A 133,147-nucleotide genomic window follows, 5' to 3' on the forward strand; every position below is an offset into this window, starting at 1 on the left:
TTATTTTTTGGGCTGCGTTGGATCTTAGTTGCGGCTTGCTGGATCTTTCATTGCGGCACGGGCTCATCGCTGTGGCCCACAGGTTCTCTCTAGTTGTGGTGTGCGTATTTTCTCTCTCTCGTTGTGGCATGCAGGCTCCAGGGCGCATGGGCTCTCTAGTTGAGGCGCGTGGGCTTGTTTGCCCTGCAGCATGTGGGATCTTAGTTCCAAGACCAGGGATCGAACCCATGTGCCCTGCATTGTAAGGCAGATTCTTTACCACTGGACCACCAGGAAGTCCCGCCATTACCTTTTATATCTCTATATATCACACTTAAATCGCTGATTGTGAATTTTTTAGCTTTAAACATAATCTGTGGATTTCCCACTATAGAAAATGAGCACTTGGCTCTCTTTCCTCCCCAGCCCACACCACACACATTTCTTATTTCTTACCTAAAGTACAGTTGTAGTTTAGGGTTTTGGGTTTTTTTAAGATCAATATTCAGTATTTACACTCTTATTATTATGTATGCTAATCAGGCCTGAACCAGGCAATAAACTGTGGTTTATTTTCCTTTCCTGTGCAACTTTTTGTTTTCTCTAGCACTGAAAATTGTCTTGGTTCTGTTTTCCTTAGTTTTTCTATCTACTTAATAATGTGGCCCTAAATTATTCATCAGTTATCTATATCTTTTCTCAAGACATTAATTCCTTAAGGTGTTCTATCAATTTCATCTTCAAGAAACCTCCTCAGGAGCCCACTGACCTGCTCTACTTTGGACTAGTTACCTTCTACGCAGAAGATGTAGCTATCATCCTGACATCTCCCTTCACCATCATCTTAAGGAAACACTTTGCCCCTCTCCTGTATTAGAAGTCCTGTTTCCTGTATCACATGACTCCTTTTCTTTATTTTCTTCTTTGTTTTCATGGGGCACATCTTCCACTAACTGCCATAGAAAGGTCATAAGAAGTAACATTTTTGAGACCTTGCATGTCTAACCTTGGATTGATAGTTTAGCTAGGTATAACGCTCCAGGTTGGAAATCATTTTTCTTTGGAATCTTGAAGGCACTTCTCCAATATCTTCTAGCATCTACTGTTACTATCAAGAAGGCCAAAAACATTTATTTCCTGATCCTTTGGTGTAACTTATTTTTCTTTCTTAGAGTTTATAAAATTTTCACTTTGTCCTCAGTGTTTTACTATTTCACAATATTATATGGGTTTATTTTTGTCCGTGGCTCTGGACACCCAATATGTCACTTTATTTTGGAAACCTATGTCTTTCAACTCAGTGAAAGAATTTTAATTACTTATTTGATGATTTATTTCTTTCAATTTTCTCTATTCTCTCTTTTGAGAAATCCTATTATTTGGATTTTGTACCTCCTGAACTGGTCTCCTAATGTTCTCTTCTTTTCTGTTATGTTTTCCATCTCTTTATCTTTTTCCTCTTATTTCCAAGATATTCCCTCAATTTGTTTTTCACCTCTTCTATTGAGTTTTTTGGTTTTTTTGGTTGTTTTTGTATTTTTACTGTACACAGGCCTCTCACTGTTGTGGCCTCTCCCGTTGCGGAGCACAGGCTCTGGACGTGCAGGCTCAGCGGCCATGGCTCACGGGCCTAGCCGCTCCATGGCATGTGGGATCTTCCCAGACTGGGACACGAACCCGCGTCCCCTGCATCGTCAGGCAGACTCTTAACCACTGAGCCACCAGGGAAGCCCCTATTGAGTTTTTAACTCATTCCTGCTCCTGCATTTTTATTTCCCAGGAGGTCTTTATTATTCCATGAATGTTACTCTTTAGACCATCCTATTCTTATTTCATGGGTGCAATATTATTTGTTATCTCATAGGGATATTATTAGTTTTGTCTTTGGAAGTTTTCGTCTCCTTGTATACTTATTGTTCTTCCAAGTTGCTTTTTTTCCCTGCCCTTTCTTGGGAGTCTTTATCTCATTTCCTAGGTTTTTCTCAGATTTCCACAAATCCTTGGCTGTCTGCATATGTTTAGGAATGGGGGACTAAAAAGCTGATTGGGCAGGGTGACTTGCTGACTGCAATCTTTGTTATAGGATGGTCTGACTGGGATGTTGCATCTTTAGATCTTTGATGTAACTCACAGGGAAGACTTCCAACCTGAAGACTGGACTGCCCAACCCCTTTCTGGAAGCCAAGTGAGCAAATAGGGCTGATGTTATCAGCATTCAATATGCATGGCATCACTTAATTCCCCTCTTTTAAGTATAGTGTCCTCACTCCCAACAGTGACAAGGGTCCCACCAGTTCAGAGACCCTCAGTTTTACTCTCTCCAGAGAATAAATTTCCACTCTTCTGCTGAGGTTGGAGTGGGCAATAGCCTAGTGCCATGGAATTAGGATGAGAGTTTAGGGATCTGTTACTTGAATAGCTTTAAACAATCTTATTTTATTTCCCCTTTCCTTCCACTTTCAGAGCTACCTGAAACTACCAATTCCCAATCCCTGTGAGGATTCTGCCATTTAGCACAGGCTGTTGTTGGCTTTTTCCACTACCAGTTTAGGAGTCAGCATTCTTGAATCTGTTAAGTCAGTTACTGCTCACCTAACTGATTTCCAACCTTCAAAAATTTGTTGCTGTTTTCTCATTTCTTGTTCTTCTTAAGCTTTAAGGGTTTATGCCTCTCTGTCTCTCTCTCAGGTAAAATTCGCATGACATAAAATTAATCTTTTTTAAGTTAAAAACTCAGTGGCATTTAATACATTCACAATGTTCTGCAACCATCACCTCTATCTAGTTTCAAGACATTTTCATCGGCTTCCCTGGTGGCGCAGTGGTTGAGAGTCCGCCTGCCGATGCAGGGGACACGGGTTCGTGCCCCGGTCTGGGAAGATCCCACATGCCGCGGAGCGGCTGGGCCCGTGAGCCATGGCCGCTGAGCCTGTGCGTCCGGAGCTTGTGCTCCACAACGGGAGAGGCCATAACAGTGAGAGGCCCCCGTACCGAAAAAACAAAAACAAAAACACATTTTCATCACTCCCAAAGAAAACCCATTTTCATTTAGCAGTTTCTCTCCACTCCCCCTGCCCCCAGCCCTTGGCAACCATCAGTTGGTTTTCTGTCTCTATGGATATATCTATTCTGGATCATTCATATAAATGGAATCATACAGTATGTGACTTTTTATGTCTGTATTAATGTTTTCGAGGTTCATTTATGTTGTAGCTGACTGAGTGATATTCCATTGTATGGATATACCACAATTTGTTTTGCTGTTCATCTGCTGATGGACATTTGAGTTATTTCCACCTTGGCTGTCGTGAATAGAGCTGCTGTGGGCAGCTGTGTACAAGGATTTGTTTGAGTACGTGTTTGCAATTCCATTGGGTATATAACTAGGAGTGAAATCGCTGGGGCATGTGATAATTCTATGTTAATTTTTTGAGGAACTGCCAATCATTTTCTACAGCTGAGCCATGTAACCTCCCCAACAGCAATGGACAAGGGTTCTGATTTCTCCACATCCTTTCCAACACTTGTTATTTTCTGTTTTTTCGTTTTGTCTTGTTTTTAAATTATTATCACCACCCTAGTGGGTGTGAAGTGGAATCTCATTGTGCTTTTGATTTGCATTTCCCTAATGGGCAAAAATATTGAGCATCTTTTTTTTTTTTGTGGTACGTGGGCCTCACTGCTGTGGCCTCTCCCGTTGCGGAGCACAGGCTCCAACGCGCAGGCTCAGCGGCCATGGCTCACGGGCCTAGCCGCTCCGCGGGTGGGATCTTCCCAGACCGGGGCACGAACCTGTGTCCCCTGCATCAGCAGGCAGACTCTCAACCACTTTGCCACCAGGGAAGCCCTGAGCATCTTTTTATGTGCCTGTTGGCTTTTGTGAGTTTGGGGGTTTTTTGTTGTTGTTTTTTAAATTAATTCCCCCTCTATTATAGTTTTGCTGGGATCTTGGGAGGGAATAAAAGTAGATGTTTGTATTCAATCCAACATTTTTACCCAGAAATCTTCTTCCTCAGCTTTCTTGCCTCTGAGATGATTAGAGTGAGGAAGAAGGATATACTGGCGGCTGGGGGTGGGGGGGCTGAAGTGCGTATTGCACAATCAAGAGTACTGGGCTACGAGTCAAGAGACTGTGACTCTAGACCCAGCTCCACCAAGAGCTTTCTGTGTGATCTGGGCCAGTTTCCCTCTCTAAGTTTTGTTTTCTTCAGTTGAGTTTGAATTGTGATCTTTAAAGTTCTTTATAGTTCACACATTCTAAAGATCTATGAGGGTCAGGGGACCTGACCTCTGTCCTCAGCGCAAGATACATGTTGGGGTGGCGGGTATGTACGTGGATCGGTGCCTTTCCCTTCCTGAATCTTCCCCTCTTGCACTTTCTCCTCAGTGGAACACACGGGCCAAGCGGGAGAAGCTGACGGAGCTGATGTTCGAGCAGTACAACATTCCTGCCTTCTTCTTGTGCAAGACAGCTGTGCTTACTGCGTATCCACTGGGTTAAGCTTCTCTGCCAGAGTGGAGGGTCAGGGTGGGGGATGTGGCGTTCTGAGCTGGAGGCTGGGCCTGATTCTATGGAGAGTAATATCCTGGATGGGCAGACAGCCCCCTGAGCCCCATTAGTGCAGAGGGCCCCTGGGGGCTAAGTGCCTTGGACCTTGGGGTGGCCAGCTCAGCGGCCCTTTCCCATTCCTTGGATCAGGCTGGGCATTGAGAGTAGGGACAAGTAGACAGCAGAGGCTGGGGCTGGAGGGAGGAGGGAAGGGTATATGACACTGAGGTGTTTGTTCCCTTCCCAAGCAGCCAATCAGCATTTATTTTATTTAAGGATCTGCCTTGCCTTGAACCCTATGCTAGGCAGTGGGGCGATATAGCCCCTAATTTCAGAGAGCCCATGGGACATAGAACTAAACCTAAAGAGAGGCTGGGAGCTCAAAAGGAAGAAATAGAGGAAGAGAGTGTGATTCGGACAAGAAAAAAGTGACAAGGGTCTCAGCTGCCTTTCTTTAGCAGATGGGTCACAAACTAGAAGGAGAGATTTGCAGACTGGGAATGGGCTGGATCCAGGAAAGAAGAGAGTGACTAGGCCAGACTCGGGTCCCAGCCCCCTCTTGCTGCTGTCTCTTTGACCTACCCATCCCACACCAGCTTTGCGAATGGACGCTCCACAGGTCTGGTGCTGGACAGTGGGGCCACCCACACCACGGCCATTCCAGTGCACGATGGCTACGTCCTGCAGCAAGGTGGGGCCTCGGCAGGGGTCGGGGGTGCCTTGAGGGACCAGGTCCTGACACCCCCTCCTTTCCAGGCATTGTCAAGTCACCCCTGGCAGGGGACTTCATCTCCATGCAGTGCCGAGAGCTCTTCCAGGAAATGGCAATTGACATCATCCCGCCTTACATGATCGCAGCCAAGGTGGAGCCTCTGGGATGTCCTGGGCACTGACCCTATGACTGTCGACCCACTGACCCATCAGATATCAGGGTGGGGAGCAGCCAGGCCCCAGAAGGACCCTCAGCCCTCAATTTGCAATGGAGGCATCAGAGATCTGGACAGGCTGAGGGATATGGCCGAGGTCCCACAGCCAACTGCTAGCAGGATGTGTATGTCAGGGCCAGTGTGGTGGGTACTGGTGTCCAGTAGACCCAGGTTCAAGGTCTGCTTCTGCCACAGAAGAGCTGTGTGACCTAGAACATGAGACTGAAGCTCCGAAGCCTCAGTTTCCTCCCCTGTAAAATGGAATAACAGCATGTAGGGCTGCCGCGAGTGCCTCGAGTGTTAAATGAGACACTGCATGCAAGCGATCCCCACGTGGAACATGGATCCGTAAAAGGCTGTTTCCTTAAGGTCTGGCCGCCTACTGGATTCCCCAGGACGCTCAGTGTTCTCTGACCAAAGCCTTTCAGATCAGCTGTACCCGCTGCACACATGGCATCTGTGGGGATGGGCTTTCCCCGTTCTCTCTCCTCTAACAGGGAAGGGGGAGAAACACCTTTTCTGGGCAACAGAGCAGAGAACCCAGTGCCCATTAGCTGCAGAGCGGGCAGGTGTGGTCAGGGTAGGCTGGGTCAGTGTGGGATGGGGTGGGGTGCTCACAGGCTGTGTCCCCACAGGAGCCCGTACGGGAGGGCGCCCCCCCAAACTGGAAGAAGAAGGAGAAGTTACCCCAGGTTTCCAAGTCCTGGCATAACTACATGTGCAATGTGAGGCGCTGGAGAAATCCCCCCAAACCCCCGCGCCCCCCACCTCCTAGTCCCCTGCCGTGAGCCGCCGGGAGGGACAGAGGCCCTGCAGGCGGAGTGGGGTGGGCCCTGAGATGGGAACCCAGCCCTCACCACCTCCCTGGGTTCTCAGGAGGTGATCCAGGACTTCCAGGCCTCCGTGCTGCAGGTCTCGGACTCTCCCTACGACGAGCAGTAAGTGCAGCTCATGGCTGGGGGGTGGGGGGTGGAAAGGGGGCAGGCCTGGAGCTCAGGGGGGACTGCTGGTGTTTTGCGAGCACCCCCAAGCAGAGTCTTGCTCCTTCCTGGGCAGGGTGGCTGCGCAGATGCCCACAGTGCACTACGAGATGCCCAATGGCTACAACACAGACTATGGTGCGGAGCGACTCCGCATCCCTGAGGGCCTGTTTGATCCCTCCAATGTCAAGGTGGGGCTGGGTGGAGGGCCCTGGATCCTGGGGTGTGGGAGAAGCTGGGAAGGATCACAGAGGTCTGGGAGAGGGGACAGAGGGCCCAAAGCCCAGTCACCTTTCTCTGCAGGGCCTTTCGGGGAACACCATGCTAGGTGTGGGCCACGTGGTGACCACCAGCATCGGCATGTGCGACATTGACATTCGCCCGGTGAGGCCCAAGCCTGAGTCTTGGCAGAGAGGCGCAGGAGAAGCTGGGGGGTGGGGAGGGGCCGTCCCGTGACTGCTCAATCCTCCTCCCTGCTCTCAGGGCCTGTACGGCAGTGTCATTGTCACTGGTGGGAACACGCTGCTCCAAGGCTTCACTGACAGGCTCAATCGAGAGCTTTCCCAGAAGACTCCACCGGTAGGAACCCACCCCTGGCCAGGGCCCTGGACTCCAGTCCTGGCTCAGCCCTTCAGGACCAAGTCCTTCCTCCTTCCCACACATCAAGCAAACGTTCTGGCCACCAGAGTGGCCCCTTCCTGCTGTGGCTTCCCAGTCTTCCCTACCCCCAGCCCTGTCCCTTCCCAGAAGCCAGGTGTCTGCTTCCCCCAGCCCCTCTTTCTCCCCAGAGCATGAGACTGAAGCTCATCGCCAGCAACAGCACCATGGAGCGCAAGTTCAGCCCCTGGATCGGGGGCTCCATCCTGGCCTCACTGGTGAGAGGGGAGGGGCCTGGCCTAGCACTGAATGTGGGGAAGGGCAGATCCAGACAGCCCCCATCGCCTTGCCTGCCTCCTCATTCATTCATTCAACAAACATTTATGAAAGGGCAGTCACTGCTCCCAGAAAGGTGGATCCTACATCAGGACACAAATCAGGGAGAGGAGGACAGGAAACCGGAGAGGTTGGCTGGGATGAGATTGTGGTGGCCCTGTGTGCCAGGGTGAGACCCTGAAGGTTTGGGGCAAGGTGATGTGATGGCCACAGGCACGTTTGGGAAGGTTATGTCAGACATGAGTCTTTGGGGATCAGGGTATGAGCCGGATGTGAGGGGACCTTGCCAGGAGGTTCTTCCTATTGTCCTGGAGTCATGGAATGGGTAGCAGTGGGGATGGGGTGGTGAGCAAGGGGCAAACAGAAGGAGGCTGGCAGGTTGGTTCTGGGGCGGTAGGTGGGGAGTTCAGTCTGGACCAGCTGCTGGGGTAGAGGCAAGACGCTGAGCGAGAGGTGAAGATGCAAACTGCATCTGGGGGTGCAGGTGTCAGCCACACAGAGTGGGACAGCAGGGCCATGACAGGACAAGGAGGATATCCACTAGAGTGGGTGCCCCCAAGGAGACAGAAACAATGGTCAGAGTGACAGGAGACTGAAGCCCTGAAGTTAGCTCAGGGCTGAGAGTGTGTCAGTCACACAGTTGTTGAGGGCCTCCCGTGCACCTGAAGTGGACGGACAGCCCGACCTAGTCCCCGCCTCTGTGCGTGGGAACAGCCTGGAAGCCGAGACGATTAAACAGGAGGTCATCACAAAGCGTGGGGTGTTCCTTCAAAGGAAGACTTGATTTTGTTCAGGGGTCATGAAGGGCCTCTAAGGGACACTCAAGCTGAGATGAAAGAGTGAGTAAGAACTTATGAGGGAAAGTGGGAGAGAGGGTGCTTGGCTCCTGGGGGGAGCTAGGCGAGGCCAAAGGCAGTGGGCAGATGCCGTGAGATCTGAGTTGAGTGACTCACTTGGGCTGCAGAGCAGAGAGTGGATTGGAGGGAGCTGCTGTGGTCTCCACTGTGACCTGCGTTTGACGGCGGAGCAGATATCGGGGTGGAATTGAAAGCTTATCAGAGGTCTGACTGACAGAATGTGGACACTGTTTGGATACGCGAGGTAAGAGGGAACCGGCACGAGGACGAGGCCCAGGATGCTAGATGCTGGCAGCGCTGTCCAAGAGGAATGTAATGTGAGCCACATAGGTCATTTAAAATGTTTTAGCAGCCGTAATTAAAAAGAGTCCAAAGAAACACGTGAAATTAAGTTTTAAGAATATATCCTATTTAATCCAATATATCCAAAGTATTATCATTTCAATATGTCATCAATATAAAAGTTAAGATGTTTTACACTCTTTTCCCTGGGTTTAGTCTTCGGTATCCAGTATGTATTCGACATGTGGCGCGTATCTCATTTCGGACTAGCCACATTTCAAGTGCTCAATAGCTCCATTTCAAATGTTCCATGTAGCGAATGGCCACTGGATTTGGACAGGGCAACTGTAGAAGGTGAGAATGACCAGAGAAGCAGGTTTGGGGCAGGTGTGGGCGAAGATAGTGAACACAGTTGTGGACATGTTGAGGGTGAGGTCCCGGGGGACACTGAGGAGGAGGTGTCCAAAGACAGCTGAGTACGGCAAGTCCCCTACTTACGAACCTTCGGGTTTCGAACTTTCAAAGATGCGAATGTTCGCATGTCCAATCACATAGTTCACGTGTCTGGCGAACATTGTCACACGCGTGCATCCTCCACAAGTGATTTGCTTTTGTGTACTTTACAGGACTGCACAGAGTACTGCAGTACAGTACTTGTAAAAAATAGAAGTGTTCATTTCATTGGCACTAGTGCAGAGCTTCTTAGAATATGCAACCTTAGCATAAGATATTTCTTTAAAAATTATATTTCAAGCCCATAAAATAATTTCACTCTGAAGAATTTTGAATAGGAATGTACATTAGATATTATAGATATTGGAATGATAGATAAAACTCAGATATCATCTTTTTAATCCAGTTACTTCACTGTGACCACATTTGTTAAAACTGCGTTCAGTATTATGTGTGGTCTTCATGATTTCTTTGGATCCCTAGTGTCTATATTTATTTCAGCAGACATTATATACTTGTGGGAAAAGTATTATAAACCTATTAAAGTACGGTGCTATATAGCCGATTGTGTTAGTTGGGTACCTAGGCCAACTTCGTTAGACTTAGAAACAAATTGGACTTAAGAACACGCTCTCAGAAGGAAACTCGTTGGTATGTAGGGGCCTTACTGTATTTGGGTCTGGAACTCAGCGCAGAGACCTGCACTGGAAACCAGAGATGGTGGGAAGGGTGGGGCCTTGGCACGTGAGCAGAAGGGAGGGGAATGACCTGGTCCAGGAAGGTGTGTTCTTCCTGGACACGCCAAGGGACAGAAGCAGGGACACACACACTAACTTTCAGGCAGAGGCAGGACAACCACAGAGAGGGTGCAGTCTGAAATGCCAGGGCTGGAGACCCTCAAGGCGCTTGTTTCAGCGGGAGGGTGGAGGTGGGGCGCCAAAGTGACGACATCCTAATATCCTGATGTTAGGTGGTGTCGGAATGGTGGGGAGGGAGGAGGAAAGATTTTTCTTGGGAAGGGGGGCGACTTGGCGTGTTTGGAAGGCCTGACGGAGTGATAGGGTATCTGGTGGAGAATGGATGTGGAGTGTTGGGGCGCCGGTTGGCTGGTCTGGGGCTGTAAGCTCCACCTCCCAGCTCGAGAACAGCCCTGGGCCCCGGGCAGACTGGTGCTCAATAAATACTTGTTGAATGAATGAATCGTGGATTGAACGATATGAAGCAGGTATTCGCCCTCTGAATACGAAGGAGAGGACAGGAAGATGGGGCAAGTTGGTGGCTGCGGGAGGGCTGTGGGCTTGAGGAGGAGGTTCAGAGGGGTCGAGCCTGCGCGGGAGGCGTGTGGGGAGGCGCTTCTCCCTCTCTCCAGAGCCTCCCCGACCGCCGATGTCGCCCCCCCGACCCAGGGCACTTTCCAGCAAATGTGGATCTCCAAGCAGGAATATGAGGAGGGCGGGAAGCAGTGTGTGGAGCGGAAGTGCCCCTGAGGGCGCCCGCTCCCCGTCCACAGGCCCGCCTGCAGCGGTGGGGGAGGGAACGCGAAAGCAAGGAGATGGTTTCCCCCACCTCTGCTCCGCCAGCGCAGATCGAAGCCCCCAACGCTCCCAGCGCCCGCTTTTCTTCCCTTCCCCACTCGTCCTCTTAGATTGTGATGTTTCTGGGTTGAAAGGAGTAAAAATGTTTTAAGAAAGAAAAAAAGTTGGCCTCTTTGGGGGTGGGCAGTGGGGCAGGGGTCTGGAGAGAGGAGAAGGGAGGACCACACCTATACCCATTCGGAATCGCACGGTGGACGCCAGGGCAAGGTCTGCGGGCGGGGGCAGAGCCGTAGGAGCCACGGATGCCTCAGGTTTCAAAGGGGCCGCAATCCAGGGAGGATCACGCAGCGAGAACCCGGGAGAGTCGCTCAATTAGGCGCCCAGCGAGGAGCTGAGTTGCGGCGGGAAGTGGGAGCCGGAGAGAGGATGCGGCGGTAGGGGCGGGGTGGAGCCGAGGATCCGCCCCAGAGGCGGGGCCTGGGCGGGGCCGGAGGTGGGATCTTGGGTGGGCGGGGCCTCGGGCCTCCCGAGAGGCCGCACTTAAGCACCCCGGGACCCACAGCTCAGGTGAGACGGGACTAAGCTGTCTTTTCCGGGGCGCTAGGCGGTGACAAGAGTGGGGCAGGGAATGTGGCACCGGTACTTCCCAGCAGCTCAGAACTCTCCCAACTTGGGTAGGAACTGAGGTCTCCCAGGAAGACCCCGACACTGGGCCCTTGAGCCCTTCCATTCCAGAGCTCCTTGCCCCCTGCCTGAAACTGTAGGTAAAACTTAGTAGTTTGTGCCTGTGTTCTGAGGTCCCCAGACCCCAAAGAGATAGAAACCCGTGTGGTCCAAGTCCTTTGGTAACCAAACAGGCACAGGTGCCCAGGGAGGACCATCACTTGTCCAACGTTACCCACCTCTGCCCGGGCCTTGGCCAGGATTCTTTCCATTGATGCCTGGTGGGCCTTGACCCACAGATCCCTGACTCCAGGCGGGATCCCCATCCTGGAGCACTCACCGGCCCTGCCTGACCATGTGCTCCCACCCATGCACCTCCCTCCGCAGCAGCCAGCAGGAGCCTGGACCCCCCCTTGCAGCCTGATTCCAATGGGACAGGCACCCACATGGCCAGGCCAAACCCCAGGTCACACCACTGTGGCCCCTTCAGCTAGGGATCCCACTGGGAGGGCAGCTAATGTGTTACAGGGCTTGGGTATTGGGGAGCCCGCAAGCCAGATGAGCAAGGGGCAGAGGTGTTCATGGTGGGGAGCTTAGGAAGGGGTCCCCAAGGACATTGGGAAGGGAGGAAGCAGGAGGGTGGAAGGGGCATCCATATCTCCGCCTTCCCCAGCCATCAGCCCTCCTCCCCCAGCCTTGACGGGAACTAGAGGCCAAAGTCTGCCCCAAGGCCAAAAAATTGATTGTTTTGCAAGAAGAGGGCAGGAGTGGGACTGCGGAGGGATTGGCAGGGGAGGGCACAGCCCCTCATCCTCTAGCCTGGGCTGGGGGCCGTGTCTGGAAGGCTGAACTGAAGCCCGGACTGTGCCCCCACCCTGGGACGGGGGAGGCAGCGAAGGGCCTGGGCTCAGGCTGCCTGCCAGGGCTGATAAGGGGCCTCTTGGGGCTCCCACAAACGGTTTATCACTGGGGGTGGGGGACAGACTGCAGGGCTCAGGAGGGGGCACGAGCATGGAGCGGCTTTGGGGTCTACTCCAGAGAGCGGTAAGATAGAGTGGGGTTGGGAGACCCTTAGGCCTTCTCTCCAGGTCCTCAGTCCCCTCCCAAACCCCAAGGCGGGCCCCTCCCCTTCCCTACCTCCTACTCTCCCCCCCAGCCTGCTTCTTGGGGCCCTCTCCCCTGCCTTGTGCCCATGGCACCCCGAAGTCACTGACCCTGTTATCGCCAGATTCCTCCCCATCCTCCAGGCCTCTTTCCCCGATTTCATGTCCACCACGCCCCTACAGCAAAGGTTGTCCCCAGGACCCTCTCAGACCATCTACAAGCGTGTGGAGGGCACCCAGCAGGGGCCCCTGGAGGAGGAAGAGGAAGACAGGGAGGAGGGGACCGAGCCACCGGCCCACTTCTTCCCCATGGAGCTGAGGGGCCCCGAGCCCCTGGGCTCTCGACCAGCTCGGCAAAACCCCAGACTCTGGGCAGCAGCAGGACGAAGAGCCACCCCCTACCTGGTCCTGACAGCCCTACTGATCTTCACTGGGGGTGAGAGTCATCCCCACCCCCAGTGGAGGGGCTGGGCTGGGGGAGATATCTGGGGTCCAGAGAGGGGCACAAGGAGACTCTCCATCTTGCCACCCACCAGCCTTCCTCCTGGGCTACGTGGTCTTCCGGGGGTCCTGCCAGGCATGTGGGGATGACGTGATGGTGGTCAGCGAGGACATGAACCATGAGCTGGGCCCGGACTCCCACCAGGGCACATTGTACTGGAGCGACCTCCAGGCCATGTTTCTGCGGCACCTGGGGGAGGGGCGTCTGGAAGATACCATCAGGTGAGGATCAGCCAGTCCCATTCCAGGCCCTCAAAAAACATCATCTGCTCAGACTCAGCCTCCCTTCCTCTTCACCCGGGACCCTGAGTCCTTCCACCTGCCGCCCTGGCCTCCCTGTTCAGCGGTCCTGGGAAGGATAGAAGGCGTTTGGAGCTGAGGGGAGGGAGGGCAGCAGATGACACATTTGGAAGCTGAGGGAGCTGCCTGAATGTGCACAGAGGGCTCCAGCATCCACATATGAAGTGGGACAGATCCAGAAAAGTCTTGAATGCCACGTTGAGGAGCTTGGATTTTGACCTGTGGCAGTGGGGAGCTCTAGGGGTCTCTGAGAAGGGGGAACTTAGGGAATCAGAAAAAGAAGCAAATGTATGTGTGGGCAAAGACCATCCCCCAATCTGTGGGGTCTGCCAGCCCAGCGTGAGCAGGCTAGCGTTTCTTTTGTCCTGCTGAGGTCACCTTTTCCTACTGGGATGGAGCTGCTCGGGTAGGTCCAGAGAAGAGGTCAGGAATCATTTCTTCAGTGGGTTTTCCTGGGTTTCCTAAGTAGAAAATTATATAATCTATATTTAGTGAGAGACGCATAGTTTCTTTTCCAATGCATATATCTTTTATATCTTTTTCATTTATTATTGCATTGGAGAGGACATGAATTTAGGTAATGAGATAGTAAATATCCTTGCCTAGTTCCTAACTTTCATAGGAATGTTTTTCTAATACTTTGTCATAGTTGCTTTTTTTTTTTTTGGAACCCGGGCCCTCGGCAGTGACCGCCAGGGAATTCCCCCAGTTAGGTTTTTAAAAGTAAATTAAGGAAGTTTTCTTCTATTCCTAACTTACTGAGACTTTTTCTTTTTTTTTAATGATCAGGAAAGGAGGAACAAGAATCAATTTTTTTTCAAATATTTTTCCAGAATGTATTGATATGATCACATGATTTTTCTTCTTTAAAGTTTATGTAGTCATTTGTATTAATAGATTTCCTTGTCTTCATGAGATCAACATAAACTTGATCAAAGTGTATTATTATTTGTTGATACACTGCTGGATCCACTTTGCTTGAATCAACAACGTGCATGTTTTTTTGTTTTCGTTTGGTTTTTAAATTAATTAATTTATTTTTGGCTGCATTGGGTCTTCATTGCTGCGCGTGGGCTTTCTCTAGTTGCAGCGAGCGGAGGCTACTCTTCGTTGTGGTGTGCGGGCTTCTCATTGCAGTGGCTTCTCTTGTTATGGAGCACGGGCTCTAGGCACATGGGCTTCGGCAGTTGTGGCGTGTGGGCTCAGTAGCTGTGGCACATGGGCTCAGTTGCTCTGCGGCATGTGGAATCCTCCTGGACCAGGGCTTGAACCCATGTCCCCTGCATTGGCAGGTGGATTCCCAATCACCGCGCCACCAGAGAAGTCCCTACATGCATGGTGGCTTTTGTTGTTTTTATTCTGTTGAGCAACACTTAGTAGTCTGGGTACAGCCTGAGCAAGTGGATGGTTTGACAGATCTACGGAGGTGGGGGGTGGCACTGTGGATGCCATCAAAGGGCAGGGAGGCAAGACGGGAGCAGTGAGAGGGAGCGGGCAATGAGGTGATGTATGACTCTAGGTTGGTTGGGGAAGGAAGGGAAACCAGGGAGGAGCTGATAGACATGGAGAAATTGGACAGTGTGGAGTGCTCCATGGAGTTGCAGAACAGGTATAGTGAGCCTAAGGGAGTGAGTTCCAACCTGAAAAGCTCCAGTCAGGGAGTGAGATTCTGGAACTTTTAAGATTTATATGATAAACTGTGTCCTATTTATCTTGCAGTCTCCAGCACCTACCACCATGCCTAGTGCTTAGTAGGTGTTCAGTAAATTGGATCAGTATTCCAGAGATGGAGTTCTGGGGACAAGATCCAGGATGTGGCCAGGGAAGTGGCTGGCCAGATGCCAAAGTCTTCACTGAAAGTGGCTAAGTGACCAATTGGCTAAAAGATAACAGCAGCGAGGAAGGACAGAGGGTGGGACTGCTGGATGGCAGGGACTTTGACGGAAGAGAGTTTCATGGTCAGAAACGTGAACAGTGGAGCCAGAAGCACACCTCCTCTCTGGGCCTGGGTGATATGAGAGCCTGAGCTGCTTTTTTCACATGTCCCGAAGGAGACCTGGCCTCCCAAGGGACAGCCAGGTTTCTGCCAAGGCAAAAGGTAGAAGGGGTATTCGGTGATGATGCTGAGAAGGGAAGTTTGTTTGCCATGGAAAGAGCACAGGTGGAGCTGCTTGAGAGAGAGGCCATGCAGGGGCCGTGCTGGCACAGGCAAGATGGAAGATCAGGGAGCGTTCCAGTGACAGCAGGCTGGCTAGTTAGGTGGTGACTATGGAAGAAGACAGGGTGAGGTCTCCAACCAGACAAGTGACCCCAGATTCCACCGGCAACCTTGGTGTAAGGTGTCTCCATTAGGCCCAGCTGGAGGATGAGAGAGATGCAGGGCCCCTCACCTCTGCCCAGATAGCCCTTTGGAAGAAAAGTGTTTTCATGCCTGGGGCAAAGCACAGGCTAGTGTGTGTATGTGTGGAGGGGACAGTAGGTAGACTGGTGAGTTTGGCCTGACCTGTGAAGAGCCTAAGGGGTGGTGGACAGGACCCCTGGCTATCAGAAGCTGAGGTTTAAGCAGAAGGAGGCCCTGGAGACCCTCCAGTGCAACCCTGGTAGTGATGGCAGGAGAGCCTTAAGAGCCCCTCACTGCCCGGGGCTGGGGCCACCCCACACCTCTGGCATCCTTCCCCTGCTCCCGCCCTCTCCTCCAGGTCCCCAGAAGTCCCTGCCCCTCTCTCCTCCTGCGCCCCAATCCCCCCTCTCCCTGCGCAGGCAAACCAGCCTTCGGGAAAGGGTAGCCGGCTCGGCCGGGATGGCAGCCCTGGTTCAGGACCTCCGCGCGGTGCTCTTGAGCCAGAAGCTGGACCACGTGTGGATGGACACGCACTACGTGGGGCTGCAGTTCCCGGACCCGTGAGTGCATGGGGTTGGGGGGGGGCGAGGAGGGGTGGGCGGCCTGTGGGTGGGTCGCTCACCACCCCCGCTCCTCAGGGCTCACCCCAACGCCCTGCACTGGGTGGATGCCGCCGGGAAGCATGGGGAGCAGCTGCCACTGGAGGACCCGGACGTTTACTGCCCCTACAGCGCCACGGGCAACGCCACGGTGAGCGCGTCCTGCCCGGTCCCCAGGATGGGGCAGCGTGCTCTTTCCCTGGCGGTGGAGCAGGGGCGCGCCTCACTGCCCTCCCCATCCTCCCTCCCCAGGGAGAGCTGGTGTACGCCCACTACGGGCGGCCGGAGGACCTGCAGGACCTGCGGGCCCGGGGCGTGGAGCCGAAGGGGCGCCTCCTGCTGGTGCGCTTGGGGGTGATCAACTTTGCCCAGAAGGTGAGGGTCCCTGGATGCGGGTTGGGGCGGAGCGGGGAGGGTGCCGGCTGGGGAGTCCGGGGATCGGATGGCGGCAAACAGGAAGCGTCTAGGAGGCGGTCACAGAGAGAAAAGGAAGAACCAAATGGGTCGTAAGAAACCGTTGGCAGGGAACAAAATCAGGAGGTTGGGGTGGGGAACAGAAACAGGAGGGGATGTGGGGTACAGTGAGGTTTGGGGGCTGCCGAGGCACTGCGGGAGGGCGGAAGGCGAGGTCCAGGGGGTGCCCACAGCCTCTCTGTGGATCCACAGCTGCAGCTCAGAGGCCGTGCCATTCCACTTTTACTTGCTCCTTCAGCCTTTATAAATCCATTTTCTCTGGGAGAAGGGGTCCTTTAGCCACCTCCCTTCCCCAGGTGGCCAGTGCCCAGGACTTTGGGGCCCAAGGAGTGCTCATATACCCGGACCCGGCAGACTTCTCCCAGGGCCCACACAAGCTTAGCCTGTCCAGCCACCGGGCTGTGTATGGACATGTGAGTCTCGGGGAGCCAGTAGTGCCTTCCTGTGGTCCCAGGGCTGCACAGCCTGCCTAGGATGAGGCTGGCGCCCTATTCTGGGGAGCCCGGCTCAGTTTCAGTGTGGGCAACCCTCTCCCCACAGGTGCACCTGGGAACGGGAGATCCCTACACACCTGGCTTCCCTTCCTTCAATCAAACCCAGTTCCCTCCGGTCCAGTCCTCGGGCCTCCCCAGCATCCCAGCCCAGCCCATCAGCGCGGACACCGCCTCCCTCCTACTGAGGTGGGGGCCATGTGGGGACCAGGAGGGGAGGAGGCAGGGAGAGGTAGGCTGCAGCTAGCCCATAAGGTGCCTTTGGGTGAACCAGAACAAGGTGGCTCTTCTGGGTGGGCGCGGCCTCTTGCCATTTGGTGAGTGGAGCTCCAGCTGGGTATCACACCCACCTCTACTGGGCACTCTTGAGCAGGACACAACCTGCACAACTGTCCAAGGCAGCCCTGGCTACACTGGCCCCTCAGGCAGAGTACAGATGCAGAGAGCTGGAGCCAGAGGTTGTGAGGGATAGAAAGAGTGAAGTGGGGGCTTTGGGCTCTTCTATAGCCTGGGACTCTCTGCCACTTCTAACCCTTTCTGCTCTACCCCTCCCCAGGAAGCTTGAAGGCCCTGTGGCCCCCCAGGAATGGCAGGGGCACCTCCCAGTCTCCCCTTATCGCCTGGGCCCTGGGCCAGGCCTGCACCTAGGGGTCAACAACCACAGGGCCTCCACCCCCATCAGCAACATCTTTGGCTGCATCGAGGGCCGCTCAGAGCCAGGTGTGCTTGCTTATCCAGCATCACCCACACCCTGCAGCAGGGGAGCTGGGGTTAGCAGGGAGGGAGGCTGGCAAGTTGGGGATGGGCTGGAACTGAGGGGGGTGGCAGTGAGGAGACCTCACGGTTGAAGCTGTCCCGAGACAGAATGGGCAGTTCTGCACAGTAGTGAGTTCCCTAGCACCAGAGGTGAGCAAGCATAAGTTGGGTGATGTTACAGCATGAAAGGGAGATCAGACTAGATAAATGAGCCTTTCAAGCATAACTTGTTGTGGATAACAGTGGGGAATCAAAGTGGGTTCTTGAGCCAAAGAGTGTGGTACCTAGAAGCACTGAAGGAAGAGGCACAGGGAGGCCTGTGATGAGGCTCAGATGAGCATGCTGGTGGTGGGAGTGGGAGTGGGAAGGGTTAGAGAGAGATTTTAAATCTGTCAGGACTTGGTGAACAGAGGGGCACCCCGATCAGGCAGGTAATGGAGCCCAGAATGACCCCAGGCAATGTGATGAAGGAGCAGCCCACCCAGGAAGGGCCAAGGAGAGGAGAGGAACTCTCTTTAGGGGCAGCAGGGATTGCAGGGCTGGGGCTGCAGAGATGTGAGGGTCCTGCAGAAATGGACCCTCCTAGGGTCAAGGGAGAAGCCTCTGGGTTCTGCCCATGTAAGAGGTGGGCCCCAACATCCCCTCCCCCAGATCACTATGTTGTTATTGGGGCCCAGAGGGATGCATGGGGCCCAGGAGCAGCCAGGTCCGCCGTGGGGACCGCCATACTGCTGGAGCTGGTGCGGACCTTTTCCTCCATGGTGAGCAATGGTAAGGTCAGGGTCTGGGCCTGGGCCGGGCAGCTGGGGCTGTGGTCTGAGCTAGGACAGGGCAGAGAGGCAGTTACAAGCACAGGCTGGAGGGTGGCCACTGAGACCTGGGCTCCAAACCTGGCTCCTCCGTGTTCTGGCTGTGTGGCCCTGGGCAAGTCACTTCACCTCCATTTCCTCATTTTTTTTTTTTTTTTGCGGTACGCGGGCCTCTCACTGTTGTGGCCTCTCCCGTTGCGGAGCACAGGCTCTGGACGCGCAGGCTCAGCGGCCATGGCTCACGGGCCCAGCCGCTCCGCGGCATGTGGGATCTTCCCAGACCGGGGCACGAACCCGTGTCCCCCGCAGGCAGGCGGACTCTCAACCACTGCGCCACCAGGGAAGCCCCATTTCCTCATTTAGACATGAAAGTACTAATAGTCCATGTCTGAGTGAAGATTAAGCAGGAGATTCCCTATGTAAGCAATCCCCATCACTGATACAGCTGAGTCAGGGCAGACCCAGGTGAGATGGGCTGGGATGGTGGCTTGATGGGAGGGAAGGAGAGATCCCAGGGGACCAGGACAGAGGAAGACAAAGAGGTGGGTCTTTGCCTGGCCCCCAGCCCAGCCCATCCTCCCTCCTTCCCCCCGCCCCCAGGCTTCCGGCCCCGCAGAAGTCTTCTCTTCATCAGCTGGGATGGTGGTGACTTTGGGAGTGTGGGCTCCATGGAGTGGCTGGAGGTAACCTGGGGTCCTGGGCAGGTAGTCAGGCAGTGGGGAGAGGCAGGGGGATTTTATACTCCACACCCCTCACCCACAGGGCTACCTCAGCGTGCTGCACCTCAAAGCCGTAGTCTATGTGAGCCTGGACAACGCAGTGCTGGGTGAGCAGGGGCAGTGCCACCACCTGGGCCCCCTCTGGTGCACCCTGCCCTCCGGGCCAAGCCTTGAGCCCGGCATCCCTCTCCACAGGGGATGACAAGTTCCACGCCAAGACCAGCCCCCTTCTGATCAGCCTCATCGAGAACATCCTAAAGCAGGTAAGAGCCTGGCCAGGAGTGGGAGCTGAAGGGAAGCTGGTGGCCGCCAGAGCCTGACTGGTGCCCCCCACCCTGCCCCCAGGTGGACTCTCCTAACCGCAGTGGGCAGACCCTCTTCGAGCAGGTGGTGTTCAACAATCACAGCTGGGAAGCTGAGGTGTAAGTTGGGCAGGGAGGGGAGGGAAGAGAGCTGGGGGGGGATATGTGGGGGGACCCTGAACCCACACAGCGCTCCAACCTGCCCGTCGCCAGGATCCGGCCGCTGCCCATGGACAGCAGTGCCTATTCCTTCACGGCCTTTGCGGGGGTCCCTGCCGTTGAGTTCTCCTTCATGGAGGTGAGACTTCCGGGCCCTGCCCCAGAACAGCAGCCCCTGGGCCTGTTCGCACTGTGCCCGCGCGCCAGCCTCCGCCCTGTCCCGGCAGGATGGCCCGATGTACCCGTTCCTGCACACGAAGGACGACACCTATGAGAACCTGCACAGGGTACTGCGGGGCCGCCTGCCTGCCGTGGCTCAGGCTGTGGCCCAGCTCGCCGGGCAGCTCCTCATCCGGCTCAGCCACGATCACCTGCTGCCCCTCGACTTCGGCCGCTATGGGGATGTGGTCCTCAGGCACATCGGCAGCCTCAACGAGTTCTCTGGGGACCTCAAGGTCCAAGACGCCAACCCTGCTCCCGGCTTCTGGCGGTGGGGGGTGCTATATCCCATTAAAGTTGTGCCCGGGCCAGGGGATCTGGCCCCTGTCTCCTTGGTCTAGGGCCCCTCTGGCAACCTGGCCCCTTTACTCCTGCCCCAGTCACTAAGCCCCTAGGACCCAGCTAGCACCCGCCCAACCGCACAGGTCTTCTCTCTCCCTTCATTCTGCCCCCAGCATTCTGTCCCCCTATACCTCCCCACTCCTGCCAGGCCCGGGGTCCCAGCTCCGTCCCCCAGCACCTGGGCCCCTGCCGCCGGCCCCAGCCCGCGCCTTCGCCCTCAGGCCCGCGGGCTGACCCTCCAGTGGGTGTACTCGGCGCGGGGGGACTACATCCGGGCGGCCGAGAAGCTGCGGAAGGAGATCTACAGCTCGGAGGAGAGCGACGAGAGACTGACGCGCATGTACAACGTGCGCATTATGCGGGTGAGGCCCCGCCCAGCCCGGCCGCCGCCGGCCGCGCCGCCCCGCCCTCTTCCGGCGGCGTGGGGCCCCTCCTTTCGGCCCTGCGCCAGTGCGCTGTCCTACCCTCGTTCCGCTTTCATTTGTACCTGTCCTCGGGGCGTTCCCAGTCCTGGACTCACAGTGCTTTGCTCCCAGACCCGCCAAGCTGGAGCGACCACAGAGGCGGGCCCGCAAAGTGATGAGACAGGGAGGGTCAGCCCCTTAGCCACAGTCGCCCGGCCACCGAATGGCAGAACTGGGACAACCGCGCCCCCTCCGGTTCCCCACCGCCTCCTCTCCCTTCTGGAGAGAAGAAGCATGTCCACGGTGGTCCATGGTCTAAGAGGCACAGGATTATGGCTTGGGAGATGCAAATGGTGTAAACAATTCAGAGCGTAGAGAGCTCTCTTACTTCTGGTGAGATGGATGAAACCCAGAAAGGCTGCCTGGAGGAGGTGTCATGTGAAAGTTATACAAGATTATTATTCCCTCCTGCTTAGCTTTGAATACTTTGCAGCCTGCACCCCAGCTCCAGTTCCAACCCATCCTCTTCCTTCCATTTCCTTACCCCAAGAACTCAACCCTGCAGCCCTTTGATCTCTGGAAATGGGTGGGTAGGGACTGTAGGCGAGGGGAAAAGTCTATAGGGCAAAATGATAAGCAGGGCCATCCTCAGTGAGTGTGGGGTGAACCGGTACCCCGTGGTGTACACATGCGCGGTTTGGGGATGATATGTCTGGCCCTTGCAAGGTCTTGTTCTTTCTCCCCCCTCCTTTTTCCTGTTGTGTCCCTGCCTGCTTCCCTTGGCATCACTCATACCGTCTTTCTGTTCACAAGCCCACCCATCTTGCTCTTTGGTCCTGGCTCCTTTCTCCTGGAACGGGCGATTCATTCTCATTCACAGATCTTGCTTTAACCCCCGCTGTGCCAGACTCTAGAGACAAAAAAAGACACCCCCCTCACCCTATCCCTAAAGTTGCAATGTGCCCCCCAAGGGATAAAGGGCACCTGTGTGTAAGGGACAGGATTCAGACTCAGGGCTGGAGAGTAAAAGATGCAGGGCTTCAGAACCTCAAACAGGGCTGGGCCAGACCCAGGGAACTTTGTGGTTCTAACCCAGGGGTTGGTAAACTAGCCAGCAGGCCAAATTTGGCTTGCCACCTGTTTTTGTAAATGAAGTTTTATTTTAACACAGCCATGCTCGTTGATTTTTCTATTGTGTGCGGCTGCCTGTGTGCTACAGCAGCAAAGTTGAGTAGTTGCAACAGAAACAGTGTGGCCTGCAAAGCCTAAAATAGTTACGATCTGGCTTTTTCCAAAAACTTTGCTGACCCCTGCTTTAGACTATAATGTGGGTCTTGAGGAACAGACAGAACTTGGGTTGGTACAAAAAGAGCATGTTTCAGGATGGAGACACCAAGAATAAGGGCATGGCAGTGCACTAGGCCTGGCTTTCCTTGGGAGTAGTGTGTAGACCAGCAGAGCCAGAACAGAAGCCCTGTGGAGGAGCGGAGGGGAGTGGGTTAGGGATCAACTATGGGGAGACTTGAACGCCAGTATAAGAAGTTTGGGTTCTGGGACTTCCCTGGTGGTCCAGTGGTTAAGACTCCTCGCTTCCACTGCAGGGGGTACGGGTTCGATCCCTGGTCAGGGAACTAAGATCCCCACATGCGACATGGCAAGGCGAAAAGAAAAAAGATGTTTGGGTTTTGAGGGTCTGGGCATCAAGGAAATTTGGAAGGTTTTTGAGCAGGCCACTGATGTGGGCAAAGTGAAATTTTAGGAAATACTTGGCCAGAGTGTAAATGGCTTGAAAAGGGAACGAAGTTAGTGATAGCTGAGCTCTGGGTGGGTGAGGGGATTGAACTGGTGTGCGACATTTGGAAGGAAAAATGGACGGACTGGGTGTTGAGGGAAGAGGAGGAGAATAATAATAGCAGCTGCCATTTATTGAGGGCTATCACGTGCTAAGGCTTTACTTCACTTTCTCCCTTAGGACTCCTCCAAATCCTGTGAGTTTGCTATTGTTGTACACAGTAACTGAGGCTCAGAGAGGCTAAGTGACTTATTCAAAATCACACAGTAAGTGGTGAAGCTGAAATTAAGGACCAGGCAGTCTGATCCCAAAGAGAAACTGGAAACCAAAGTCTGACCCTGTGTCCACCCAACTCTTATTCACCTTTGAGGTTGAGAGCCTGGCACCTGGGGTACGCCATGGTGCTCATGAGGGAAGGTGGGTGCGAAGGTCAGGTTTTGGAAGAAGTTGGTGTCTACATGTGTGTGAGGCTGTGGCTGGGTACCCCCTACCCCAGTGGGGAGGTCCAGCAGACTGGGGGATAGGATTCCAGGCGATGATTTGTGGAGTAGACTTGGCAATTGTCCCCATGAGGTCCCAGTTGAAGCCAGGGGCGTGGATGAGCTCTCTGAGTGAAAGGTGGAGGACTTAAGAAGACATGAGTCTGTGAGACCACCCCTAGAGATTCTGATTCTGCTGGGGTGGCACCCACGATATGGTAATTTTAAAATCTTCCTCAAGTGATTCTAATGTGCAGCCAGGGTTGAAAACCATTGGATTGTAGGTAATGAGAAGAGGAGAAAGTAGAGGTCGAACCCTGGGCCTGCCCACAGGTGGGAACAGAAGGAACCGGAGAGGCTGGCAGAGAGGTGGGAGAACTGGGCTGGGAGCGCGGCCATCTCAGGAAAAAACAACAGCATCTGAGTCAAGAGGGTGAGGACCCAGAGTCAGGCACTTCATTAGGGCTGGCCTGTCCCCTTGTCGTTTGACTCTGGGTTGTGGACATTCACGCAGGTGGGCAGGAATGACTGGGGTATGGGGAGGTGAGGAACAGCAGGACGATAGACGGTTCTTTGAGGCTTTGGGCAGGGAAGTGAATGGGTGAGGAAGAAAGATGCAGGCTTGGAAGCTCAAGGGGTAGAAAGAAAGGGATCCAACCCAAAACACAGTGGGAGGACGTATCCTACCTGACTACTGATGACGTTACAGAATGACCATTCCTGATTGGGTGGCCGAAGGGAGGTGGGACTTAAAGAGGCTGCTCAACAGTATTTGTTAAGCGCGCATGAGGTCTCAAGGTTGGTCTGGAACTGGTGTTCGGGCTCCAACCACATCCCCTTCTCGGCGCAGGTGGAGTTCTACTTCCTGTCCCAGTACGTGTCGGCGGCCGACTCACCGTTCCGCCACATCTTCCTGGGTCGCGGAGACCACACGCTGGGTGCCCTGGTGGACCACGTGCGGCTGCTGCGCTCGAGTGGCCCTGGGGCCCTTGGGGAGGAGGCCCAGGTGGCGCGGGGCCTGGGCTTCCAGGAGAGCCGCTTCCGGCGCCAGCTGGCCCTGCTCACCTGGACGCTGCAGGGGGCAGCCAACGCGCTGAGCGGGGACGTCTGGAACATCGATAACAACTTCTGAGGCCCGTGGGCTGGTGGGGTCGGGGCACATGCCCCTGACCCCTGCCGAGACCGCCTGCTCTCCCTTCGAGTGATTTCTGGGTGACCGAGATGCCTGTGCACCACCTCCCATTGCTGACTCATTTTTAGCCCTTACCGTACCTCCAAGGGCCCCAGCAAGGACGCCAGCGCAGACCCCCACACACCCCAGGCCCTGCAACGTAGGAGTAGGTGAGCAGTGCCTTCCATAATGGGATGGTCATACTGTCAGCTAATCAGGGAGCAGCATCTGCTGTCTCAATCACAGCCCCTTCCTCTTCAGGAGCAGGGTCCCCCCTCTACAGCTAGAGACCACTCTGGAAGGTTTCCTAGGCCCTGGGACCTGGCCAGCCTTCTTGGTGGGAAAGATCCGCTGTGACCATAACTTTATGGCCAACCTATGTCCTGCAGTGGGAGGGGCTGGGGTTTGAACCTCAATAAACCACCTGTGGCATCTTTTGTTTACAGGCACTTTTATGCGTCTTCCTCACCCTCACCTCACCCAGTCATCCCTCCCTTGAGAGCTAGGGAAGGGTTGGACAGAAGGGGCCAGAGAGGATGGAAGTGGGAATGCTGTCTCCATGGGTTAAAGAGCTATTCCCATTACCTGAGGAACTAAGGAGACTGCCTGAGGAAGTAAGGAGGGTCCTTCTCCAAAGACCACCACGGGTGGAGGGCTGGCTCTGTACCTTCTCCTGGGACCAGGGACGGCTACATAATTTGCAAGGCCTGGTACAAAATGAAAATGTGGGGCCTTCTGTTCAAAAAACAAGATTTCCCTGGTGGTCCAGTGCTTAAGACTTCACACTCCCAGTGCAGGGGGTGTGGGTTCAATCCCTGGTCATGGAACTAAGATCCCGCATGTTATAAGGCACAGCCAAAAAAAAAAAAAATTGTTTTTAAAAAGCAAGAACAAAGCTTTTTTCTTTCTTCCACAGTCTCTCAACCTGTCATGGTGGTTTTTAAGTTGTTATTTAATGTCCAGATCCCTGAGACAAGGAAATACTCTGGGGCAGATCCCCATAGGCACGCAGGGTTCTGCCCTATGACTTGCTATAGATAGCACATGTGCCTAACCCTGACCCAGACCCAGACCTGGACCCTCTGTGTGCCTGCACCCAGGTCCCTACTGGGGAAGGAGGGTGGCAACTGTGGTTGGGTGAGGGCAGGGAGCCAACAGGTGAGAACCCATCCAGGAGAGGCAGGACCCCCAGCACATGCTCCACTGTCTCATCGGGCTACACTTCCAAAACACAAATTCAGAGGTGAAATCATTAAGAATTTCAAGATAGAGACCGCAGGGCACTAACCCCTAAGCACAGGGCCCCATTTGGAGCACAGACCCCTGTGAGACTGCACTGATTACACAGCCATTATATTAGCCCAGCCTGGGACCTCTCTCGCCTCTTGGGTCCCCTTTGGCCAATTGTTGTCCACTGAGGTGGAAGCTGCAGGAGAGCAGGGAATTACAGGTGCTGCTGCCACCACTTTACCTTTAATCATGGTCTCAGGAGGCTATGGCCCTCGTTCTTCCCGGCAGCTGTGTAAATCCTAGGGTCCGCCTCTCAGGCTCCTGGTCCTCTCTTGCTCCCAGTATGGCGTGAGAGGTCCTAGCCTGCTCCTCAGATGCTGGGAAGTGAAGGCTTCTTAGTTTATGGCTTGGGATGCTCCTGGGTTCCAAGATGAAACTGCGTCCTCCTTACCTCCCTGAGTCGGACTTGGTGGGTTCTCAGGAGCCTGGACTAGGGGTCAGAAGCCTCCTCGACACCTTACTTCCCTGACATACTGTCCAGAACAAATTTCCCAAAGTTGTTTCTCAGCCCTTCTCCACCTTGTCCATTTGTTCCCTGTAGTAGACAGAATAAAGTTCTGGACAAAGATGTCCACATCCTAATACCCAGAATCTGTGAATGAACGTTACCTTACACGACAAAAAGGGCTTTGCAGAGGTGATTAAGTCAGGGATCTTGAAATGGGGAGTGTTTGGGGCTGAATTGTTTCCCCCCAAGTTCCTATGTTGAAACCCTAACCTCTAGTACCTCAGAATGTGTTTGTGTTTGGAGATAGGGCCTCTAAAAAGGTGATTAAAGGACTTCCCTGGTGGCTCAGCGGCTGCCAATGCAGGGGACACGGGTTCAAGCCCTGGTCCAGGAAGATCCCACGTGCTGCGGAGCAACTAAGCCTGTGCGCCACAACTACTTAGCCTGTGCTCTAGAGCCTGCAAGCCACAACTACTGAGCCCACGCACCACAACTACTGAAGCCCTTGTGCTCTAGGGCCTGCGTGCCACAACTACTGAGCCCGCATGCTGCAACTACTGAAGCCTGCACGCCTAGAGCCTGTGCCTCGCAGCAAGAGAAGCCACCGCAATGAGAAGCCCGCGCTCCGCAACGAAGAGTAGCCCCCGCTTGCCGCAACTAGAGAAAGCCCACGCACAGCAACAAAGACCCAACGCAGCCAAAATTTAAAAAAAGAAGTAATTAAGTTAAAATGAGGCCATCAGAATGGGCCTAATCCAATCTGACTGACCTCCTTATAAGAAGAGGAAATTGGATGCACAGAGAGACACCAAGGATGTGCGTGCACAGGAGAAAGACCATGTGAGGACACAGCGAGAAGGGTGCCACCTGCAAGTCAAGGAGAGTGGTTTCAGGAAAAACCAAACCTGTCGGCGGCTTGTCTTGGACACTAACCTCCAGAACTGTGATGAAATTAATTTCTGTTTTGTTTTTTTTTTTTTTTTTTTTTTTACCGTACGTGGGCCTCTCGCTGTTGTGGCCTCTCCCGTTGCGGAGCACAGACTCCGGACGCACAGGCTTAGCGGCCATGGCTCACGGGCCCAGCCGCTCCGCGGCATGTGGGATCCTCCCGGTCCGGGGCACGAACCCGTGTCCCCTGCATCGGCATGCGGACTCTCAACCACTGCGCCACCAGGGAAGCCCTAATTTCTGTTTTTTAAGCCACCAAGTCTGTGGCAGCCTTAGCAAAGTGACACAGGGTGATTATGCTGGGGGTGGGGGTGGGGGACGTAATCACCAGGGTCCTTATTTTTATTATTTATTTATTTATTTTGGGCTGCGTTGGGTCTTCGTTGCTGTGCACAGGCTTTCTCTAGTTGCAGCGAGCGGGGGCTACTCTTCGTTGCGGTGCGCGGGCTCCTCATTGCGGTGGCTTCTCTTTGTTGTGGAGCACGGGCTCTAGGTGCATGGGCTTCAGTAGTTGTGGCGCGTGGGCTCAGTTGTTGTGGCGCACGGGCTTACTTGCTCCACGGCATGTGAGATCTTCCTGGACCAGGGCTCGAACCCGTGTCCACTGCATTGGCAGGCGGATGCTTAACCACTGTGCCACCAGGGAAGTCCTCAGGGTCCTTATTAAAGGAGGCAGGAGGATCAGAGATAGAGAAAGGAGATGTGACAACAGAAGCAAAGGGTCAGAGTCAGAGATTTGAAGATGCTACACTCCTGGCTTTTTTTTTTTTTTTTTTAGTGACCTAAAACAGTGATCATTTGTTATTTCCACTCTTTGGCTTTAAAGATGGAGGAAGGGGTCACCACCCAAGGAGTGCAGATGGCCTCTAGAAACTCGAAAAGTCAAGGGAACATCCTCCCCAGGTGCCTCCAGAAGGAACCAGCCCTGCTGACACCTTGATTTCATCCCCAGAAGACTCATTTTGGAGTTCGGACCCCCAAAACCATAAGAGAATTAACTTACATTGTTTTAAGCCACTAGTTTGTGATAACCTGTTACGGCAGCCACAGGAAACTAACACCCACCCGCTCCAATTACTGCCAGCTCAGTATTGTTTTCTAAGAAATTTACTTAAAAAAATGTCTGTGGGGCTTCACTGGTGGCGCAGTGGTTGAGAGTCCGCCTCCCGATGCAGGGGACACGGGTTCGTGCCCCGGTCCGGGAAGATCCCACATGCCGCGGAGCGGCTGGGCCCGTGAGCCATGGCCGTTGAGCCTGCGCGTCCAGAGCCTGTGCTCCACAACGGGAGAGGCCACAACAGTGAGAGGCCCGCGTACCCCCCAAAAAAAAAAAATGTCTGTGACCCAAGCCCCTCCCACCCCTATAGCTGCCCTTCATAGCTTTGTCTCAGAAAGCCTCCTGATCCCGCTGGCAGCAAGGCCGTTTCCCAGCAGATATCCACAAGATCATTAATGTGCGATACTTCAGATGCCTTTTGGGGTCCTGGGCACAGACAGCCCAGTGTGGATGGTTTTGTGAGGGGTTTGCTGGACCGCGGGGAGAGCCCTCACATCCTAGACACAGGCTGCCATTCTCTGCACAGGATCAGGCTCACATGTCACCGGGGCCAGTTCTGGGTGTGGGAAGGGCAAGGTCCCCAGGGCAGAGGGGCAGCTCCCAAGGCCCCCAAAGTAAAGCTGGAACAACTGATAACCTTCCAGCAGCATAACAGACTGAGTCTGTCTTAACGTTATCTTGCTAATTCTTGTTCCCAATCAACAAACTTCCAGTGTCTTTGGCTTCCCTTCTTCCTTTCCTCCCCTCTCACCTTACATCTGAAGGAGGGCTGGAAGCCTGCCTTTCAAGGAGCCCATTCTTTTCCTTTGCCCTAACTTCTCCTGCCTGGTTAGGCTGAGGTTATGGCAGGCAGTGCCATCTGTCCCCATCTTGTCAGATACCTTGGTGTTTCTGAGCCACAGGGGTTGAGGTCAAAGGAAGAGACAAAATAAAAGCAGGTAAAGGGACAAAAAGGCAGAAGAGGATTCTGGGGGTGGGTGGGGGAAGCCCCCAGGCAACCCTGGCAAGAGGCTCTGATGGCTCAAGATGGCGGGACCTGAGTTCTATAGCAGGTGGGAGTAGGTGGTATCGGGGTTTGTTTCTTTTTAGTTTAAGGCATGTTGGCTTAGGGGCAGGATCCTATCCCTAGGATAGGGCTAAGGGGGATCTTAAGAATCAACTTTCCCAATTCCCTCATTTTAGAGGCAGAAACTGAAGCTCGGAGAAATTCAATGACTTGCTCAAGGTCACACAGTTTTTTTTGGTGCAGCACCAAGCCTAAGACTCTGATCTTCTAAATCCTCACTGGGTCTCTTCGCTCCCCGATGTTCTAGGTCCCCTGGGAGTAGGAGGAACTGGAGGAGAGAAGTGGGAAGAAAGGGGCATGTTCCTTACATTTCTCAGTTCAATTTTACAAATTTATTTTATTCAGCTTGGAAAATGAATACAAATCCCTGGGTTTTGGGGGGAAGGGGACGGGCAGGAAGAAGGAAGTAGGAGTTGAGGCAAGGTTATGAGCATCACAGTGAATGTCTCACGTCCACGTCCAGGTCCACGTCCCTGCCTGGGGAGGGGGCGTGGAGGTTGAGCAGGGAGCTCAGGTCCGGAGGAACACCATGGTCAGGAGGCCTGGAGAGGGGAGGAAGAGCAAGGTCCTATGTGTAGCCCGCCGGCTCTGTATGCCCTCTTTCCAGCCCCCGCTCTCTTCTCTCCGGGTCCAGATCCCCTACCACCACCGTGCTCACCCAAGACGTAGGCTGCCACCAACTTCTGTCCCAGGGAGACGTGAAGGATTTGGGGCAGCTGGCTGCCAAGTTCATCCTGGAGCGGCAGCAGCAGGAAGGCCACAGAGACTGTGCCCATCAGCAAGAAGAGGAGGAAGGAGCTGGTGGCCAGATGCGGGAGGGGGTCTGGGAAACAAGGCCCATCAGGATCTCTAGCCTCCACTCCTGCCCAGCCCAACGCCCTTCAGGGAGGAGGCTGAAGATGGAAGGTGTACCCACTTTCTGTTGGACATTGGAAGTGTCCTCTCCTCCCTGGAGCCTTCGTTCCCAAAGCCTCAGGAAACCCTCTCCCCTCTGGTCCCTCATCATTTGTTTTCTCTCCTCAACTCTGCCTTGATTACAGGCTCCTGTGTATCTGTGTGCCAGGCAGGGACCTCTGTCTCCCACAACTTGGTACATAATTGCTCAACCCGGTTTCTTATTATTTATTTATTTTTTATAAATTTATTTATTTATTTTTGGCTGTGTCAGGTCTTTGTTGCTGCGTGAGGGATTTCTCTAGTTGCGGTGAGTGGGGGCTACTCATTGCAGTGGCTTCTCTTGTTGTGAAGCACGGACTCTAGGTGCGCGCGCTTCAGTAGTTGTGGCACGTGGGCTCAGTAGCTGTGGTTCGTGGGCTCTAGAGCACAGGCTCAGTAGTTGTGGCGCACAGGCTTAGTTGCTCTGTGGCGTGTGGGAATCTCCCCAGATAAGGGATCGAACCCGTGGCCCCTGCATTGGTAGGCAGATTCTCAACCACTGCCACCAGGGAAGCCCCCGGTTTCTTACTGCACTGAACTGAGCTGACACATGATGGGAAGTACTGAAGTCAGAGCTAAAGGAAGAATTTTTCTCTTTAAGTGGAGGCCAGAAACCAAGGAAACTGCAAAGTCTGCTTTTTCCCTAACCTGATATAAAATCTCAATTTCTAGAAATGTTTCCACCAAAAAGCAGAAAACTGAAACGGAAGGGAATTCCCTGGCGGTCCAGTGGTTAGGACTCCACTCTTTCACTGCCAGGACCCTGGATTTGATCCCTGGTTGGGGAACTAAGATCCCACAAGCCACCAGGCACAGCCAAAAGAAAAAAAAAAAAAAAAAAGGACTGAACCGGAAGACCTCTTCAACTCCAACTGAGCTCATCTCTAGGGTCATGCTAGGTCCTCCCTCCTTACAGAACTCAAGAATTCCCATCCCTAAACTCACTCTCTGGGAAGTGCTGAGCCGTGGGTGGTGCTGTCCAGGAAGGAGGCTCTGGGTGCGGCGTTGGGTCAGGCTGTCCCTGAAGCTCAAGGGGGTACGCTGGGGCCCTCAGAACCGAGGTGATGTCCTTGCGCCCCACCACTCGGCCGTCTGTTCCCTCCTCAGACAGCTCAATGCGGAAGCGGTCCTGGACGTCATAGTGGCTGGGATTGGGGGCCACGTGGCGAATCACACTGGTCCCAAGAAAGGAGAGCGGCCCATTGAAGGGCAGTGAGAGGCAGTGATCCAAGAGGATCCAGGCCCCACCCTCCCAGGAAACTTTCCCTTAGGGACACAGACAGAGGGTGGGGTAAACAGGTTGAAGAGGACCTGGTCTGAGGCTTAAGTCACGGCACAGTAAATCAGGGAAAGGTGGCAGCGACCCCTGGCTTCCATCAGCCTCCCCACCCTCTCAACTCACATGTCGATGCAGGACTGAGGCTTCACATATCCTTCCGCGTCAAACACTGTGTATTTGGCAGGTGCTGTGCACAGGACTGAGGCGGAAAGGCACACAGACAGAGACCGACTATTGCCTCAGACAACCTGCACAAGCCCCGCCCATGGAGTCCCCCCTGCCTTCTACCCCAGGGCTGGACATCCGACCGTACTCATCTGACTGCTCCAGCCCACCCAGCTCCCCAGTGTTCTACCGCCAGCCCCCAGATCCCTAGCACGAAGCGCCCATCCCCATCACCTCGGAAGCGAAGCGCTGCTCCCGTGGGGTTATAGAGGGTCAGCAGCTGCCGAGATCCACTCCGCTGGTCCGCCCTGAATACTAGATCCGGGGGAAAGACGAGGACCGGGACAACAGGTCCCGAGGGAGGAGGGGCGCCCCGGGACCCCCGCCCAGGAGCCCCCGGACCCACCAGCTCCTGGTCCTGGGGCGCCCCACGGCGCATGCAAGCTCTGGGCGGTGGAACATCCGAGGGCAGAGCTCAGGGGACAGGGCCTGGAGTATAAAGCCGAGGGGCGAGAGGGGCGAAAGGGAACGGGATGAGATCGTAGGGCAAGGCCTGGACTGATGCCGCCGCCGCCTCGGAATCCCCCTAAATGAGGGCCCCGCAGGCCAGGCCCAGGCCCCCCAAACCCTTCCTCTCCACAGCTGTGCCTCAGGTCCCTTTAGGCCCCGCCCCCAAGCCCTACCTCGAGGGTCACGCCCACCCCGTAAACCCAGCCCCTCCCGGCTCCCAGCCCTGGCCCTACTCTTCAGCCCCTGTTCCCGATCTCCATAAGCCCCGCCCCTCCCCGCCCCTTCCGGGCCTCCCAGGGCACCCGCCCCTCTCTTCGGCCCAATTCCGCTGGCCTCCGCGCCCTCTTCCGGAGTTGCCCTTTCCGTCTCCTGCTCTCCCGAGACCTGTATCTGTGCCTCCGATCCCCCCCTGAGTTCGGGCCCGCGCTTCTTCGGGCTTCCGCCTCCGAACGGCCGCTCACGCTACGAAGCTCACCTCTGGTCACAGCACCTGCCAATCAACCTGTGGCCGGAGCAGGGCTGCCATCTTCCCGGCAGACCGTTTCTGCTCGTCCGCCGTACGACCTCTGTCATTGGCCAGGGCGGCCTCGTTTCAGCTCTAAGTATACACCGATTGGTGCACCTAAAGAGGTGATTGGCTTGATCCCAGTGACGTAAAACTTTACGAGCGTCTCTGGCTAGAACGCTAATCCTGGAGTAAGTCGGACGGCGAGGTCGGGGGGAGGGGCCCGGGCGAGGATGGGAGTCAGGCATTGTTCCTTCCTCCCCACTCTGAGGCCATCCAAATCACTAGAATCACATCCCACAAGGGAGCCCTCTTTCTCCACTTCAGTTCCAGGTTCTCCTAGACGCTTCCAAAGCAACGAAAGCCATTTTCTGTAGTACGAGTTGGCGGTTGCTCCCAGTTGGACTCGGTTCGTAGCCCAGGGCACTTCTCTTGATTCCTTCCTGCACGGAACTCATATTTGAAATCACTCATATTTGCAGAGGGAATTAGTATTCAGAATCTTAAGCTCCCCTTACAGACGAGGAAACAGCCTCGACAAGGTGAGGAATCTCACGCATTTGGTTAGCAGCGGAGCAAAACAAAGTTACCTGAAAGCCTTCTTTAAGCACCCTATCAAATGTAGAATCTCCCTTTGCCTGTCCTCTTATCATGCTTTTGTTTTCTTCAGAGCACTCCTAGAGCTACTTGACATCATGTTTATTTTAGTTTATCTCTGCTCAGGTAGAATTTACTCTCCTGTCCACAAGAGCAGCGACTTTGTTTTGTGTATTTTCAGCACCGAAAACAGTGCCTGCCATTTGGAATGCACAAATGAATGGGTGACTAGGATGAACTTCTGAGCTGAGATCTCACTGAAGTTAGGAAGTGAGCCAGGAGATGTCTGTGGAAGAGAATTCCGGATAGAGGGAACAGCAAAGGCAAAGCCCTGAAGCAGGTGTGTACTAGAAATGGCCGAGGAGCCAGTGTGATGGAAGAGATTGTAAGGGAGACAATATTCAGAGATGAGATGAGGTGGGAGGGAGGACACAGATCACCTAGAGCCTTAGAGCCCACAGTAGGACTTTGGATTTTATGCTGAGACTGATGGGAAACTATGGAAGAGTTGTTTTAATTCCTTTTTTTTTTTTTTTCTTTTTGGCTGCCCCAGGCAGCTTGCAGGATCTTAGTTCCCCAGCCAGGGATTGAACCCCAGCCTTCAGCAGGGAAAGTGCTGGACTGCCAGGGAATTCCCTTGATTTCTTTTTTTTTAAAACAGCTTTATTGAGATATCTTTGACATATAAAAATTGTATATATTTAAGGTGTACAACTTGGTGTTTTGATATATGTAGACATTGTGAAAAGATCACCACAATCAAGCTAATTTACATATCCATCACCTCCACGTAGTTAGCATTTTCTGTGTGTGTTGAGAATACGGGAGAATTTTGAGCAAAGGGGTGACAAGATTTGACTTACATTCTTCTGTATAGTAACTGTTGAGTTTAATGAATGAATGAAAACAAATCCCCAGAGGAGCACCAAAACCATACAAATGGACATGTGACCCCTTCCTCAAGTCTAGAAACATTTATTTGGATAAGAAAGGGGTCCCTAGGGCCAGGGTCCAGAGGCTGGCCTGGGCTCAGGCTTGGGATCCAGCAGCCTGAACAGGCTTGGAGGGGCACCTCTTGCTGAGGTTGGTGAGGATCTGGTGCTGGGTGGGCCGGTAGAGAACCACGAAGCTCTCTGGAGGAAGGATCGGACCTCTGTTTTCTTCCACCTGGCCCATCAGCAGATAACTGATTCCTAGGGAAGAGGAGGAAGGGATTGAGAGTTTGTGTAACTGAGACATTATAGATGTACCCCCTCATCCCAGTCCCTCAGATTCTACTGCCTCCATCATTTTCATGAGGATAAGTCCCCCTCTACATTTTCCCACATCTCCGTTACCTTTCTTCATGGGGGGGCACTGCTTGCAGGGCACATAGAACTTCAGGGAGGTGTCAGTGGGGGGAGAGGGCAGGTCCAGGCCTCCGGTTTTGTAAACACCAGTGAGACTGACAGTGACTGTGAGGCCCTCCCCTGGGCCCCGAACCATGGACTTCATCATTCCCGTCACCACTGTGGGAGAGAGAGGGAGAGGTGAGGAGACAGGAGGCCAGGGCAGGGCTGGAACCAGAAGGAGGGGGGCTTTGGGGACAGGAGGGGAGGTTAGGGGATGGGGCTGCTTACCCAGGTCGCTGTTACAGAAGTGGCTCTGCAAGGTGCCTGCCCGCCGGCACTGTTTTGGGCAGGAGACAGTGGGTGCATCTGGTGGGGTGGGGAGGGGGGCACTGTTTGTGGAGGGTAACCTACCCAGCAGGTAGGAAGGACCACTTTCCCCACAAAAGCCTCATTGCTTTTGAGCTTGTTCAGAGCTCTATCCAGCTTCGTGTCCCAGCACCCAGTACCAGCCGTTAGCGCGGAGGCGGCACCCGTGGGTGCTGTATTGAATGAACGAATGAGCGCAGGAAGGAACTCGGATACAACTCCCTTCAGCCTGCGGCCGCTTCCTCTGCCTTCCCAGACTCACCGGGGCCCACCGGAGTTGCCTCTGCCTTAGGCGCGGCCTTCGGTTTCTCCTCAGGTGGGACTTCGGGCTTGACTTTGGGCCCGACTCCGGGCTTGGGGCCCGGGCCTGGCCCTCCTTCGGTGGCGCCCCGCGGCAGGGTCCTGTAGGAGGCCGAGAAGCCGTCGGCCGTGACGCTTAGGTCCGAGACGAACTGGACGAGGAGCTCGTTCCCTTCGGAGGAGATGGGACTGCGGGCGCGGGGCATTGGGGGAGGTGTCAGGTGGGCAGCGCATCCTGCCCCCTACCCAGGCCGGCGGCCTTTTCACCTCTGCCCCTCGGTTGTCTGCGGTAGCTTCCCGATTTCGCAAGCCCCTCTCGCCTCTCCATCCACGGACCCCAGGCCTGGCGTCAAGCCTCGTCTTCTGCCTGGGCTGCTACCCGCTCCGCCCACCCGTTTGGGGCCGGCAGGTTCGCCTCCTGCGGCTTCAGCTCAGCCCCGCCCCTCCCACCCGCAGCGCCGTCCCCCAGCTCCCGCACCAGGCGCGGCGGAGACTCCCGGACGCCGTCACCCACCCAGGTGCCGCCCCCTCACCCCGGGGCTGTGTCGCCGCAGAACTTCCCCAGCCGCTTGGCGTCGTCGCTCACGGCGCCGTTGAACACGCTGACCGAATCGTAGCGGCAGTAGGAGTCGGGCTCCAGGTCAAACTTCCCGAAGGTCAGTGAGATCACCTGGCGGCGGGGCAGAGGCGGAGGCTGCGCGGTGGGACCCCGGGCAGCCGAGGGAGCGGAGCTCTCGCCTCTCACCTCCTCCGCCCGGCCGCCGCCTCCGGGACGCTCGCCGCGGCCTCCTCGCTCACCTCCCGCGTGCCCTCCAGCCCCCCTCTTAATGCATTCACACCACAGCTGGGAGGAACACACACATCCACGGGGGCCCTGCAGTGGCCTCGGTCGCCGTAGTCCGCAAGCTCAAGTCCTGGCTCATTCTCAAGGAACAGACCCAGAATCCACCTCCACCACCACTACACACACACCCACACCCCCCCACACACGCACAAATCAGTTTACATATCAGCATCGGGTACCTCGCTCTCGTAAGGTTCGTCACAGTCGTAATTTGACATTTTTTGTTTGAGTGCAAGCAGGTCTGGGTCTGTTTTTGCTGCCCACCATGCAAGCTCAGTGCTCGGGACATTGTAGATGTTCAATAAATCTTTGCAGGCTGCATACTGGAGGACGCCGCCTGGGTCCCCGAGGGCAGCCCGGGCAGGGGGTCAGTACCTGGTCCGGGGGCGCGATGATGTGCCAGGAACAGCTGATGCCCGGGGGGTAATCGGACTCGGGCCAGTTGGGCGTGGTCAGGGTTCCCTGGGCCTTCTCCAGCCGCCCCCCGCAAAATTGGTGCTCTGGGGAGGGGAGAGAGGAGTGGGGGTGGGGGGCGGTGGAGACCCTCGGTCAGCTGGAGGAGAACTCTAGGCTGGGAGCCCGTGCAGAAAGCTCAGATGTCTGGGTCTCGGGATGATGGGGCGAGAAGAGAGGGAGGAAGAAGGGGGGTAGGTTAGCAGAGATGGGGCTCGGAGGAGCGGGGCTCCGGGAGGTCTTGGACCGCGGGGGGGTAAGTCTTGGACCGCCGGGCACCCAGGCGGGCGGTGGTAGGGGGAGGAGGAATTGACTGGACACGCTCCCTTCTTGCCCCTCCCCCTGACCCGAGGCCACATCGCGAAGCCACATCGCGAGGCCACATCGCTCCTCTTCCCCTGGAAGATCCCATCTCCCCGGCCCGGCAGAAAAGTCCCCGTCGCAGCTGGAGAGTCCCCATGTTTTGAGGGTGCCCTCAAATTGGGGCACAGCCCCGAGGCTCCTTTGGGGAGGTCCCTCCTTAAACATTTTAGGGGAGACTTCTGCCGCCAGGAGGAGGTGATGGGACCGCAATCGGGAGCCCCCGGGCTGGGTGTAGGGGGCTCCGGGTCGGGGGAACCTAGTCCCCCAGCCCGGGGATGCCCCCTCGCGCCCGTCTGAGGGAGCCCGATTGCGGACGGGGGCGGGCAGTTACTCACCGTCCCAGTAACCCCAGGCCGCCCATTCCACCCGCGGGTCGGTGACCCATTTCCGCCTCGCGCCTGGGCGGGGGCCTGGAAGAGGGGGGGGTGGGAGCGGGAAGGAGGGGAGAGAAGACGGGGAGGAGGGACTGAAGGGGCGGTTAGTGAGGAAAAAGGGTAAGGGAGATAATGGGGGTCCCAGGCTCTTGGGGTGGAGGTTAAGGCTGGGGTGGGGCCTGCGCCGGGGGCGGGGCCAGGAGAGGGGGACGGCGGAGGTGAGGGAGGTCTCACCAGTGCCTGAGGTGGCCCGCCCGCTGTACCAGAGCAGGAAGCCTCGTCCTCCCGTGCCCTCGTCCGATGTCATCCTCAGGGTCACCTGGTTGCCGGGGGCGACTAAGGGCGCTGGCCGGAAGGTCCCGCAGAAGCGTCCGAGCCGCTGGCCTGAGGTTCCAGGCCCGGCAAAGACCTCCAGAGCGTCATAACGGCAGGATGGGTGCAGCTCCAGGTCAAAGACTCGGAAGGAGAGGGACACAGTCTGGCCCTCAGGGACCTGATGGTGGGGACAGGGTCGGGGACCTGCAAAGTCAGGCCGGACACAACCAGGCAGAGGGGACTCTTTTTCCCCACGCATTTCCTACAGAAACTGGACCTGAAGCAGAGGGGACCCCATCAGGATGCAGAGCAGAGGGCTTGTGGCTTGTGCAGGGGACAAGACTTAGGTCTGTGGAGAGACCAGAGGGGATGGGGATGAAGGTGGGAATGGAGAAGCAGGCTCTGAGTTAAGGTGTGAGGATGCTTGCCACGTGTTACTGTGGGCACTGATGCTGTCAGTGACCAGAGGGGAGGGGGCTGGGACTTCCCCAGGGAGAAGCGGCGGTGCTTGCCAGGAGGGGGGTTCCCTTAGCAGTCTGGCCTCTGGCTGCCTGGACCCAGGCCTCGGGGAGACTTGGACAAGGGGACGGCGGCCAGAGGGGCCTTCTCACCGTTATCGTCCAGACGCACTCCTTATTGGCGGGGTAGAGGTTAGGGAAACCCTCGCTTGCCAGGTAACCCGACTCCCCAGTCACATCCCCTCCACACAGGAACACAGGTCTGCAGAACAGAAGAGAGGTCAGGCCTGAGTGGGGGAGTAGTGCAGGGACTGGGGTAGGGCAATGAGCATGGGGGTGCCAAGAAGGGCAGCCAGCGGGATGAGGGAGGGAGGCCCAAAGGATTCGAGGCGGCCTCAGCCAGCGGGGATGGGACTGGGGTGGGAAATACTCCAGCAGGGAATCAGGAGGACCAGCAACTTGGCTGTCCCTCCAGCCCCTCAGAGTTCCCACCCCCACCCCAGCAGGAATTCCCGGAATCCTCCTCGGCCCCCCTCCATCATTCTCCCCCCTCGCCCTGCCTGGCAGTCAGGGCCTGGAGCGGCCTAACTACTTCCAGATGTGGACACAGCCTCGAGGTGGGGGGGTGAGGGGGCGGGGAGATGAGGGAGAAGCAGCAGCCAGGGCCTTGTGCTCCCAACCTTTGCCCTGCTCCGGCTCCAGCTAACTACTGCGGTGACTGACTCCCACGTCTCCCACTTGCAGCCCCCTCTTGCCCCCACAGTCTCTGATTCCCTCCTGGAATCCAGATATACAGCTACCAGGCAAGTTCAAGGTCTTGGTGTTCTCAGGTTCCATGGTGGGGCCAAGGGTCTGGATAGGTGGGGAGACTTAGAGGGCAGAGGACGGAGGGTGGAGGAGTGGGGAGCAGTGGTGACCGCAGGAGACAGTGCTCTTGCAGCAGGGAAGGAGGACTTGGGGGCCAGAGAAGGGTGAGGGCTGTGGGAGATCTGCGCGGGTGGTGTGTTAGCAAAAGAATCTACAAGCTCCACAGGCATAGCCCCCCAGGAATCAGGGATCTGAAGTTAACTCAAGCCATCTGGAAGGTGCCGAGAGACCTACCTGGTGTAGTTGGGGCTCTGGCCCTGGGTGAAAGGCAGCAGCAGAGCCCAGGCAGTGAGGAGGGGCCCCAAGAGGGAGGCTGTGGTAGTAGGCAACATGGCCCGAGGGAGAGGCACTGGGGTCCTCAAGACAGAGGCAGCAGCTGAGTGTAGCAGCAGCAGCGGCGGCAGCAGCAGCAGCGGGGATAATCAGTGCCAGATGAGGCAGCCTTGGGCGTGTGGGCGTGGGGACTGGCCAGTGGGGCGGGCGGCGGGGAAGGCGGGACAGGGAGAGAAGAGCCGGGACAGTGGCGATTCCAGGGGCCTCTCTAGGTCCAGGACACATAAATACTGACCCAGTGTGGGAGCGGGGGTGGAGCCATGAAGGGCAGAGGGAGCATCAGACTCTCAGCATAATCCAGGCAGTCCAGTGACGTCATCTGCAAGCCCACTCTGTCCAGTGCCCGAGCATCCTTCCAGCACAGCCTCGGGTCCTTCCTGAGGACGCTCCAGCCCACCTGTGATCCTCCCCATTCCTGCTTCCTCAGCACCCAGAGGAAGTCCTTCCCTGGACTCCCAACCTCTAATCACTTACCCACTTCCTGACCACCCTCTGCTCCAGTTTATTTTCCACTTCAAATGTCTACTGTCCTCTCCATACCCGGGCCAGACTAGGCCACGGAGGAAGAATTCTGCTCACCCATCTTCTCTCCCAAATATTTGGAGGTATGGGTGGGGGCAGGGAGGCATGCTCTGTGGGTAAAGGGAGTGTCTTCCTTATTGAGGAAGAGGAGGATGGAGTAGAAAGTAAGGGAAAGGACAACATGTGAGATCAGATCTGGAAGGGAAACAGGAGGAGGGGGTGGGGTGGGGGGGGTTGGCTTCACAGGGATGAAGGGAAATGGGTAGGAAGCATCCTGAACTCAGAGGAAGCGCCTTTCTCAGCCTGATGGACGGAGGATCCAAGTGATGGAACCAAGTAGGCATCGGGTCTTGGCGTTGGAGGGAGAAGGAAGCTGAAGGATCCAGGTGCTGTCAGCTCTGCAGCAACTGACAGCCTGGGCTGTGTCCACTCTGCCTGCCCACCCCTCCCCCCGCACCAAACCCGCGTTCCTCCCAGGCCCCAGGGTTACAAACCGGGCCTCAATCAGCCTTTTATTCTATTTGTCCATCAAATCTTTTGTCCATGTCGGGTCGGGGGCCCCTCCTGGGCAGCTCCCTGAACATTTTACAAAACAGTCCCACCCTGACATGTCTAGCAGGCCCTAGCCCACTGCATCCCCCTCCCCACGCGCAGCATTCATTGCTGTCATTCCACCTCTCCTTAGCCCCTGGCCCAGGGCCAGACCCTCCCTCCAGGGGTGAGACCAGGAGAGGGGGGTCAGCTGTCAGGGGTTGGGGGGCCTTGGCCAACCCCTCCAAAAGCCCTCTGTAGCATGTCCAGGGCCTCCCAGAAGAAATCCTCCTGTGTAGCCATCAAGGGCATCCAGCCCACGATCACCTTCGTTGTTTCCATGCACTCCTGCAATGTGGGGCAACTGTGGATCTGGCCGAGGTACGGCTCACAGGCCTGGGCCGCCACCCCCTCAGGGTCCTGGGCTGCTTCGGCCCCCAGGCTGGGCTTGGGGGTCCCCACCACCCTGCTGGCTGGTAGGTCCCGGTAGGCGGGATGGTGCTCGATGTCATGGCCGGACAGCATGTAGAGGCACTCTCTGGTAGGACAGAGGGAGCTGGCATACAAAGGGACCTTGGAGGAGAGACAGAGGGGGAGTGGCTGAGTGGGGCCCCAGGAAGGGGTTCCCAGGAAGCCCCAGCTGTTGTGTTTGTCCTGCTCAGACCAGCCCTGAGCCAGCAAGTGAGCTGGCTGGCTGAGCCCCAAGGTTGTGTGAGGCAGGAACGGGCCAGCAGGGTCAGCTCAGGGAGAGAGCCAGGAGCCATGGTACGTGGCAGGAAAGGGCAGTGGGTGGTGCTGGAAGATGGGGTCCCTGGGTCCCTGTGGGAGCCCCAGCTACAGTCCTGTGGGCTCTACTGCTCTGGCCCTCCCTGGACGCCCGCTCCCTGGACCCTGCTCTGACCTTGATGTGGAGCTTAACGAAGGAGGCACTTCCCCTAGGCCAGCCTGGCAGGCGGCCTCTGGCCCCACATCCACAGCCCAGCAGCTCCTTGCTGAAGTCTGAGCGCTGGCTCAGCACCAGGGAGTGGTTGAGGCCACACCACAGGGCGACGGGGCGCTGCAGATAATGTACCTGAGAACACAGGGCAGGGTCCCTAAGTGGGGAACACCAAGGCACCGTGGGGAGGGGCCGGGTTGGAGAAGGGTGACAGCTTCCCCTAGGGAAGCTAGGGGGAGGGAGGAGGTGGGCCCCAGAGTACCCTCCCCCTCCCCAATGAGGTCCGCCCTGCCGACTGCAGACTGGCAGCTATCACTCCTCCTTGGTTCTCCTGCAGCCCCAGTCTGACCACAGGGGCGCTAGCATGGCTGTTGGTTCCTCCTCTCGGCTCCCTGGAAAACAGGCCTCTTGCCTGAGGCCAGGGCCTGCTATCTGCTCCCTGGTCTCATCCCCCAGGCCTGGGCCTGTCCAGTCTCTCATTCTGCCTTCCAGCCTCGGGGGAGGAAGAGCCTTCCTCCCTGTCCCTGTGTAGTTCCAGGTTAGGCCCCTGGAAGGACCTGCCTCCCACTGCGTCCTTCCTTCCATCTCTAGCATTTTCAGTCCGTCATATCTTTATCTTTCAAAATGGCCACTCTTTCGGAAAAACATTTCCACCTGATTTCTGCTGCTTCCTACCTCTGTCTTTTAGGCAGTAAGACTGGCTACGTGATCAGTCTGAAGTGGACCACATTCTTTGTCTCACCACAGCCAGTCTCGCCTGAGACTCCCCACTCCCCACTACACTATGACTTCTCTCCAAAGGCACTGGACCTCCCAGCAGCCAGATCCCAGGGCCTCTCCTGCACGCTTGCTCCCAAGACTGTGAGCACTTTACTTTTGAAGACATAGATAAGTGATTTCACGGCCGTTACAGGAAAATTGTAAAATACTGGCAAGCAAAAATTCATTTAAAAATCACTGGAAGCCCCACCACCCACTATTAACATCTTGCTGGATATTCCTCCTCACTGTTGCCTCAGCAAATATATACACGCAAGTTGTATATTTTTAAACCAAGATGGGATTGTGCTGTGTAAACCATTTCACGAATTTTTTTTTTTTTCCACTGAGAAATATGGCATAGCCATCCTTCCATGTCAGGGAGCATATTCCTTCACTATCACTGTCACCACCCCCTCCTGGGTGAAACTTTCTGTGCCCGTGGCCTGTGAGACGTGGCATTTGAGGGTGTGTCTCTCTCTCAGAGACAACTCTTTCAGTCCCTCCACCGACAATCATGGCGACCACCCAGCTTTGCCCCTCTGCCTCTACTTTTGTCATTTCAACCTTGTTCCAACTTGGAATCCAGCTAGACATTTCTACTTTAGTGTTTTACTCTCACTGCAAAGAAAAAGCCTAAATTCACATTCTCTCCTCAAACCAGCATTCCTCGCCCACTGGCATGTTTACCATGTCTATTGCCAGAGCCACCTTTGTCCTACCCCACTGTCCTCATATCTAGTCAGTTTCCAGAGACTGTTCATTTTCTTTCACTACACCTCACGTCTCCATTCCTCTCTGTTCCCGCCGCCACTGTACCAGCCCCAGTCCCCTGTCTCAAATGCTGGTGTCATTCAGCAGCCTCCCGGTGGGCCTCTCACTGTGCCCTCTGGCCCACGTGACCCGTTCTCCATCATCCAGGGGGTTGCCTTCTCCTGCTCCAGAACCCGCAACGGCTCTTTCCCAAATCGATACTTCTGTAGGCTCACAAACACCTATACCACCTCGTAGCTACTGTGTTCCAAAACACACTCTGCCCTGGTCAGGCCGGGCCTTCCACTGTCCCAGGGATGTGCAAGCTTCGTCCCCATCCCCATTACATAGGATGCCTTTCCCTGTACCCACCCGAATCCTATCTAACCCACTAGGCCCTGCTTACATCTCACCTCTTAGAGTTACTTCAGCCCACCCAGGTCTCCCTGCTTCACTAAACTCCTACTGTACTTGTAGCATGGGCCACACAGAATGCACCCCGTGGTGCCAACCCCAGGTGAGATACAGTAGCACAGGCATTACAAACTGGTTGGCTTAACATCCTAGGGAGTAGCAAGTGGATTCTATGGAAAGTAGAGATGTGGAGAGATCCAGGGGTCAGGGAATTAGAGGAAGGGGGGCAAGATGAGAGTAGCTGGGAAGGAATCTCACCTGTGTGGGTTCCCCTCGGTCCATTTTGTCCCCGGTTCCCAGCTGCCCATATCTGTTACTTCCCTGCATAAAGATTCGGCCAAATTCATCCACCAGGCCAAGGTGATTGTAGCCAAGAGCACAGAATAGGACCTAGGAGGTAAGGTAGGAAGGAGAAGTGGGCCTTCAGTCGTCTCCAGGGGAACTCTGAGCTCCAGTATCTCACAACTGCTAACCTGCCACACCCAGCTGATCGCTTTTGGTCTTGCCCTCTAGGTCTCCCCTCTCCCTGGGTCCCTTGTCCCTCCCTGATCAATCATTTGATTCCTGCTCCTGTTTCAGACCTTCAGTTCCTTGCGGGCCCCCTAAGGCCCCGCCCCCACTGGTCTGACCCCAACCCCCCACCCCAGGATACTACCTTGGCAGGCAGTGAGACCGGAAGCGGCATCTGCTGGTACGTGGGGTCAAAGGCTTCAAGGGTTCCAAAGAGATCACGATACACCCCTGGGGTATGCACCTCAAAATACACTCCCCCCTGGTCTGGGGGGTTGGGAGCCCTCAGCTCAGCAGCTCTGGGCACCCATTTCCTAGGGATCAGGCCCTACTTGGGATGAAAGATGTAAGATCTGGGGAGTCTCACGCCCACTAGAAATGCACCAGCTATGATGTCTGGGAGCTTAAACACCTCTTTTGACTAGGATGCTCTACGGGTCCCCCACAGAGCTGGAGTAAGGATAAGGGAGGGTTCTGTATCTGGAAGGTCTGTCCAAGGTTGGGGTCTGGAGAAGAAGAGAGGTGGCTCTTACCCGTAATGTAGAGAGTACTTCCCTGGTTGGAAGCCATGCAGGCCACACGCAGGTGAGGGAGGTCATGGGACACCTTCCTCAAAGTCAGCTGACCTGTATAGGAGTGTGGCTGGTCCAGCTGGGCTTCATTCACTACCAAAGAGTAGATCTTTCCTTCCTCTGGGGGAGGGGGCGGGGAGGCAGACAACTGTGTGGGGGAGGGGACCCTCCAATAACCACATTAACCTCCCAAGAGACTCCCTAAGCCATACAGCATGAGACATTTGCTGCCCTAGAGTGGGGCTGGAAGGAAAAGGGTAGAGATGAAATAAGGGGGCAGTGACCTCAAGTACCCCAGCCTCCAGTCTTCACCACCGAAAATCAACCAGGGGAGCTCTTCAGTGTGAGGGATGAGTGCAGAGAAAACTGAGCAGTTGGATTTGGCGGAATCCAATTTGAGTGTTGGGAAGAATGATGTCTGGGGGTTCAGGGCCCTGCCTATCATTAAGAAGTTCAGAAGCGGGGAATTCCCTGGCGGTCCAAAGTTTCCACTGCAGGGGTCCTGAAGAAGCTTCAGGAAACAGTTTGCAAACCACTGCTCTAAGCCTCACCTGTGAGGAGCAGCAGGGTCCGCTGGGTCTCCAGACCAACCAGCACCATCTGTTTGAAGCTCATGGCGTGGTGGAAGGTGATCTTGAAGACCCGCTGCCCGCTGGACTGCAGGTAGACCTCAACACAGTCGCAGGACTGGCTGTGGGCTGTGTCCACCACTCCCGGCTGCTCCCGAGTGGCCAACACATAGAGGTATTTACGGTAAACTGTGTCACCTCTCGGGTCCGAGGCAAACTGTAGGAAAAGACAAAGGTGTCCAGGATCTCCAGCCTTGCAGTAGGATGAGGCTGGGGCAGCTGGATCCTGGGGTGGGAGATGAGATACTTGGGTCCAGGGCTGGGAAAGGCGAACTTGGTTTCCAGTTCCTGGTATCGGAGGGCGGCTGTCCTAAGGGTGCCACCTCAGGACTGGTGTGGGCCCTGGGTTCCCGGAAAAGAGGTGGGGTCTCAGCTGCTGGGGTCCTTGTACTCACATCCTTGGCTCCGTGACACAACACAACATAGCAGCAGGCCCGCTTCTGGCCAAGGGTGGAGGAGACCAGGGCACTTTTCAGGAAGAAGATGGTCCCCGTGTAATCAAGAATGAAGACGTGGTCCTTGGTGGGCAAGAAGCGGCGGTAGCCATGGGCCAGTACAGGGGCTACACTCTTGCTGAGACAGCGGCGGCGGCCCCCAAATGTCTGGAAATACAGGCCCTTCGTGTCTGCAGAAGGGAAGGAGAGGGAGGTTTAAGGGGTCGGGGAGGCACAAGGGAGATGAAACAGAGCTTGGGAAAGCTAGATTTCTCAATGGATGGGTGTTTAGCTCCTCTCCATCCCCAGGCCTGGGGAAAGACCCCTTCCAAAGGGCACATGGAAAGCTCAGAAGATATCTGAAATTATGCCCCATGTCTGAACTAAAGTTCTCTGCCACACCTCAGCCCAGGGCCACACACATGCTTCTAAGTGAGCACTTCTTTGGTCCAAACTTGCATCAGAGACATCAAAGGAAATATAAGAATGCATAGAAAAGCAGAAAGAGGTGTGAAAAGGAATGACTGGGAAAGGCCAGTAACCCTTTCACACCCCTAGCTCTGGATCTGCTATCTGCATCTCCCTTCATCTCCGTTGTGTGAGACGAAGTTATTGGATAGGGGCTCCCTGGGAAGGGAGGGGACTAGAGCATATTTCTCAACCTGGGGGTGATTTTTGTCCCTCGGGGGACATTGGCGGTCAGAACTGGGGGAGGTGCTACTGGCGTCTAGTGGGTAGAGGCCAGGGATGTTGCTAAACATCCTACCATGCAAAGGACAGCACCTGCCCCCTGCAAAGAATTATTTGGCTCAAAGTTTTAGTAGTGACAAGGTTGAAAAATCCTGGTTTAGAGGAGGGAAAACTCCAGGTTTTGGAAGAGGAGGATGTCTCAAGGTAAGATATGGAAGAGCTTGAATATGGTGGGCAACTTGGCAGGGATGCTAGGAATGGGGGCTCTGGGTGACAATGTCTGTCCGAGAGCAGCTTTAGAGACTTGGAGTAAGTCCTTGTTGGAGTATGTTTAAATCTAACAAGTTTCTTCCAGAGCAAGGGGCCCTGGAAGGTTGGCTGGGAATACTGAGGTCATCAGGCAATTTTATGGAGTAGGAGGGATCCCAGAATAAGGTAGGACAGAAGCAGAGAGAACTAGAGGTTCCCGGGAAGGTGTACAGTTCAGAATCGCAGCTCTCTTCCAGGGCTGGACCCCAGAACCCTGCTCTCGAAGTCGAGGACTGAGCCGGTGACAGATGCGTCTCCACACGCCCTCAGAGTCGCACACTTCGTGGAAGTAGTGGCAGGTCTGACCTAGAGAGACTACATCTCTGACTGGGAGGAATGAAATGATGTGCTCCACCTGTGGGGGCAGGAGGGGGAAAGCAGGGGTCATGCGGGCCCCTCAGCGGCCCCCAGTCCTTTATTCTCAGCACCAACCCACCCCCCCAAGGACTCACCAGCTCTGGGGGGAACAACTGAATAGATACAGGGTTTCCTCTCCCCTTCTTCTCTTCACCCCCAGGCTCTGGGCCACATGAAGGGCAGCTCCGCTTCACCTACCCAAGGAGAAGGGGGTGCACAGGGGTTCCATGAGGGTCATGCCTCTTCCTTCTGTTAACTACTTATTAACCACTACCTTGGGGGCTCTGGGCTGTCAAATCCTCCCATCTTTCTCTCTAGGTCTGTGGGTTTACCCTTCCTTGTCTGCCTTGTTCCCTGTCCAACTTCTCCACATAACCCCTCCCCTGATCTCTGGCTGCCATCTTGCGGCCTTTGCTTCCCCCCCTGCCCCCTCACCCTGAGCCCCTCCTCCGGTCTGCAGAGCCCGGTGACTTTTTGCAGCTTTCGTTTCTGGCTTCTCCTCACCATCCTGACTGCCCCCTCACTGCTCCTGCCCTCAAATCTCTGGGCCCCTTGGCCTCTTGTACTCAGCTCCCTGGCCTTTGTCCCTGCTGCCTTTCCCACACCATGCCCCCTGCCTGGGCTTGGGGAACCTCTGGGGCCGCTTTGCCTCCTAGGCCCCTCCCCTATGTAGTCCGGGTCAGACAAACCTCTCTGTGACCTCACCACCCAGCCACTGTGACCTATTTCCCCCAACCTTGCCCGGGATTTTCTCTCTTAGCTCCTTGGTTCTAGCCCAGTTCTAGCCACCCAGTGGCTCATGGGATATGCACAGGACAGGAGCAATAAAGTGTGAACTACTGGTAGACGAGGCCTTTACTTTCAAGGAGTAGTAGGAGGTTTTTCCACTTGATACCCTTTTAGCACTAAGTGTAGAGAGACACTGGTGAATTCTTCACATCTCAGCAGTCCAGAGCCTCCAGGGGATTTGTAGCTCAAGGATATAAACTCAAAAAAAAAAAAAAAAAAAGGTATAAACTGTTTGACAGGTGAGGGGGCAAGGTGACCCTGCTAATTAGACCATCTATCTCGTGAAAGCAGGCATCACATGAAAGTGGGCACAGCTGAGCACAGACTCAGGCAAAACACATCCAAAAGCAGACTGCTTTCCTGGGACAGTAACATGACTGTATGTATGAAGGGCAACCTCTTAAGGTGGAAGAAAGGGATGGATTTACTCTGAAAGCTTAGGTTATCTCCCGAAGTCTAAGCTATTAACTTACTCTTACGGCGGGGGCGGGGTGGGGAGAGGGATGACATGGATGAGAAACAGCAGGAGTTGGGGCTGTGTCTGTCCACATAGGGGCAAAGGATCTACACCAATCCATCCAAGGGGTAGCTGGCTCTCCCATGAACTGAGGAATCCAGGCCTGGACAACCAACCCTCAGCTGCATATAGTATTACAGACTCATTTGCTTTCCGTGTTAGCTAAAAGATGGTCAACCATCCAATCAAACTCCCTTATTCAGAGGGACTAGTAAACAGCTCGTTTGGGACACGTAGGATGGAATTTTAATAACTCCATAAACGTTTCGGAATGTCAACGTGTGAGATGTGACTTATGGGAAAGAACCTTCAGCTATTTGTGGCTTGGCAACTATTAACCAATGAAGTGGATTATATTAGGTCCTATGCCACCTAACAGGATGCTAAGATCTCTCAGCAGACGGAGCAAGTATCTGCAGCTTCCTCTTGTAACTGGGTCCCGTTGATCCACTCCATTTCACCTCGGGAGGCAAAGAAGAGGGTACGAACAGAAAAAAGTCCACCGCAAAAGCTGATGCAGGGGGAAGCCTGGCTTCTAGTGTGAGCTGTCAGTAACCTGCTGTTTGCTCTTGACAGCTCATCGACTTCCCTCCGCCTCAGTTTCCTCATTTGTAAAACGGAGGACTTCTTCTAGGTGGGGTGGTCCCTTCTAGACTAACCCCCCAGATCTGATCATCACAATTCCTGCCCAGGCGCGCTCCTTTGGGCAGGGGTGTAGGCCGGGCGGTATTTTCGAGGCCTTCCCGGTCTCCCTTAACCCTCCCTCGAGGCGTTGAGCTGGGCCTTTCCAGCCCCTGGGAAGCCACAGGTCCGCCCGGACTCCGGAGATTGTCGCGGGGCCTCGGTCTCCGCAGCCAGAATGGCATCCAAGGTCCCTTCGGCTGCAACGACCCCCTGTACACTAGCCTCAGGCATCACCTTGCCTCCCGCTCCCCCCATCCCTACGGTCACCCTGGCGCCCGCAAAGCTGGCTCGCTCCCTAACACGTCTAGCTCGCACACACTACTGCAATCGCTGCACTGCTTCCAGCCAGCCCAGCGTGCCGCACTCACATTCTTTACCTCAACCTCAAAGTTCTAGCTCACCCATCTCCTCCTTAGCGAAGGGACAGACTTCTCGCCCATGCTATTGGTAGGTAGAGCAGTCCCTCAGAGAAGAGGCCGGGCCAGGTTCCCTCTGGAGGGTCTAATTGGCCTTCTTTACAGTCACTCGCCTGTATCTGGCTTGCGATTGGTTGTCGTTGGAAGAGGACCAGGGTTTGCGTTTCTCGGCCTCTATCCCTTCTAGTGGAGGGCCGACGTCCCCGCCTCCTGATTGGACCTGATTGGCTCCATCTCCACTCCTAAGATTTGTGATTGGGTGCGGCTGCGCGGGGCGGGCCGGCCTGGAGAGTAGGCCGTTGGCGAGCACTCTATTCTAGTCCCCCTCCCTTCTCTCGCCTCTCTTCAGCGCCGGCGTCTCCACCCCGCCGGCGGGTTCTGATTAGCCACTTCCGACGCGTCTCGGGATCCCGATTGGTCCGTCGGGTCCCTGAGCCCGCTTCCTCCCCCTGGAAGCGACTACGGCGGCTCCGAGGAGGGGGAGGGCAAGGAGGGACGGCCGGTCCCGTCAGTCAGGCAGCGGGAGCCGCCGGGAGCGGATGGCGGCGGCGGTAGCGGCCTCTCTCGCCGCCGGGGGTGAGGAGGCGGCGGCCACGACCTCCGTTCCAGGGTCTCCGGGTCTGCCCGGGAGCCGCAGTGCAGAGCGGGCTCTAGAGGAGGCCGTGGCCACCGGGACCCTGAACCTGTCTAACCGGCGTTTGAAGCACTTCCCCCGGGGCGCGGCCCGCAGCTACGACCTGTCAGACATCACCCAGGCTGGTGAGTGCACCCGGCTCCGAGCCCGGCCGGGACCCTCATTTACATAGCCCCGCCCCTCGCTTGTTTCTTCCCGGGCCCGGGAGTCTGGCCCGCCCCATCACCTGGCCGTCGGAGTTCTAGATTCTGCTGATTTGCATAAGTCTGCTACCACCCCCTCCCCACCTTAAGAACTACTAGACAATGAGCGCTTTTCTGGTTTGCACGGAACGCTCAGGAATCTCTGGCTGAGCGTCGTGAGCGCCCCCCTACCCCGCCCCGCTTCTCTTTATTTGCATGTCTGCGCACCTGTAGAATGGTCCTGGCCCTCACCTGCTTGGCTCATTTGCGTGATCTCTTCAACCTCAGTTCTGATCGTTCCATAAAGCAGCCCTCACGAGCCCCCCCCCATGACTCCTTTCTCTTTTTCCACTTAGTCTCCAACTCTTTCCCCTGTTCCACCAAAGATAAGAGCAGCCCCAGGCCCCCGCTTCCATGCGTTTGCCCCTGACAGCCCCAAGTTTCTGTTTCCTTTGATTGTAGTCCCGCCCCCTAAGGCCGCTGACTCTCTCCATTCTTCCCCCAGCCAGCCTGTGGGAAAAAAGCAAATCTCCCACCTCCCCCAACTCTTTTCTCCGCGAGCTCTTCCTCCTATTATCCCTGACTCCTTTATCTGCGACTCCTCCTCCTTCTTGCGTGTGTGAGGTCACTGTGGAGCCTGTGATCTCACAGAGACCCTAGAATTCCCATTTCAGTTTCTGCTTTCCCCACGGGGGAGGGACTTGAGGCAGCTGCTGAAAGGAAGGAAATCTTATCTCCCAGCTAGGAGTGCTGGGAAGCTAGAGACGGTCCAACTGTCCTTCCTAGTCCCCCACCCATAGGATCCCTCTAATCATGCTCCCTCCACCCTGGTGTCTGTTGATGGTAGGGTGCAGGGACTCCACTGTGACAAGTGAGTCAGGCCTCAGCTGCTCAGGAGGCAAACTCTGACCTTAGGCTGGCAGCTGGGGGGTGGGGATTGGAAGAGGGGTGGAGGACTGCATTCCCAAAGCCCCACCCCAGCCGAGCCCAGGATGGGACTTGGGGCTGGATGAGAGTGTCCGCCTGATGACAGTGCCCTGGGACTGCACTGCCCCCCAGCAGGTGCCTGCTCACCTGCAAACACTCTAGTGGGCGCCGACGCACACTCTTTCCTCGACTGTTCTGGAGAGAACCAGTTGAAACCACTCCCCTTGTCTTGGGTTGCTAGGTAAACTCACTCGCCCACTCTTGGGCGAGTGAGTTCAGGGCAGCCGGCAGCCACTGCTGTCTCTCTCAGTCTCCCCGAGCCGCCTAACCCCCCAGCTCCAGACTGACCTCAGCAGCTGTGTGACACTTGCCGTCTGTTCCCTTTCCCCTCCCCCTTGCTTGTTTTTTGACAAAGACCAAATGTTATTCTTTACTTCCTTAGGGCTCTGTCTGTGTGAGTGGACTCCTGGGGAAAACTCCCGAGACCTCCCGGGCCCTCTCCCAGCTCCCACCCCCTCTCCGCCTCCTCCCCCAGCATTCCGGCTCAGGGTGCAGCCCGTCCTCCAGGGCAAGCGGGACAATCCCAGCTTCCTGAGAACCCCTCTCTACCCTGCTCTCCACACAGGAATCCTCAGTCCTTTCAGGGCCCAGGTTCTAGGCCAGGTGGGTCTCTCTCGTCCAGAACTCTCTCCTCCGGCCCCTCTCCCCAGGCAGGGTGCCTGTAGCTTGGGGTGGAAAGAGGAAGTGACAGGAACCCAGTCTGTTGCCCATACCCTGCTCTCCACACTTCCTTGCCCTTCAACCCTGACGGACTAAAAACTTCAGCTCTGCTGACTGAATCTTGTGGAACCTCTCCTCCTGCTTCCGCAGCTCTTTCTGAACCAGCGTTTTCCTTGCACGTGTGCTGTGGCGCAGGTCCCTGCTGTCCCTTGGACTCGGTCCCCGGACCCCGATAGGAGGATGAATCCTGAGGTGGGGGGAAGGGCTGCTCTCACAAAAGAGAAGTGCAGCTCGTTCTCTCGCAGACCGCATCCTGTGCCTCCTGTGCACCGCTCCTCCAGCCCCGCTCCCTTCCGCTCACCCGCTCTGAGCTTTTGCCCCCGCTCCCTGGCCCACCCCAACACAGCTTGCCCTCCACCCCCCTCGTCCACATGCGCGTGCAGCACACGCATTTGTGGATGCAGAGGAAGCGGGCAGGTGGAGGGGGAGGGCGGGAGGGCTGCATCTCATCCTCCCACCCTCTCTGGAACTGTCTTCTCCTGTGACAGGTCTTTTTTCTGTGCACACCAGGGCTGGGAGCAGAGAGGGTTCCTGGGGCGTCAGGCTGTCGTCCGCCCTGGTAAATACAGGGCCCAGAGACAGAACCTGACAGGTTATTTCTACTTCATTTCCTGTCACAAGACTCATTTCCTTGGGGGATATACCCCCGCTTCCCCTCCTCTCGGCTTTTGCTTGCGCCTCCGTGGAGAGGGCCCTCTAAGAAGCTCACCCAAGCTCTGTTCCCTGGGACTTCCCCAGCAGGCCCTGGGCCCCTCCCAATACAGGCTGGACAGAGGGAGCAGAGACCCGGGCTTGTAGCAGTCTAAGCAGTGAGAGCCTCCAGACTGGCAGGAACCCCGTACTGGACGCCTTGCACTGGTCTAGCAAGCCGCTGGTTGAGATAAAAGGATGGTAGTAGACTCTCCCGTCCTTTCCACCCTCTCCACTCCTCGCCCGTGCCCAAGACTCGAGGCAAAGGAGCTGGTCTGAAGTCCGGGTCAGCAAGAGAGGAAGTAGAAGCAGGCCTTTGAGAGTGGAAGAGGGCAGGAAGGAGGCCAGCTCTGAGGAAGGTGTGCCTGGGACTCCACCTCCCACCTCCGGCTTGGTCCACTTGCCTTTCCCTCCGGGTCCTTGGGAATCTGTGACTTCATAGTCCCTTGGACCTGGCTTGCTGATCCCAGGGACTGGTGAAAAACCAGTGGCCAGTGTCAGGTCTCTAGAGCCAGGCTGTAATAACCCTTGGTGGAAAATAGGTAGAGGTTGGGAGACAGGGCACCTAGGAGGGATGAGCTTTCTCGGTCGTGTCCCCCAGGGGTTGTTCATATTCTTACCTTGAACCTCCCAGCCCATCACCTTGCTAGTTCCTTTGGAGCACCAACCTTCTCCTATGACCTTTGCCTTCCACCTCTCCAGGCATCACAGAACAACAGAAACCACAAGAGTTATAGAATCCAGCCACCCTTACAGGATAGCCCTGCATTTGTGCGTTTGAAGATGGTGTTCATGGCTCGCCCCCCTCCCCCAAGTCTAGGCTTCTCCAGCCCAGAGACCCCAAGGCCTTTGCCTTCCCTTTGCCGCTCTGACTACGCTTGGAATGGGCTCCAGGTTACGGAAGGCTTTCTTCTCGCTCCAGAGGGTCCAGGTTTATAGGTCTGATTCCTTGGCTCTGGGGAAGTTCAAGGTCTTCCTGTCCAGGGCTGGATCTTTGCAAGCTCTCCACTGACACTTGCTTCCCCTAGACCTGTCCCGGAACCGGTTCCCCGAGGTGCCAGAGGCAGCGTGCCAGCTGGTGTCCCTGGAGGGTCTGAGCCTCTACCACAATTGTCTGAGATGCCTGAACCCAGCCTTGGGGAATCTCACAGCTCTCACCTACCTCAACCTCAGGTAGGGAGGCAGGGCCACTGCAGGGTAGGGGGTGGTCCTTCTCGGCCCCAAGTACCAGTGAACGGCACCCTGAATGACCCTCCCGGTGAGGCTGAAAGGACAGCGCCATGCCTGGAGGGTGAGCCCACTGCCCTCCTCCCTCCCACAGCCGAAACCAGCTGTCATCGCTGCCGCCCTACATCTGCCAGCTGCCCCTGCGAGTACTCATTGTCAGCAACAACAAACTGGGGGCACTACCTCCCGACATCAGCGCCCTGGGAAGCCTGCGGCAGCTCGTGAGGATGGGGAGCAGGGTGACAAGAGGGACTGATGAGCCAGGCACTAGGGACCTCTGGGGGGCGGGGGAGCGCAGGAAAAGGAGGGATGCACCCTAGGGGAAAAGCCGAGACTAAAGCAGGCGGCCAGGTCCAGGAGGTAGTTTCTGATGCTCGGGGTCTGTGGCTCCTTCCCTACTTCTTTCCTCATTCTAGGATGTGAGCAGCAATGAGTTGCCATCTCTCCCAGCGGAGCTGTGTGGCCTCCCTTCCCTGCGGGATCTAAATGTTCGCAGGAACCAGCTCAGCGCCCTGCCTGATGGTGAGGAAAAGGAAGCCCTGGAGGGGTGTGTGTCTGTGTGTGTGTCTGTGTCTGTGTATCTACCTTGGAGGAGTCACAGACAAGGAATCTTCAAGGAAAAATAATGCCTTAGTTGCCCAGGGTTTTGCAATGCATGAGACATGCTGTAAATTTTCTTTGCTCTTGACCAGCAACCCTCTGAGGCTGGCAAAGCATGGGTTATTAGCCGTGCTTGACAAATCTGGGGAAGGGTACAGGAAGGGGAGTCGTGAGTGCATCGGCACCCTGTAGAATTTCACAGTCAAGAGGAGCCCTCAAGGTCACCCAGTGTCACCATTTAGCGCCCACGAAGCTCTCAAAGCCTGAGTCAGGTGAGGTCCTGTGCTGCCTCCCCAGAGATTCTGAGCCAGTGAGCTGGAGCTCAGGCAACCCCATTTTAATGGGCTAATTGTGATGCACCTGACACTTGATAGCCTTTGCTGCAAAGCAGGCACACCTTCCTTTATTCAGCCAGCATTGTTGTGTGTGTGTGTTTCCTGTGTTTTAGGTGGGGAACAGGTAGATGTGAGTGATGTCACTCAGATCTGGGGCCAACTCTTAAGATTTAATGGCTCAATGGGGAGAGACAAGCAGAGGGAAGCGCTAGAACAGGAAACTTGGAAACTTAGCGCAGTAGGGGCTAGAGGGAGCCGTGTGGCTCTGCTCAGGGACCTGGGGAAGGCCTCAGTCAGCCCAGAGGTGCAGCAGGAGCTGACCTTTGAAGGAGAGTTCTCCATCCTTCTGCAACCCAGGCAGAAGCAACCCTGTGTGTAAAGCACGGAGGTCCAGCACAGACGTGGTTAGAAAAGCAAGCCAAGGCTAGGTGGGAAGGCTGGGGCCATGCTACCCATGGTTTTGAAGAACAAGAGAGGGGAGTCAGGTGGCCATCCATTTTCTCTAGGCTCCCCCCCCCACTCCTTCTTTCCTTCTGAGACAGTAGGGGTACAAATAAGCATTTGATCATGGCTCTCTCTGGGCCATAAAAGAGACCCCAGCAAAATGCCCTGGGGGCCCAGAGGAAGGAGCAATAAATTCCAACCTAGTGTTTAGAAAGATTTCATAGAAGAAATGACCCTTGAGCTGAACCTTGAAAGATGCGTGGACAGAAAAATGGGGTTCTCCTACCTGAGCAGACAGCATGTGGAGAGGCCCAGAACAAAGGGGGTTGTCTGATGTGGTGTGAGGGTGGGCAGCAAGGTGCGAGACATGGGTGGAGCCAGATCATGAACTCTTTAACCAGGGAGGGGTGCTTGACCAGAGAGCAGTGATTTTTTTCTTTTTTTCCCCATACATGAACATTTATTAAACATTTTGAGTATTATACACAATCTCTTTCTTTTACTTAGCAATTTTTGGCATTTTCCTGTCAGTACTTCATTCTTCTTAACTGCTGTAGACGTTACATTTTATAGACATATTGGTTAGTTATTTCTTATTAATCAACATTTGGGCTGTTTCCAAGTTTGAAAAAAAAAAGTTGCAACAAATACTCTTGGGTCCATTTCTTTGTTCAGGATTAACTTCTAGAAGTGGAAGTTCTGGGTCCAAACCCAGAATATTTTGAATTTTAATTGATGTTGCTAACTTACACTCTAAAAAGGTTGTACCAATTTATAAGGCAGAAAATGCTTTTTGTTTTTTTTTTTGGATACTTAATCTGAATCTTTGCTAACGTGTTGGGTAAAACGTGTTTTAATTTTCATTTTTTAATTCTGTGAAGTTTAGTTTCTAACTTGCTAATTTTGGTTTCTAGCAATATCCATTCTCAATTTATTAGCTCTTTGAATTTTTAATTTTAGCCATTATGCTTGATATTAGATTATTCTTTTTTGTGAAGAGCAGCCAATTCTTGTTCTATCATTGTAACATCCCATACAATCTTACTGAAGATCAGAAACAAAGTTTTTTAAGGTCTCAGACCTTCTCCTTTAACCACCAAAAAGGTAGTCTTGTACCTACCTCTTTACTATCCCTGTGGAATATCCTGGATTTTTCAACTTACTGACTCCTGGTCTGAGTGAAGAGAATTTTTTTCAGAAGTGTGATATAAAGTAATTCACAGTCCCTCTTTTGATCTGATTCTAATAACTGAATGCTAGCTCTTCTGTTTATAATCCATTTCTGACCTTGCACCCATCTGCCTAGCTCCTAGCTCTGTGGGCTCTGGTTTCAGCTCACGCTGCTGGGGCGCTCTCCCACTTCGGGCTGTCTTGGTAGACGTTCTGCCCCAGGCAGGTGCTGCTCACCTATTCTCGACTCTTGGTGGACATTCAGGAAGTTACAGCAAGAAATGTTTCACAGATGGTATCTGATACAGTCTAGTTAAGATTAATGGGGAATAAAAGTACTTTGCTTAGAAATAATTATCCACAGATCTAAAGTCAACAAAAGTCTCTACAACAAAAAAACCATAATTTTTTCGGGGGGAGGAGGAGGCTTGAAATAGATCAGAAAACACTTTCACATTAATTGTTCTTTTCATATACTTCAAAGTTGTACTTAATGCCTTTCTCCTCCTGGACATCAGAAGGAACACCTGGATATTCTGAGATAAGTTTATATTTTTCCAAATCAATTTCTGGAAAAAATGTGTCACTTTCAAATTCCTGCATGGTCCTTGTCACAAATACTGTAAGATGGCCTGGCTTGTTCGTGGCTTCCTTATAAACAGAACTGCCTCCCACTGTCCGGACCATGTCCACTTTATTTGTTAATTCTGGTCGCTCAGTAAGTTTTAAGGCATCATCCAGACCTCTGGCAAGAAAATGAGCTCCCTGTGGAGGTTCCGTGAGTTCTCTACTGAGAACTATATTAATTCTGTCCTTTAAAGGTCAATTCTCTGGAATGGAGAACCAGGTTTTCTACCCATAATCACCGAATTCTGTTTCCCTTCTACTGAAGAGGTTGTGGTCATTCTTTGAAAATACTTGTATTCGTTCCTGAGCGAGGGCCAGGGCAGGTCCCCGTTCTTGCTGATGCCCATGTTCTGGGACACAGTGATGATGCAGTGTAGCGGACGAACCGTGATAGCGGCAGAAAACACTTCCGAGCTAGCACGTCACACTGACACGGGGATTACCTGCCAGCTTGGCGTGAAATTTTTCAGAGCAGTGATTTTTATTCTTATGTGTCTCGGGGCACCACTAATCCAGCTGTGCCTTTCTGAGAAGTGGAGAAGGGTACCCTCTCCTGCGGGTGGGCCAGGGCTTGGCTAGTGGAGGCTGTACGGTCGCAGCAGCCCCTCTCCCCGTGCCTTTGTGCACGGTGCAGCCCGCTCACCCGCAGAAGCCCCGCCTGCAGATCCTGGAAGGCTTTTGAGCAACGCGGTGGCACAGCTTGGTTTGGGCCCTGTGACGGACACTTGAGAAGGAGGAAGTGGCGGTGGGGTGGGAGGACAAGGCGAGGGAAGCACGTGGGGTGGGCAGCAGCTGAAGTTGGTCTGAGCGGGAAGAGGAGCAGGGAGGTGGGTCCTGGGGAGTGCCCTCAGCCAACCAGGGCGGAGGCGCGGCGGCCCCAGGGGTGACCCACTAGCCAGAGCAGGGGGCAGAGGAAGTGAGCACAAGGCCCCGCCCCGGGGCATGCTTCTAACTCTTCCCTCACCCACCGCCAGAGCTGGGAGACCTTCCTCTTGTCCGCCTGGATTTCTCCTGTAACCGTGTCTCCCGCATCCCGGTCTCCTTCTGCCGCCTCAGGCACCTGCAGGTCATTTTGCTGGACAGCAACCCCCTGCAAAGCCCGCCTGCCCAGGTGAGGACGGCCCGAGAATGGGCAGGAGTTGGGGGCACAGGTCCCTTCGGTAGCCAGGCAGGATCTGGGAGGCCCCCCTCTCTTCCCCTAACTACCCCCCCATGCGCCTCCACATCTAGATCTGCCTGAAGGGGAAACTTCACATCTTCAAGTATTTGTCAACAGAGGCTGGGCGGCGCGGGGGGTCTGCACTGGGGGACCTGGCCCCTTCCCGCCCCCCGAGTTTCAGCCCCTGGTAAGTTCCAAGTGGGAAGGAAGGAATCCCCTGGATACTTAAACCCCTTCCTAGCACCAGGGACCCCATGGTTTCCGGAGGGCGGATGACGGGGTTGCTGCCCAGAATGGAGCTGACCAGCTCTCCCTGGCTGGCCCCAGCCCCGCTGAGGACTTGTTTCCGGGACGTCGGTATGACGGAGGGCTGGACTCAGGCTTCCACAGCGTTGACAGTGGCAGCAAGAGGTGGTCTGGAAATGAGGTAAGGGCCTCCTTTCCAAGGATCATGGGGGATCTCAGCCCCAGGGGAGAACCTCTGAGCTGGGACCTTTCGCCTTCTACCTCTGAAGCTCAGAGTGACTGGTGATGGCTGGAGTCCTCTTCCTTCACTCGCCCAAGTATCTCGCGGGGAAGGGCTGGCTCAGCAGCAGAGCCTGGGGCCCTGAACCCCATGGGCCCCGGGACTCCAGAGAGGCTGTCTCCTGTCTCTGCATTTCTGCATTTACAGTCAACTGATGAATTTTCCGAGTTGTCGTTCCGGATCTCAGAGCTGGCCCGGGAGCCTCGGGGACCCAGGGAGCGGCGGGAGGATGGCTCTGGTGTGTAGTGGGGTCACGGGCTAGGGGCCAGGGGGCGGGGCATAGACGAGGGCCTAACACCCGCATCGGCTCGCTGATGCGCACTGCTCTCTCCAGCTGACGGAGACCCTGAGCAGGTTGACTTCATCGACAGCCACGTCCCTGGGGAGGACGAAGAGCGAGGTGCTGGCGAGGTGAGGGGAGCCCGCGTCCACCTGTCCATCCACCATGAGAGAGCTGGAGGAGGGGAGCCAGTGTAGGCTCGGGGAACCCCCTCAGCCCCTCTGCTGTTCTTTCTTCAGGAGCAGCGGCCACCAGAATCGAGCCCTGTGACAGGGGATGGGGAGAGGGCACCAAGCAGCAGGTACCCGGAGCCACCTGAGGCGGCGCCTCCTCCCTTTACTGCATCGCCCTCCCTCCTGTCCTCTCCTCCGGCCCCGCTCCACCTCTCATCCTGCCTATGCCCCGCAGGCGGGAGGAGCCGGCAGGGGAGGAGAGGCGGCGCCCAGACACCTTGCAGCTGTGGCAGGAGCGCGAGCGGCGGCAGCAGCAGCAGAGTGGAGTGTGGGGTTCCCCAAGGAAGGACAGGTGTGGGCGTGGGAGCAGCTGCCCTGGCGGTGAGGCCTCCTGAGCTTCCCTGCCTCTCGGGGTTGGCGGAGCCCCGCCTGGCACTGCTGACCCCACACCTTCATTTTCTAGTTTTCCGAAGCTGGGGGTCAGGGCTCCTGGCGGGGTTGCTGCCGCCTCGTCAGCTCAGGCCACCTACAAGTATGTGTCCTCCTGGACCCCGCCTCCCTCGGTCCTCGCCTTACACGCCCTTCCCCTGAGCATCCCTTCGATTCCCCTTCTGTCTCTCCTCAGCGGCACGCCCAAGTCCAATGCCACCCAGCTGGGAGCTTCGGGGGGGCAGGGTGCTCCCGCCCCCGCCTCCACCTCCCAGGAGCCACTTCCTACAGCAGGACCAGGTGGGACGGCGGCACTGGGAGGAGGGTGCGGGCCTGTGTAGGTGAGGGGGGGTTGAGACCTGGTGGCCTGAGGGAGGAGTAGGACACTGAGGGGATGCTTCTCCTGCCCCCTGGCTCCGGCCCCCAGCGACCGCACCTGCTCCCCGGCCGCTCAGCTCCATTCAGAGACCAAACAGCTTCCTCTTCCGTTCTTCCTCTCAGAGCAGCTCAGGTGGGTCTTCCCTCCTACCCAGTACCAACCCGGTGCTAATCCAGCACTAACCCCGGCGCTAGGGCCGTCCCTTCTGGCCTGGGAGTTCTCTGGTCAGTTGTCCCATTGTGTTGAAAATTCCACAAGCGCAGAGGCAGGTGATGTGGGTGCCAGACCCTGCGACCGGGCTGCAAAGTCGATGGTGCGTAGTGGAGGCGGCCCCACACCCTCCTCTCTCTCCAGGCCCTTCCTCACCAGACTCTGTCTTGAGACCTCGGCGATCCCCCCAGCTTTTGGACGAAAAGGAGGTGATGGCTCAGCTGCGCCAGGTATGAGAGGTGGGATCTGCGTGGGTGGAGCCTGGGCTCCGCGTGGTGCCTGGAGGTTCCCGGCTTCCCTCAACAGCCTTTTTGCCTACCCTGGTACCTCCCCTGAGACGGAAGGGGCAGGAGGGCGTTCCCTGCTGACCCTGACCTCTCCCCCTCCTTCCCCTGCCTCCCAGGTGCTTGAGTCCCAGCTGCAGCGGCCCCTACCCGAGGACCTGGCAGAGGCTCTAGCCAATGGGGTCATCCTCTGTCAGCTGGCCAACCAGCTGCGGCCCCGCTCCGTGCCCTTCATTCATGTGCCCTCACCTGCTGTGGTCAGTTGGGGCCCAGGCAGGAAATAGGGGTTGGGACAGGGCCTCCTGGGGCCTCCCCCTTACTCTCTTTTTCCTTTCTTACCCACCCCCAGCCAAAACTCAGTGCCCTCAAGTCTCGGAAGAATGTGGAGAGTTTCTTAGAAGCTTGTCGAAAAATGGGGGTGCCTGAGGTATGGGGGTGTGTTCTCAGGGGCACAGGGCTGGTCTCTCCTATAAAGGGTGCAGTGTCCTGGGCTCAGCGGGGCACCCTGCGTGGATGGCAGGGTTCCATTCACGGGGCGTGTCTGCTTCTCAACAGGAAGCACATCTGCCAGCCCCTGTCCCGCACGTCTCCCCTGCATGCCTCCCTTCCCGCACTCCGCATGCTGGCGTGGCTCTGGCCCTGGCACGCATGCCTCCCTTCCCGCACTCCGCATGCTGGCGTGGCTCTGGCCCTGGCACGCATGCCTCCCTTACCGCACTCCGCATGCTGGCGTGGCTCTGACCCTGGCACGCATGCCTCCCTTCCCGCACTCCGCATGCTGACGTGGCTCTGGCCCTGGCACGCATGCCTCCCTTCCCGCACTCCGCATGCTGGCGTGGTTCTGGCCCTGGCACATGAGGGCAGGGGTGGGAAGGATTGTCCTGCTGCTGCTGCTGCTGCTGCTGCTGACGTCTTTTGTCCTTTGTCCTTGTCCATCTGTCCTACTCTCCCTTCCCAGGCTGACCTGTGCTCGCCCTCGGATCTCCTCCAGGGCACTGCCCAGGGGCTGTGGACCACCCTGGAGGCTGTGAAGCGGGCGGGGGGCAGGTACCCCCCGCCCCTCTGGCCCCCCTCTGGTCTGGGAGGCTTCATCCTCTTCTACGTGGTCCTCATGCTGCTGCTCTGTGTCATCTACACTCGGCTCCTGGGTTCCTAGGACCTGAAGTCACCCCTTCCCCTACTCCCTTGCCCTACTTCTATTTATAAGACTCCTGTGCAAACCCCCTTCCCCGCCGGTGGTGCCTTCAGCCCCTACCAAAGACACTAGTGAACCCCCCTCCCCTCATAAACACTGACCTCAGAGGCCCCACTCTGGTGCCCCCAGACCCTGGGCCCCCAGCCTCTGGCCACCCTCCTGTAGCCCCTCCCTATTCAGTGCTGATGGTGCCTTTTAAGTCCTCTCCCTGCCCTGCCCTCTGCTTCCCTAGAGGGTGGGTCTTAACCTTCCTCCTTGCACCATCCCCCCCCCCCAGCTGCTATAGGGGGCTAAATTATCTATATTTTGTAGAGAGAACTCTATATTTGTAGGGGATGCAGGGGCCCAGCCTGGGTCTCTGTCTCTTGTATAAATTGTACAGACTGTGGCTGCCTGTGTGTGTGTGTGTTTGCGTGTTTGCGTCTGCTCCTGCTGTGACGGGGGCCCATTCCTGGCCGTGTCTCCTGGGCTCTATGTGCCAGCTTGCCTACTCCAGCATTTCCCTCTGGAAATGGCAGGTCTGTCCTTCCCTCTGAGCCTTGGCCCCCTGTGTCATCTCCCTTCTGTTATCCTCTGGCAGCTTCCTTGCATCTCATTTGTCCCCAAGCCATGTCCAGGGTGCCCTTGACCCTTGCCTGCTACATTCTGTTAGCTTCCTTTGCCCAGGCTCCTTTAGGGTGTCTCCCACCCTACAGCTGAGAGGAGGAGGTGACAAGGGGAACTTAACCTGGGCCCCTCCCTGTAGGAGTCCCTGTGCCAGCCCCACCACATCCTGGAAGAGGAGGGGGCCCCGGGAAGGGGCCTCCCCTACATCGCTGCTGTCATCCATGCACTGCTGGAACGGCCTTAGGGGTTGAGGTCGGGGTGCAGGGGCCCGACCCGGCGGGAACCCCAGGAACAGAGAAGACAGCCACACCTGGGCTCTGCTCTCTAGTGAGGACTGGTGAGGGCGGCCTCGGGCCTGGCCCTGTGCCTCGGGCACCTGTCTGCCCGGGAGCTTGGAAGCAGGCTGGCCCAGCAAGGCGCGAGGCCGCCTCTGGGCGTGGTCGAGGGTCTGGGATGGAAGACTGGGGGCTGGGTGTCGTGTCACGTGCAATAAACGGAAGCCGGAAGCCCTCTAGGTTGCCCCTTAGCTGTGTGTGTGTGTGCCTGCGAACGAGAGCGGTGCGTGCCGGGGACGGTGTAGCCTCACACGTGCGCGCGCCGCAGTTCCCTCTGGCCGTTTTCACCCTTCCGTGCGCCCCCGCCGTCCGCGCCGCCAGGGGGCGCTCGCGGGCTCCCGGCGGGACCGTGCGCCACGTGGCCCGGAAACGCGCTGGACGCCTGCGCCGCGAAGCCTTGCGAGGTGGGCCGCAAGCTGGGCGCGCAGGGCAGCGCGGGCCGCTGAGGGAGGTTGCGCCCGAGTGGGAGCCGGGAGGTGCCAGGCGGGCGGCGCGGGGCCCTGACCTGCCCTCTCCGTGGACGCGGCATGTTGCCCTGGACCCCCCGGCGGTGGGGCGTGGGCGAGGAGCAGGCGCCCGAGGAACAAGGCCCCTCGGCGGGCAGCGACCCCGGCCAGGCCTGGGACTCTGGAGAGGAAGCCCTGCGGGAGCCAAGAACAACCCCACAGGACAGGTGAGGGGCGCTGCCAGCGGCATTTGGGCAAAACCCGCGGGGGCCCACAGTGTGAGATCTCAGTTGTCCCTAGTAGTGAAGAAAGGGTATGATCAGTCTCCCCGCACCGGGCACCCTTGGCCCGGCCTTGGAAGTATTCAGACTTGGAGCAGGGAGGTGATTGCGGGAGGCTGTGACCGAAGCATCTCAGTACCGCCCCTTCCCAGTCCTCAGCCCTGGTTCCGAAGGCCTTCCTGGACCTGGAAAGAGCAGCAGCTGCCTCGGCCGCCCCCAGGCCTGGCTGCCGAGCGGTCACCGGGAACCCCAGGTAGGTACAGGGTCCTGGTATCTTTACCCCCAAGACCCTTTTACCGACTCCTGAGCCGATTTTAATCTCCAGTCCTCCCCCCGCCCAGTTCCCCTACCCCCCCAGATGACCTGGGAGGTGGCCCCGTCAAGGATGACCCTGCTGGCGCCACAGGACCCCAACTGTGAAGCTAAACCGGGACCTCAGCTGGTGTGGGTGAGTTGGGGGTACCTGTGGCACCACCCTCGGGTGGGGCAGGGATGCCTTGGGAGGGGGCTGAAGCTCCAGGAATCTTTCCCATCCCTCCACAGGGGCTCAGCTGTGAGTCAGGCACCTCCTTCTCAGGCCGGACCTTGCGCCATCCCTCATTCTGCCCTGTGTACGAGGCAGCCTCAGGCAGAGGCCTCAGGCCCAGTCTAGCAGGACGTCAGAGTGGAGAGCAGGTGCCCAGGGATGCAGGTATGGCCCTTGGTTCCCTCAGGCTCCGCGGAGAACCAGTGCAGCGCTGGCCACCCTAGCAGCTTCTCCTCCCCAGGGTTCCCGGTGACGTGCTGTGAAGACGTCTTTTTTTCTGACCATCTGCTGCCCTGTGGGCAGCGTGTTCCCCTGTATCTGTCTCAGGCCCGTCAGCAGGTGAGCGCTCTTCGTGCCCTGGCCTCACCCCAGCCTTCACGCAGGGCTCGGGGGGAGACCCTTGCCTCTCCTTTCTCCTCAGGTGATGGGCTCTCTGAAGCTGCTGCTCCCACCCCCAGTCATGTCCCCCAGGGTCCTCCCCGCTCCATCCTCTGGCTGCTCCACCGCCTGGCTCAGTGGGCCTGAGCTGATCGCCCTCACTGGCCTCCTGCAGATGAGCCAGGGGGAGCCAAGACCCAGCTCCCCGGGGGCTCCCATGCCCCCTGCTGGCCCCCCAGACCCTGCCTCTGACCACCCAGGTGCCAGTGGTGGCCAGAGCTGTTCTCACTGCATGGACCCATCTCTCCCACGGGCCCCAGACAGCCAAGGTCCATAGCCCCTCTGGGGGAGAGTGGGCCCCTTACTTCCCCAGGCAGGTTCTGTTGACAATAAACAGTGTTGGTTTGCAAACAGGCTCCTTGTGGCAGATAGCAGAGTGGGGCGAGGAGGCAGGGATAGGGTCTCTTCTTCCACCACGGCTTTGATTGCTCTCCCCTCAGATTCTTGTTACTCATTTCCCTTACAGTCAGGCAGGGGAATCCATGGACCTAGACTTTTCCAGGCTCACCCAGCAGGGAAACTTTAATGGGGGTGGGGTGCACAGTATAGACCCCTAGACTAGATTAAGTATATTAGAAGCAAGGACTCCATCAGTTCTGCCAGGCCCGGGAGAAGGAGAATTGTGTGAGCACATAGCTGGTGTTGGGAGAGGCAAAGTAGGGGGTAGGGGGTGTCATCACTTTGGGAAGGCACCTAGTGTAAGATACCTGTTGCTCTCATCCTTCTTGCTCTGGGGTCCCAGGAGTTCAGCTGACACCAGGCAAACACAGCAGGTGTGTGTGGGGGGGAGGGGGAGAACTCTGTCTTCGTGGTCGTCATTGGAGGCAGGGTGTGGGGCCAAGGCTGACTTGAGACTCTGGAGCGATGCTGCAGGAACTCTGTGGGGAAACAGAGGGTCAGGGCTTTGGCTGAGAAGGTCCAGAAATTTGTAGGGGTTTTGTTTTAAGGGGGGAAGAGTTCTAGAATTTTCTCCCTTAAAAGAATCCAACTTCTTGGGGAACCTCCTCCCGAAGACTTCACAGGCGCCACAGTTGGAAGGGGCGGAGCCCTTAGGCAGCCCGTCCTAAGGGGCAGCTCAGCGCTTCTGCTGGTCACACGTCCTAGGGGACATCTGGGCTGTAGAGCCTCTCCATCGGGCGGAAGGGGATTGTGGGGTTTAGCAGGGTGGGCAGGAAGGCATTCTTAACTTTGCCCTTTTTTCTTTCTCCATTCCCGTCTGTCTCTCCATCCATCAGCTATACCCAGGGGCCACGGGGGTCTCCTCACCGGGGCCTCCCCGAGGTTCTGGAACTCGATGTGTGCGTAGCTGTGTGGGCGGTGCCTGGCCCCGGGGGCGTCGCCTCGCACCTCCAGGGGAGGGACCAGGTCCAGGTCTACATAGTTGAGGCCGCTGTCAGGGGGCTCGGGGACGTCAGTGCCCATTCCTATGTAGTCGGCGGCCGCGTACACAATGCACACGTACTCCCCGGCTAACTCTGACGGCGGCTGCAAGCAGCGCTGAGCCCCTGCGGGTCCCCAGTCGTCTCCCACGCCTAGATGAGGGCCTTGGAGCCCGGGTCCAGGCTCCCCAGCCCCAGGCCTGTAGGAAAGAGGCAAGAAGCTCGAGGAAAAGGACCGTGGTGCACAGAGGCTCATGGACACATATTCAGTGATCCCTCCATCCTGGAGCAGCTGGTGGGAAGTGGCTTTGGCTGAGGCAGGAAGGCCCGGGGTTGCCATCACCATGTAGCCACTGGTTTGGCCGCCCCCCATGGGCTCGTAGTCACTCCTGGCTCCCTTGGTTATGTAGACCCCGCCCAGCTCCAGCCCCTCGGGGTGTGAGGCTGCTGCCCCCGGCCTGGCCAGGGTCTTGAGGGTTGCTTGCTCGCTTCTCTCACTCAGGCGTCCCAGACGGTACAGGCCGCTTGATTGGGCCGCAGAGGCTGGGGTCTCATAAGATCGAGGGACAGAGGGTGTGGAGGCACTCGTCGGGGGCTTTCTTGGCAGTGGCTCAGCCCTGCCACCAGCACCACTGTCCCCGATTCGTTTCATGGCGGTCAGGACAGTCTCGTGAATGCTTTGGGCCACGACGGCGTCGGGCGCCTGTAGCCACAGCTCCCCGGGACCCGTGGGTGCTGAGCGGCCAAGCTCCAGGAAGAAGAAAGCGTCGGCATGGCCACAGCGGCGCACGCTGAGCAGGGACAAGCGCAGGGCCGGCGGCGGAGATGGCTGGGAGGCCCTGGAGCTTCTGCCCCCGGGCTTCCGCAGCAGGCTCAGTACCCCGGAACCCAGGCACAGGCAGTAGTCGCCGCTGCCCAGGCCTCGTGCCCGCCCCAGCCCCTTGGGCTGCAGCGTCACGGGCCAGACGTCCTGAAACGGAGCGAGGATCCAGGCCCCAGGGTCCTCGTGGGAGTCGGGACCTGGAGAGACAATGGTCTGGTGATAGGGGATCCCGGGCCGGCAGGCTGGATTCACTGTGGCCCGGGAACTGAAAACGTGTAAACCCTTCACGTTTGGTCTTGATTTCGGAGACCTGGGGAAGGGACAGACTATGGATAAACCAAATCCACGATCATCCACCTCCCCCACCCCCTCCCGGCTCGGGCCTCACCGGCGGCGGCGGCGGCGCGCGCCTGGAGCAGGGCGCTGTACCACGCCTGCTGCTCCGCCTCGCTGGCCGCCGCCACGCCCAGGCTGCGGTCGCGCGTGTACAGGACGATCAGGTGTCGCTGACGCGCGTCCACGCGCTTACTGATGGTGCACGCGCCCTCCAGGCTCACGCTGAACTTGGGCGGCGCTCGGCCGGCGCGGAACTTCTTCTCGCTCTCGTAACACTCGAGGCGCTGCGGGTAGGCGCGGAGCACAAAGAAGCGGCGGCGCTGAGACTTCTGCTTCCGCAGGTGGCCGCAGAGCCGCACATCAGCCGGGCAGGCCCAGGGCCGCGGCGGACCCAGGGCCATGTCGGCCGACTCGAACTCCGGGGTCGTCGTGGGGCCTCCGGGCTTCATCCCGGACCCAAAGCAGTAAAATGTCCGGAGCAGGGGCTGGGACGGCAGAGGTGGGGTAGACGCAGCGGCCCCCGGAGAGGGGGGCGGCATCCTGACAGGCGACCACCCGTCTTGATGCCCAGCGTCTTTCCCCCGACTCCCAACTTGAAGTTTGGGGCAGGGGGTCCGCACCGTGTGCCCCAGTGGCTGCCCGGTGGCCTGAGACACCCGAGCCTCCGACAGACTCTGAGGCTTGACCCCTGCGCCTCCCGTCGCCTCCTCTCCTCTCCTCTCCCCTCCCTCCCAGCGCGGATCGAGCCGAAGTCCCCACCCCTGCGAGGTTAACCCTTGCGCGCCCCGGAGCTGGACGCCGGGTGGTGGGAGTGGAGTGTGAGTGGGGAAACCCAGGAGAGGCGGCCTCCGCCTCACCCCACCCCGTGTCCTGGGACTGGGCTTTTGCAGGGGCGGGGGTGGGGTGGCGTATCTACTGGTCTGAGCTGCCGGCCGGCCGAGAAAGCGGCGAGGTGAGGCGAGTGTGCGTGGAGCCACGTCTGTGGTGACCGCGCTGGTGGCGTCTGCAGTCCTAGAGGTGAGCGGGCCACTGAGCCGGGCCACCCTTACAGTGGCACCCCCTTCCGGCCTCTGCCACTCCCCACTCGGAATGGTGTCTCCTCTTCCCACCCAGGAGTGGCTCTGTTCTCTGCCTTCCCAAGTAATCCCAGGAGCCAGGGCTACGGAGCACTGGCCTATGCTGATCTTGGAGGAGATGGAGGTTCAGTTTCTCTGCGGGGTTGGGGCCATAGGAGGTGTCTTGGGGTAAGTTAACTTCTGGATCGGTCCCTGTGCACAGACCATACCCACCAGGGTTCCAGTCAAGTGGCACTGAAGGAGAGCCAGTAGAGGAAGAGACTCTCTCTCAGGGGCACTGCCCTCTTGCTGCACCATTGCCCTCAGCCCCTTCTCACCACATCTGTTCAAAAATAACGCTGCCCAGGCCAGCTGAAGGCTCTGATCACAGAAGTGCAGACTCTCTGCACTGGCGGAGGTACCCTTTGCCCCTTGCATCCCGGGAGGCTTGAAATGGGGTTGGGATTCAGACGTTTTTACACCCCACTTCTGATCCTTCCAAGGACCACTGACTCACGTTGGGGGCGATGGCGCCGGTCAGTGCGCACTCTGTGAGACAAACCGGTAATTGACACATGGGTGGGGGCCTTAGAGGACCTTATGATTTCACTGTCACGGCAAGTAGGACACCTACAGTGGAGGAGCTGAGGATTTGGGAGAGGGCAGCTGTGGCCCCTATTAAAGATGGTATTTGGGGAGGAGCGCCTTCAGGTGAGTTAGGAGCTGTACCAGGAGTACTGAGGCAAAGCCACTTGGTTCTTTTTCTCCGGCTAGTCCAAGGGCCAGGAAAGCCTGAGTAGGAAGGGCTGGGCTTCCCACCCCGGCTCCTCCACTTCCCAGGCGTGGGAGGAAGGGGTTGGTCTATGAGCTGGAATACTGGAAAAGCCAACAGTGCGTGCGGTGTGCAGGAAGGCTCAGATTCTTGAACGCCCTTTAAGGGTCATGCTGAAAGTGTGATGCAGGGCACCACCTGGCATCATGAGGATGGGCATCTGGCCAGCAGGCAGCAGCGCCCAGGTTCTGCTCCAGGTGCCCGCCCACCCCCACCCCGGTCAGCCAAAGCCTCTCCAAGGTGCCAGAGAGGTGGCGGCAGCTCAGGTGGTGCACGTGGGCCAGCGGCAGCCTCCACCGTTGATGGGTGTTGGCCAGGGAGAGGCAGGTATGTGAGAGATCCTGAAGTGGACACCAGAAGTATATTCAAGGTCATAGCCTCCAGTGTGGCCTCAACATATGCGCCATGGAGAAGTGGCAGGGACACAATAGACATCTGCAGGCCTTTCCCCTTCCTAGTTTTGGTGCTGCCTTGAGGAGCAGGGCACCCATGGGGGCCACGTACCTGCTGTGCTCCTGCCTGGAGCCTTACTCCCCAGGTTTGATTTGAAGCTACGCACAGGAGGGTCTCTTCACATCTGCTCCTTCCCGCTCCCCACCAACCAGTCCACCTTGGAGCACCCCAGTCCTTGCGAAATCACAGCTGCTGTCACAGAGACCAGCTCCAGACGGCCTTGTGTCATTGAACCCCTAAGTGCTGGGTAAAGATAAAGCAGGAAGCAGCAGGGATTGGAGCACCTGGGCCCTGGACAAGCAAACCTGGTCGAGTGGGTTGGTAATCAATGCCAGGTGATTTAGCCTGCTGGGTACCAGGAAAAGCCTGGAGCCAAACGACTGACTTAATCAGTTGCCCTGGCAACAACATTGCCCTTGGCTCTACCCAGACGAGATTGATTTGAGCCTGTTGCCCTGGTAACTCATGTTGCTCCCCCGGGACAGGAAGTAACAGAACTTCAGCTCTGTTGGGTGAGAACACCTCCCCCAACCTGAGGAGGTCCACCTGTGCATCCCACTGCCAGGTGCAGGGCAGCAGTGGGATGGGCTCTCCACATTCTAAGTGCCTATGGAAGACTCTTGTTACCAAAGGGGAGCCCCCAGGAAGGAAGCTGGGGCACTAGGGCCAGGCTCTTCCCGTGTGCCCCTCTCTCCTCCCTCCAGGTTCTCACTCCTCTGGAGGGGTCTGCAGGGACAGCGCCAGCCCCTTCCTCCATCGGAGAGCTTGACAGAGGTCCTGGGCACTGGCTCCTGCTTCCTCACCCGCAGAGGCAGCCGCCAGTGACCTGCTGAAGGCTGGGGTCAAGCCAGAGGACTGTTGCCTGCAGAGCACTGTCACAGCATTGGCCAGGGGGACATGAGCACTTGGTCAGAAGCCTGGTGGCAGTCTGGGTGAGTCCTTCCAGCCCCATGGTGTGGGTCCAGATTTGTAACCACCAGGCAGGGCCTGCAGGGAGGCCCTGGGCGACGGGGCGGGGGAGCACAGCCCAGTCATTTAGACATTTCCTGAGGCCAGGGATTCTTCCATCTTTGCTGCCTGCCTGGAGAGAGGACGCCGGGTGGAGGCAGCACCAGGCTGTTCCACACCGAGAGGCAGCTGCGGTCCCGGCCTCGGCCTACGCCCTGCGAACTCTTGATTTTTCTGCCCTGGAGTTGGACGCTGACCCGTTGTAACTTCTCTGACTGGTCATCCTGCCCTGGCCAGTGAGCTGGTGGGGGTCCATGTCGGACAGAGTGACTGAGAAGCGTGGAGGGGGGACTGCAGGGAGGTCCTGCGCCCAGGCACTGAGCAGTTGAGATCCCTGGGAAACAGCGGCAGTGTGACTCAAACAGTAAGAAGCACTTCAGCTGCTGGTCCTTTAAATCTCACCTCCAAACCTCAGTGTTTTTGGTTAGGAAAGGAGGCGCCAGGGAGCTGGGGAAAAAGCCTCCTCCTCCCCCTCCTTCTCCACCACAAGATTCCAGCTTCCCTCCCGTCCCTGGCTCTGAGCAGAGAATGGGGGAGACACAGATAATCAAGGGTGACAGAGAATACCCAGGGAAAAAAAAAGATGGTCCACCCTGGGAGCGCCACCAGGAGATGGAAGGAGAGTAGAGGCTGGAGAACGGGAACCACAGACACAAGACGGGATGGGGACTGAGCCCTGGGAAGGTGGGGAGGCCACACCTGGCTGCGCAAAGAACAGCAGCTGAAGGTATTTACAGGAAAAATCCTCAAAGTAAATCAGTGATAAGACTGTCCCGGCCTCTCCTTGCTGTCAGGTTAAAGGTCATTGGGTGGAAAGACTCAGAGGAATCCCAAGAAGGGAAGACTGAAGGGGCCAGGGTTCCCAGGCAGCCTTAGGAAAGGGAGAGGCGCTCACAGCAGGGCTGAGTTCGGGGCCTCTCCTCCCCAGGTGAGGTGTCTAACTCAAGCCAGCTGTCTTGTTACCACACACACAGCCTAGACACTGTTGACACAACATCCCCAGGTGGCAAGGGTCTGGGGAGGGGCTGAGGAGGCAGCTGACCTGGGACAGCTGGACTTTGACTAGGCCCTGCCCGACCCTCATGCCGGGTCCTCCTCTGCACCCCCTCCCCCGCTCCCTCCACTGCTAAAACTGGACTCCAGTTCAGACAGGGACTGGCTCTGTCCTTGGCGAACAGCAGCATGGGCACTGACCCAAGCAGTCACGTTGACTGACATGAGGCCCCTCAAACTGGCCCAAAGCAAGACCACGAGAGCCATTTTTTTTCTTTCAAATGCAGTTCTTTTCCAACATTGCCTGCAACAGCTTTGGTGCAGAGATCTGGGGCCAGGGGGAGGAGCGGGGGAGGCACAAGGGAAAAAGAAAGGAAAAAAAAAAAAAAGCCAACTGCACAAAGCCTTTCTCTGGAAAAGCCCAGGCTCGGGGTGGTCGAGAAGTGTGCCTCCTTCCCCACCATCCCCTGGAGCTCTGGCTTTGCGAGGCACAGATCCCATTCCCCGTGTGAAAGAGCTGTCTGGGAGAGGAAGAATGGCTGCACCTGGATACGTATGTGTATGCATATATATATATATATATATATATAATAGGCTATATTAGAAAATTCTCTATGTATAAATATAAAACACTGGTATCCAAACATGACACCACAGCTAACTAAAGTGCTTGACGGAAGTTGGGCATGTATAAGTATGTAGGTAAAACTACTCATCCTGAGGGAGCTGGGGAAGCAAAAACATGGAGAAAGGGGTGCTGTCCCAAGCCAGGGCACCAAGGGCACTCTGGCTCCCCAGGACCTCCCCGTCCCGTCTGATCACCATCCCATGTCAACACCATGCACGCCTCATCCCCACCTCCGCCCTGCTTTCCCCACTGTGCTTCTTCCCACGAGGAGAACAGTGTTAGACAGCTGGGCAGTGGGGAGTTGTTCCCACAAGGAGCACAGCTCAGCCTGTGCCCCCAGCTTCCTCTGCCCACAGGGTTCGGAGTGAAGGGAGCGCTGGGGGCAGGAGAGGAGGACTCTTGTCATCATAATTAGTAATTTGAAAAATAAAACACCAAGGCTCCTCTAGGCCAGGCTCTGCCAGCCCGCCTCCCAGGCCCCCTACCTGGGTGGGGGCTGGAGGAGGAAGGAGGAAGCCTTGGGGTTGCTGACCCGGGAAGCTGCCCTTTTATCTGCAAGCCCCAAGCAAAGCATTAGCACCTCCACCATCCCCAGACCCCTACCCTGCGAAACAAGACCCATCTGGTCTCAGACCCGCAAAACTGCCACAGGCAAGTGGTCATCAGAGCTCCAGGGAGTAGAGGGGCCCCAGAGAGCAGCCCCCCGGACACAGTGCTACAAGAATGGGTTGGTGTTTGGAGGGTTGCAGGCAAACGGGCTTGATGAGGATCCAGTCTGGAAAGAAACAATCACCACAAATTGTTAGATTAGGGAGGAAAAGCTGGAGGCCACGGAAGAAATGCAGCTCAGGATTCCTTTCTCCCTCAAAATTGCTGTGCTGAGGGAGGAGGGAAAGTAAGGGAGCTAGGAGGCAAGCAGAGGGGCGGGTAGCGCAGAAGCTCCTTAACCAGCCCACTCATCCCTGGGTGGGCCAAGGCAGTTTCACGAGGAAGGGGCGTGGTTCCGCCCCACATTGCCCTCTTCTCCTGGAAGGATTCTGTCCCAACCCCCAGAGTGAAAGGCCACACCCACACCAGGCCCGGGCCCTGCACCGGCCACTCACCATGAAGGGGTTGGTGGAGATCCCAGCTGGCTGGCTCAGTGGCCTCTGCCCCAGCTTGGCAGATCCCTGGTCTCCGAAGGAAGAGCCTGGCAGGAAGAGCAAAAACTCAGCTGACGGGAACCCTGCCCCTCGGGGCTAGTGCTGCCTAGCTCGCCCGCCTCCCTGCAGGGCAGGCCCAGTTACATCCCAAGGTGGGCAGCCAGTGGGGGCCTCCCCAAAGCCGGGAAGAAACCTGTGGAACAGTCAGAGGACACAGGCAGGTCTGTTGCTTCCCTGGTCTCCCCCTGCTGGTCCAAAAGGGAACTAGCTCAGATGTCTGGCTCCCTAATACGTATTTCTAATATTCACACACACACACACACACACACAGAGCAGAGTCCCTGGGGGTGGGAATGGGCTAAGAAAGGAGGGTGCAGTCTGAATCCCTTACCATTCTGCTGCTGAGTCACTGAGGTCGGTGGGGGGAAGAGCGGTGGGGGGAAGAGCGGTGGGGGGAAGGGGCTGGAAAAAGCCCCGGTGGGTGGCACCGTCTGGGGGAAGCCAGGCCCAGCACCGCTCATCCCAAAGCCTGGCCCTGTGGAGGGAGGGAGGGACATGAGGTAGGTGAGGTTCTGGAAGGTGGGCAGGAGAACAGTTCTTCCTAAGTCCCTCCAAGACACAGAAATGGGATATCGTTTTTTCGCCACCCAGAGGTGTGGAAGTACCTGAAATGAGCACGAAACCCTTCAGCGTCCAAGCATCGTGTCAACCCTGCCCTCTCCGGCCTGTGGCCTGTGGCTCGGACAGCAGGGTAGTTATGATCATGGGGTCAGCTTTCTGCCCCCTCTTAAACTGCATAAATCAAAGCAAATTACCAGCCCTCTCTGCCTCAGTTCTCTCATCTCTAAAACGGGGACCATGCCTATCTTCTCGGACTGCTGTGAAAATCAAATAACGGATGTAAAGCCCTAAGTGTTGGGCCTGCCACGTGGGTCAGCTTGGTAGCAAATATTATTCTCTCTTCCTGGCCTGAAGGTTTTAGAGGAACAACAAAAAAACAACAAAAAACAAACAAAAAAACAAAGGGGGGCGTGAGTGTGAGTTTGGAGAGAGAAAAGCAGAGGCAGGGGCTGGGGAGGGGCAGGAGACCACAGGACTCCAGCTGAGAAGGGCAGGAAACAGGGCCATGGTTTCAGGTGGGACACAGAAGGGAAGGAGGCTGGGCTCCCAGAGGGAAACTGAGGGTTGGAGAAAAAAGAATCACCACACTACCAGTCAGCATTAACCCTTCGGAACTGGTTCAGGGAAGGGGCAGCCTGTCTTTTCTAACTCCAAAATTCTGATTTGGTGACCTAGGGGCCTCTAGTTTTTGCCCACTAGGTGGACTGGAAATTAAACCGGCCTGGCCTGGGCTGGTGACTCTGGAGAGAGTCAGGGCCAGGGGACAGTCTGGAAGGCTTACCTGTGGCCAAGCCATTGGGCTGGAAAGGGTTGGTGGAAGGCAGCTGGGCGTGAGCAGCAGGTGTGGTGAAAGGGTTGAAGGCTGCTCAGGGTGGAATGGGGTAGAGGAGGGATGAAGAGCTGGTTATTTTTCTCTCATTTGGTTAATATCGTGATAACTGAGCATTCCTCTAAATCCTGGTGTGCATCTCTCCCCACTCCCCTCCCTCCAGGGTCCCCAATTTCCTCTTGGCCTTAGATCCCCTCCCTGGGTCTCTACACGCAAGACTCACCTCCAAAGGAGAGCCCTGTGCTTCCGCCTCCACCAGTGGTGGCCGACTGGAGCGTGGGAACCTGGCTGGCCATCCCGAACATGCTGTGATATGGGGAGAAAAGTCGGCGTGCACATCATCTAGCACCAAGGAGGTGAGCTGGGCAAGGAACTAGGAGATGGCAAACTCTGTCCTGCCGGACGGGAGGAGCCGAGTGGGCTGGTATAAGCAAGGCCAGGCTTTCCTGGCCGGCTCTCCTGCCTGATGGCAAGCTCCCCAACATCTGGACCTACCTGCTAGGGATGCCTCCAGCTGATGCCCCGGGTCCCAGGAGGCTGCCCGTATCTGCAAGGCTGTTGGGCTGACTGGCAGGTGCCAGAGGAGAGGCACCAAATGGAGTCCCCTGGCTGCTCCCTGGGCAGGCACAGGAAGTAAAACAGGGGGTGCTGGCATGAGACAGGACGGAAAGGGCAGGAGAGATGGAGGCAGAGGTGCAGTGGAGGGGGAGGGGAGGGATGGCACAAACGGGGTCCTCTGAGGCAGCCCGTTCTTCCCCCGGATCGGATCACCCAGTTCAGGAGGGTTTGTCTCCCACCGAGAATTCTAGGCGATGTGAGACTCAGCCCTTCTCAATCTCCCTAGCGCTCAAAACCGCCACTGCAGAGAGAAAAGCAGTTCTTCCTCCTCGTCCAGGTCACCGCCCCTCCTGCTCTAGTTTGGCTTACACTTCCCATTTTTTTCCTTAAGAGATGGAAACGTCTGTCTTTTGCCTAAACAGCATTTCCATTTATGAATAAATCATATGAAGGGGCAGGTAGAGGGGTGGGGAAGGAGCTGTGAAGGGCAGAAAGGCTCAGGGACACTTGGGTGACTCGGGGAACGCGGAGATGGCACTGGAGGTGCTGAGCATAAATCTCCGGCCTCGCCAGCACCCTTCTCACTCCCATCGAGCCGCCTGCACCCCTCTCGGGAGCCCCCTGACGCCAGGACCTCAGATCAGGGCTGGGACACACTGCCCACGGGGCAGGGCCGACAGCAGGGCTCTCCCGCCCTCCCTGGTCTTCATAGTCAACATGGAAGAGCCTCACAGGGGAAGTTTACAGAACAGCCCTCGGGGCAGGTTAGGGTTAGGGTTAGGGTCCAATCAGCAACCTGGTCTCGAAGGGAGAGGCCTGAGGCCCTGTCATTTTAAGAAAGCCTCTTTATCTGAGTGTCTAAGTCTCATTTGTAGTGTGGGGTCCTGCCAACTACTCTGGGCTACAGTGAGGGTAAAATGAGGCTACAAATGGGGAAAAGCTTGATTTTTCTGAGTGCTGTAAGACTTTTTGTTACCGAAGGGAAACACACTTTACGTAGTGCCCGCCTCCTGATGGTGCTCCGGAAGGGTTTGCTGAAGGAACAGCTGAACAGGCAGAAGGAGAAGAACTGGATTCCAGTTGTGGTTCTGCCACCTGCTACCGCTGTGACTTCAGCAAACCATCTCTCTCACTCTCCGGAGCCCACTTTTGTTCTTGCTCCCCAACCCCGCCCCCTGTAGGGTGGCTGTAAAGGCCCTCTGAGATAAAGTATTTTGAAATCTATAAAGCATAACACAAATGTGAGGTTTTGTCATACCTATAAGATACTACTTCCAGGGTCAGAGAAGCAAGACAAGGTCTCAAAGGAAACACAGGATGGCTGGCTCAGATGGTAAACACGAGCGGAAAGGGCCCGACCCACAGCCCTCAGCTCTGGCCTTTCCACGCTGCCTTGAACAAGAGGCCTTGCCCATGGCCTTGGCCTGCTAACTCCTACTCACCCTGCAGGCTTAACAGAACCATGTCTTCCATGGGCCTTCCTGACTCCAGTGTTTGATCCTGGTTTTCCTCTCCTAGCACCTTGTTCTTTTCCTTCCTAGCATTTGACATATTTATAGTGATGTATTTTTGTTTATTTCTGTATCAACTGGGTCTCCACTATACCAATTCCACTGCCAAGAATTCCCTTACAGATATAACTTGCCAATGTGCCGAAGCAGAGTTATTAACTGCAGCACTGTTTAACAGCAAAAGACTGGAACATCCTAAATATTCAACAACAGGGAACTGAGCAGATAAATTATGGTCTAGACAGAAGTTGGACAGTGGTGCAGCTATACAAAAGAATGAGGAAGCTCTTAATGTACTACTAAAAAAAAAATCTAGGGCTGGTGCAGTGGTTGAGAGTCTGCCTGCCGATGCAGGGGACACGGGTTCGTGCCCCGGTCCGGGAAGATCCCACATGCCGCGGAGCGGCTGGGCCCGTGAGCCATGGCCGCTAAGCCATGCACCTCTGGAGACTGTGCTCTGCAACGGGAGAGGCCACAACAGTGAGAGGCCCGCGTACCGCTAAAAAAAAAAAATCTAACAGTACTGTGATTTTATTTATTTATTTATTTATTTGGCCGCACCATGCGGCTTGCAGGGTCTTAGTTTCCCAACCAGGGATCAAACCCATGCCCCCTGCAGTGGAAGCGTGGAGTCCTAACCACTGGACCGCCAGGGAAGTCCCTAATAGTACTGTTAAGTTAAAGAAAAATCGAGGTTCAGAACAGCTTGTATGTTATGCCATAAAATACTCAGTAAAAAAAAAAGAGAAAACAGGACAATAAAAGATAAGTAAGTGAAGGCTACTGACCCCTTTCCCCAGAGGCACAGCTGTGGAGAGGTGAGACGAGAGACCAGCGTGGGTCAGGCTGCAGAGACATTTTGTAGGACGGGAACTTGAAGTGTATTTGTGGGAAAAAGGGGACATGCCGGTAGAGGTGGAGAAAGTGGAGGTGAAATTCAGATAGGAAAGCTGATGGGACCAAGCCCTGCAGAAAGTGGGAAAGGACGAGGGAGGTAACCTTCGCAAGGGAAGATACTTCTCTTTCTCAGACACGAGAGGAAGAAGAGAGAAAGGAAAAGATAAAGACACAAGGCAAGGAAGGAAATGGCAGGGTCGGGGTGGTTCTCAAATCCGCGTTGCTCCCTGGTCCCCTCAAACCTCAGCCCTCGTTTCTTGTCAGTACAGTTTTGGGCTTTCTTCTGAGCACCTCAGAACTGTAATGTGGATCTTCCTTTTCTAAAGGGTGAGGCTGCTGTGTTTATCCAAACCCCTCTGTTAAGGGTATCTTCCTGGTGCCAGGCACAGAGCATACCTGATGGGGATGGGGGACCGGCTGTAATGTGGAAGGGCCGAGAAGCCAGCAGGGAAGCCGAGTGCCCAGGGCCTGCCTGCGAGGTTCCAGGGATGGGCTGCTTCTTGAGAGCCAGCACTCAGGGGACAGTGCTCTCCTCAGCCCCTCTCCCTCCCCAACCCCTGGGCTTTCCTGAGGGACAGTGCTAGGCTGTGGCCACTGCAAGCCCTGGTCTTCAGTCCTCTCGCACCCACAGGCTGTGAGGAAGGCTGGGAAGCCACCAGGGCGGTGGTGGATCTTTGGCTTCTCAGACCCCAGGCCTTTCCTTTGCCCGACAGACTCGAGGTACATGGACTTTCCCAGCGGACACAGCTCCCCGTCCTTACTGGGGTCTGACTCCTCAGTCTTGCTCTGGGCCCTTGAGTCAGGGTGCTCCCCTCAGTGAGGACCAGGCTCTCCGCCGAGGGCGGGGAGAGAGTGCTGTGCGCCTCCTGGCCGGCGCTAGAGGGCAGAGCCGGCCCTGGCTCAGGCAGGCTGGGCTCCCTGCACCGAGGGCGCATCCTCAGAAAGGAGGCCAGCGCTCCCAATACCTGTGCTCCTTTGCTTCCTATCCACTGCCAGAGCCTCACTCCACACAGCTGGATTAGTAGACTTGCCTTCTAACAGTTTCAGGGGAAACTGCACTTTTAGAAACCCCCCTTCTCCATACTCCCCCTCAGATATATAACAATACAACCAGCCTTGTCAGAAGAGACATCCACCTCTCACCCAAATCTTCCTACTTCCTCCCCAGTGGTTCCTCACGTCACACTCACAGTAACACCCTCGTGGTCATGGTGTGGCTGGGAATGAATGGGATCTGCCACTGATCACACATTTGATTTTGGCCAAGCTGAGCCAGTTTCCTCAGCTGCAAAACAGAGATCTTTCTTTCCTCATGGAGATGATACGGGGGTGCTCCCCAAGCACCGTCAGCGCTGGTGAGCTCTGGGTCTGGCCGTGGGCTGTCTGCTTCTTGAGATGAGCAGACACTGGACAGACGGTCCATCCCAGGTTCAGCCTGGGATGGCTCCGGGGCTGATGCCTCCCTTCTCTCCTTTAAAGCTTGGCACTTTAAGCACTCCCTTTAAACTGATCAGTTGCGCTAGGAATGCATCTCTCAACCAGCCAGTTTATAACCACCTTGTAATAGGCTGTTTCCTTTCCAGATCCCATTCCTGGGAATAGCCCCCTCTTGCTAAGTTGATTATTCCTCTACCAGTATACATGTTTGCCAACAGCATACAAAAGGGCCTATTTCCCCACACAATACTGGCCATTATTCATCTTTAAAAATTTTGTGAATATAATGTGCAAAATTACTATCTTATTCTAATTTGTGTTTCCCCTGATTCGTTAGGTTGAGGACATTTTCATGTTTTTTCTGGGTATTATCTGCTTCTATCCCTTGTCCATTATTCTAGTCTTTCTTATTAATAGGAGTTTAAAAGGCACATTATGGTTATTAGCTTTTTGTCTGTTTTCCATGTTGTAAGTGTCTTCTCCTCATCTGCTTCATGCCTTTAAGGACATGAAACATTGTGTGGGGACATTTTTTAGGACATCTTTTACCATACAGAATAACATGTTATATAGAATAACATAACAATTTCTCCTTGTTAGAATTTATGGAGATTTTGTTTCCCAGTATATGGTCAAATTATAAAAGGGTTATATGTTTGAAAATAGTATATATTCTGTATTTTTGTTACAAAGTTCTACTTATACTTCTTAGGTCAAACTTGTTAAAGTGTTCCTCAAATGGTCAACTCTCTTCCCTCCTTGTCTATCTACTCCACCTATGAATCTTGTGAGAGAATCTATTATAGGCTCCATCTGTTGGTTTATCAGATTTTCTTTCTGTCTAATAGTTTTTGCTTTATGGATTTCAAGGCTACTCTGTCAGTTACTTTAAGTTCACAATGTGAGAACTCTGTTGTGAATTTTAAATTCTGTCAATATAAAATGTCTCTTCTTGTTCCATTCAAAAAATTAAAGACAAGAGCAACAGTGAGAGGCGGGGGCGCTGTGGACAGCAGAGAGTCAGGAAGTCTGCGCTGTGGGATGGGCTCTGCTGGGCTGTGGGCTGCATGACTAGGGAAACTGCTAACTGCCTCCTTTGTTAAAGGCTAAATTTGAGGGGTTCCTTCCAGACCTCAAAACTCTAGGGTCAGAGGACCTGAGACAGAGGCTTCTGCCTTGGGTCGGCTGTGGAGTGGGAGGAATAACTTACCGAAGCTGTGACTTCCAGTTAGCATCCGACTGGCTGGCAGTGAGGGTGGGGCAGGGAAAGGGCAGGTAGGTGGGGAGGAGAGAGAGAGTGTCAGTCACTGGCCGTCCCCAGACATCTGTCCTCACAGCGCTCCGGCTGCCCTCCTGTGTGCAGGATGTCCAAAGGAAGGAGGCAGCCCGAAAGCTCTGAAGCCTGATTGATGTCTGGGAGCTTCGGGAGGGACCGAGTGCTTTCGGGGCCTTTAGACTCTCCTTCCATCCCACAGGAACAACACGATGCAGTGTTGGCAGGCTTCTGCTCTAAGAGGGATGCCTGAGGACTTCTGGAGACCACCTAGGATGCTGATCCAGACCTTGCCCTGGGGGCCCTCTCAGGGAAAGGTCATGTCCATTCTCATGTTTTCTAGGACTCGGGTCTCCATTACTTCCCAGTCAGCAACCTCCTAGTGCATAGCCTGCACAACTCCTGATGCAGTTTTAGCCATTTCCTTACATGAAGAAAGAGAACAGAGCCCCTTCTTCCTGACAAGAACCCCATCAGACTGCCCTCATCCTTTCCTGGAGCTTCTCCTCTTTGTGCGGTACTTTGGGTGGGTGCGGATGTGAATGCAGGGTGATGTATGGGTGTGGACAGTGGGTCACGGTTGCAAGCAAGGAAGCCAGAGGGGCAGAGCTTACCTGGGGGTGCTGGCTGCGCCTGGAACGGGGCTTGGCCAGCTGGAGGCATGCTTCCAAATGCAGAAGAGCCAGGGCTACTGCCAAAGGCATCGAAGTTGGCAAAGCCCCCATGGGAAGGCGTCTGGCCTATAGGTGGAGAGAATATAAAGGTTATGTTTATATATGATGTATATGTAATCCATATCACACGGACTAGTTCTGAAGGCCAAGGGCTGCTCAATGGGACATCTGCCTTCCTGCAGGGTCCTCTTCAGAGGGAGTTGGCAGGAGCCTGGGGCAGAGAGCCAGACACATGCAGGGGGAAAGGGCATCTCAGAGGCCTCCAAGTTCACTCCCCATTTTTTATCCTTACTCCGTGAGGCATTAACATTTTTGTCAGGGCCTAGTTTAGGCGGAATCATGGAAAAAGATTTTGCTGGGGGGAAGGGCTTTAAAAAGGAAAAAGGGAAACTAGATAATCACTTTGTTCCACCCTCTACTGGCTACTGCTGATCTTCTGGAAGAGGGCAGGGGAAATGGAACCTGTGACAATCCCCTTGCCCCACTTTAACAGAGAGAGAAACTAAGAAAAAGGCTCTTTCCAATGCTCTAAGAGGGAGAGCTGGGAGCCCCCAACTGCCATGCTTTCTGGTCAAACTCCCAAAACGAATCCCGGCTGTACTCATCTGACCCCCACCCTCCCAGCCATGATACTTCAGAATTACCATCACGTTCATTCCTGTGCAGAGAGCTAGGGCCGAGTGAATTCCTTGTGTGATGGGGACATATGTTGTAGGAAGGTTCTCTTCCCAAGTCCCACTTACCCCCAAAGGCTGGGAATGCAGCAAAAGCTGGTGCCACCTGGGGAGCAGCAAAGGGGTCTCCGCCGATGTCGGCCAGCAGGTCAGTACTGGCTTTCTTGACCGAGGAGGGGGGAGGTGGCTGAGAGCTCCGGGGCTGGGACGTCCGGGGCTGAGACTGACTGACAGACTTGGAGGAGAAGGCAGTACATATAGCACTCGGAATCCCAGCCATGACCCAGGCCCTTGCATGGCTCCCCGGGCTGCCCCCAGATAGGCGAGTGGAGAGAGAAGAGAGGCAGAAACTACCCTCAACCAAGAGGGTTCCCGGGCAGAAGGTGCCTGAGCCCTTCTCATCCCTAATTCCTCTGTCCTCTCAGTGCAGCAGCTCCCAGAACCACATATTTTAGAGCACGTTAGTCAAGGCAACCCTGAGATACACAGGGATGTCGCCCAACAGCCCCTCCTCATCTTTCCCAGGCGCCTGAAGCAGTGTCCTGGCCCCTGTTTTTCCTTGGAGGAATGGTCACGTTTGAAGTTGATACTCTGACTTCCCTAAATACCACTTCCTGTTGGGGTCTTTTTTCCAAAACATACAGATCCAAGGTGAGAGATGCAAGACATGGGAACAGCAAGGCTGAGAACCTGCTCACACCTCTTGGACCGTCGTCTGCTAAGTTCAGGCAATTGGATTTAGGAAACTGATACCCCTGCCTCCCAAATCCCAAAATAAGCTGCAGGGCACATCTGAGAGTTACCTGGCTGGAAGTGGAGGCAGCAGCCGAGAGAGATGGCACAGGATCCCCCAGAAGTGTCCGCGGGGGCTTCCCTTCTGGAATGGAGCCCTGGACGGGGGTGGAGGCGCCACCTTTGGTATAAGTGGGCCCTTTGACTTGGTCTGGGGGGACATACCTTGGAGAAAGAACAGTAAGGCTAAGAGGAGAGGGGTGAAACCTTGGACCTTGCTCAGCTTAGGTGCTTGACAAAACACAGGTTACAGCAGTCAAAGTCCTTTCTCACTTTCCCTACTGATTCTCTTTTTTGAACTAAAGGGAATTTAGCAACTTAGCAAAGTTCTGCCTAACTTGAGCTTCCCCTTTACTGTCAGGTGCTCATTTTTTTCCTGCAGGGATGTTCAGTTGGCTCTGGCTTGTGCCGGTCTTCCCCTCATCTCTCCCTCCTCTTTCTGACACATCAAACCATCTGGGTTTCAAGTAATAACACCTGCAGTCATGCTGAGCAACAGGTGATCCTATTTTCCAACTTCCTACTCAAGGGTCCCCTTTTATTTCCTGGGAGTATCTTCAGGTTCCTCCTTCTCTGCCACCTCATCTTCTAAGTGCTCACGGTCTATCCTGCCGGCTGCTGCGCCTTCTGATCAAATCCCCTTCCACTCCAGTGGATGCGGTCTCTACTCCGGATGTATCTTCTTTATCCCAAGGACCGCCCCCCGAAGGGACTCCAAAATTCTGTTTTATCCACACCAGTCTCCTTGCTCCCTGAATTCTCTTCTCCACCCCAGAGTTACCCCCAACTGTACACACCCCGCCACCCCCCAGAAATCGAACAATAGGAAGTGACACCTGGGGAGAGAAAAGGCAAGAGAGAACAGAGATGCTGTTTCCTCAGCAGGAAAACAGGGGACATATGAATCACGGGTTAAAAGCATGAAGCTAGAGGACATGTGCTCCCAGTCACCTCTCTCCATAAATGAGATCAGCTGAGCTATAAAAATGAACCCAGACTCCCTAGTGGGGGCCATAGCTCTCCCCTCCAACCAGTCTACTGTCTCCCCAAAAGAGGGGACATCAAATCTGCAAGGTTAGTGACCAAGAGCAAGTTGTTCTTTCCTGTACCTTTGTTATTTTGAAGTCAGAATTCGGCCCTAACTGAATCTGAAGGGAACAGACTCAACCCTCGTCTAGCCTTTGAGAGAAGCCCCAGTTCAGCTCTGGAAACTGGACTGTAAGATGAAGTGTGTCTTGGACACATGTCTCCAGAGCAATCTCTTTCCTCCTCCTTACCATCTCTTCTTCTCATATTTTTCCTGGAGAAACTCCTTCACCTTCTGAGGATCCCTGGAATCTGGTATTAAAGATGTGCGAGCATCGAAAAGACCCAGCCAAATCTTCCTGCAAACCTAAAGGAATGAAGTCAGGTGGCAGAGGAACTGAGGCAGAAAGCATGAAATGGGAGTCAAACCATTTCCAGCTCATTTATCAATAGACGTTTATCGAGCATGGACACAATGTGAGGATCTGGATACACCTACAAAACAGACATGATCCCTGTCCTCGCAGAGTGGATCATCTAACGGGGAGGTCATGCCTTAGATAAATAAAAATACATTTATAATGACACACTGTGACACATCTTGTGAAAGAAAACAGAGGGCCATGAGAACTAAGGGGGACTAAATTTGGATGGAGGTGGGGTCAGGAGCAATTTTCAGAACTGTAGCTTCCAGAACACCCCCTAGAGGCCCTTGTTTGCACCCTCCAAGTTAAGTCTGTCACCCATAAGCTAGGGGTACTGCTGACACCAAGGCTGGCATCTTCCCACCAGCAGATTTAGCTGGAGAAGGGGTTTAACTCCCTTTCAAGTAAATGACATGGCTTAGACCCAGTTGCCGAGGCTCCAGTCAGCAGAGCTGGCTCCAGGAGCTCTTGCTTGGAGGGCCTGGCTCAGTCAACCCTGAACGCTCATCACTGTGGAGCATTTCCCCCCTCGAGTGCCCAGGAGCCACCCCCGACAGAGATTTTGCTTCTTCCCCTGATTCTTCCAACAAGGGGCCTGGACAAACCCCAAATTTTATAACTGTCTGTAAATGTACACCTGGACATAAGTTAAGATACCTTACGTACTAAAAAATAAGAGAAACTCGAACAAAAAAGAAAACTGTAGGGCTTTTCTACACTCTTGAGGCAAAGCTCCACTGACAGATAGGGCAACTGCAGCCTGGAACCCTTCCGTCTGGGGTGGCTCACCTCGTTTCCACGGGATTGCAGGAACACTACTTCAGGCTCAGTGAAAGTTGTCATGGAGATGGACTTGACACGATGAGGGGGGTTCAGGCCTCTCCTGTGGGAGACAAATAGAAAAAAAGAGAAGTAGAATGCCACTAGCACTGCAGGTCTGTTTATGGGAGGAAAGGGAGGGGGAAAGGATAAAACTACACGTACATGAAACTCTCTGACTGAAGCTACTTCCTAATTCAAGGAAAGAAGGGAGGCAAGAATGTTCTGGAGGCTTCTCATGAGAGACAGGGAACCCGAGTCACTCTGGAGAGAAAGGTAGAGCCTGCCCATCCAGAAGCCTCCTCTACCTCGGCTTAGACCACAGCAGCTGGGTGTTCAGGCTGAGGGGTATTTCTGGGAACTCTGGCATGGGGGCACTTCCCGTTTCCTGCTTCATCACTGTTTGAGCACATCCTCAGGGTCCCAGAGCCCATGGAGACACAAATCCCTCATGCATGAGGGAAAGCAAAAATGAAGGCCCCCGTGACTATCCCTGATAATACCAACACAGATAAGATTTGGAAACAAGAGTCCCTAGGCTGGCTGCTCCCCCTCTTGACTACACAGGAGGGCGGTGTGGTGGAGGGATGGACCGGGCCTCTCTTTTTAGGGAGTGATCTCTGGGAAAAGAAGTATTCCAGACTTCCTTTCACTTCTAGATCTTTCAATGAAGCAGGAGGAAGTCAGGTTCAATCATGAGTATGAGACGGGCATGAGTCAGGAACATATACCCTGTAGGGATGCTTTTGTGCCAGCTCTGTGTATTCTGTTAACTCCCTGGGAGTCCAGCTCTGCCCACAGATGCCCTGTGGAGATTACAGCTGAGAAGGCTTCCTCGCCCCCACTCAGCTGCCCTCCAGAGTGCTCTAACCGGAGCCTGGGGCCAAGCCAGGCAGGCTTTCAGAGGTTCCCCTTTCCTTACCTTCAGTTTTACTCTAGTCTGAACCTATGGCCCTCATCACATGAAAACACAACTGGCTGAACCAAAACAAATAAATTAGACGCTGGGGTCAGGAGTGAAAGACCATGGGCACATGCAAGAAAGACAGTCTCAACTGATAAGCCCTCTTCTGGTTTTCACTCCTCTGGAAAAAATAGGCAAGGCAAGACGTGAAAATAAAAGTAACGGTCCTGGCTGACGCCCTCAGGAAAGCGAACAAAATTTACCAGATGGAAATCTTAGGGAAAGGTGGAGAAATCACACATGCAGGCTTACAGGTACACACGATGAATACAGGTGCCCAGGCGAGCCTGGCAGAACGGCAGTGCGTGGGTTAGCATAAGTGAAGGCAGCCTGGGCGGGGAGAATGGACAGAAGACAGAGTACAAGGTAAACAGTGAAGGACAGCTGTTCTTTTGGACAAGTTACCGATTATGGGATTCTAACCAAGGACAGGAAGGACACTGGAGGCTACAACTGGGGGCATTTTCAGCAATTCTGCTACTAGACTTGGATGGGTTTCAAAATACCCCTTTAAAAGATAAGCAATATCAAAGAGGACGGATGACCTGAGGAAAGATGAGAGCCGGGAAAACCAAAAGCCAGGCTTTGTAACTCGGTGTCAAACCATAGCTCTTAAACCTGATTTGACCTGAAGACTCTCTTCTGATTGCATTTCAGAGACTCCAGTTTTCTCTCCTAAAGCCTCTCTTACCAATGGCTTGGTTCTGTTTTGGTCCTGAAGTCCAGACATCCCGCAGTCCAGACATCCCACTTTGATACTCTTTCCCTTGCCCTTTCTCACCTTAACCACTGTGCCCTTCCCCCTGGGAATGCCAGGCCTTTCCGAGGTCTAGCCAGAGCAGACTTCTCTGTTCCTATGATCCTGGGCCGCCCTATCACCTCCCACTGACAAATATTTACTTTGCTAAATAAAACACAAGGCATTGCGTTTGGCACTGTGGGGGATGCAAAAATTATAGGACCTAGTCCTCGATCACTTGCTTCCAAGAAGGAGCCAAGGAGCCCGGAGAGGGTACTTCGCAATGCAGCAGGCGCACACAGTCAGATGGGGGAGGACATGGCACCAGGATGCAGCAGTGAGGGAAGAGAAATGGTCATGGGAAAAGTAAAATGTATTATGTTTACACTAGAAAAACAGATTCTAAGCCTATCACAAAAAGGTCATTGACATTTCCTGACAGGACAACCAGGAACTGTTAGCAAAGTATAAACAGGGAGGTGTGCTTCCTTGGCAGGGGTGGGGGGTGGGGAACTTGACCCACTCATCAGTCTAGAGGGGATGCTTAGAGCAACAGAACTTCCTCTGGCTGAGCTTGGATTGGAGGGGTTTTGAGGTGGGGTGGAGAAAGGATAAAGGAAAGGCAGAGAAAAGAAGTGATTTAGGTGCTTTGGGCCAAATGAATCTGGTGGAACAGGATGTTTCCATAGCACAGTACAAAAAGCACTGCTCTGACCTTGATGTCTGTGGACTGGATCATGTATAACCAGAGCCATGGTTTGGGGGCAGGGAGAGTCTACAAGGCAACACTGCAGCCCAGGAAGAGGGCCTAGTTACACGGCCTATGAGTCAGAGCGTTTGTCTCTGAATCATAGAGAGGCCACTGCTGGCCAAGAGAAGCAATTTAGAAATGAGAGCCCCTCTCCTCCCAGGAGCCGAAATCAAATGGTCTAGGAGTGTTGTGTGTTACCGGGTACAAACCAGGGTCATGTACTGGGCCAGATGGGAATCACTGGCCTGGAATTAAACAGACCCAACTCTCCAACTTGCAGCCAGTCTCCCCAACATAACTCTCAGGTTCTCCCCAAAACAAGAAGAAGTGAGAGCTTGAAGGAGGCACTGCTCTTTGGTTATCACAGCAAATTTATTCTATTATTTCTAACCAGGAGGAGCTGGGGAAATAGAGATAAAGGTATTTGCCCAGAATAGGGCAAGTTTTTCTAGTTGAAGGCAAGTACATTACTAGGGCTCAAGCCTTCAGCCCAGTCATGATGTCTTCTTCTACTTCAGTTTCTCTTTCACAGGGCACCTAAAGGGCACTTGAAGTACTCTGACTCCCTCTCTGAAGCACTCTGAATTACTTGGCAAGTGAAGCGACTTGCAGAGATCCTGAAGTCTGCCCAATCCTCCCTCTCTTTGCCTCTCTCCCTTCCCTTTGCTTGTATTAAGCATACTACTATTTCTGCAAATACCACATCTTTTGTTTCTCTGTGGTCATCGCCCTCAAACTGGCCCATGTTTTGCTTCTATCTTGCTTCACAGAAGCCTCAAACCTGCTCAGCTGCTCAGATAAGAAGGGTTCTGCCAGGTCGACAGTGGAAAAAAACAGTTCTACCCAGCACCCAAGTTCCTTCATTTGTGCCAGATTTGGACTCGGGCATTCCTTACCTCTGAATATTTGTGTTCAAATTCATACACTCTAGATTGTGTTTCTTTGCCCCTGGGATTCCATTCCTCTGCCTCTGAGCAGGGTTCAGCTAAACCAGGTTAGCTCTTATCTTGGACCCAAACATTACCAAGAAGAGTCCCTCTTAGGAAGGCTCCCCATTACCCTGCTCCAGGGTCAATTTCACTAATTTTAGGGAACTCCTTCCTAACTGAAAGTCCCCTGCTTCGACCCATTTCCTGAAGTTCTTCCTCAGTGACAATAATAAACAGCTGCCCTCATGTAGAGACACGTGGAATCCTGATACTACCAGCTACCTTCCTCTTCAGGCTCAATCTCAATCCTTTCACATTTTGCCCCCTTTCTTCTCACCCCTTTGTTAATTTATTATTTTCTTAGGAGCTTTTCAAGTTGTCCAAAGGCCCTATACAATAAAATGCCTAAATCTGTAATTTTAGAGACTCTGTCCATCTCTGCCTGGCAGAAGTGAATATGAAAGGAGAGGTGCGGACTTCCCTGGTGGAGCAGTGGTTAAGAATCTGCCTGCCAATGCAGGGGACACAGGTTTGATCCCTGGTCCGGGAAGATCCCACATGCCGTGGAGCAACTAAGCCCATGCGCCACAACTACTGAGCCTGTGCTCTAGAGCCCGTGAGCCACAACTACTGAGCCCTCGTGCCTCAACTACTGAAGCCCGTGCGCCTAGAGCCTGTGCTCCATAACAAGAAGCTCATGTACCGCAACGAAGAGTAGCCCCCTCTCACCGCAACTACAGAAAGCCCGCACGCAGCAACAAAGATCCAACGCAGCCAAAAAAAAAATAAAATAATTTTTTTTAAAAAAGAAAGGTGAGGTGCGAGGGGATGGAGGGACAGGACTAAAATAAGGGCAAGGCATACGTCTACCTCTCCAGCCCAGACAGATGGAAAAGTACTGAATTATTGAACAACATACTATACCTTTCCTTCCATGGAGATAAAAGTGTTTTGGTTAGGAACAGCTATTAGCGAGCCAGACAGGGAAACTAAGGCACCAGAAGGGTAGCAACTTGTCACAAATAAAGAGCTGTCAGGCACATCTCTTGACATCCAGTCCAGGGCTCCGTCCACCTCAATCCTGACTTAATCCCACTGTTAGAATAAAGTTGTAAAGAAGTAGAAGAGACAAATAGCTACTACTGAGACCTGAAAGATGGTGGATTAAAGGACAGACTCAGACAGACAGGTCAGGGAAGCATGTCACATACTTGGCTGAAAAACTGGGTGTCAAAGATAGTGCCTAGCCCAGATGCCAATGAGATCTCAGGCCTCTCCATCTATTTCCTTTTTAAAGAAAGTTGAGGCATTTTTCTTTCTTTTCATTTCTCCATTGAGGCATCCAAGCAAACCAGAACAAGAAGGAACACTGAGGCACTGCTTTGGAAAGAAGTCCTTTTCAGTGGCAATTTTTACCCCCCCTAGCTTCAAATGGCAGATTCGTCTTCTAGTTGAAGAGTGAGAAGTATAACTGAACAGACAAGTGTATGAATAGATTAGGGAGAGTAAAAGGATCTCTATCCAGGTTAAGGAAATTAGGTATTGGAAGAAAACCAAATGAATAAAACTAGGTCAAATTTGGGACCTACCACTGTGGCAGCATGTATGTAAATTTAGAAACAGCAGAAATTAGCAGCCTCTCTCTCAGGCCCTCACACCAACACTGTGGGTTTCTGCTTGAGCTGAGAAAAAATTTCTCATTGAAAAAGACAGAAAGAATGAGCTCGCATATGCAGAGCTGAAGGCACAGCCATACCCACCCCCACTATTAAAATCTCAATTTTTCTTCAGATCTTGGGAAATTCAACTTTGGCTGGAACAGTCAACTTTGTTATTATCAGTCAATCCAGCCAGATGGGAACCCTGGCAATTCTGCTCACTGCCCCAGAACACTCCAGCCCCCTAAGTGGTCGACATATTTGTAACACACTCAACAGGAAACTGGCTTTCAAGAGAGCCAAGCCTCTGTCTCCTTTCTCTGGCTATGGTGTGAAGTATGATACTTCAATTTCCTCTCCTTCAGTATCCTCTTTATTTTAAGCAAGAATATTTCTTCTCTTTTTATCATCATAGCTGAATATGAGCTCTCATCACTCTCTAGCCCATGCTGAACTTTAGTTTACTTCGTAGCACTTATCACTACCTGAAATTATATATTTCATGACTCATTTAGAGTCCAAGGCCTCCCCTAGGATGCAAGCTACATGAAGATAGGACTTTGTCAGTTTTGTTCATTACCACAACTCCAGTGCCTAAAACAGCGACTGGGGCTTCAAAGACACTTGACAAACATTTGTTGACTGATAGACTGATGCAAGATATTGGCCTACTACTACGATTTTCACTAGCACCACAAAATCCAAATCTGTGGGCAAGCAACCATGTGGATTTAAGACGTTGACTGGTGTATGGGTCACCGTGGAGCCACGCCTCTCCATTGCCTGCTGGGCTGTGTGCCCCCTCCTCACTCTACAGCCAGCAGTAAGCACGCCCCACCTCACATTCTGCCTATGGCCCACCTGCCAGCTCCCAGCCCTTCCCAAGGTACATCAAAGGGCACTGGTAATACTTTGTGAAGACCCCTTTTAAAGCTTTACACGCTTTGCCCTAGTCCATGCTATTACGACTCCAATTAGCAAAGGAGAAGTACCAAACCACCAGAACCCCGGCAGATGGTCACAGCCAGGGCAACTAAAGCTTTCTTGTAGTTTCTTCTGACATTTGTCTCTTTATAATCTCAACATGCCTTCAGTTCAGCTTCATTTATTGGTCCAGCTTCTTGACCCTTCACTCTACCCTCACTTCCTGCTAACAAACAGTTGGCCTAGCTTCTGATTTCCCAACCACCGAAATGCGTTCCCTAAAGTCTACCACCTTGAGAATCACTCCGAGTAATTCTCATAATGCTTTACCAAAGTACTAAGCAAAAATGTCCTTTCGAGAATCTTCTGAAACTAAAAGAAAAGGGGGAGGCTGGTAGACTCCCACCACTTGGTCCTATAGGAACTTAGCTTCCTAAGGAGCTAAGACCCTAGTTGGAAGTTACGTGCGCCACAGAGACAGGCCTCTTGAGGTACTTCTCTGTTAAGCAACCTTAGGCCATCGTCAGCCCCACCCACTGTCTGTCCAGATCACAGGTGTTTGACATTTCACCAGTGAGCTCAACAATAATGACCACAGGAGGAAGTGGTAAAGTTCTGCAAATTGTGCACTGATGTTTAAGGAGTTAACTTGTCCAGCAAAAGAAACCGGGTTTTTAATGTGAGCCAGATCCCTTGGCCCTCCTTCTGTCCTGATTGAGGGACATTCATTAGAGAAGGGAAGTGTTGTCTATGGGATACTTTAAACCAAGATCTATAAAATAATGATAATGATGTCAGCACTTTCCATTTATTCAGCGTTTTGGCTTTCACGCCTTGGCAGCTGACTAGGGGAATGAGTTAACACTGCTTCCTGGGACCTAGACTCTGATATGCCATCAGTGTTATCCCCCTGCTTCCTTTGACTTCTCTCCAGACTCTGTAATCAGATTTGCCTTCTCATAACAGGATCTTCAGGAATCTGCTCTCTTTGTACTCTGCACTATAAATATTCCTAAACTTTGCTCCTGTTCTCCTCAAAGTACTTGTCCCAGTCTCGAGTCTCTATCCTTTGACTTCCTTTGAGCCTCTATCTCAACTTTTGACACATTACTGTTCGTGTTCTAAACCACTATCCCAAGAGCCACGATGCTTTTACTTAGACGGAAGTCAAGTCTATCCTCACAACACACAAGTAAGGTTGATTAACATATAGAAGTTTGGCTAACGAAGTAAGAATCGAATAGAGAAATAATCCTAAACTGCATGAGGAGACCTGGACCCTCATTTCTGGTCTGCCATGATCATAACTAATATGGAACAACAAATGCTGAAAACAGCAACCCCCATCTGGCATTGGATAAGTTACTAAACCTCTCTTTGCTTCTGTTCTCCCATCTGTCACGCAAGAACAATACCACTCCCTCCTCAGCTCCTAAAGATGTAAGAAGAAACAAGGAAAGCGCTCCTAGTTAAAAATGAAACGAACCAAACTAATGTATTAATACTAAAAAAGTCAAAATAAAGCCCCTGATAAGCTTATAAAGATAGACATGCAGGCTTGGTATCAAATGTTAGTCATGCATCTAACCAGATAACTCCCTTAGGGGGAAAAAAGAACCTTACTATATAACCAGAAATCTGGGCTAGAAATCTGTGGCTCTAAATTAGCTCAGGCATGACCAAATTCAGTGCCGGTGCCAAGGTAGCACTGCAGATTATTCAACAACCCACCCTCCCCCCAAATCTAGAAAGAGTCGCCAGATGTTACTACCAGGAGCAAGCCATGGTAACAAGGAGCTTAAAGGTGTAAATCATTACACTTAAGGATGGCTCATCCAGACCCCCAAACCTCTGGAAAAGTTAAGTTCTCTAACAGGGCAACCCATCAGCATTCATCTCTTAGAATTGTAAGAAATCTCCCTCTGGGTAGCATTCTAAAGCCCTGCAAGATTAGGATCTGTTCCTGAACACTGGAACGTGGCTCTTTACCTGCCATTACCGTTGTGCTGTCAACCTGGGTTAACTTACCTATTTTAAATTGGTTTCTCCGTCTCACAATCCAGGATGGGCACAAGCCAGAAGGAAGAAAGGTACCCCTTCATGTTGAGTCTAGCTTGCTCTACCTCTTTCCTGTTTGCCCTCCACTTACATGAAGTTCCCTTTCAAGGTGTCTATCATTCTCTGGCCCCTTAAATCTCTAACCCCCACCCGACCCCAGTTTCCTTCAATTCTCCCCACTTTCGGATCGCCTCGCCTCCTTTAGGGAGTTTCTCCAGTTCTCACGCTGTCTTTCCTTTCCCCTGCATCGCGACTCCAATCGTTTTTTGTCGCCCCTGACCCTTCGCCTTCCCCGTGACACCCCTGCAGCAGACGACCCTCTCGGCACATCCTGCGCGTCCCAGGCCTCCCCACCGCCCCCGACCTCGGCTCTGTCCCTTCGCCCCGGGTCCCCCGCTGTCCTCAACGCCAACTCTCCGCCGCTCCTTCCCGGTCCTCCCCCCGCGCCGGTCCACTCACAGGAGGCCGGAGCAGGTGGTGCAGACGAAGCTGCCCACGGTGATATCCACGTAGGTGACCCCGCGCTGGGCGCACTCGAAGCAGTGGCGGTTCCCGGCCTGGCTGCAGCCTCCCAGCTCCCGCACCCGGCGACACCACACCTCCGAGGCCGCCTCCGCCTCCGCCTTTCCCCCGCCGACCCCGCCACCCGGCCCTGGGCCCTTCTTCGCTGCCATCACCATGGCTGCTCAACCACTCGGACCTCCTCCCTGCAAGTCAGCAATCGCCCCTTCAACCACTGCCGCCTTCCCGCCTCCTCAGCCGCCCCCGCACGCCCGGCTCCCCAGACAGAAGCTAGGGAGCCGGCGGCAGCCGCGCGAGACTCCTCAACCCCCTGCTTCTCCTGTCCTGCACGCTGATTGGCTAGCCTCCTCCACCTCCTCACTCTGATTGGCCCGGCATTGGACGGCCTCGAGTTGCGGGAGCTGCCAACGCCACGCCCCACTGCCTTCAGACCTCAGGCCTCTCGGATTGGGCTGCTGAGACCCTGGCTGCGAGAACTGTGCGTGCTCTCTCCTTGTTCCCGCCCCCTCTCGCCACTGCCTCCAGGGCTGACCGCCTCCCACACTCGATTGGTGAGTCTTCGGAACTTGGCTCCGACGATAACTCTGATTGGCTGTCGAGGCTGCAAAGATTGCTTTCGAGAAAGAGTGGGTGTCCTGCGCGTGCGCAGCTATGGTCCTCGGGAGGGATGATGTTAATTCCCGCTAAATTTCAAAAGACTAGTTTCAGCTAGACTGTGCCGAGAGGAACGCAAAGCCGAAGGGAAGTGGCCAAGTGAGGGGCCAAAGAGAGGGAGAAAAGACGGGAGCTCTCAGAGTAAGGAAGGGAGAAGGAGAGGGAGTGCTTTATAAACGCTATATATGTATATATTTTTTACTCCTACCCTATGCTGTAGGAAATCTCATTTTACAGAGAGTCTTAGGTATACAACTTAGGTAGGTCACACGACTGATTCGTGGCCCAGCCAGGGTTCTGTTCTGGGACGTCTGACTTTAGAAGCCCTGCTTTTAACCACCACCCTATCCGTGGAACAGTATTTGAGCATTCATTTGACACTTATTGAGTAGTTTACTAGGTTTCAGGAACTGTTGTAGACACTTGGAATACAGCAGTGAACCAACCAATCAAAATTCCTATCCTCATGGAATTTACATTCTAGTAGGAGAGGCAGACAATAAACAAAGAATCATCAGCTCTGGTAAGTTCTATGCAGAGAACCAAAGTAAGGTATTGTAAAAGAGAGTGACTTAGATATTTCAGATTGGTCAGGGGACCGTCTCTGAAGCAGTGATATTTAAAGCTGAGACCTGAGTAACAGAAAAGGAGCAACCCAGGCAGAAGGAAAAGCAAGTTCGAAGGCCCTAAAGCATGAGGAAGCTTGGTGTGTGGAAGCAGCAAAGAACAAAGCAGGTTGGAGTGTGGGGGGGATGAGGGGGATTATACTGGAGTGGGACCTGATCGTGTAGAACCTTCCAGACTTTAGTAAGGAACTTGGGATTTTCTTCTAAGTGTGATGGGAAGCTGTATTAGAATTAAGTCCCACTATGACAGAATACCTCACATAATCGGGGCTTAAACAAGATGAAGTTTATTTCTCTCGCGTGTAAAAGTCTAGGTAGGTGTTCCAGGGCTGGTGGGTTGCTCCACTGTGTCAGGGACCCACACTCCCTCTATCTTGTTGCTCCACAGTGCATTACCTCCCCTCCCAAGTTCACCTCATGGTCTATTCCAGCTTTAGCCATCATGTCTGTTACAGCAGCAGGAAGAACCTGTTCTTTTTAAGGACATACACACAACCTCATTGGCTCACCCTGGTCAGAATTCAGTCACATGAATTCACACCTAAGTGCAAGGAGGGACTCTGGAAAATGTTTTCTTTATTTTGGGCTTCTATGCGCTCACCTAAGCTTCAGAGGTTCTATTACTGAGGTGGAAGGGGAGAAAGGATATTAGGATAAAACCACAGCCTCTGCCACAGAAACCATTGGAAGGATTGTAGCAGGAGCAAGAGATGATCTGATGTTCAGTTTCAAAAAAAAAATCATTCTGTCTGCTATAGCAGAAATGGTTACAGTGGGGATGATTGAAACTAGGGCAATTAAGAAGTGAGTTCAGCAGTCAGGGTGAAAGGTGATGGTGGCAGAGACTAGGGTTGTAGGAGTAGGTTGGAGAGTAATGGATTGATTCAGGGAATGTTTTGGAGGTAAAATCCATGGGATTTGTCAATGGATTACATGTGGGAGGTGAGGGAAAGAGGAATCAATGGCAACCTCTCTAGAGAAGCACTGTCCAATAGATCTCTCTGTGATGATGGAAATGTTCTGTATCTGACTGTCCAGTATGGTAGCTACTAGCTACGTGTGGCCATTGAGCACTTGAAATGTGGCTAATAAAGCTGAGAACCTGAATCTTTTATTTTACTTTATTTTAATTAATTAAAATTTAAATTGAAGTGGTCACATGTGGTTAGTGGCTACCATATTGGACAGGGCAGCTCTAGATTTTTGTTTTGAGCAACTGGGTGGCTTATGGTGCCATTTATTGACAAAAAAATGGAGACTGTAGCAGAAGAAGGTTAGGGGGTGCTGATAGCCAGAAATCAGTAGCTTTGCTTTGGATATATTGATTTGAGACACTTGTGAGGCCTCCAAGTAGTTGATCAAGTAGGCAGGTGGATATATAGTTTGGATTTGCAGGTGAGGCCAGAAGTGAAAATGTAGGTTTAGGAGTCATCAGTGTACAGGAGCTAGTTAAAGCCATGAGACTGGGTGAGGTTGCTTAGGTGCAGCATGTAGACAGAGAAGAGGGCCCAGAACTAAGCTCTGGGCACCCCGATGTGTACTTGGTTTCATGTCTCGAGTTATCACAGCCACAAATGCACTTAAACGCTGCCCCCACCCTGCCCCCCAGAAAAAAAGATGACACCAAGTCACATCCAGATATGCAGCTGTGACATCTCGGACCACTTTAAACATTCCTTCTGGAGTTCACAGTTTCGAAGTGCTGCCCATTCCTCCTGTATTTCCTGTTAGCCGAGGGTTATTTCTTACTATCCTGAAACCTTGAACAAATTGGTAGTCTTAGCTACCACAAACCCTGGTGTACAGGATAGTCGTGGGGAAGGAAAATTAGAACGTTAATATGCACTGTGATCGTTTTCGGTTAATTTGTGCCACTGGGTGTGGTGGTGCAAGGAGGCAACCTCCTCTGCCCCTCCCAAACCCTATCGGGGAGTAACAACCCCATTTCCCCTGTATAATCAGAGCGCAGCTAGCACGGGAACACCCTTTTCTGCCATTAGCCTGTGGTGGGAGGAGTCCCAGATGGCCAGGTGGAACCCTCACCGGGTTCCCTGGTGAAAATACCTCGCCCACATGGACAGTCAAGTCCACAGAACATGAGTGATTTGGGGGATGGAAAGGAAATATTTTTAGAGATCTAAGTAATAGTGAGAGCTGCCACCTTCCACCCCCGACCCCAGCCCTTGGTTTCTGAACATCTAATATCGGCTGAGGGGGAATTGACACTGCATTTCAGTCACTGTGTGAGATCACATATCATTTTCTTTTCTTTTTTCTCCACGTATCATTTTCTACAAGGAAGTGTCCCAGCCTCACAGGTGCAGTCTCCTGGGTACTGCTAGATCTGTTTTCAGAACACCGTTTCATTGTTCTATAGGACCAGCTGCTTCTTGTGGATGGGAAATATGATCATGGCCCATGGCTGGCCAACTGTCTTATTTCTCTCACTGGGAAATGAATTTCCTGGTTGGAGAGATTTTGTCTGGACCCCCCTGTGTTATGCAAAGCCAGTAATTCCAGGGTTGGTGAAATACTCAGAGGCATGACCTGCTGGGAGAGAAAACCCAAATACAGAATAAGTGTTTCTTCCAGAATGTTTAAATGACCACACCCTCAGTGAAGGGATCTGATAGACATGACCTGCCACTACATTCCTGACAGTTTCCCAAGAAACCAGGTGCTCCATTCGGGCCTCAGGACTGTATCCAACCTCCTACTGATTTCACTTACGGTTTATAATACTTTTTTTTTTCGGTTATTTTCTTCATTTTTTCTAGGTAGAGATCCCCTGATATTCAAATAGTGACAGTTTTAACTTCTTTTGATTTTTTAAAATCTCTAATTACTTTCTCTTGTGTAATTTGGTTTTTGAGCATCTAGAGCTAGTTAAATAATAGTGGATATCTTTTCTCCTTCTTTAAGGAGAGAAATGTCAGAAGAAACTCTACAAGAAAGCTGTAGCTGCCCTGGCTGTGACCGTCTGCCTGGGTTCTGGTGGTTTGGTACTTCTCCTTTGCTGACTGGAGTCGTAATAGCATGGACTAGGGCAAAGCGTGTAAAGCTTTAAAAGGGGTCTTCGCAAAGTATTACCAGTGCCCTTTGATGTACCTTGGGAAGGGCTGGGAGCTGGCAGGTGGGCCATAGGCAGAATGTGAGGTGGGGCGTGCTTACTGCTGGCTGTAGAGTAAGGAGGGGGCACACAGCCCAGCAGGCAATGGAGAGGCGTGGCTCCACGGTGACCCATACACCAGTCAACGTCTTAAAGGTCTTAATTTCTTGCGTTGGATGCTTACTTATTTTATTTTAATTTTTTATTAATTGAGGCTAAAAACATTTCATATAAGCACTGTTTTAGGGAATTCCCTGGCGTTCCAGCAGTTAGGACTCGGCGCTTTCACTTTGGGGGCCCGGGTTCGATCCCGCAAGCTGCGGCCAAAAAAAAAAAATTTTTTTTTAAAAGCACTGTTTTAGCTGTATCTCATAGATTCTGTAAGGTTGTGGTTTTGTTATTTTCTAAATATTCTGCATTTTGATTTGTACTTCTTTATTGACTCAAGTTTCTTTTAAAGAAATATATGTAGAAGCTACAGAACTTTTCTACAACAAATCTGTAGCTGGTATGAATAACCTCCCTTCTTCACCAGCCGGTTCATGTTCCCTTTGCCTTCAGCCTGAAAAAAAAAAAAGGAGTTCTTTTAAAAGAGAACAATAAAAAAATATTCAGGTCATAGGGACATTTTTTTTCTCTTAGTTTTAATCTTAATGTTTAGTGATACTACACAGTGATCAGAGAATGATGGATGTGTATTAGTTCTGTTTTTTCAAACTTAACAAGGCTTTCTTTGTAGCCTAATATATAGCCAAGTTTTGTGAATTTTCTCTGGGTACCTGAAACTAAGGTGTGTTTGATAATATCAGACCTACCTTATTATGCTGTTGAGTTCATCCAACTCCGTTTACTTACTTATAGAGTTTTTCATAATGTAAAGTGTCTCTCTCTCTCTCTCTCTCTCTCTTTTTTTTTTTTTTGGCTGCACCATGTGGCATGCGGGATCTTAGTTCCCCGACCAGGGATCCGAGCCCTCGTCCCCTGCAGTGGAAGCACGGAGTCTTAACCACTGGACCACCAGGGATGTCCGGTAAAGTCCCTCTTTTACCTTGCTACCCCAGAGAGAGAGAGAGGGCCTCATGCCAGGACTTGCCAGTCTGACTGTCATTCACTCCAACTCTTCTGTTTCTCTGAGTTAAACTGGGTCCAGGAAGCACCTCTCTGACCTACTCAGTTCCCCATCTCAAATACCTGAGACAGACCCTCAAGGGCTTTTGCGCACCATGGTATGCCCCTCATCCTTGAGAAATGTATTGTCCTGGCTCTCTTTTTTTTTTTTTGCGGTACGCGGGCCTCTCACTGCTGTGGCCTCTCCCATTGCAGAGCACAGGCTCCGGACGCACAGGCTCAGCGGCCATGGCTCATGGGCCCAGCCACTCCGCAGCATGTGGGATCTTCCTGGACCGGGGAACGAACCCGTGTCCCCTGCATCGGCAGGCAGACTCTCAACCTCTGCGCCACCAGGGAAGCCCCTGTCCTGGCTCTTTTTGAGATCCGCAATAGCAGTGACCTTGCTACCCTTCCTTCCACACACACCTCCTCTAGAACTCCACCACTTTCGGCAGCCATTCCATTGGAATTGTGGTTTGAAGCTGGAGCTAGTTGATTGTTTTGCTGAAATTGGAATTTGTGCTTTTGTTTCTTATTCTCTCCATTGCTCTTGGATGGTTGCGAGAAGGTAGAGAGGAAATGCTGCCTTTATGCTACCATCTTCAAAATGAAACTGTCTATGGGCTTTTGATTGAATAATGCTGAACCAGTTCACTTCTAGGTAGTACTAGCATACTACAAGGAACCATCTGTGAATCTGGCTAGAGTCTTTTTACCTTCGTTTACCTCGTCATAGGGGACTCCCTCCCAAATGGGCCAAGTGAAAACATATGTGACAGGGGAGGGGAGAAGCATACAAAGTTGTAAACAATGTCTCAGGTAACTTACTTAGGCCTTCAGAATCTGGAGTCTACTTAGTTATGGAAGGCTCTGGGTTGCCCCATTCTGAGGCGAGATGGATAAACAGTGCTCAGTTCAGGTTTCATGGTAAATTTCTATCCCCGGTATTTACACCAGACTTCAGGAGCATAATAGAAGATGCTTCCCGAAAGGAGAATAGTTATCTGCTGAAATGTCATCTCACTTCAAACCCTCAGGAGCCCCACTGTGATGCTCTGTTGGCCATGCCAAAGTTCAGTGGACTAGACATCTCCAGCACTATGGTTGGCAAGGCCATAAGGGCATTTTGCTCTGCAGCCTGGACAAAACTTCCTTTTTTGTCCTCTCCTCCCTCGAATGGACATATTTTCAGGCCAACCGGTAAATGAGTCTAAGAAGGAGTCCTAAGCAGGCTCACTCTACGCAAGTTGGCCGTGGGCCCATCCGAGCTCACAGATTCTTCTAAGGAAATCCGCCCCGTCTTCCCATGGCCCACACTGAGTGGGCAGCCCACTGTAGCAGTAGAATTTTGTGCTTAGGGTCACTGACCGCAACTGATGGGAAAGGTGGGAAGACCCATGATCCTAAGACAGACAAATCATACCATGACCTGTGACCTTTAAAGTTGTCTGCTGTGAGGAGACAAGCAAGGACATTTCAGCTCTGCCCATGATGGAGTAACAGGGACTGCATTCACCCTCCCACTTAAATGACTTAAGAATGGGCAAAGGGGAATTCCCTGGCAGTTCAGTGGTTAGGACTCCACACTCTCACTGCTGAGGGTCCGGGTTCAATCCCTGGTCTGGGAACTAAGATCCCACAAGCCGCGGGGTGCAGCCAAATTGAAAAAAAAAAAAAAGGCAAAGTATATAAAACAATTGTTTTCAGATATTGGACAGTGGGCAGCACAGGACATTGATACCTGAGAAAAGGGAAAAGAACGAGGTCAGCCCTATCATTGCCCCAGCTTGCCGTCTGGATAGAGTTCCCAGGCTGCAGTACAAGAAGGGGGACCTGACACACAGCCCACTGGGTTCCCTGAGTTGAGGAGATAGAGCTTAGGCCAAGAGAGCTTGAGTTTACAGGGCAAAGTATTGGAAGGAGAGCTGCACAGAGACAGAGAAAGAAGTCCTGAAATCTTCAGAGGGTTCCTCTTGAGTCTTTGGCTGAGTACTTATCATCACGTGTGGATGAAGAAACTACTCAAGGCTGGATACTGAACCACCAGAAAGGAACAGGTGAAACACTTTCTAGAGAGCACACAAGTCTAGGAATATTTCACATTCCTAACAGCCAGAATGGAAAACCTCATAATACACAAGGCATTGAGAGTACTCCGAAAGGTATTTGCTAAATAGTACTGTAGCCAAATTAGTCCTAGACTAAAGACTGCTTTGGTCCCCACTGACAAATCTTAAAAGCAAGCCTTGAAAAAAAATTACAAACTATTTCCAAATAGCTTAGCTGCATCCCAACAGAGAAGCCAAAAATATTTAAAGGAATACAAAGAAATTCAGCACCCAGATGTAAAATTCACGGTGTCTGACATCTAATATAAAAAGAATCAGATGTGAATTCTCTGGCGGTCCAGTGGTTAGGACTCCACGCTTTCACTGCCAAGGGTGCGGGTTCGATCCCTGGTCGGGGAACTAAGGTCCCACAAGCCATGCAGCATGGAAGAAAAAAAAAAGTATCAGTGATTCAAAAAAGCAGGAAAACAACCCATAGTGAGACAAGAAAATCAAACAATAGAGACAGACCCAGAAATGACACAGATGATAGAATTAGTAGACAAGGAGAGCAAAACGGCTGTTCAAAATATATATCTTATGTTGAAGAAGGTAGAGGAAAGTATGAGCATGATAAGAGGAAATAAAGAGGATATAAAAAGGCCCAAATCTAAGTTCTAGAAATGACAAATAAAATGTCTGAGATGAAAAGTATGGTGAATGGGGTAAACAGTGGACTAGACACTACAGAAGAAAAGATTATGAACTTGAAGTCATACCAATAGAAACTACTGAAAATGAAATACAGGGGGGAAAAAGGATGGGGAAAACACCCACAAACAAACAGAACCCCAGTAAGCTGTGGCACAACTTCAAGTGCACCCCTCAGGAACTGGTGGCAGCAGGTACCTCTGGAAGTGGGGTTAATATAGAGACTAAAAATAAGATGTGAGATTTAATTGAAAGTCAGTTTACAAAAGCATTAGACTCAACAACAAAAAGAAAAACCACCCAGTTTAAAAGACGAGCAAAGGACTTGATTAGACATTTCTCCAAAGAAGATATATGAAAAGCCATAAGCACATGAAAAGATGGTCAGTATATCATTAGTCATTAGGAAATGCAAATCAAAACCACTTCACCCCCACTAGGATGACTATAATTTTTCAAGAAAAGGAAAGATAAAAGTGACAGTTGTCAGAGAGGATGGGTAGAAATTGGAACCCTTGTACACTGCTGATGGACAGCCACTGTGGAAAACAGTTTGACAGTTCCTCACAAAGGTAAATATAGAATTACCATATGACTCAGTAGTTCCACTCCTAGGTACAGGCGTACCTCGGAGATATTGTGGGTTTGGTTCTGGACCACCAAAATAAAGCGAATATCACAGTAAAGTGAGTCACACAAATTTTTCGGTTTCCCAGTGCATATAAAAGTTATGTTTACACTATACTGTAGTCTCTTAAGTGTGCAATATCATTGTGTCTAAAAAACAATGTATATACTTTAATTTAAAAATACTTTATTGCTGAGACTTCCCTGGTGGTCCAGTGGCTGAGACTCCACGCTCCCAATGCAGGGGGCCCGGGTTCGATCCCTGGTCAGGGAACTAGATTCCACGTGACACAACTAAGAGTTTGCATGCTGCAACTAAAGATCCCACGTGCCGCAACTAAGACCCGCCTGGCGCAGCCAAATAAATAAATAAATATTTTTTTAAAAAGAGGGGGTGAGAAACATTTTTAAAAAATACTTTATTGCTAAAAATGCTAACCATCATCTGAGCCCTCAGCAAGTCATAATCTTTTTGCTGGTGGAGGGTCTTGCCTCAGTGTGGATGGCTGCTGACTGATCAGGGTGATGGTTACTGAAGACTGGGGTGGCCGTGGCGGTCGCTTAAAGTAAGACAGCAGTGACGTTTGCCACATTGATTGACACTTCCTTCCACAAATGATTTTTTTTTTGTAGCCTGCAATGCTGTTTGACAGCATTTTACCCAGAGTAGAACTTCTTTCAAAATTGGAGTCAATCCTTTCAAACCCTGCCGCTGCTTTATCAACTAAGTTTAGGTAATATTCTAAATCCTTTGTTGTCGTTTCAACAGTCTTCACAGCATCTGCACCAGGAGTAGTTTCCACCTCAAGAAACCACTTTCTTTGCTCATCCAGAAGAGAAAACTCCGCATCCATGAAAGTTTTATCGTGAGATTGTAGCCATTTGGTCACATCTTTAGGCTCCCCTTCTAAATCTAGTTCTCTTGCTCTTTCACATCTGCAGTTACTTCCTCCACTGAAGTCTTGAGTCGTCCATGAGGGTTGGAATCAACTTCTTCCAAACTCCTGTTAATGTTGGTATTTTGACCTCTTCTAATGAATCATGAATGTTCTTCATGGTGAATCCTTTCCAGAAGGTTTTCAGTTGACTGCCAAGATCCATCAGAAGAATCACTATCTCTGATAGCTATAACCTTAAGAAATGTATTTCTTAAATAATAAGACTTTACTACTATATATAAAATAGATAACCAACAAGGACCTACTGTATAGCACAGGGAACTATACTCAATATTTTGTAATAACCTATAAGGGAAAAGAATCTGAAAAAGAAGATATATATCTGAATCACTGTGCTATACCCCTGAAACTAACACAACATTGTAAATCAACTATACTTCAATAAAATTTAAAAAAAACAAAGCAAAGGGAAGAAAATAAGACTTGAAAGTCAAAATGACTCCTTGAACCATGGGCTGGATGTTATGTTAGCAGGCATGAAAACATTAATCTTGTGGTCCATCTCCATCAGAGCTCTTGGGTGACCGGGTACATTGTCAATGAGCAGTAATATTTTGAAAGAAATCTTTTTTTCTGAGCAGTAGTTCTCAACAGTGGGCTTAAATATTCAGTAAACCATGTTGTAAACAGATGTGCTGTTATGCAGGCTTTGTTGTTCCATTTATAGAGCAGGGTAGATTTAGCCTAATTCTTTATTTATTTTTATTTATTTATTTTGGATGCATTGGGTCTTCGTTGCTGCATGTGAGCTTTCTCTAGTTGCGGTGAGCGGGGGCTACTCTTCGTTGTGGTGCGCGGGCTTCTCACTGCAGTGGCTTCTCTTGTTGCGGAGCACAGGCTCTAGGCGCGTGGGCTTCAGTAGTTGTGGCACGTGGGCTCAGTAATGTGGGCTCCGGAGCACAGGCTCAGTAGTTGTGGCGCACGGGCTTAGTTGCTCTGCAGCATGTGGGATCTTCCCAGACCAGGGCTCGAACCTGTGTCCCCTGCATTGACAGGCTGATTCTTAACCACTGTGCCACCAGGGAAGCCCATGGAGACAACTTTTTTCCTTCAACGTCCTGAACCAACCTCTGCTAGCTTCAGATTTTTCTTCTGCAGCTTCCTAGCCTTTCTCAGCCTTCGCAGAATTGAAGAGAGTTGGAGCTTTGCTCTGAATTAGGCTTTGGCTTAAGGGAATGTTGTGGCTGGTTTGATCTTCTGTACAGATCATAAAACTTTCTCCATATCAGCAGTAAGGCTGTTTTGCTTTCTTATCATTCATATGATCACTGAACTAGCACTTTTAATTTCCTTCCAGAACTTTTCCTTTGCATTTACAACTTGGCTAACTGTTTGATGCAAGAGGCCTAGCTTTTGGTCTGTCTTGACTTTCGGCATGCCTTCCTCATTAAGCTTAATCATTTCTAGCTTTTGATTTAAAGTGAGAGACATGTGACTCTTCCTTTCACTTGATCACTCAGAGGCCATTGTAGGGTTATTAATTAGCCTAATTTCAATATTGTTGTCTTAGGGAATAGAGGGACCCCAGAAGAGGGAGAAAGGTGGGGGAATAGCCAGTCAGTGGAGAAGTCAGAACACACACAGCATCTATTGCTTACGTTTGTTGTCGTATATGAGCGCGGTTCGTGGTGCCCTGAAACAATTACGATAGTAACATCAAAGATCACACATCACTGTAACAAATATAAAAATAAGGAAAAGCTTGAAATATTTCGAGAATCACTAAACTGTAATTTAGAATTCAGAGTAACATAGAGACATGACGTGAGCAAATGCTGTTGGAAAGATGATGCAGATAGACTTGCTCAGTGCAGCGTTACCACAAACCTTCAATTGGTAAAACAAAACAGAACAAAACCAAAAAAACCCCATATCTGTGAAGTGCGGTAAAATGAGGTGTGTCTGTATACACCCAAAAGGATTGAAAACAGGTACTCAGACAAATACTTGTACACAAATGTTCACAGCAGCATTATTCACAATAGGCAAAAGGTGGAAACAACCCAAATGTCCATCAGTGGTTGAATGGATAAAGAAATTGTGGTACATACCTATGATGGAATATTGTTCAGCCATAAAAAGGAATGAAGTGCCGTCACATGTGACAGTGTAGGGAAATCTCAAAAACCTAATGCTAAGTAAAAGAGTTCAGATACAAAAGGGCACAAGTTGTATGATTCCATTTATAGGAAATGTCCAGAATAGATAAATCCATAGAGACAGAAAGCATGTTGGTGGCTGGGTCTGGGGGAGACGGGAATGAGGAGTGATTGTTTAAGGTCTGTGAGGCTTTCTCTGGGGGTGATGAAAATGCTTTAGAACCAGATAGACACTGTGAATGTACTAAATGCCCCTGAATTGTATACTTTATAATGGTTAGTTGTATGTTATGTGAATTTCACCTTAATTTATAAAAAAGACATTAGACAACTAGGTTCCGTTCCCCTTTAGGGCCCACAGGTAGGTGACTGCCCCTTCTCTACCTCGAAAGAACACTGGAAGTTTATTCCTGGAGAAGGTAAAACAGAAGGTTTCTGGACTGTGGGATCCAATCCCAGTTGAAGGTGAAGGTACCTTATTGAAAATATGGGGATTTAAAGAAAGCTAAAGTGCACCAAATGTTGGGACACCAAGCCCACCTCCGCCCCCGACCTCAGCTCCCGAAATGCTGGTAGCCGGCCTTTATCCTCCAGACAGAAGCTTAAAAGTATATTTTGAAATATGACTAGCCCAAAAGAAATATTTTCTGAAATATGACTAGCCGAAGAGAATAGACTTAAAGACATTGAGTTTGGAGTTTCTCCATGGAAATGGTTGAGCTGGATCACCCTACAGTGAACCCCACAGGCAGAAAGCCCCACCCAGGCACACAGAGCTGCCAATCACCTTTTAGTACTCACTGCGGTGCCCTGCTAAGGATCACTGGTATTTCTGAGGGAAACACCTTGTATGAAAGGCATAGATACAAAAACAAACAAAAAACCAAAACCGAAAACAGAAATAAGCAACCTGAAAGAAACAGATACAATGCAGAGAGAAGATTTTACAAAACCCCATAATTAATATCCTTAGAGAGATAAGATACTACTTTCATGAAACAAAAATAAGATGCTTTTTTAAAAAGAATAGTCAGAGAATGAGAAAGAAATGTTGGAAATTAAAAATATGAAAAAATATGAGAAGAGAAAAAAACAGAGGGAAAAGTGTAACTGAAAAAATTTAAGAAATTTCCCAGAATAGAAGAGAATGAGTTTCTAGATATAAAGGGCCTATCAAGTGTCCCAACACAACTGAGAAAAACCAAGAACCTCACCAAGGCTCATCCTTGTGAAACTGAAAATAGTGGAGATTAAATATATGTATTTAATACATATATATTTCTAAGGATACAAACAAATGGTCCAAATTAGTGTTTATAATAGCACCTCTGGAAGCTAGAAGGCAAAGGAGCAATGCATTAAAAATTCTGTCAGAAAATAATTTCCAACCTGCAATTCCATACACAGCTAACCTGCAATTATGAATTACTCTGGAATAAAGGCATATTCGTTAATTCAAGGTTCGGATGCAAGCGACAGAAAACCCAAAACAATAGTTACAATTTTCTTTCTTTCTCACATAAAAATCCAGGTCACTAGAGTGGTTCTGTTCCATGAAACTCTCAGCAACGCAGGTTCATTCCAGCCCTCACTCTGCCATGCCCAGAGTGTGGGCTTCATCCTCATGGTCCAGGATGGTAGCATCTGAGCACCAGCCACCAGATGGAGAAAGGGATGATGAAGAAGGAGCAAGGGGCATTTGCCAGCTATGTCTTCAGGAAGTTTCTCAGAAGCTGCTAAATGACACTTCTGCTTACATCCCATTGGTCAGAATTTGGCCACATGGCCACACGAAGCTGCAAGGGAGGCTGGAAATGTAGAAATAAAGACTTGATTTTGGGGCTTCCCTGGTGGTGCAGTGGTTGAGAGTCTGCCTGCCGATGCAGGGGACACGGGTTCATGCCCCGGTCCGGGAAGATCCCACATGCCGCAGAGCGGCTGGGCCTGTGAGCCATGGCCGCTGAGCCTGCGCGTCCGGAGCCTGTGCTCCGCAACGGGAGAGGCCACAACAGTGAGAGGCCCGCGTACCGCAAAAAAAAAAAAAAAAAAAAAAGACTTGATTTTGGATGATCTTGTGCCCAGCTAAAAACTATATTACTAAGGAAAAACAGAAGACAGACGTGTGGAATAAGTAGCAGTCTCTGCTACACAGTCGTGGACATTGCCTGAGCACTCTTTTTCAGAAGCTACTTGTATACAGTTGTCCCTCAGTATATGCAGGGGATTCAGTCCAGAACCGTCCCTACCAAAAATCCATGATGCTCAAGTTCCTTATATAAAATGGTATAGTATTGTTGGCCCTCCATATCCGTGGGTTCTGTGGAGGGTCAGCTGACCAAAGTGAAGGGCTAAAGCAAGAAAGAGGAAGACTTTGGATCCATGAGTAAGGGTCCAACACCAGAAAGATAAAGGGACTCCCCGGGGTGTTGATTAAAGGAGATTCCAAGATGACAGCTGAGCTACAGGCCTAAATGGCAGCCAGCCCAGAGTAAAGAAGGTCAGATGGTTCTAGTAGGGATTTCTTTAAGAAGATGAAACTGACAGAAGACCTCATAATTCACCTTCACCTGGCAGGTACAGCAACGTACCTTTACTTCTGTGACAGTCTATTCCATATGTTTGAATATAATGAGAAGACATTTATGTATCAGGGGTTCAATTAGGAATAAATGCTTAGAAAACTAGGCAAACGAAAAGATGAGGCAATTATGAACTCCAAGGCAATGAACTCCAAGGAAAACATGTGGGAAAGTAATAACATTATAACATATGGCTCAGTTGTGAATAGCATTTACATAGTTATAAAATTATAATCCTAAATATCTTTCTAACTAAAATTCCAAATGTATATTTGGAGCATGGTGACATGGGGTGTGTGTAGGGGGTGGGTGGGCGTGGAGACTGGGTAATGGAAGAGAGCTAGATCTCCTTGTCCCACAGTGGTAAGTCAATAGATAATGGTTAAAACTGGAAAAATCAAGAATTCTAAATATAGCCATATTATTTGGAAATATGGAGATAAATACCAAGTACCAAAATAATCAGCTGAAGAACTGAAAAAGTGCTTACTTCCGAAGAGCTGGAAATAAAGAAGGGTTGAAAGGATTCTTCCATTTTTTTTCTAACAAGCCTTTGGAAGTATCTAACTCTTTAAATTATGTACACGCCAAACTTTATTAAACATAAAACATAAATTTTTAAAAAGAAAAGGTAATCAGATTCTCTTTCTTGGGCTCTTCAGGTGAGAAATGTGGAATCAGATGGTAGGAGACAAACACTAACAGGAGTGGTAGACAGTGGCTAAGCCACACAATCTGGGATAGAAGAAAATCCACAAATTCCTATTCCCAGAGTTCTCCTGGACTCCACACTTCCTTGGGTTTCAATTTACATGAAGCCTGATCCCACTAGAGCCTCAGATCTGGGAGACTTCGTCTCTCTCATCAATGTTTCCCTTACCTGAGCTTTGTGAACTCTTGTTTCTTGCAATGAAAAAAAGCCCTGCTAAAATAGAGATATGCAGTGCTTCCAAAACTCCTTATTAGGTGAAAGGGTATAAAATGTAACAACTTGTCCTTCATGGTCTCCCCCGGCCCCTTCATTTTGAAGGAGAGATTCCATTATACTTTGACCTCCTAAGAACTTCACTGATGTGGCAGGTCCTTTTATTTCTGCAAATTTTCGCTCACACCCCCATTACATTCATGTCTCAAGAAGACAACAAAGATGCTTGTTCCTTCGTAATGTCCCAGGCCAATCAGCATGATATCATCAATGTAGCAGATTAAGGTGACATTCATGGAAGAGCAAATTAGTGTGATCAAGCATCCCTGTTTGCTAGGGACCCAGGGGTTTCCTGGGATGCAGAACTTTCAGACAGCCCTGGGCAAACCCGATAGTTGGTCATCTTTGCTAAGATGGACTAGGTCCCTGTGAAGATATGCTGTTCTACCTGCCAGTGGAAGAGAAATAGCCTCTGCTGGTATGGGTAAAGAGATCAGGAAAAAAAAATTTTTATCATGTATCAATTAATTAAGTTTGAGGTAGCCCTCCATTATTTTTCAAGTCCTGTCAACCTTTGGTACCAACCAGCCTGGAGAATGGAATGGTGCTTTAGCAGCCTTGCTCCAAGGTTCCCAAGCTCTAGGTCAATAACTGACTCAGGGATGTTTACGGTCAGAGGGCATGTGACTGTGTAGTGTGCTGGCTTGAGTTACATCTTTGTTTGTTAAACTAAGGAATTATTTTGCTGTACAAATCAAGCAGAACCCAGACCTGCCCATCTGTCCTGTTACTGCCCATGCCTCAAGCAGAAGCCAAAACCTCAACTCAGTGAGTTAGGCCATTTCTTGTACCAAAAGTACCACACCTACTTGGCTTTGGCCTTTTTTGTGGCCACAGCTAGGGGTGATATTCAACATATTTAGCAGCTGGTTACCACATGGCCACCAGCCAATTAGAATAGACACTGACTTTAGCACAGAGATAGATTCCAGGAGGCCAAGAGCTATGCTGGGTGTTAACCCTTTAGAAGCAGGATCAGAGGGAGGTCCAGTGGCCTGGAGGCAGGTAGATGGGGGTGAGGCATCAGGGGACTCTAGGCTGCAATTTCCCAACTGATAGGAGAGCATTTCAATCCATCAATGAGTGTGGCCACAGGCAGAAGGTCAGCCTGGCCTCAGCAGAGAACAGAGACTGGTTGGTCCACTCACTTTACTATTTATTTATTTATTTGTGATTGCGTTGGGTCTTGGTTGCTGTGCACAGGCTTTCTCTAGTTGTGGCGAGCAGGGGCTACTCTTCGTTGCGGTGTGCGGGCTTCTCATTGCAGTGGCTTCTCCTGTTGTGGAGCATGGGCTCTAGGTGCGCGGGCTTCAGTACTTGTGGCACATGGGCTCAGTAGTTGTGGCTCGCGGCTCTAGAGCGCAGGCTCAGTAGTTGTGGAGCACGGGCTTAGTTGCTCCGTGGCATGTGGGATCTTCCCGGACCAGGGCTCGAACCTGTGTCCCCTGCACTGGCAGGCGGATTCTTAACCACTGCGCCACCAGGGAAGCCCCTCACTTTGCTTTTTACACCTGCCTCCCTTTGAGTCTGCCTCCCTTTTTTTTTTTTTTTTTTGCAAATATATTCTCTTTTTATTAAACTCCAATGGTTTTGACTCTTAACGGTTTATCTTAGTAAAATCAAGCGATCAGCCACCATAGTCTAAGAATATAAACCAGGCAGTGATCTGTTGTTCATTGTTAATGCTTCTTTTCTCCTGTGATCCTGAGTCACTGACTCCTGGATGCTAGCAGTGTGGGGATTTCCGGCTAGAAGGAGGCGTCATGCAAAACAGAACCCAACGCTGGCTCTCCACAGGGAGAAAGCTTCATTACTGTAGATGCTGTAAAAGTGACACATGGAAAAGGCAGACCCCACACAAGTGGGACTCGGCATGGAATTCACTCTGTATGATAAACCACTGAGTTCTATGAAGCAAATTAAGAGTTCATTTTTAGTGACTACCCATCAATAAGAGTCTCCAGCACAGAAAGTGAATCCTTCACCCAGGCATCAGACTTCCAGGTTCTTTGTAAGCCTTTCCCCAGAGGCTCTTAAGGCGACATCTCAATAAATCTGTCATGGTCCTACTGTCTTCTTGGACCTCCCAGTCCCTGGAGAAAGTTGCCAGTTGCTGCCCTTGGGAACAGTTTGAAAACTGGAAAAGGCTGAAAAACATCCTTCTGTTCTCTTGAGTGTCTGGAAAGATGGCATCTTGGAAATTGACTCCATGAGGCAAGAGGTGCTTTCATTGTGGTTAATCACTGTCCTTGCATGTTCCTGGCTGGGACAGCTCTTCTGGTGCGCCACCCTGACCGCCCGCCCCCGCCAACAGAGAGGCTGTACTAATTAGTGTTTTCATCAGTGGTGAATTTTTCTGAAGAAGACGAGGTTTGTGTGTTGTGGGGAGGGAGGGAAGTAGCCATCAGCAGGTCACTGGTGACATACTGTCACTCCTTCTCCTTCAGTCTTGGTATTTTTTTCATCTAGGATGGTGTACCAAGAACCGTCAAGCTCTTCAGTGTCAGCTCAACAAAGTATCATCAGCCAAACTCTGTGCAGGAAGAGAAGGAAGATGGGGGCGGGGTGGGGAGGAGGGAACAGAGACAGAGACAGAGAAATAAAGGGACGAAGGAGGCAGGAAGGGAATGAAGTCATAGTCTAGCCTCCTTTATTCCATCTTTCTTGATTATGAACCCTTAGAATTCAATTCCACATAGTCACTCCTGCAACAACTCCCTAGAAAATTTCTGCAATTCATTTTGCCTGTAATTCCTCTTTTTCCTCCTCAGATTTTGCACACCATCCTTGGTTTCACAGTTTTTCCAAACTCCTATGACCAGATGTTCCTCATTAAGAGGTGACTCATCACATTTGCTTGGCAATCGTGGTGAATGAAGTAGAAATTATTTGGAGGGGCCCAGGAGACTGGGGGGTTCCATCCCTTAAGATATTGCTATTCCAACTGCCAGGATTTCAATCTTTGATAATCAAGACCTTAATTTTAACCATAGAAACCCAGGACAGTTGTGAACTTAGCAAACACTGTACTTTGGCAATTTACAATATCTTTTTTACTGTAAAATATTTGGCAGGAAAATTTCATGATAACATGTTTGAAAATATGCAAAGAATACATATTACACATATTATCTGTGATGCCTTAAAATAAATGAACACTGGTGAACCTGCCACTCAAGCTGAAAAATAGAATATGATCAATATTCACTTTAGAGAGAATATGATAAAAATTCACTGAAATTTAATTTTCAGTGGTTTCCAATAGTAAAATGGTTTCTCGTTACAGGGCCACAAAGTAGCCTTGAATATTGTTATCTGGTTCTATCCAGGTACCCTGGGTCTAAAATTTGTTCCTTCTTGATTCAAATCACCTAATGCTGTGAAAAATGTCCCTACAGTCCTTACACTCCTTATTCCCTTAGAATTCCTCTCAAGCTGTGGTTCTTAAACTCTGATGTACTTTAGGATCAGTTGGGGAAATCTGAAAAATCATGATGCCCTGCCCCTGCCCCAGAACAATTAAATCAGAATATCTATGGATGTAACCCAGGCACCCATGCTTTTTAAAGTACTTTAGGTGATCTAATGTGCTTTAAAGGAATGGCAATAATGTCCACCAAAGCTTTACTTTCAGTGGACATAATATCTGAATACCAAGACTTCATTAACTGTTTTATTAATCTATGGAATTCTAACTTCCCATTCAGGGATGTAGAAATTGTCTCTGTCTCTTCCTCCACTGTATTGCTACAGAAGATTCCATAGCTCTTCTGAGATTCTGTTGCGTGCAACTCCACTCCTGGAATAAACTTCTATGTTTGTTAGGGTAGTTTGGTATTTTCTTTGCAAGAAATAGGGCAGACTCTGAAAATATTAGGAAAAAAAAGTGTGTGGGTATACTGTGAGGATATAGGTGGGCTGGAACTGGAAATCTACCCGGAATCTGAGGTTGGGCTGGGGTCTGGTTAGTGTCTCTTCTGTGTCTCAGTAGACCTGTAACAAGAGATTGAATTACAAAACAAAACAAACTACACACAAAGAAAAGCCCAGGTCCCTATGTCCTCACTGGTGAATTCTACCAATATAGACAAGAGGATTAATACCAATTATTCACAGACTCTTCAAAAAAATAGAATAGGAAGGAATACTTTCCAAGTCATTCCATGAGACCAGTATTACCCTGATACTAAAACCAGGCAAAGACATCAAAGAAAAGAAAACTATAGACCACTATGAATATGGACACAAAAATCGTCAACAAAATATGTGCAAACTAAATCCAGAAACATATAAAAAGGATTATATAGCATGGCTAAGTGGGATTTATCTCTGGAATGCTAGATCAGTTTAACGTCCAAAACCCAATTAATGGAATACACCGTATCAGTAGGATAAAAACCAAAACCCAAAATATGACCATCTCAATAGATGCAGAAAAAGCATTTGATAAAATCTAACACTCCTTTATTATAAAAGCACTAAAAAAACTAGGATTGAAGGGAACTTCTCCAAACTGATAAAGGAAATCTGCAAAAAAACCTACAGCTAGGATCACGCTTAATAGTGAAAGACTGAATGCTTCCCCCTAAGATCAGGAACAAAACAAAGATGTCCTGTGTCACCACTTCAGTTAAAGATTATACTGGAGGTCTAGCCAGGGCGATTGGGCAAGAACGTGAAATAAAAGTCATCTAGACTGGAAAGGAAGAAGTAAAACTATCTCTGTACACAGATGGCATTATCTTGTATATCGACAATCCTTAGGAATCCACTAAAAAACTATTAGAACTACTAAATGAGTTCAGCAAGGTTGCAGGATACAAGACCAATAAACAAAAATCTAGACTATATAAAGAACTATTTATATACAATAGCAATGAACAGTCTGAAAGTGAAATTAAGAAAACAACTCAAGGGCTTCCCTGGTGACGCAGTGGTTGAGAGTCCGCCTGCTGATGCAGGGGACACGGGTTCATGCCCCGGTCCGGGAAGATCCCACATGCCGCGGAGCGGCTGGGCCCGTGAGCCATGGCCGCTGAGCCTGCGCGTCCGGAGCCTGTGCGCCGCAACGGGAGAGGCCACAGCAGTGAGAGGCCCGCGTACCGCAAAAAAAAAAAGAAAACAACTCAATTTACAATAGCATCAAAAAGAATAAAATACTTAGGAATAAATTTAACAAAAGAAGTGTAAGTTTCATATACTCTGAAACTTACAAAACATTGTTGAAAGAAATTTTAAAAAGAATGAAATAAGTGGAAAGACATTCTCTATTCATGGGTTGGAAGACTTAATATTAAGATGGCAATACTTCCCAAGTTGATCTTCAGATTCAATACAAACCCCATCAAAATTCCAGGTAGCTTCTTTGCAGAATTTGACAACCTGATTCTAAAATTCATATGGAAATTCGAGGGACTCAGAAGAGCCAAAACAATCTTGGAAAAGAAGAACAGAGTTGGAAGACTCACACTTTCTGATTTCAAAAATTGTGACAGGGACTTACCTGGCGGTCCAGTGGTTAAGACTCCACGCTCCCAATGCAGGGGACACGGGTTCAGTCCCTGGTTGGGAAACTAAGATCCCGCATACTGCACGGTGTGGCCTAAAACATAAAAAAAAAAAAAAAATTGTAACAAAGCTACCGTAACCAATACAATGTGGTACTAACATAAGGATTAGACATATAGTTCAATGGAACAGAATTGAAAGTCCAGAAATAAACCCTATATTTTTGGTAAATTGATTTTTGATAAGGGTGCCAAGAAAACTATATGGGGAAAGAATAGACTTTTCAACAAACACTAATGGGACAACTGGATAACTACATGCAAAAGAATGAAGTTGGACTCCTAACTCATACTGTATACAAAAATTAATTCAAAATGGAGCAAAGACAGAAATGTAAAAGCTAAAGCTATAAAACTCTTAGAAGAAAATATAGGCATAAATCTTTGTGACCTTGTATTTGGCAAAATTTCTTAGATATGACACCTCAAGCATTAACAACCTAAGAAAAAATAAACAAATTAGACTTCATCAAAATTAAAAACTTCTTTGTTTCAAAGGACATCATCAAAAAGCAAAAAGACAACACACAGGATAGAATGAGAGAATATTTTTGCAAATCATATATTTTGCAAAGGATAAAAGATTTGTATCTAGAATATATAAAGAACTATTACAACTCAATTTTAATAAGAGTAATAACCTAATTAAAAATGGGAAAAGGACCTGAAAAGACATTTCCCTAAAGAAGATATACAAATGGCCAATAAGCACACAAAAACATGCTCAACATCATTAGTCATTAGGGAAATGCAAATTAAAACTGCAAATTAATGAGATACCATTTCACACCCAGTAGGATGGCTATAGTAAAAAAAGATAGAAGTATCAGTAAGGATGTAGAGAAATTGGAACTCTCATACACTGCTGATGGGAATGTAAAGTGCTTTGAAAAAGAGTCTGGAAGTTAGTCAAAGAGTTACAACAGTCAAAAAGTGGAAACAATTCAGATGTCCATCAACTGATGAATGGATAAACAAAATGTGGGACAGCCAAACAATGAGATATTATTTGACAATAAAAAGGAATGAAGTACTGATACACGCTACTACATGGATGATGCTTGAAAACATTATGCTAAGAGAAAAAAGCCAGACACAAAAATGACCGCACATTGTATGATTTCATTTATATGACATGTCAGAATAAACAAGTGCATAGAGACATAAAGTGAATTAGTGGTTGTACAGGGCTGGGAGGGGATGAGGGCATTGAGGAGTGACAGATAAGGGTATGGGGTTTCTTTGGAGGATTATAAAAATGTTCTAAAACTGATGGTTGCACAACTTGCAGAGGACAGGCTCCGGACGCGCAGGCTCAGTGGCCATGGCTCACGGGCCCAGCCGCTCTGCGGCATGTGGGGTCTTCCCGGACCCGGGCACGAACCTGTGTCCCCTGTATCGGCAGGCGGACTCTCAACCACTGCGCCACCAGGGAAGTCCAATGGTTGCACAACTTTGTGAATACCCTAAAAACGATTGAGATGTATACCTACAAAAATAAATAGAATAAGGCTGCTTTTCTTTAGTGGTTGGGAGCAGTGTAACTGGAAGGTATCATGAAGATTTACAGCCTGCCCCAGGCAAGAGACCGGGATGGGGAAGACTGAGCTGAGGCCTTAGCAATGAACGTGCTACAATCACGTGGTGATTTGATGCACGTGGGGACTGAGAAAAGGAACTGGTCCGGTAAGAATCTTGTTCACTCTCCATGTTCAATTAGTTACCATGTCCTGTTGGCTCCTAACAGATCTCCCTGTTGCCTCCCTCTTCCCCTGCCATTGACTGGATGTCGTGTCCCCCCAGTATTCATACAGTGAAATCCTAACGTACAATGGGATAGTACTTGGAGGCGGGGCCTTTGGGAAGTGGGCCCTTTTGGCGTGAGCCCTCATCAACGTGATAGTTCCCTTATAAGAGAGACCCCGGAGAACTCCCTCGCCCCTTCTATGAGGACACAGTGAGAAGACAGCTGTCTACGAGCCAGGAAGCAGACCCTCACCTGACACCGAATCTGCCAGCGCCTTGATCTTGGACTTCCAGTCTCCTGAAGTGTGAGAAATAAATTTCCTCTCTATGGGATTCTGTTATAATATAAGGGACAGACCTTAAGGGATACCCCCTCCCCATTCAATCCATCTTCTAAACCAGAGTTTCCTTCCTAAAACTCAAATCTAACTATATCACTTTCTCAAAATCTTTCAAGTAATCTGTACCCAGTTTATCTCACGCAGCTCTCCCACAACCTCCCCTCCCCCACCGTGCACGCATCTTTCATTACAGCCACAGGGAACCACGTGACTTCTTTGATGTTGGCACATCCCTCCTCTGCTCACCCCGTTCCCTCAAGTAGGAATGTTCTGCTTCCACGTCTACAGCAAGGGTGGAAATTCTCTCCATTCTTCAAGGCCTGGTTATAATTACACCACCTTCATGTAACTTCTTTTTTTTTTTTCATTTTACTCCCCGTTCTTGGAGCACACAATCTGGTAGAGGAGATAAAGGAGACAATTGAGTTCTGTATTACCAGGCGATAAGACTCTGGCTGTGAGCACCGTGTCTTAGGAGGCCAGGGGAGGAGGGCAGAAACTGTTCCATCAGCTGAAAGACTGAAAATTCCACACTCAAGTTGACTTCCCAGTCCAAGGGCTGAGAACTCGGTGAGGAGGCATTGACTTAATCCTAATGGATACCTTGCCACTAATCTGCTATTTTCTTAAGAGTAAGGCCGATGTTTTTAAAAATTGTTATTATTATTATTGAAGTATAGTTGATTTACAATGGTGTGCCAATCTCTGCTGTACAGCAAAATGACTCAGTTATATACATATACACATTCTTTTTTTTTAATATTCTTTTCCATTATGGTTTATCCCAGGAGATGGGATACAGTTCCCTGTGCTATACAGTAGGACCTTGTTGTTTACCCATTCTAAATGTAATAGTTTGCATCTACCAACCCCAGACTCCCACTCCATCCCTCTCCCTTCCCACCTCCCCCTTGGCATCCACAAGCCTGATCTCTATGTCTGTGAGTCTGTTTCTGTTTTGTAGATAGGTTCATTTGTGCCATATTTTAGATTCCACATATAAGTGATATCGTATGGTATCTGTCTTTCTCTTTCTGACTTACTTCACTTAGTATGATAATCTCTATAAGGGCTATGTTTTTAATTTCCGTACCTACAGCACCTAGTAGGGGTCCTAGCCTACTGGTGACAAGAAATCTTTACAGAAGGCTGAATGAATGGGAAGGGTTGTCTAACTCTCCTTGGAGAGGGATCAGGAAGTACTTCCTAGAAGAGGTAACACATGGGTTGGATCCTGGAATGTGGGTGGAGATGAGCCCCCGGAGGTTAGGGGAGGAAGGGGGGTCCAAGTAGAGGAAACGTGACAAGGGCATGGAGGTATGAGAGACCCAGACCCCTCGGGGAATTGGAAGGAGGCCAGCAGTCCTGAACCAGAGGTAAACTGGCTTCAGATTATCTGAAAGATTTTGAGAAAGTAAGTGACACAGTTAGGTCTGAGTTTTAGGAAGGAAACTATGGTGGTGGTTTAGAAGATGGATTGAATGGGAGGTGTCTTAGTTTGTTTGTGCTGTTATGACAGGATATCTTGCACTGGGGAGACTTATAAACAACAGACATTTATTTCTCACAGTTCTGAACCAGAGATCTTGGAAGAGAAGGCAGAGAGAGAGAGAGAGAGCTGAAAAGGACTGGATCACAAGGGCTGTGAATGCTGTGTTGATGAATTTGAAATTGATGCAAAAAGCAGTGAGGAGCTGCTCAAGGATTTTGTGAGAGAAGTTTGGCTGCCTGTGAATGATGTTAAGGAGATGGAATCTAAATCCATCGATGCCAACCTATTTGGAGGACTCTCCTTTCTTAAAATTTCGATTCAATTTGGTTTTGAAAAATAAGCAAGGGACTTCCCTGGTGGTCCAGTGGCTAAGACTCCACGCTCCCAATGCAGGGGGCCTGGTTCGATCCCTGGTCAGGGAACTAGATCCCACATGCTGCAACTAAAGATCCCACATGCCGCAACTAAGACCCGGTGCAGCCAAATGAATAAATAAATAAATATTAAAAAAAAAAAAAAAGAGGAAAAGCAATACGGTCACACCATTCAAAATACAAAAGATGCTGAGGGTATATTGTGAAAAAATGTCTCTGCCTAGCCCTCATCTCCAGACTGTGTGTTCTACAGCTCTGCTTCCATCTTTCTTCTCTGGGGGAAACCATGTGTACCAGAGTCCCCAGTGCTGTTACGGGCATGTATACAACTTGTAGCCCACTGCTTTTGCAACTTGCTTTTTCCAGTTAACAATATATCTTAGAGGTCATTCCATAACAGTTCCTAAAGTACTTCTTCATTCTTTTTCATGGCTATCTAGTATTCCATTCTCTGGTTATTCTATAATTTATTTACATTTTTCACAGGTACGAGTATATCTGTGGCACTAATTTTAGGAATCTCTCTTTAACACCAAAAAGTTTCACGGATCCCTATGAAGATAACTGTTGATGGAAAAAAATACGTATTACCAAAGACTGCTCTGAATTCAGGAATACTTTAAGGTGAATTTGTATTTTAACATGTTATTAACATGTTATTTAAATTTGAAACTATGTATAAATGAGATATCATTTATCCAATCCATACTCAGTGTACATGTGGATCCAAACACCCCCCTGCACTAACTGAGTGTTTCCCCCTGGGTCCTTGCCCCTCATTGTAGGACTTAACATCTGAGTGGTTGGGGGGAAAAAGCAGAGGTGGGAATACAGGATGGTACCCAGGCTTTTGGTGTCCTTCACTGGAATGATGACACGAGGGGAGCGGCAGGTTTGGGAGAGAGACAGGCACACAGTTTGGGAGAGAGACAGGCACACATGTCTCTAGAACATGTAAGTTATATTTTAAGCTCTACAGCATTGTACTAATATCGCACCCTAAACCTTGAAATATCCTAACCAAGCCTGAGGGATTTGCTAGGAGAGTGTTGTGGGCACTTGGAGGACACATCAGACATCCTGGACCACTGAATCCAAGTTTCTTGAGTCCATTCTCAGAAGCCAGAGAAGGTTCAACTGCTCTGTCATCAAGGTGATTAAATTCTCTGATATCCAAGCAATAGCTGAATATCTTTTGAGTGCTCCCTTGGTGCCAAGCCCTGTGTCAGAGCCCTGTTACGGGGGTGCCCACAGAGAAACATGTAATTAAATATTATGTAATGCAAAATGGTTGTGGTGGTCCTAAAATATGTCCACATATTCTGTGAGGCTCCTCCCTCCAAAAAGTAGAATCTAATTCCCCTCCCCTTGAATGTTTGCTAGCCTTAGGGACTCACTCCCAACAGATAGAATGTGACGGAAAGATAGTATGTGACTTCTGAGTCTGGGTCATAAAAGACTCTGGGTTTCCTTGCTGTCTCTTGCACCACCCATTCTGGGGGAAGCCAGCTGCCGTATCCGGGGCCATCCAAGCAGACAGCAGAGAGGCCCGCACAGGGAGGATCTGAGACCTCTGCCAATAGCTAGCACCAACTCGCCTGCCATGGGCCGTGACCCATCTGGGAAATGAATTCTCCAGCCTCGGTCAAGCCTGCAGGTGACTTCAGCCCTCCAGGCTTCTAGTCTTCCAGCTGAGGCCCAAACACTGTGGGGCAGAGACAAGCCATGTCCTGAATTCCTGACCCACAGACACTGGGAGATAATAAATTATAATTGTTTCAAGCCACTATGTTTTGAGGTAATTTGTTATAGCTCATATACAATGATGGCAGGTGGACACACAGAACACTAAGGGAACACGAGTTAGCTCAATAAGAGAGGTCAAGGAGGCTTTCTGAAGGAAAGGAAATTTGCACTGAGTCTTGGAGGGTGCATAAGAATTGTCCAGAAAGATTGGAAGGGTATCCAGGCATAGGGGGACAGGACAGATAAAGGCCAGGGAGGCTTAAAAGAATGGAGCATGGGAATGAGCTACATGTATAACTTACCCCCTTCGAATAGGGTCCCAAATGGATGGGCTTGATACCTGGTTCTGCTCTAGAATAACTATATTTGTTACAAGTTTCCTATTGGCAAATATACTTAGCATACGATCGGGGGTCTGACCTTCTTAATCTGTTGACCTTTCATACAAAGAATTTCTGAAGTTCAAGAGTCTCAGACTATACACAGTTTGACATAATTTTTTTTTTAACATTGGAATACTTCATTTTCTCAAAAGAGGTTTCTGAACCTAGACAAGCATCAGAATCACGTGGGAACTTTTAAAAAATCAGATTTCTGGGCCTCAACCCAGAGCTGCTAAATCTTATCTGGGTAGGGCTCAGGATTTAATCCAAACTTCTCACTTTACAGATAAGAAAAAAAGACTCAGGGACAGAGTTGAGACTCAAATCCTGGCTCTTCATTTGTTTGTGATCTTGCTGCTGTATTCCTCTGCTGTCACCAGAGTTTCTTCCTTTCTCAGCATCATGGCCAATCCCAGCTGTGTGTTAAATATTGTGTGAGCGTCAGAGGTTTAGCCCACAAGGTAGATCTTGATCTTAACATTCCGCCTCTCCACAATCCATAACAAAAAGAGAATTTGATATACTATTAAACTTTTAGGTCTCTTACTTTAAATTTTTTTGTCCCTGCTAAGTGGTTAGGGCTCCTCGTTTCCACTGCAGGGGACATGGGTTTGATCCCTGGTCGGGGAACTAAGATCCCACAAGGCTCGCAGCGTGGCCCGGGAAAAAAAAAAAAAAGAGAGAGATGTAATTCCTATACCACAAAATTCACCATCTTGAAGTATACAGTTCGGTGGTTTCTAGCATATTCCTATAAATGGACTCATACAATACGTAACCTTTTTGTGTCTGGATTCTTTCACTTAGCACCGTGTTTTTAGGGTTCATCTGTGTTGTGTGTGTCAGTACTTCATTTTTATGGCTGAATGATATTCCACTGTATAGATAAACCACACTTTGTTTTTCCAGTCATCTGCTGATGAACATTTGGATTGTTTCCACTTTTTGGCTATTATGAATAATGCTGCAATGAACATTCATGTATATGTTTTGGTGTGGACATATGTTTATTTCTTTTTATTTTTTATTTGCTTGCGGGATCCTAGATTCCTGACCAGGGATTGAACCCGGGCCCTTGGCAGTGAAAGTGCATGCAGAGTCCTAACCACTGGACCGCCAGGGAATTCCCTGGACATATGTTTATAATTCTCTTGGGTATATACCTGGGAGTGGAATTGCTAGGTGATATGATAACTCTGTTTAACTTTTTGAGGAACTGCTAAACTGTTTTTCATAATCATGTATATTTTTACATTGAGGAAATAACACTTTTTAAAAAATTGAAAGCCACTTACCCACAAGGGGAAAAATAATCGGAAATTGTATCACTCAGAAGTAACACAATTTAGAGACTTAAGTATGGAGGTACACTCACATTTACCTCTTCTCCTTCCTGAAACCCCACTGAAAAAATAGTTTAAAATTTTCTTTTAAGATATGAACCCTCATGGATAAAGAAGACAAAAAGGAGAAAATGATAACAAAATGTTTTGAAATTGAAAAGCAGGTGGACCACAGCACGTGACTCACAGCAGACCAAAGAAAGCTAAGACCTAAGCTAGCAATGGGGGAGCTCAGTAGAAAGCTGACATGGGTTGTACAACAGTGTGAATGGACTTTTCACTACTGAACTGTATGCTCGTTAAGGTGGTTAAGATGATAAATTTTTTGTTAAGTGTATTTTACCCAGTTAAAATTAAGTTGATAAAGAAATAGATTCTTAGCTCCCCTTCTTCACCCTGAACAAGATGGCGGTCCCTCCTTCAATCGAGGGTGAAGATGTGATGCTGACTCTCTGAAGAGGTTGAGCAAGAGGAACTCTGGGCCAGAGGATGTAACACAGCTGAGGGCAGGGGTCTTAACAGGGCCAGCGAGACCTCCAGCAGCCCCTCTCCCTTCATTCACATTTCTTAGTGCTAGAAGCTAAGATTATGACCTCTGTTCCCACTCCCACATCCCCACTGATGATCGGTGGAGTCCTTTCTGGATTAACTGATGGCTCAAGAGAAAGACCTTCGGATACTGACATATAAATGGAGAGCTGAAGGTCACACCAGCCTTTGACCATAAAAGACAGAAACCAGGACTTCCCTGGTGGCGCAGTGGTTGAGAGTCCGCCTGCCGATGCAGGGGACGCGGGTTCGTGCCCCGTTCCGGGAAGATCCCACATGCCGCGGAGCGGCTGGGCCTGTGAGCTATGGCCGCTGAGCCTGCACGTCCGGAGCCTGTGCTCCGCAACGGGAGAGGCCACAGCAGTGAGAGGCCCGCATACCGAAAAAAAACAAAACAAAACAAAAAAAAGGCAGAAACCAAAGCAACAAAGAGAAAAAAATGACCTTGGCAGGAGCAGGAGCAGAAGAAAATCTTAGAGAAAAAATTAATATTGTTAGTTGTTGGATAAGACTGATACTTCATCCTTGAAATAAATTAAAAATACCATGTAAAAGGAACATTCAGAGAACAACAAAAAATCTCTTAAAAATTAAAACTATGGTACTGAAAATGAAAAATTCAGTAGAAGCGTTGGAAAGTAAACGTGAAAAAAATCTCCTGGGTAGTAGAACAAATGACAAAGACACAAAACAATGAGAAAATTCAATATGGCACAAATGAATCTATCTACGAAATAGAAACAGACTCACAGACATAGAGATCAGACTTGTGGTTGCCGAGAGGTGACGGGGTGGGGGGAGGAAGGGATGGGCTGGGAGTCTGGAGTTGGTAGATGCAAATGCAATAACATCTAGAATAGATAAACAACAAGGTCCTACTGTATAGCACAAGGAATTATATCCAATCTCCTGGGATAGATCATAATGGAAAAGAATATTTAAAAAAAGAATGTATATATATGTATAATCGAGTCACTTTGCTGTACAGCAGAGATTGGCACACCATTGTAAATCAACTACAGTAAAAAAAAAAAGAAAAGAAAAAGAAAAGTCAAGGATCTGTTTAGGAGATTGATCCAACATCAAAAAACTAGACAGGAAGAAATTATCAAAATAAAATAAAATAAACCTCTAGAAAAATTGCCAGAATTGAAGAAACTAAATTTCTAGGTGGAGAGGCCCCATGTGTCATTGAATACATTGAATTAAAATAAACCCATATGAAGACAGATAATCTTGAAATTTCAGAATGCAGAATCCGAAGCAAAGATCCTGCAAGTTTATAGAAAGAAAGAACAGGAAATCAGAGTGACTTCAGACTTTTCAACAACATCATTGAAAACTAGAAGACAATAAAGCAATGCCTTCAAAATTCTGAGGAAATATGCTTACAAAAAATCATTATGCTGTACACCTAAAACTAACACAATGTTATATGTCAATTACAGCACAATTTTTAAAAAAGCAAGCCTTTCATGGAAAAGCATGATATTAGTCTTAATACAGTTTATTGAAAAACTATTATCAGAAGAGACTGATAACGAAATTTAAGGAAAAGTCTGAGGAAGGATGATTGAAAATCTAGAATTCTGTACCTCGCCAAACTATCAGTCCAGTTAGGGTAAAAGACATTTTCAGGTATATGAAGTCGCAAAAAAATTATCTCCCTGGCACACTTTCCCAGGAAGCTGTTGGAGGAGAGGCTCCAATAAGATGAAGGAATAATCCAAGAGAGAGGAAACAGGGCTCAGGAACAGGAACAGGGGAGAGAGGTGAACAGTGTCCTAGGATGACAGCTGTGTCGCAGCCTACAGCAAACCACCTAGAGCCACCTAACGGGATGAAGGGCTATAAGACAGTTGTCTTCAAGATTAGGCTGGGGGACTTCCCTGATGGTGCAGTGGTTAAGAATCCGCCTGCCAGTGCAGGGGACACGGGTTCGAGCCCTGGCCTGGGAAGACCCCACATGTCTCGGAGCAACTCAGCCCGTGCGCCACGACTACTGAAGGCTGCAGGCCGAGAGCCCGTGCTCCGCAACAAGAAGCCACTGCAATGAGAAGCCCACGCACCACAACGAAGAGTAGCCCCCGCTCGCTGCAACTAGAGAAAGCCCTTGTGCAGCAACAAAGACCCAACGCAGCCAAAAATAAAAATTAAAAAAAGATTAGGCTGATCAATCACCTTTGCGATAGGTACCTGGAAAACTAGACAAAAACTTGTTAATTTGACAATTAACTCCAGGGGAAGAAAACTCCAAGAAAGAAAATACAATCATAGTCTATCACGTGGCTCAGCTGTAAATAATATTTGTATAATAATAATAATGTTATAAACACTGTATTCTGCTCTGACCAAAAATTAGGATATATTTTTTTTCAGGGAGGATGAGGGAAGGGGAAGAGTTGTGTATGTGTGTGGATTCAGGTGTCAGAGTTAAGCTCTCATTTTCTGTGTTAAGAAATCATATCTAAAACTGAACAAAATGGAGAAATAGCTGCACAAGCGTGCTGTTTAGAAACCTACCAGAAGGAACGGCTGAAAATGATTGAATCTGAGAAGCAGGTGGAGAGTGTAATGAGGTGAGGTTGCCTTTATTTATTTATTTTTGGTCCCAGCATACGGCTTGTGGGATCTTAGTTCCCCAACCAGGGATCGAACCCAGGCCCTCAGCAGTGAAAGAGCAGAATCCTAACCACTGGACTGCCAGGGAGTTCCCTGGGGTTGTTTTTCTTCAGGATTAGTCTGTGACTTTGTATTTGAGTATTTGACTTTTAAAATGATGTACGTGTCTAACTTGATAAAAATAAAAACAAATTAATTAAATCAAAGGCCAGGGGAAGAAGCAATAAAACGAAGGAGAGATTTAGGTGGAGCCATGGAACATTCTGTCCCTTTGCATTTTAAAGTAGGGGCAGGGCACATCAAACTATATAATATGTGCAATGCATAATAAAAGATAGGATTTATATGGGACCAATTATAGAGCAAAGATGAGGAGAGACAGATGATGAGAGAGAGCAAGTGATAGAGAAAGAAAGAAAGGAAGGGGAGAGTGAAAGAGAAACAAATGCTAAGACACAGAAAGACAGAGACGCAGAAAGATATACCCAGATGCACATACACAAGTGAGAAACATGAAGAGATACAACAGGAAGAAATCCACAAGTACACTACTGGAGTATATACCCTACATGTGTGCACACAACCAAGTAAGGACAGAAACCCAAGTCTTCATAGGTAACATCTCAAGCTTTTGTTAAATGGCACAGAATTAGATTATTACCACTAAATATCACTTCCACCACCACCATGAAACTGAAACTCCTCCACTTTCAAGACTCAGCTGAAGACTCCTCTTCTTGGGAGCCTTCCCAGCCACACCCGTCTGGAGCCACTGTTCTGTCTCCTCAACTTATAGAGAAAGAAGGTCTTGCCTTACCACTCACTTGGGGGAAAAAGATCATAGATGGCCTTGTGACATTCTAACATAGCTATATTAAGCTATTTGCTGTTTAGCTTTCCAACGTTCACACGTCGCTCTTCAACTTGGTTATAAGCATATGGCGGTCAGAGGAGCCAATCCTTACTCACTGAGGAATCTGCCACAGGGCCAGCTCCCAGGGAGGCTTTGAATTGGAATACCTTCTCTGCCATTCACTTGCCATGTGACTTGGGGCAAGTTACTTGACTCCACTGTGCGTCAGGGTCCTAAATCTGTAAAGCAGAGCTAGTATGGGGTTGAATTATACGATATTGCCAATATTCTACCATATTTGACCAACAAAAATGGCAATTTTATATGGTTCAACCTAATAAAACTGCAGCCTCTTAGGCGGTATGTGGATTATATGCAGTGCATGTTGAATCGTAAGCAAGCACCACTCTGCTGCATGAAATGTGGACCTGGTAGTAAGCCACTCAGAACTTGTGGAACAAAGGCAACACCCTTGGAATGCAGAGCAACCAAGCAGAAAGAGCAAGAGCCTGGCCCTGGATATCCTGCAGCCTTCAGATCTGCTATGGACTGCTTATGTCTAGATGCGTATGTGAGCAAGAAATAACTTCCCATTTAGGTTAAACCACTGTTGTTTGGGTCTGTTTTGAAGCAGTTAAATTGATATCCTAATGAATAAAGGGTGTGTGTGAGAGAGAAAGGATACCAGTATCTCTGCCTCCAGAGACTGGACGTGATGCTGTTGAGGTGGCAGCCTAAGACACCGCAGGTGGCTTATGGGGAGGATAACGAGTGCAGGAAACTGACCTGTTCTCTTGGAGCCCAGGAGAGAGGTTGGAAATACTAGTTTGGGAATCACATGTGTGTATATGATTATTGTAATCTTGGAAAGGGTGTGATCATCCTGGGAAGACATGTAGATACAGAAAAAAGAGACTCTATTAGCCAAGTATATCATGAAACGGTGAGGACGCTAATGACCATGATTATTTTGCCCACTGCTGAAGCCCTTCGACATGAGCCAGGCAGGCTCTGAGATAAATGCTTCAAGTGTGTCCGTTTAATTCTCAGGATAACCCCTTTGGTGGATATCATTAATCCAATTTTACTGACGAGAAAACAGGCTTAGTGGATGGCAGAGCTGGGATTTGAACTGAGGTCTGATTGACTTCAAAGTCCACATTTCTAATCCTTAGTCCATAAGTCTAAACATAGTTTGGGTTTTTTTTTTTTAAACTTGTGGATGCAGGCATATAGAGTTGTCAAAACTCATCAAACCGTAGGCTTGAAATGGGTACATTTCGTTATATGTAAATTATACCTCGATAAAACTGATCTAAAAAAATAGAAATGTGATTTCAGAGCTTTCATTGTGCATGCATCAGGGGTCAATAACCAGTTGTTAACAGGACAGAATATAAACATAAAGTGTTAGCAAGTGATAAAGGTTAGAGCTCAAGGAAGATTTTTTGTAATTCCCCACCCCCACCCAATCTGAGTTAGAAATAAGTCTTATTGGCACACTCAAAAACATACAAAAACTGGTGGACGAAATAAAGTTGTTAGGTTTTACCACAGGAATCTCAAGGTACCACATTCTAAAGGTTAAGATCCTCTAACTCAGGGCTTCTTAACCACAAGGCCAAGGTTTTTGTTTTTTTATTTACTTTATTTATTTTTGGCTGTGTTGGGTCTTCATTGCTGCACGCAGGCTTTCTCTAGTTGCGGCGAGCGGGGGCTACTCTTCGTTGGGGTGCTCGGGCTTCTCATTGCGCTGGCTTCTCTTGTTGGGGAGCACGGGCTCTAGGCACGCAGGCTTCAGTAGTTGTGGCTCACGGGCTCTAGAGCGCAGGCTCGGTTGTTGTGGCACATGGCTTTAGTTGCTCTGCAGCATGTGGGATCTTCCCGAGCCAGGGCTCGAACCCGTGTCCCCTGCATTGGCAGGCGGATTCTTAACCACTGCACCACCAGGGGAGTCCCAAGACACAAGGTTTCTTGACCTCAATGCTATTGACATTTCAGACCAGAAGCTTCTTTCAGACCAGGTGCTGGTGGGGGGACTGCCCTGTGCATTGTAGGATATCTAGGCAGCCCCTCTGGCCTCTACCTGATAGATGCCAGGAGCAACTCCATTTTCAGTTGAGACAACCAATAGTATTGCCAGACGTCCCCTGGGGGGCAAAAGCGCCCAGTTGAGAACCATGCAATTAGCACATCAGCTGGGTGGTAGAGTCTCCTCTTGGGCCGCAGTACCACCAGAGTCAGGGACTCTTGTCCACTGGGCCTACCCAGGGTGCCACAGTCACTTTCTGGCCACCTGAGCTCATCCCACTCACCCTTCTGGGAGGGACAGCTGTTGATTGCCTCCTTGGCCGGATGCCTCTACAGCTGCACCCCGTCCATCCTATCCCTGAATTGATCTGGTGGTTCGATGCTGTTTCTTCATCTGCACCAGCAATGGCTGGCCTCGCTGCTGTCCTCTTGTACCTGCCCCCATTGCATACACTGTAAGGCCCAAGTGGACTCCCCTTCCAAGGTGTAAAGAGCAGTGGTCTGTTGGTGGACGGGGCAATGCCCCTTCTCCCAAAGAGGCACCCCCACACTTCAGAAGGGCAGTGGAAGGGCAATCCTCCATCCATCATGAGAAGGGTGGGCTGGGGGCAGGCCTCATTCAAAGCAATGATTGAGGGCAGGAATGTTGGGTAGGCAGCCACCTATTCTCTTCTTGGGAAGGATGTGGATAACCCCCACCCCAGCAGGGAATTCTAGAAGCCGACTCTCCCTGTTCAGGTCTGTTCTGTGGTCAGGGGCCCTTCCCTCCCCCGGTGTATGGCTTTGCCTCTATAAGAGTTCCTATTAGGAGCTGTCTTCTTTCTCTTGCCTTAGGACCTGCTAGGTGGGAAAGGAAGAAAGAAAAAAAAGGAGAGCAGGGGAACTTTTCCCCATAGACCTTTCCACTCACCCACCCCAACCGCAAAATCGAGGGGGGAGGTGTCCTCCATTTTTTAGATTTCCTTATCTCTAAGTAGACCAACCATGACAGTTTTATGACCCAAATGCAAGGATGCATTTTATGTTACTAAATGAGCAAAGTGACTTCAGATCTGAATGGGCAGTAAGATAAATAATATATATAATTTAAAAATTTCCCTCTGGTTGCTAATTTTTCCAGAAAGTCTCCCCTCATGACTCTGAAATTTCTGGAATGTGTACATCTCGCTGTTCCACCCATCCCTGGGCTTTAAGGCAGGAATGTCAAACACAATCAGCATAAGGTCACCAGTTGGTCAGTGGAAATTTTTTGAAATGGTGGTGACACCAACCTCTGGTGCCTCCAGCCTGCGGTTTCTGGCTCCCAGCCATTTTTGGTGGCAAAAGATTGCCCTGGGGTGGTAGCAGAGGCCAGCGGGTGGCCTGGATGAGTCCCCAGCCAACAATGCTCCTCACTTCATCCTGGGGGCAGTTTGGACCTGGCAGAGGAGCAAGCAAGAACGGAAGCTGTACCCTCAAAACAGGCTGCCCCTCTGAAGGCGCATCTATTAGGGGCACCCGAGTCTGAATAGCAAGCGACTCTAACTCTTTGTGCCTATAAACCTTAGAGGCACCCTGAGGAAACAACCAAGCACAATGCAGGGAGTGTGAGTTATGGGAACAAAGCAAGCAAAGATAATGTGTCAAATTAGACGAGACAAAGAAACATAACCACCGGTTGCAATGCCTGGTTCTGGATAGAATCTCGGTCTGAAAATCACAGGTTGAATATGCTCCAGTGTGATAGCATTTGGGAGGGAGATCTTTGAGAGGTGATTAGGTTTACATGACGTCATGGGGGTGGGGCCTTAATCCTTAAGAGGATTAGTGTCCTCTGAAGAGAAAGAAAGACTAGAGCCGTGCTCTCTCTCCACCAAGTGAAGACACAATAAGAAGGTGGCTGGCTGGCTGCAAACCAGGAAGAGACCTCTCACCAGGAACGGAATTGGCCGGCACCTTGATCTTGGACTTCCCAGCCTCCAGAACTGTGAGAAATAAACGTCTGTTGTTTAAGCCACCCACTCTATGGTATTTTGTTATGGTAGCCCATGCTGATTAAGGCACCAGGACACTTTGGGGCACAATTAGGGAAATGTATATACAGCCTGGATATTAGATAAAATGAAAATCTATTGGGACTTCCCTAGTGGCGCAGTGGTTAAGAATCTGCCTGCCAGTGCAGGGAACACGGGTTTGAGTCCAGGCCTGGGAAGATCCCACAAGCCACGAAGCAACTAAGCCCACACGCCCTAACTACTGAGCCCACATGCCACAACTACTGAGCCCACGCACCATAACTACTGAAGCCCACACGCCTAGAGCCCGTGTTCCTCAACAAAGAGAAGCCACCGCAATGAGAAGCCCTCGCACTGCAACGAAGAGTAGCCCCCGCTCACTGTGGCTAGAGAAAGCCCGCGCACAGCAACAAAGACCCAAAGCAGCCAAAAATAAATTTATTTAAAAAACAAAAAAAGAAAATCTATTGACATGGGGAAGTGGAGACCATTAATGGAGAATAGCGGCTTTCAAAACAGCATGTGCAAGATAATCTCATTTTGTTAAAAAACATATACATGCATAGGAAAAGTCCTGTAATGTTATACAGTAAGCTGTGAAATGGTAACCTCTGGGTGGTGGAAATATGGTGTTTATTTTTTTCTTTTCAATATTTGATGACTTTCTAAAATGCATATATATTGCTTTGTAAAAATAAAAGGTTATTTTTAATTAGAGAGGGAGTGTGGTCTGGGAGGGGCTTTGTAGATTGTTTGATCACAACCCTCATTCTTTTTCAAAGGAGGAAAATTTTTGACTCATCACACTGACTTTTAAAAAAACAACAACCCTTTTTATTGTGGAAAATTTCAAACAGACCCAAGTGTAGACAAAACATTCTACCAGCCTCAACAATGATCAACTCATGGTCATTCTTGTTTCATCCCCTCTCCCCTCCCGACCCAATGCACTTTCTCCCTTTCCTTTTTATTCTGAAGCGAATCCCAGACCTCACATAATTTATCCCATTAATATTTCAGTACTATCTCTTTAAGGACTCAAAAATACACAACCACAATACATTATCATGCCTAAAAAATTAATAATCCCTTAATATCATCAAATATCCAGCCAGTAGCCATAATCCCAATTGTCTCATAAATGTAAGAAGTCAGTTTATTTGGTTGAATCAGGATCTAAATAAGGTCCATAAATCACAGTGGATGATATGTCTTTTTCAGTCTCTTTTAATCTATGGGTTGTTGCTCCATCTCTTCATTTTCCCTGGTGATATATTTGTGGAGGAATCCAGGTGGTTTGCTCCGAGGTGTTTCCCACAGTCCTAATTTTGCTGGTGTTCAATGTGTTCTCCTCTCCTCTGTATTTCCTGTAATTGGTAGTGGCATCTAGAGGCTTGATCATATTCCTAGGTTCGATTTTTAGGGGGCAACAACATTTCATAGGTGGTGGTGCATTCTTCCATCAGGAGGCATAGAATGTCTGGTTGTCTCTTATAATGTGCTATGTGATGTTAGCTGCTGTTGAAACTCCATACCTGGATCCATTCCTTCAGGGTGATGCTCCAATTCTAAAATTCTATCTTTGTTCATTAGCTGGAAGAGTTCTATAAAGAAAAACTTCCCTTCATCGGTGATCTGATAAAGGCAGATAGATGCTTGATTTTTCCCTTTACTTACGAGTTTTCAAAATAATGAAGTGATTCTCTGGCATCCTCCAAAGGTGAGCAATTTTTCAGCCATTATGAACTCATGAATTTAACTCAGTCCATTGCAGTTCTTACCCTTCCTGATGCTCCAATTATCCCATCCTTTGGCCATTGGGAGCCTCTTCAGATTTGCTCCTGAGTCTTTTTGATGTGATCCTAGTAATCTTTGATAGAACTCTCTCATCAGAGCTGAAACATGATCTCAATGGGTAAGATGGGCCATGAAAGATAAGGCAGGTGTTATTTCTGAGGTCTTTTTTTCCTCTCCCCTTTGGTTCGAAAAGCATTCCCTCCCCAGTAAAGGTCTCCCTGACCCAGCTCCTGCCTCCCTCTTGACTTGAATGTTCCAGGGCCCTCTCACCTCTGGCTGCACTGCCCTAGAGTTCCCTGCTTTGCTGGGGTTTCAAAAAGTAGAAAGTCAGCGTCGGAAGTGCCTTGGTGACCCCAGGAAGGGATGTGGAGTCCCAGGTGAGTTTTACCAGGTGTCAGGCAGGCAGGGCTGGGTCCAGGCTGACTTCCCAGGGGATGCTCATCCCTCCAGATGCTATGTGAGGTTTATAATTCCAGCACACCCTGTTCTTTCAACTTCTAACTCTTCTCAGGCCTTTGATCTTGTACACCTAGTAGAAGGGCTGTGTACCTCTGGCTCATGGCAGCCTCAGCTGCCTGCCTCTGCCTGAGCCCCTCCTACCCTGACTCCGTCACTCCAGCCTTGCTGAGGTGCTGGTCTCTTTCTCATCTCCCCCATCTTGGTCTGTATCCCTACCCATCTCTCTTCAGCCTCAAAGGAGGCACTGTGCTATCTTATTCAATCTCCTCAACAACCCTCGAATCACTCCCATTTTATAGATAGGGAAAGTGAGAAAGTTAGCTGTTACTGCTGATCTGGGACTTGAACCCGCACACGCCAGCTCCACAGTCCCTGCACACCTCGTGCCTGCCTCTGCTTCTTGTCACTGAGCACTGTTTTTCTTTTTTAGAAAATAATATCTATTTTCTGATTTCAGAATGAAGACATAAAAATTCAAGCAATATAAATGTTACTATTTTTTAAAGTAAACTTAAGTCCCCTCTCTTCTCAGACCTCAAAATCATCACCATCAACTATCTGGTGTATTTCCTTCCAGACCTACATAAACGTTTATGAATAAATAATTTTTCTAAAACTGGGCTTTCTCTGTATGTCCTTTTCTGCACATTGCTTTATTCACTTATTAATTTATTGGGAACTGCTTCTTGTGTTTAGAACATCTATATTTCCTGCATCCTATTTAACAGTTTTAGTTTTCCATTGTTCCCATAATTATTTAGTCAGTGCCATACTGATGAACTTTGGGGTTGTTTCCAATTTTTCATTATTTCAAACAATGCTGCAATTAGCACCCTTGTGCATTTAGCTTTGCACACCTGTGTAACTATTTCCGTAGGATAAATTCCTGGAAATGGAATTTCTGAGTCAAAACCACGCACATTGAAGATTTTCATAAATATTTTTAAACCGACCTCCAGAGAGACTGTATTAATTTACATTTACACAATGAATGCCTGTCTTGTGCACATACTTGCCAGCCTGATGTTATGAACTTTTTTCAGTTTTGTCTGATGGATGAAAAGTGTCTTATTATGGTTTTATTTTGCAGTACTTATTGTTAAGGTTGAGCACGTACGTTTGTTGGTAATTTCTCTTTCTTTGGTGAATTGTCCTTTGTTCGCGTTTGCTGGGGTTGTTTTTTCTTTTTCTTATCAACTCACAAATCTTTCTTATATATTGTATCAATCTTTTTAATATGTGTTAGAAATAACTTCCTTGTTTAATGTTTCTAGTTTGGCTTTGCCATATAGAAGTTTTAGCTGTGAATGAGATCAAACTTAAATGCCTTTTGGTTTATTTGTTACTGTTTTTTTTTTTTCTAATTTTTATTGGCGTATAGTTGATTTACATGTTACTGGTTTTCATATCATTTTAGAAGGGCCTCCTCCCTCCCAAGGTTATAAGAATGTTCACCCACTTCTCCCTTTTAATATTTTGTTTTTACATTTAAATCTTTCGATGTAATGAGTGAAATAGAAATCCAGCTTCCCACACTCTCCCTTGACTAGCTAATTGTTCAAGAAACAATTATCAAATAATCTTTTCCCCACTATTCAAGTGCCACCTTTATCATGTACATGCTAGACTCCCATGTGCATTTGCTGTTATTTCTGGACTCTGTTCTGATAGACTGTGCCATTCCTGTGCCAATCCCAGCTCACTGTGCTTTCAATATTTGATAGGCCAGGTCCCCCCCTTACTCATCTGTTTCGGAATGTTCTGGTTTTTCTCATTATCATTCTGGATAAACTTTTGAATTGTTTTGTCAAGTTTCCCAAATTATCCTTTTGAGATTTAGAGACTTCATTGAATTTACTGATTTAGGGAAGACTTACATCTTTTACATTACGGTCTTCCTATTTAAGAACTAGTTATTACTCTGCCTATTCAAGTCTTCCTTGGTTGAGAAACTCAAAGTACTTTAGTTTTATTGATTAATCGA

The 133,147-nt window shown here is 51.3% G+C and overlaps 9 protein-coding genes, 1 long non-coding RNA gene and 1 pseudogene across 24 annotated transcripts in view; 5 read left to right on the forward strand and 6 right to left on the reverse strand.

Annotated features, from left to right (window-relative positions):
• ACTL6B (actin like 6B) overlaps positions 1–10,649 on the forward strand; it is a 12,821-nt gene extending 2,172 nt beyond the window's left edge. Inside the window, exons 5-14 of one of the 2 annotated variants that reach the window (XR_004345884.1) lie at positions 4,367–4,464; positions 5,125–5,219; positions 5,285–5,391; positions 6,090–6,179; positions 6,331–6,392; positions 6,511–6,625; positions 6,738–6,818; positions 6,918–7,013; positions 7,206–7,309; positions 10,366–10,460. Coding sequence is in view for 1 of the 2 variants with exons in the window: in XM_032606165.1 (XP_032462056.1) it covers positions 4,367–4,464; positions 5,125–5,219; positions 5,285–5,391; positions 6,090–6,179; positions 6,331–6,392; positions 6,511–6,625; positions 6,738–6,818; positions 6,918–7,013; positions 7,223–7,309; positions 10,366–10,446 (912 nt within the window). In the remaining variant the exon portion in view is untranslated. Of the gene's footprint in view, positions 1–4,366; positions 4,465–5,124; positions 5,220–5,284; positions 5,392–6,089; positions 6,180–6,330; positions 6,393–6,510; positions 6,626–6,737; positions 6,819–6,917; positions 7,014–7,205; positions 7,310–10,365 lie in introns of both variants that reach the window. The other variant, XM_032606165.1, reaches the window with a different exon arrangement.
• Positions 10,650–12,143: 1,494 nt separating this feature from the next.
• TFR2 (transferrin receptor 2) lies at positions 12,144–24,522 on the forward strand. Its single transcript, XM_032605678.1, has 18 exons — positions 12,144–12,201; positions 12,444–12,696; positions 12,797–12,983; positions 15,822–15,962; positions 16,041–16,152; positions 16,254–16,376; positions 16,772–16,888; positions 17,016–17,155; positions 17,523–17,686; positions 18,374–18,493; positions 19,132–19,214; positions 19,294–19,357; positions 19,446–19,513; positions 19,596–19,672; positions 19,766–19,850; positions 19,939–20,166; positions 20,494–20,634; positions 23,798–24,522. Exons 1-18 carry the CDS (start codon positions 12,169–12,171, stop codon positions 24,077–24,079), a joined length of 2,418 nt encoding a protein of 805 aa, XP_032461569.1. The 5' UTR covers positions 12,144–12,168; the 3' UTR covers positions 24,080–24,522.
• A 4,707-nt stretch (positions 24,523–29,229) lies between these two features.
• On the reverse strand, positions 29,230–32,422 carry MOSPD3 (motile sperm domain containing 3). Of its 5 annotated transcripts, XM_032607163.1 has the most exons (7): positions 32,293–32,422; positions 31,714–31,796; positions 31,542–31,622; positions 31,266–31,341; positions 30,809–31,038; positions 29,586–29,750; positions 29,230–29,469 (listed from the first exon to the last, which is right to left on the reverse strand). In XM_032607163.1, the coding sequence occupies exons 1-7, from the start codon at positions 32,388–32,390 to the stop codon at positions 29,438–29,440; spliced, it is 765 nt and encodes a 254-aa protein (XP_032463054.1). In that variant the 5' UTR covers positions 32,391–32,422; the 3' UTR covers positions 29,230–29,437. The 5 variants fall into 5 exon arrangements, with proteins under 5 accessions (XP_032463054.1, XP_032463058.1, XP_032463057.1 ...); XM_032607166.1 differs by having other exon boundaries at positions 29,232–29,469; positions 31,542–31,796; positions 32,293–32,419; XM_032607165.1 differs by having other exon boundaries at positions 29,232–29,469; positions 31,542–31,796; positions 32,202–32,339.
• A 1,456-nt stretch (positions 32,423–33,878) lies between these two features.
• Positions 33,879–39,056, reverse strand: PCOLCE (procollagen C-endopeptidase enhancer). 4 transcript variants are annotated; one of them, XM_032604149.1, is made up of 10 exons: positions 38,825–39,056; positions 37,877–37,985; positions 37,185–37,443; positions 36,912–36,986; positions 36,136–36,260; positions 35,450–35,586; positions 34,879–35,105; positions 34,539–34,616; positions 34,257–34,427; positions 33,879–34,112 (listed from the first exon to the last, which is right to left on the reverse strand). In XM_032604149.1, exons 1-10 carry the CDS (start codon positions 38,920–38,922, stop codon positions 33,949–33,951), a joined length of 1,443 nt encoding a protein of 480 aa, XP_032460040.1. In that variant the 5' UTR covers positions 38,923–39,056; the 3' UTR covers positions 33,879–33,948. The 4 variants fall into 4 exon arrangements, with proteins under 4 accessions (XP_032460040.1, XP_032460043.1, XP_032460042.1 ...); XM_032604152.1 differs by lacking the exon at positions 36,912–36,986 and adding an exon at positions 37,543–37,614 and having other exon boundaries at positions 38,825–39,002; XM_032604151.1 differs by lacking the exon at positions 36,912–36,986 and having other exon boundaries at positions 34,879–35,018; positions 38,825–39,055.
• Positions 39,057–39,694: 638 nt separating this feature from the next.
• FBXO24 (F-box protein 24) lies at positions 39,695–47,089 on the reverse strand. The gene is made up of 10 exons (XM_032604154.1): positions 46,776–47,089; positions 46,436–46,534; positions 46,155–46,338; positions 44,946–45,175; positions 44,473–44,707; positions 43,883–44,041; positions 43,495–43,616; positions 43,098–43,229; positions 40,878–41,048; positions 39,695–40,549 (listed from the first exon to the last, which is right to left on the reverse strand). Exons 1-10 carry the CDS (start codon positions 46,845–46,847, stop codon positions 40,184–40,186), a joined length of 1,770 nt encoding a protein of 589 aa, XP_032460045.1. The 5' UTR covers positions 46,848–47,089; the 3' UTR covers positions 39,695–40,183.
• A 2,036-nt stretch (positions 47,090–49,125) lies between these two features.
• Positions 49,126–62,127, forward strand: LRCH4 (leucine rich repeats and calponin homology domain containing 4). 4 transcript variants are annotated; one of them, XM_032604144.1, is made up of 18 exons: positions 49,126–49,505; positions 52,988–53,132; positions 53,281–53,407; positions 53,603–53,708; positions 57,337–57,473; positions 57,593–57,708; positions 57,849–57,948; positions 58,195–58,285; positions 58,382–58,458; positions 58,567–58,628; positions 58,736–58,852; positions 58,964–59,032; positions 59,126–59,229; positions 59,357–59,440; positions 59,663–59,748; positions 59,922–60,059; positions 60,152–60,229; positions 60,761–61,385. In XM_032604144.1, exons 1-18 carry the CDS (start codon positions 49,286–49,288, stop codon positions 60,956–60,958), a joined length of 2,055 nt encoding a protein of 684 aa, XP_032460035.1. In that variant the 5' UTR covers positions 49,126–49,285; the 3' UTR covers positions 60,959–61,385. The 4 variants fall into 4 exon arrangements, with proteins under 4 accessions (XP_032460035.1, XP_032460036.1, XP_032460038.1 ...); XM_032604148.1 differs by lacking the exon at positions 60,761–61,385 and adding an exon at positions 61,743–62,127 and having other exon boundaries at positions 49,161–49,505; XM_032604145.1 differs by lacking the exon at positions 57,593–57,708 and having other exon boundaries at positions 49,149–49,505; positions 57,763–57,948.
• Positions 55,005–56,781, reverse strand: LOC116739793 (annotated as a pseudogene).
• Positions 62,128–62,278: 151 nt separating the features above from the next.
• Positions 62,279–63,980, forward strand: SAP25 (Sin3A associated protein 25). Its single transcript, XM_032604153.1, has 6 exons — positions 62,279–62,611; positions 62,818–62,918; positions 63,007–63,113; positions 63,209–63,356; positions 63,433–63,530; positions 63,613–63,980. Exons 1-6 carry the CDS (start codon positions 62,466–62,468, stop codon positions 63,904–63,906), a joined length of 894 nt encoding a protein of 297 aa, XP_032460044.1. The 5' UTR covers positions 62,279–62,465; the 3' UTR covers positions 63,907–63,980.
• Positions 63,981–64,128: 148 nt separating this feature from the next.
• Positions 64,129–70,615, reverse strand: LOC116740211 (insulin receptor substrate 1-like). The gene is made up of 4 exons (XM_032605605.1): positions 68,559–70,615; positions 66,220–67,178; positions 64,896–66,028; positions 64,129–64,507 (listed from the first exon to the last, which is right to left on the reverse strand). Exons 2-4 carry the CDS (start codon positions 66,704–66,706, stop codon positions 64,445–64,447), a joined length of 1,683 nt encoding a protein of 560 aa, XP_032461496.1. The 5' UTR covers positions 66,707–67,178; positions 68,559–70,615; the 3' UTR covers positions 64,129–64,444.
• On the forward strand, positions 69,310–80,012 carry LOC116740214. The gene is made up of 3 exons (XR_004345839.1): positions 69,310–69,439; positions 73,892–74,084; positions 79,748–80,012. It is a non-coding gene; the product is annotated as an uncharacterized LOC116740214 (long non-coding RNA).
• AGFG2 (ArfGAP with FG repeats 2) lies at positions 70,685–92,657 on the reverse strand. 4 transcript variants are annotated; one of them, XM_032605606.1, is made up of 13 exons: positions 92,297–92,657; positions 83,785–83,878; positions 82,822–82,937; positions 81,556–81,709; positions 80,822–80,987; positions 80,019–80,144; positions 79,342–79,374; positions 74,224–74,344; positions 73,952–74,034; positions 73,681–73,761; positions 72,670–72,813; positions 72,240–72,325; positions 70,686–71,911 (listed from the first exon to the last, which is right to left on the reverse strand). In XM_032605606.1, the coding sequence occupies exons 1-13, from the start codon at positions 92,515–92,517 to the stop codon at positions 71,852–71,854; spliced, it is 1,485 nt and encodes a 494-aa protein (XP_032461497.1). In that variant the 5' UTR covers positions 92,518–92,657; the 3' UTR covers positions 70,686–71,851. The 4 variants fall into 4 exon arrangements, with proteins under 4 accessions (XP_032461498.1, XP_032461499.1, XP_032461497.1 ...); XM_032605609.1 differs by lacking the exon at positions 92,297–92,657 and adding an exon at positions 91,808–92,252; XM_032605607.1 differs by lacking the exon at positions 79,342–79,374 and having other exon boundaries at positions 70,685–71,911.
• Positions 92,658–133,147: the final 40,490 nt, after the last annotated feature.

Source organism: Phocoena sinus, chromosome 15 (genome assembly GCF_008692025.1).
Source record: "Phocoena sinus isolate mPhoSin1 chromosome 15, mPhoSin1.pri, whole genome shotgun sequence".
Classification (NCBI taxonomy): Eukaryota; Metazoa; Chordata; class Mammalia; order Artiodactyla; family Phocoenidae; genus Phocoena; species Phocoena sinus.

What these genes read in the sequence shown, in the direction of transcription:
- TFR2 (XM_032605678.1), top strand. Translation starts at nt 12,169, where the DNA reads ATGGAGCGGCTTTGGGGTCTACTCCAGAGAGCG. An exon ending in GCGCCACGGGCAACGCCACG is followed by an intron (nt 16,153 to 16,253) that starts GTGAGCGCGTCC and finishes CTCCCTCCCCAG; the next exon opens with GGAGAGCTGGTGTACGCCCA. An exon ending in CCTGGACAACGCAGTGCTGG is followed by an intron (nt 19,358 to 19,445) that starts GTGAGCAGGGGC and finishes CCCTCTCCACAG; the next exon opens with GGGATGACAAGTTCCACGCC.
- MOSPD3 (XM_032607163.1), bottom strand. Translation starts at nt 32,390, where the DNA reads ATGACAGAGGTCGTACGGCGGACGAGCAGAAACGGTCTGCCGGGAAGA. An exon ending in GGCAGGTGCTGTGACCAGAG is followed by an intron (nt 31,797 to 32,292) that starts GTGAGCTTCGTA and finishes TTTATACTCCAG; the next exon opens with GCCCTGTCCCCTGAGCTCTG. An exon ending in CCTCAGTCCTGCATCGACAT is followed by an intron (nt 31,039 to 31,265) that starts GTGAGTTGAGAG and finishes TCTTGGGACCAG; the next exon opens with TGTGATTCGCCACGTGGCCC.
- PCOLCE (XM_032604149.1), bottom strand. Translation starts at nt 38,922, where the DNA reads ATGTTGCCTACTACCACAGCCTCCCTCTTGGGGCCCCTCCTCACTGCC. An exon ending in TGCGGCGACACAGCCCCGGG is followed by an intron (nt 35,106 to 35,449) that starts GTGAGGGGGCGG and finishes CCGCGCCCGCAG; the next exon opens with TCCCATCTCCTCCGAAGGGA. An exon ending in GGCAACTCCGGTGGGCCCCG is followed by an intron (nt 34,617 to 34,878) that starts GTGAGTCTGGGA and finishes CCACCCCACCAG; the next exon opens with ATGCACCCACTGTCTCCTGC.
- FBXO24 (XM_032604154.1), bottom strand. Translation starts at nt 46,847, where the DNA reads ATGGTGAGGAGAAGCCAGAAACGAAAGCTGCAAAAAGTCACCGGGCTC. An exon ending in TGTGTCACGGAGCCAAGGAT is followed by an intron (nt 44,708 to 44,945) that starts GTGAGTACAAGG and finishes CTTTTCCTACAG; the next exon opens with TTTGCCTCGGACCCGAGAGG. An exon ending in CGGTCTCACTGCCTGCCAAG is followed by an intron (nt 43,230 to 43,494) that starts GTAGTATCCTGG and finishes CTTACCTCCTAG; the next exon opens with GTCCTATTCTGTGCTCTTGG.
- LRCH4 (XM_032604144.1), top strand. Translation starts at nt 49,286, where the DNA reads ATGGCGGCGGCGGTAGCGGCCTCTCTCGCCGCCGGGGGTGAGGAGGCG. An exon ending in GAGAGGGCACCAAGCAGCAG is followed by an intron (nt 58,629 to 58,735) that starts GTACCCGGAGCC and finishes TATGCCCCGCAG; the next exon opens with GCGGGAGGAGCCGGCAGGGG. An exon ending in TCAGCTCAGGCCACCTACAA is followed by an intron (nt 59,033 to 59,125) that starts GTATGTGTCCTC and finishes GTCTCTCCTCAG; the next exon opens with CGGCACGCCCAAGTCCAATG.
- SAP25 (XM_032604153.1), top strand. Translation starts at nt 62,466, where the DNA reads ATGTTGCCCTGGACCCCCCGGCGGTGGGGCGTGGGCGAGGAGCAGGCG. An exon ending in GCAGGTGCCCAGGGATGCAG is followed by an intron (nt 63,357 to 63,432) that starts GTATGGCCCTTG and finishes TCTCCTCCCCAG; the next exon opens with GGTTCCCGGTGACGTGCTGT. An exon ending in TGTCTCAGGCCCGTCAGCAG is followed by an intron (nt 63,531 to 63,612) that starts GTGAGCGCTCTT and finishes CTTTCTCCTCAG; the next exon opens with GTGATGGGCTCTCTGAAGCT.
- LOC116740211 (XM_032605605.1), bottom strand. Translation starts at nt 66,706, where the DNA reads ATGCCGCCCCCCTCTCCGGGGGCCGCTGCGTCTACCCCACCTCTGCCG. An exon ending in GCGCGCCGCCGCCGCCGCCG is followed by an intron (nt 66,029 to 66,219) that starts GTGAGGCCCGAG and finishes TTGTCTCTCCAG; the next exon opens with GTCCCGACTCCCACGAGGAC. An exon ending in AGAACCTCGGGGAGGCCCCG is followed by an intron (nt 64,508 to 64,895) that starts GTGAGGAGACCC and finishes GTTTCCCCACAG; the next exon opens with AGTTCCTGCAGCATCGCTCC.
- AGFG2 (XM_032605606.1), bottom strand. Translation starts at nt 92,517, where the DNA reads ATGGTGATGGCAGCGAAGAAGGGCCCAGGGCCGGGTGGCGGGGTCGGC. An exon ending in AACTGGAAGTCACAGCTTCG is followed by an intron (nt 74,345 to 79,341) that starts GTAAGTTATTCC and finishes GTGCCTGCCCAG; the next exon opens with GGAGCAGCCAGGGGACTCCA. An exon ending in GCTGGAGGCATCCCTAGCAG is followed by an intron (nt 74,035 to 74,223) that starts GTAGGTCCAGAT and finishes CCCATATCACAG; the next exon opens with CATGTTCGGGATGGCCAGCC.